The sequence below is a fragment of the Columba livia genome, chromosome 11 (assembly GCF_036013475.1).
Source record: "Columba livia isolate bColLiv1 breed racing homer chromosome 11, bColLiv1.pat.W.v2, whole genome shotgun sequence".
Lineage (NCBI taxonomy): Eukaryota > Metazoa > Chordata > Aves > Columbiformes > Columbidae > Columba > Columba livia.
The window spans coordinates 13,621,859-13,726,298 of NC_088612.1; the positions used below are offsets into that span (position 1 = coordinate 13,621,859).

The 104,440-nt window shown below is 39.8% G+C and overlaps 1 protein-coding gene across 1 annotated transcript; it reads right to left on the bottom strand.

Moving 5' to 3' along the window:
* Window positions 1–5,712: 5,712 nt before the first annotated feature.
* Window positions 5,713–91,915, bottom strand: PRTG (protogenin). The gene is made up of 20 exons (XM_065076904.1): window positions 91,763–91,915; window positions 90,630–90,932; window positions 59,624–59,768; window positions 58,478–58,611; window positions 58,059–58,196; window positions 56,809–56,967; window positions 56,048–56,207; window positions 55,171–55,418; window positions 51,097–51,261; window positions 49,759–50,064; window positions 48,398–48,586; window positions 23,698–23,793; window positions 22,955–23,141; window positions 21,140–21,267; window positions 20,206–20,376; window positions 16,443–16,625; window positions 15,185–15,305; window positions 14,101–14,266; window positions 12,957–13,061; window positions 5,713–11,872 (listed from the first exon to the last, which is right to left on the bottom strand). The coding sequence occupies exons 1-20, from the start codon at window positions 91,827–91,829 to the stop codon at window positions 11,474–11,476; spliced, it is 3,570 nt and encodes a 1,189-aa protein (XP_064932976.1). The 5' UTR covers window positions 91,830–91,915; the 3' UTR covers window positions 5,713–11,473.
* Window positions 91,916–104,440: the final 12,525 nt, after the last annotated feature.

A 104,440-nucleotide genomic window follows, 5' to 3' on the forward strand; every position in this document is an offset into this window, starting at 1 on the left:
CACTGCCAAACATGCCCAAATTCTACCCCAGGGCCATGAACATCCTGAAACCCTTTGCCACAGCTGGTACCCGCGCTCAAACCGCCCTTGCCCTGGGACTGGCACCAATGGGCTGTCACCACGCTGCCTGCAGGGTGAGGGACCTCTGCCTGCAGACCTCCGGGACGCCTGCACCCCCAAACCACCCGCTGTCTCCTCCCTGCTCTCTCACTTCTCTGCACCCCAGCCCCACGGCAGCTGTTGTACCTGGGAATTGGTACTTTGCGACTGTCCAATGTCTGTCCCTGCTCGGGGTTTCGGTCTCTGACATTTCGTTGTCGGTGCTGCCGCCTGCTGGCCGAGGTTCGGTACTGCACCCCTGGACGTGCTCTGTGCTGCCGCTCGGTGGCAGAAATCCGGCACTGCGGCGTGTTAACTGCACATGCGCATTGATGCCCCGCGACCGTGCTGCCCCCTAAGGGCGAGCACATGCAAATGAAAGAGCAGCGGCCGCCCGGGCTGCCGGGAAAAGTCCATAGCAGATTCAATCACCTTCTGTAAGGAAAATTGTCATCTCCTGTGAGGAAGCAGGCTAGGTTTATCCATACTCTGTAAGCACCACCGAGGAGCTATATAGAGTAACAGCTTAATAACAAACAAATCAACAACGAAAAGCTAATGAACAAAACAACAACAAAGGCAAAGACACCCCAAACAAACCAAACGAAAAGCGCAGAGGCTCCCGCATGCCCCCCCCCCAGTGCTGTGATGTCCGTTTTCTAGGGAGCCCGTGGGGGTGTCCCCACAATCACAGACACAGGTGACCAGTTTGGGTGGTGCCACCCGAGGACACCTGTGGGTGGCCCAGCCCGCTGAGCTGACCTGGGAAAGCCGGGGACAAAGGGCCGGGCTGGATCATCAGGAGGTTGGTTCCAGCTCATGCAGCAACTCACACATCGACTGCGGAAACAGCCCCAAGCCAGGACGGGCCCCTGGCCCGTGTGCTCCTGTCCCACCACCACGGGCTGTCCTGGTTCTGGAGATCGTTGCACAGGATAATCCGAGAACCGTTTCTGAAGGATGAGAAGCACCCAGAGCAGCAACACCTGCCAGATTTTAGCAAGAACATATCTGTCAAGAGGCACAATTAATTTTACAGCCACCTCAGTCAAATTATATGTCTTACCCTTCCCTCCACCCAGATCGGTAATTGAGTTAATCAACTACAGTTGTATTTCTTCGAAATTAAGAGCAGGATGCTCAGAAGCCAGCTACATGTTAAAGAGCAAACAGAATAGAAATATCTTTAACATTAGTATTGGCTGTAGGTGGCACGGTTTTGGTGGCAAGGGGGCTGCAGGGATGGCCTCTGTGAGTACAGATCAGGAGCAACAAATTAATCTTCCCCAAGTCAAGTCTGTTTTGCCTGTGATGGTAACTGGTAAGTGATTTCCCTGTCTTTGTCTTGCCCCACGAGCTTTTAAATTTTATTTTCTCCCTGCTTTGTTAGGGAGGGGGAGTGAGAAAGCAGTTTGGTGGGCATCTGGCAGCCAAGGTTAACCCACCATAATGTCACAGACCTTCCTACAGTAAGATGATGTATTTGCAGTAATTACCAAGCATTTCCACAATTAACTAGTAACAAGGAAACGTAGTTAATGGACAATCAAGGGGACTGCTAGATGACAGTATGTGCCGTGCCTTTTTTTTTTTTGGCAACTATAGCTTAGTCAATTTTTTAAGGAAAATATTTACTGGAATGCAGTAACAAACCCTCTATTTTGAACAAGTAACTTTGAATAATAGGGGACCTGCTGGGAAGGAGGAACCAACTACTGTCTGAATTTGAGGGTTTGTAGAATATGAAAGGAAAATACAGCTAAAGGAGGAAAAAAAAATCAAAATGAAAGAAAAAACCATCACAAACATGCCTTTGTTAGAAAATGCAGTAAAAAACCCCCACCACTATGAAATCTCAGAATTCTGCCATCCTTTAAAAGGAGATAATGAATCAAACTTTGTTACCTCTTTTGTTTATTGTGCAACAGAAGTAGGGAAGAACACAAGAAGAGATAACTAGATAAACCTAAGAACACTGTGACCTAGTTATATAGATGCTGCACACACCCATTACATCTGAGAGCAGCTTTCCTAATCCCCAGGCTAAAATTCATGTGAAATCCAGGATTTCAAGAAAAGAATGTGGAACTAATTATTTAAAATACATGCACTATCTGTCTGCAAACACCAAATTGGATTAAATTGCTTGACATGCATTTTGCCTAGTGGGTACAGTTCAAAATCTGCAATTTACAGACAGACACTTTAGGGTGCTATACATCTGTTCCTGTGGGAATCCTGCCATTGAGTTATCTGCAGCTGCAGGGCTGGGCTGTAAGTTTTAGTCCAGCTGAGCTACAGAAGAGAATCATCACAAACTCTTAAAACCTTGTTGAATGCTAAACCAAGTGGTGGAGTGCTCCTGTTATTAACAAAACGCTGTTTCCAGTCAATCCATCTACAAATGGCAACCTTATCACTTAGTCTGAGACTTCTAAATCATAGGCTATGACGCAAGCCAGCCCACTCTGCTGGGTGACAGGGTGCTTATCCCATCTCTAGGCAGTGCTCAAAAGCTAACCACAGTCTGGGCTCACTTAAACCTCTGAGCCTTTACAAGGGCAGAAGTGGACTCTTCGGTATTGACTGTGACTCTAGGCTCTGCTACACTGGCTTCTAATATGCAGACCTTCTTCACTGATTCTGTCTTACCATACGTAGATCACAAAGCTAGAGGTACACTATATAAAAAAATAAGAGGGTGCTTCCCTGTTCAATATAGTAATTTTTCTGTAAAGTGTTGTAAAAGCCAGTATCAGAAGTCTTTCCTATTATGAACTAGAGGTTGTCATGCTTTTGGTTTTGCAGAAGAATTTTAATTGAAATATTTAGAACTCAAGCTTGGAGTTAATTTATCCTTTGAAGTTAGAAATCTTGATCTCACGGGATTCATTCTGCTTTGACTGTGGGTTTTGTGTAAAGCAAAGCCAGATTGTTTTATTTGGTAAAGACTGAGCAAGCTGTTACTGACTTTTAAATATTCAGGATCTATTCCAAAGCATGACAGTTGCTAACATGAATAATTTTAAGTAGTTTTTTAAAAAAATTTTACAGTCCGTGCTGTAAACTACCTCACTTCTGGCTTTAATTGCAAGATCTAATATAGGGAAGTCTATAAGCAAGTAGTTCAGTGGGATTGTTTTAAGCTAATATGACTGTAAGCTGTAAAAAGTGAGGAGGCAGCATATATTAAGCTCTGTCACTCATCTTCTGGTGACAAGCTTTCAGCAAATCAGAGGGGTTAATTTCTCAGCCCAGCACAACAAAATGCAAATTGTTAAAGGCTATTGTGAGCTGTAGTATGAGCAACACTTTTCCTGCTTTCATGTGGTGCACCCGCCTGGCAGCCTAGCCAGAAATCTGCTACTTTGCTCATGAAAATCTTTTTTTCCCAGTGTATTGCCATGCAGATAAAAGGAAATCCAAACCCACTCTATTAGCGTGACCTCTGGGGAGTCCCCAGTCTATTTCCAGTTAAAGCAGAATCCAGTGTTTTGGGCACTGATTTAAAACTTCCCATGGAGTGGTATAATAAGAAACATCTTCATTCACCTACAGAAATTCACTTTCATCCTTCCAAACTGCAGATAATTACAGTATCTAGCATCTCCCAGACCCACCTGGATTTTTTGGTCAACTTCCAGTGACGCTTGAACCATCTGTCCAGAGAAACCCTGAAGAACCTGGACCACTTTGCAGCATTGCCAGAAAAACATCTCAGGTGGTTCTTGCAGGCCAAACGGGGATTCATACCTGATAGTGAGGACAGAATTCTCTCAGAGAACAGCTGGCACCCAAACGTTTGCCAGCCCCAGACCTCTATTGCCAGCCAAGGGAGATTCTACAGACTAGGGATATCTGTGCGTGGTACATCTTTCACTGAGGCACAGCTGGATTCTGAATTACTAGCATTTTCTGTGTAAATAGGATTTAGATTATGGGATTTAAATAAAGCTTACATTCAATTTTCAGGTAGAAACAATATGGTATCTCTTTGTCAAATCTGAGCTTCTTTACGGGGAGCTCTAGCACGTGGGTATGTGCAGAGAGGAGGGTTCAAATCCCATCCTCTTCACTGTGTGGGGAGGAAAAGGTGAAGCCAAGTCTTAATACCTTAATTATAGAAAGAGTAGGACACTGCGACACAGACAGCCACAGCATTAGTACCTACAGCTTCTCTCTTACTGACAGAGGGTACACTGCTGTCCAGCACCAATTCTGGGACCAGGATTGCAGATGAAGGAAAAAGCAGAGACAGACTGGGCTGCACAGTGCCAAAATGTATTAGAAATAAGATATGGCATAAGTTAATCCTACTGATAACAAATGCTTATGCATCCCCCCAGACAAAAAACCCAACTGGACTTACTTCTTGTAAATATTCAGAGAAATAACTTAAGGAATAAATGAAAGGAAAGCAGATGTCTTTTTTTCATAGATAACAAAATGCAAATTGGGGGTTTAGGTCCAAAGGAGATTCCAAATCTGCAGTTACCAGAGGTTCAGTGGAAAACTGGGCTGTTTTTTGAGATATACACACCTAGTTTAGACCTTGAGGCAGCCAGTTCCTTTAACACATGGTGCCCTGCACAGGGTTAGCAGCAAAATACAGGTACGGACTCTGCTTCTTAACAGAGATGCCAGTTTTACCTGCTGAGGGAAAGATGAGGACAGGTAGAGGAATTAGCCCAGGCAGCTTGCTTGCTGGGGGCCAAGCAACCTGCAAAGCACCACAGAAAGCTGGCCTTTATATTCCAAGGTCCTTTTACACAAAAAACAGATAAGCAAAGACTGTAGATTGCTGTTTCTTTCATGGCACAACATAGATGAAAAGCCAAAGTCAAACCTACCTAAGTATTGAGAGAGTTCAGATTCCATTGCTGGTTTGTTTTTATCTCTCCCTAGAGATCCTGTAAATAACAGCAGTAATTACTGTGGTATCATCTCCAGTAGTGTAAGATTTGCATGGGCACCACTATTCTAAATCCAGCTCTGTACCTAACTCTCTAAATCACCTGGCCAATTCTTCAGTTGCTTTCAAGTGGCAATCAGTAATCAACCTGCTAGCAATAGAAACCTTTTAATCCCTCGAAAAGATAATTTCCTTGGTAATTTAACTTCACTTTCATATAGAACGTAGTCCTTTGTAAAAACAGCAGTTTGCCTTTTGACCAACAGCAACTGCATTTTCATAGTCCTGCCACACACTGAAATACCAGGTTCAGCAATTAGCAGGTGTAAAAAGGCTGGGAAAAACTCAGGAGTGCAGGTTTGTCAACAGCTTTCCAGACTTTTGAGAACAACTGTGCTGAGAACCACATCTCCCACACCCAAGGAAAATAAACCAAAACAGAGATCTTGCATGGGGGACACAGATGGAGTTTTTAGGTGGGAAATAATTCCAGGTACATAAATTATACATGAATACTAGTTTGAGAAAGTTCTATGAATTTCAATGATAAGGCATGTGCAATTTACTCTCTACCTCTTTTTATGACTAAGGGCAAACACCTCCCTAGCCACTCAGCCTAAAAGGAGACACTGTATTTATATCTTCCCTGTTTTGAACCTCTCATCAGAGACACCGAAAAGAAAATATTTATCGAGTAGCACTTTTACTAAGGAAAACTTTTATTTCAACTGTGCAATCAATCAGTATTTAGACAGCAGTTTCATAAACATTTGGCATTTAAACTTCTATTACTTTTTGGCATGACCTTGGGGTAAGTATATAAACAACCCTGGAGGGGAAAAATGAACCAACACACTAGGTAATATTTACTAGAATGCTAGAAAAAGAAAAACAAATCCACATTATTAAACAAAATAGTTTTTAAAAGACATTAAAAAGTTACATTCAAATCAGGGCAAACATTAGCTTCCCTCATGCAATGGAATTCACAGAGCTGATCCCCTGAGACAAATATAAAATTAATACAATTCAGCTCCATCCTCCATTAGCCAGTCAGCCATTGTCACCCTTGGAAGAAAATGGCACATGGAGTGAAAGGATCCAGACCACCACAATATGAGATACATACCTGGCTCCTACACTGGCACTTCATTCACAACTTTGAAAAAACCCAAAAGCCAAACAATCAAAAGCAACATCTGTATAAGTAAGTTTTTCATATACAGTCAGTCTTTACTGAAAACACACCAGGCAGGTGCAATGTGAGTATATGCAACCACAAAAAGCTGAAAACTTCCAGAAGGAGCACAGCTCGCAACGGAACTAGACCGCCCAACACAGCAAAATCTTAAGCATGTATTCACATCCCTTTTGTGTCAATTAGGACCAATCTCAGTGTAAATCTAGAGGAATTCCAAAAAATAAACTTACTTGCATTTGAGTGAAACTGAATTATTTTCATAAGGGCCTCTATTAACAGAAACCAATTTGGTTTATGACTTTTGTACTGAAGAATAGTATTCTGTGAAACACATGCTCTAAAATATACAGTTACACAAATAATGTATTTTTAATTTGCGTTATTATAGAGAGGCGCTCCATATTTCCTGCAAATTTATTCACTTTAGAAATTGCTTGGTATTAGCAGAGCTGCAGTTGCAGCAACTAGAAAGTGTGTAACAATTGTTCAAACTAAGGACTACCTCTTCAGCAATTACTAGGTGTAATTCTGCTTTCCATTTTATCAGAACAACTTCAGTAAACTGATTTCTGTGAATACCACTAGAGTTACACCTGTGCAGCTCTCTCTTCAGTTGGTGTAAATGAGACTTTTGGCTAAACATGGAATGCCTCACAAGATCTACCAACATTCCCCATGTTACGAGATGGACTTTTCCCTTTATTAACTTCATTCTGTAACAAATAAAATGAGCAAGAGTTCCTGGTCGTAGGGCTTACACGTTTGCTCAGAGTAACATCTTACCGAGACCCAGCATTCCAAAGTAACTATTCTTGTGTATGCTCAGGTTGCAGCAAATTTTAAGTCATTCAAGTTGACTTAGTTTGCAATGACAAAGAGTTAAAGTGACTTGAAATATTCAATATTTACTACAGGCTAAGACTGGAATGCATGAAGACTTGCAGTGGACCTCTGATGTACGGTATCTTGTTATCTCACAAAAATCCATTTGCCAATGGGAGTTTTAACTATGTAATAATGCTGTCCTTTAAAAATAATAATACTGTGAAGACTTAAAAAACAAACAAAAAGCTGATTCAGTCTGTCCAGACCATGCAAACCAAAATAAAAATTAATTCTCCTATTGTCTTAAAAACAAACAGGAGGAGGACCCTGCTTGGAATAAGGCAAACAAGATTTAGCTCATAGTCTAAATCAAGCAAATAAAACCAAAGAGGAAATGAACTAAGAAGAATAATTAAAACAGGTAAAGGAATATCTCAATAATCTTTTCTGTTAAAATCTCCTAAGTTATACAGAAAATTCACAGCTAATATAAGAAATTATTAAAAGTGATATGTAGATTTTTCAAGTTTCTCTTGTAAAAGTAGAGCTAAGAAAAAAAACTAATCAACTGACAGGCCCTGTTCTACAGAGCATACACATTCCCAATTCTCTCACATAATTCCTGAAAGATGAGTACTTATTTGTTACATATGAAGAAAGGACACAAGGGTAACTGTGGGCAGACTGAGCTTTGGTTTTAGATCCTGGACCTGCGGAACAGGCATTGCTATCACAACTGAGCGGCAGAGTTATTCCTTGGAAACACAAGGAGCATGATAAGCCAGTTTTCAGACCTCCTCTATAAGTTTTGATGCTTTTCAAGTCACATCAAGTGTAACGTTTTTGCTTTTCTTTTAAAGTACAAGGGTTACATATGCACTCATTACACCAGCCATGGCTCTTTCGTTCTTAATAGACTTAAACAAAATCAATTCACATAGTGTACCACTAAATTCCACATTTATGTTCATCTTCCAGAACATAATCACTTAAATTCATAATTCATAATTTAAAAATGATATTTTTTTCTCCAGGACCCAGTTACTACAGACATAACCAAGAAAACATACTGGAAAACTTGAAACCATTCTGCCTGATGTATTCTGCCAGCTCTTTCTAGGCAAATGGAATTAATAAAGTTTACATATGAAAGACTGATTTCCTCAAGTAAAAGCTTTTAAGAATATATCTGTGATATCACAGATATAATTACATGTGTTGGCTTCAAGGATATGAAGCATTTAAACTTTGAGCCCAATTTTGCTTTGTTACAATCACGAAGGACTGATTCTGCTATTGAGTTCAATAGAAACAGTATCAATTTCTACACAATTTTTCTGGAGATTCCTTTGCTTACATTGGTGGAGTTTTCAATTGTAAGACAAATTTTCTCTCACAAAATCTTGTGATATATTAGTAATAGGCTGTGAATTTTGAGGACAATGTATTTTTTGTTCTGTAGTAATCCTGACTATGTGACAAAGTAAATGGAAGCACATGAATGTAGACTGGGTTGTGGAGAAACATGTATTTGGTTAACATAAACACAAAGACAGAATAATTAATGTCTAACTAAGTTTGCCTATATGCTGAGGTAACCTTAAATATCTTTGGTTTTCTTTATTTGCTGATAAAAAGTACCTTAATAAAACATAAAGTGATGAATACAGTTCTGGATGCACTGCTCTCTAATACACTATTTTCAGCTCTTCAGCTGTTGAAGTTAGAGCATCTCTATTAGACTTAGGACTTTTATATGAAGTCTGTTTCTCTCAAATTATCCATGGGTTAAACTACAGTGCGGGTCTCTGGAAGAAAAGGTTTAGGATTCAAAGTATTTGCTGGTAATGAAGGTCCTAAAATTACATATGATTATCAGTACTTACAGCAAATAAGTCTTTGGAGAAGCAAACAGTTACCCCATGCATATCAGCTCTTTCTGAATGAAACTAACAAAAGAGGCTACTGTGAAAGATGAAGTGTGAAACTTCATGCTACAGTTACACATTCTTACTCTAGTTTGATTAATTCACACTTTACCTAACTAGAAACAGTACTCTGCTGTACACTAAACATTCTTCCTGATGAGACCAAAAATAAATCTTTGGTGAAAAGGTTTTCTTTTTCTTCAGCAAGTAGATAAAAAACTGTTCAAAAATATTTTTTTAATACTGTATTGTTGATCAGCTACATGCTGGAGAAAAAAATTACGCTTCCAAGTCTTTGGAGATATCTGCTGGTATTATTATAACTTTCTTTAAAGGCTGTTGTAACAACAAGGTAGTTAAAATTGTAGAAGCATACAACTCATCTATGCAATCAACTACTGCAATCAAGAAGCCCTATTGTATTTTGTTAGTAACTACTTACAGAATAAAACGTATTCAGCTTTTCAAACCTATAGTTTTTAACTAGTTCAATTATTTTTGGACAGTATGCAGCTTCCTGCTCTTCTACAGAAAAGTCTTTGGTATAAGATAATTTTCAAAGCATTTGAGTCAACACTGTTATAAACTGGTGAATGTGTACTGTTTGGTTTGGAACCAGCAGTTACAAGGTAAAGAACTACAGTAACTAGAGGCCGATTCATCAACACAAACAGACGTAACAGCAGGGCTTACTGACGGCTTCTGACTGCATTGTGATCCAGGAGGAACAACACACAAGTCAGCCTGGCTACCTTAAGGGTGACATCTTGGCCCCAGTAAGGCCAGTGGGAGTTCTGACAGACCTCAATAGATCCAGGAGTTCCTATGGTTGCTTCTTCACAACAGCACATTTTTCAACTCTTTAAGTAAAAACATATGTCTGGTTTTTTATTTGTTTTTTTTTTTTTTTCTTTTTTTTTTTTCTTATTTTGAAGTAAAGTAGGGGAAGAGGAAGGGTGGATGGAGAAGACGACTAGATATATTAATAGATACAGGCAAGTTTATAACATTGGATGATTCCAACCTCCTCCCTCTCTCCTATTAAAAAAAAACAAAACATCATACCCTGTCAGTTTGCTCCACATTTCCGTGAGGCAGCTCAAAAGTAACAAACTGTTCCCTGAGTACAGGAAAAAACAACAACAACCAACCCCAAAAAACACTAGACTAACTTTTAAAGGAGGTAGTATAAAACAGGAATTGCATGGTTTCAAGGCAGTAGCAGTACTCACCTCTTTCAACAGACTCTTCAACTAAAGCTCTGGCTTTTCTATTTCTCATGGTAGCCTAATCAGAGTTTTAGATTGGCATGTGGGTAAAGTCACTCCTTGAGCTAAAATTCCTGGCTAACAGCACACTAGGTGAAGGCAAGGAGCAGGGCTGCATCCAAACCACAGCTCTGAGACATATTGTGATGCTAGCAGTGCTTATCAGCACTCAAAGCTGGGTAAAAATGAATTATAAATTCATTATATAGTTTATTTAGAACATCTAAGAAGCATTTAAGGCATCTTTCTGTACTCCAGAGCAATTTTAAATTTGAATACTAAAAAGGCATAAGGCAAATCAGTAACTTCATAATATATAATGCAAGGCACCGTTGCTCAGAAGTACTGTGATACTGGAACATTCAGCATTATACTCTATTCTGTGACTCTCGGGCAGAGCCAAACTGGAAATGCTGAATACTTCTTCATTTTGCCATGCTTTTTAGCATTAACTGTCAATAAAGGGGCAACATTTGTCACTGTGAAGAACGTCCCAGAGCCCTAAGGATATAGCATACATCCTGTCACCAGTTGCTGGCACAAGTTTCTGGGGGAAAGGCACTGTCCTAGGCTTACTGGGGTTATGAGAGGTACAAGAAATTTCATGTGGCTGTATATGTGGAAGCACCAGCTCCAGTTTTCCAGTTTTTAACATCCTCTATGTCAACCACATTAAATCATTACTTTTTATACTCTGAGGTTTCCTTCTTTTTAAAGACAGAGCTTCAGCTAAACAATCTTGTTCACCTACCTATACAACTCCCTGATCACTGAGTGCACACAGGTGCACACACAACACACATATATTCTGCACACAACTGAAAATTAAAAAAAAAAAAAAAAAAAAAAAAAACTCAAAATAAAACAACACTACTAGGAAGTATCATCAGTTCCATAGCTGAGACCAACTAGAACACAAATGAGGTAAAGCAGTCATCATTCAGAGTTCACCTCTCGGCAAACTGAGGTAGATAGTCAGCAAAAGGGCCAACAGCCTTCCCTTTGCTCCAGTGACATTTTTAACTTTAGTCAGAAATTTTCACTGTCCTTTCACATTTGTTGACCACTGAACATTCAAAATGAGTTAAAAAAAACAAAAAAATCAAAACCAACCAAAACAAACATTCAACAGAAATATGGGATCACCTGCTACATTGGTCAGGCTTTCCACAATAGAACTTTGGCTCCCTGTTCATTGTCCTTCGAACAGACATACACTGCTAGAATGTCTGGCATGGCCCTAAGGATGGCAGTTTTGCACCGCAGAGTGTATCTGAAGAGGTGAGGTAGGAGTCTGGTCAGCAGCCACTGGCAGAGGAGACTCTGTGCAGTTACTTATGGCAGGGCTCATCATGTTTGTACCCAAGTCACTGCTTACGAAAGGACTGGTGGTGGGAGGTGTGTCACTTGTCACAGAGGAGAGGTGTATCTCGTCATTGGATTCGTGGGAAAATCTTCCAGAGTCACCAGTCCCATGGCTTCCTTCACTGTTGGCCGAATGCTCTGTATCAGCAGCAATACTGAAAGGCACCTGGAAACTGGACTGCTGGCCAGGAGAGCTGGGGGAGCCATCCTCACCGATCAGCACAGTGGTGCCTGGCTGATACAGACACACCGCTCGGGCAAATCTTCTCTGAGGCTATATAAAAAGCAGAGAGAAAAAGGTTGCTCAGCCTCTGAAAACCTCAGCCAAAATTTGAATTTTTACTGCATTTCCTATCTCCTGTTTCACCAGAGTGACTACAACAGCATTGGCTTGTAACAGTCTGCACTTTCCTATAGAAGGTTAAAAAGAATCAACCTCAAGTCTTGCTCATACTTTCCATAATAGATGAAATAATCCCTTCTAGCTAGGCATGACTAATCAAGAATTATTTCACTGGAGAGACCTAAATGGTATTTTAAAAACATACTTGATAAAGCTCTCTCTCTTCCCTTCAAACATATTCTTTGAGCATTACTCCTAGAGTGTTAGCAAATATTTTGCTTATAGAGGCATCAGAAATATGCAGCTGTTTCTGGAAATATTTTGGAATATGAATTAACAACATGGATATCAAGACTTTCTATTCCTTAAACATATAAGAGCACAATATGAGTTACAATTCAATAATCATTGCTTAGATGCCTTGTAGGTCTGAATTTGCATGATAATGTTCAGGATTTGGTTTAACACTTCAGTTTTAAACTGTTATTTTTCTCGTCCAACCAGCAAATGTGTTCAGAACAATAATTTCAGAAGCCAGACAGTTCTACTCAGATTCTCAGTTTCTTCAGTAAATCATTTGGGTAAATAATTTAATTTTCCTCTTTTGGTTTCTCTTCAGCAAACAAAGTCTTAGCTGTCAGGGTAGGAGGATACTATTTTAATTTTTATTTATAAATACATAATTAATCTGTTTTTATATTTATACAAAGTCACTGTAGATGCTATGCATAAATCCAGTACACAGAAATCCTTTTGCTCACAGCTAAAAGGGCACTGGCAAGAAGCCAACCAGTTCACTCTGAAGAGTTACAGTATCTGGCAACTTGGGACAGACAATGAAACTTCCATAAGACTTCAGTACAAGGTAGAACACCATCAACCTTAACACAACTAAAACCATCCAATTAAAACTTAGACTACTAACTACGCTCTTCCATAAACAGACAACTATGCATCTTCCTTTGCCAGTGTATTACAGTAAAGATTGTGCATCTCTGCCCATCAGAGCAATTACCTCCTCAGTCTTTGCCTTCTTAGTATCTTGGAAGAACAGCCACCTTTTCTTGCAGTTAGCCTTTGTGACAGGCCCATAGCTATTAATAATCAGATCAGATCCCCCCTACAACAGTGAGAGACACACAGACATTTATTTTAACAAACTAAATTTCTAAGATATTTGAAAATCTTTTTCTATTCCTACATATTGGCTCCATACTGAAAAGGAAGACAAATTAAGTCGCAGTGCTCAGTCACATTTTTGTGGTCTGGTATTCATCTATTGCTCAAGACAAGTCAAGACCAGATCCACTGAATCTGGCAAGGCCACAGGCCAGACCCAACAGCTCTAATGCTGAATAAACACAGCAAAATATTCCAGCCACTGCTCTTGCTCTACTACTTTGAATGTGACCATTCACAGACATAGTGTCTGTGCCTGTACTGGGGTCCATTTCCATTTCCCAGCTCTTGCATGTATCCTCAGGAAGCAGCTCCACTCAAGTGTGCAGTGTGTACAGAATACACTTTAAATCTGTGTGTCTGCATGTGAAAGTAGGGCCAGTGTGATTTTGTCACACTGGACTCCTAGACTGTAAGATTCTACACATCCACTGATCCATCCTGCCATCTAGTTCAATTGATAATTTGACCAAATAAGAGTTTTTAAAGGTAACGTTGTCTTACCAGTAAATATGCAGAAAAACAGTATTTTCTTTAATATCTGTTAAGTGTCACACTTGACTGGATTGTACACAGACGTTTACTGAACCAGGTGCTGACAAGGACCCTCTCATCTATCTCCTTGGACCAACAGAGGTCACCTAGTAGCCCTAAGTCTATGGAGCTTTTAATTTCTTGGTACTGTGCCCAAGCCAAACTCTGCAATCTGCAGAGTAGAGTGCACTGTGCAGAGTACAGAGTACAAGTGTACAGAGTACAAGTGTACAGAGTACACGTGCACTGAATCAGATCTCTAGCTGAACTTTAAGATGAGTCTTGAAAATTTGGCCCTGGATTGCCAAACTTGTGCTTGTCCCATTTAGAAAATCCTACTGTGGATTTGCAGTGTATGTAGTTTACTCTGAATAAGGACTCAGATGTTACAGCAATGAATTCTAAAGAAAGATTTCTGTTTTGGGAGTGGGTAAAGCTCACAGTACCTTAGCATCGATGAAGCTGTTTCCCACTATCATTGGCAATAAGGATTCTTCATTCTCTGCAATTCCTTCAGTACTCTTCTCCACCTCATTAGCACTGGCTAATGAGATGCTGGTATGTGACAGCTGGTCAGTGCTTTGCTGCACAGGTTTAGGAGCAGATGTTTTCCTGCACAATGTTAAACAGGAATAAAATTGACCCACAGGAAGAAAATATTAAAAAAATCAAGGATAAACTTTAAAGCTATTATTAACCAAATAATATTGGTATATTCTTGGCATTTACATTTTATTATATGATACTCCTAACTCTCATGGAACTTAAATGTTATTGCTTGTGATAAAAATAACATCTGCTTCCAGTTCACCATATACAGTAGGCTACAAGCTTATGTGCAGAAAGGAATTGTCATGATTAGTACTATTACTTGGAGGAAGTAACCAGTAATAATATTAAGACATTTCTACCGTGCTACACAGAGACTCTCTCTCCCAATCCATGGGTTTTTTTCTACATGTATGCTAACATGCCATTGTTACTAAAATATACTTCCAGACAGTTTTAAAATTTATTATTTCATGAAACTTACGTTTGTTCTGATCCCAAACTTATGGGCAGAGTCACTGGGCCAGTTTTGCCCAACAGCAGTGGATATCAAGACAGACAGATGGTGGCTTACACCACTGCAAAGAAACTGCATTATAGAACTGCTTTATGTCAGAGTTCCCCTTGTCCAGCCACACCAGAGGATTAAAGCCTTGCAAACCAGGTCTGGGCAGGCTGGAGGGTTAAGCAGGAGGAGCGGATGATGTAAAGCAGCATGCTTATCTGACTCAAAAGGGTTTTTTTCATTTGGAAACATGCCTCATACTTAATTGTCAAAGCACCACTGACTCACTCTGTGGGTTCTTCCTTCTTTTCACTGGAGAAGGGACTCGGGTAGAGTAAGAAGAGCCAACAAAGTGCTTTGTTTTCACTGCTGGTAGGAATAGGTGAAGAGACAGAATACTTCAGAGAACTTAGCACTCTTGGAGAAGAAGGCATGTCCCAAGAATCAGTGCTTAGTCTTGAAGAACATAAACATACCTGGCTTTACTGCGATAAATTAAGATCAGGATGCAGAGAAGGATGCAGGTCAAGGCTATGCAAACCCCAACAACAATGCCAGTCATTGATTTCTGGTCCAGATGGTAATAGTCAGAATAAGCTATAGCAAGAAAGAACATAGAAAGGCTCAGTAAATACAAAGAGTTACCTGCTGCTCCCTGTCAGGAAATTAATAGGGCTACAGTCACAACCAAAGAGGCAAATGCTTCCTTTTAATGAGATTTCCAGACCTTATCTGTCATACATTCTGACACTTCCAAAAATAAAACTTGTAGACCAAACAGGAGAGTATGCAGTTACGGTATGGGATGGGAAAGACTGCCTCACACCACAGCCACTTTGGTGACCTACAACATGGAGCAGAAGAGCTCTTTCTAACCCCTTCCTTACAGGGTGCTACTAGACAACAGAGGGAAAAGGCTTGGAGAAGTCTAGCCACTGTCACCTAGGAGGGTTCACTTTGGTTTATGCTTTGATATCATATGTCTGTTAACATAATCCTGAGGGTGTGATTCTGTTTGCTTATTCAGGCCTAAAATACAGCTGTATACCAGGGAGGGAGAAAACCTAAGCAAGAAAAATCCCTGTGTTTCAACCACGACTAAATGTGGAGCAACAAGGAAAGGTTAAAAGGTTCATGTACCCGAATAATTACTAGCTCTTGTCTCCCCAAATTTAAAATCTGTAACAAGTCACCAAGATAAATCCTCTTCTACATCAGACAAAGATAATGTGTTCCTCCATTCTTACATGGAGAAACTACTGATGTTACCTTAATTTCCACAAGGTAGCACATAGTGTTTCCCAAAGAGCTGCAGGTGGGGCTGACTTCTTTGGTGAAAAAATATGCTGGTATATCACTGCCTGACAGGTTTATAGGGGTTGCTGGAACACCAGGAACCAGCATATTTCAATAGATTTGAGATGCCATCTCCCTGCCGGGCTGTCTGGTTCTAACTGACCCAGTGCTACTGGTATCTCGAGCCAAATAAAGGACTTAAAGGAAGTGCCTTAAAAGAGCGACTGCAAAGTTGATATGATGTAAAATTCAAACCAGTTACATATGCTCATTTGAAAGTCAAACTTCCATCTTCTGAGCAAAAGACTTAAACCAGTTCTGTAAGGATTGCCCCACATAAAGCAGAATGGTTTACTCAGAAAGCTTAATAAGCTAAAACGAACAAGGATCTTTTTTCCTTGTACTTGTGACAGCAGTAATCAAAACATTGCTACTGACTTGTGGAAGCTCCCGAATCCAAGCGTTTAGGTCTCTGATTAGACTCCGATGTCTCTTTTGGCAGGACAGCAAGTTCTACCGCATTTGAGAAGGGTCCTTCTCCCACTTCATTGGAAGCTGCTATTTTGACCAAGTAGACATTTCCTGCTACAAGGTTTTCCAGCAAAGCCATGGTCATTGCTCCTATGAAAAGATTAGATACACAGTTCCAGTTATACAAAATCTGTGGGATTTAGACATTAGGGCCTACACTTTCTTTCCAATACCATCTCTAAATCTTGTTTGAGGACTGCAATCACTTCTGTACATTCTAACCTGCATATACAGGGTACAGATCAAACACCGGGGTTGCCTGCTCATCCCTTTTGTCTTTTCTCTCCATACTGCCTGAACACAGCACGCTGTGAGGTGCCAATATAGTTCAAAACCAAGAGTAAAGTATTTGCTACGATACACAGCACACTAAACCTAAATCTAGCACTAGCTACATTTCAGCTTTTATGTTGTGATTGCACCTGTGAGGAGATGCTCCAAACACTAAACAGACTTCCAGGCAGAGAAAATGTTAGACCTCTCTCACACACTAATCTATGCCCCTCTCCTACATCCACTGTACCATGAATGTGAATGAAAATTGTCATAACAAAATAATTCAGGTTCAGTTTATCAAATTTCAGTCTAGTTGGTTAAATGAACAGGACAGATTTGGAACAGCACATTATAGCACTTTAAAAATAAAATTAAACCCTATTAAGATGGGCATAGGCCTCCTTGATTACTATGCATCTAAGCTGTGCTACTAAAAATATTACAGAAAAATGTCTTTCTCACATGCTAAGGATTCATTTCCTAAAGTCCCTGGAGGCAGGAAAAACAGATTAAGAACATAAATAGGATTCACCGGCATCATCCTTCTATAGGCAAAACTCCTATTGAAGTCAATGAGAGCTTTGCCTGTCCAAGGAGTGCAGACTGTTGCTTAAAATTCAATTCCTTTCTAAGATGCCTGTATTTGTTCCTACCTCAGAAATCTACTGCCTTTCTTTCCCTAAATAGTGGCAGTTACAGAAACAAATCTGTCCCTTGTTCTCTTTCGCATATTCCATTCACTTTCTCCTGAAAAGATTTAAGTCTAAATTTCAACCTTTCAAATCAGTTTCAGAAGTCAGAATTTATAGTATCATGGGAGTGTACAAAATATAGGGTCGTGTTCACAGAAAATATTATACTTGCAAAAGGGAAGCTACTTCAAAAGCTATTTCAGTTCTTCCATAAAAAACACCCATTTGAAGTAAAATGTGAGGTATCTGTAACCAAAGGAGCTGTAATGCTTAGCACCAGCAAGGGCAAAAGGTCACCTTCCAATATTACAGGCTCGTTCCCATCAGTTCCTTTCAAATCTGCTGCGTGGCTAAAGCCAAGTAAGCACTTTGTACTGATTTACTGCACACCTAGTGTGTAAAGGCTGTAACTTCTGATCCACTTGAAGAGAACTAGGGAAAAGGGGGGCGGTGGCTGGAAGATACATCACAAATCAGCAACAAGCATTTTCTAATTCTGCCATGGCTATCACAAGCTCAGTCAAATTATAGGGTTTAGTTTCTTAGGTTGGTGGATTGGTAGAAACTTTCATGCATAAGCTAAAGCCCATACTAGGGCTTTTATAGATGGGGGTAGGATCAGTTTGGGTTTTTTTTTTTGCCTTGTTTTGCTGGCGGTGGTGTTGGGTTTGTTTTGTTTCGTTTTGTTTGTCTTGATTGGGGGGGGGGTGTCTTTGGAGGTATGGGAAAGGAATGGGGTTAAGATTTCATAAATCTGTACAAGTTTAGTATCAAGCAAGAGAAGACAATTTATTGCATAGGGTTAGCTGATCTTATTGGAATAAATGCATTAAAACCCCCAAACCATGCTTCTACCTCAAATTACTTATCAAAGGACTGTCATGGGACTATCACAGTATTTGCCCAATTTTACATCTACCTTTTCTTTCACAGGTCTTTTCATTTCTACTTTAACTAAGAGCATTACAGACGGTCCTAATGTGTCAGGATGCCCAAATTCTATGCCATATCTCAAACCCTAATATTTCTGTCAAAATACAAAATTAGTGACTCTAACATTAATGGACATAGTAATACACTGAGATTTACAGCTGTCCATTTGCTCATTCCCTCCAACACTTTCACTTAGGAACGTATGAAAACGTTTACTGTCATTGCCAGCCCTTCATCCAAAATATCTATGGTAAAATACTATTTGAGACACAGTTCAGTTTCACAGTCATGGCTGAGCTTAAATATATACCTGAAAGCAATTCAGCCACATACAACAAATACTGTGTTTCATCAGCAAAATGTCAAGATGTATTCTTCATATATAAGCCCTCTGTGTATTTATATCTGCTGGGTTTTTAGTGAGTAAAAATTAATATTAAATTTGTCCTTTAATATTACAACTTTACATCACTCTTTCTTTCAACAATTTAATGGGACATCTTTATACCACTGGTTCTTTCAACAGTTCTAATAGTGAAAAAACCATGGGCTCCAACTTTCCCCTATAGTTAGAGCTCATTGATATTTCAGACCAGTTATTTTTCACATATTTTTCTTAAGATGAATAGTCACTTCATCACAGTTGACCATTCTATTTGAGGCCAGCCCAACAAATACCATTCTCCTCCAGCAAAGACCAAGTGGCACTGGCACCTTTCAAGATGGCTGTTGGTCCTTGGTCCTCTCTTCAGAAGCAGCACGAACAACCACCATGTTTGAACTAAAACAGTTTACTCTCACTGATGGTAGAGCAAATTGTCCACTGTGAGTGCACTCATTAAGCTTTATGAATTTTCTACACATAAAATGTAAAGCCTCACTCTGTTGACAACCAAGCTCTCAACCACGAAATAACTCGGAACAACAAAATAGTAACTCTTCCTGGGCAATCCTCTTAAATAAGCTACTCAAGCACATGACTTTTCTCTGCAACACTGAGCTTCCCTCTCTAGTTTAATATATGTTTAGAACATTACCTATTCTGAACTGCCTCTCCCTATTTTGAACACCAACTGAACCATAAATGCCTTTTTCCTGGCTATAGTATAAAGCTGTTCTTGATGCACCTCTTCAAATCATAGTATTATTCTGGAAAGTGCCTATAAAAAACATAGGGTTATTTGCATCTAATCACGAAGATGTGACTGCAGTTCCTATCACGCTACCTGAGTTACTGCTAGATTAGCTAGCTGGGGCCCAGCAGCAGAGTAGAGCCAGAGAGTTAAATTGAATATGCAGAGCAATTTACTGGGGGTAGAGGAAATATCATTAAGCAAACTGAGCTAACTGGATGGGCAGTGATCAAAATAACAGAAACCTACACAGACACGTTTATAAATTTATTTCTGGAGAGCGAGGCATCTCAGAGACTTCAGATTTGAAAGAATGCATTTACAAAATAAAACCATCACAATCATGGTTGCAACAGAACTAAAATGGATATAATTGATTTATGAGACATTTTGGTTCACATGCACACACTGAGCTCCAAAAAACACAGGCAGCCCCTCCCCTCTCACCTTCTAAGTATTAGTTGTTTTTTAATACATTTTCATCACAACCATGGGAATATTTCTAAACTAACTGTAACTTTTATGTGAAAATTTGTATTAATTTCTTTCTTCTTGTAGTCCAAGGGAGCTGAAAGTAACAAAGCATCTTATAAGTAGCATCATTGTCTGATTCATAAGTTTATAATTTTCATTTACCTTCTCTGTGCAACACTTGCCATTCACCAGCGATCCAAGACTTCCTGGATGCGTAGAGAATGGTATATCGTGTAACAACTGTTTCAGGACCATCAGGTGGCTTCCAGGAAACCAAAGCTGTATCATCCTCTATCAAAGTCACCTTCACTCCTACTGGAGGGCCAGATGGTGCTGTGAGAACAGTAACACAATGCTATTAGGATAACCTAATTTACGTGCAATTAAATTGCTCAGAAAGAAACTGATGAGCAGACCTAATGACTACTGCTACATCCCAGATAAACAACATATAAACAAACATATGCTCACTGCTCCTAAAGAGAAACTCTCCTGTTAACTCTGATCTGGTGAATAGCTTAGATCTTGTAAAAGCAAATTTCATCTTTTTCCTTCAACTCCAGAAAGAAACTGCGACTGACAAAAAAATCGCATAATTACCCTGCAAACAGGTACATCCCAAAGACTGCAATGCTGAGAACATGAAACTGAAGGTTTGATTTTCACTGACCAAGCTGACAAAAAAGCAAACCAGCAGCTAGGGCAGGATATGTTTAATATTCTTATGGTTTCTAAAATTTCTGGGGTTTAAAATATGTTTCCATAATATCTATGAATCAGCCCTGTCTTTTCAATACGTATTTTAAAATTCTTATTCAAGTTAATTACATTCAGCGGTTGCTAATGGTTTAAGTATATCAAATTTTACATAAAAGGCATTGCTGATTTTGGGTAGATTTTGAAAAATAATTTCACAGTTCCAAAACATGGATTTTCCTGACAGTATTTTTCTCTCACCAAAAGCAGCAATATCTGTATCTCAGAGGGAAGTATTTCTGTCTCTTACAAACAGTTAAAATTAATAAACATTTTTTAAGGCCATTTGGTTTACAAAGCTTTTTTTTTAGAACCACGTGGTCCTCTCCTGGTACCCTACCTTCTGGAAGGGTTGTATGGTAGACTACCGGACTCCAGGGACTGGAGAGCTGGTCCACATGCAGCCGAACTGCAAATTCATACATGGTTTTTGGCTCAAGACCTTGAACTAACATGTGAGTCTCTGACCTGTACAGATGAAGGAATAAAATTAATTTAACAGCAGCAGTTGACTTGAAGATCCCAAAATTCAAATGATATCTCTTAGTCATTTTGTGTAGATTCTCACTGTCAGTTCAACACAAGACAAACCAGTTCAAGTCCAGACATGTGCTCAATCCACGCTGTCTACCTGAAAATGTAATTGTACGAACACTGGAGCACTTGGGAGGATATTATATCTGCTGTCAGTTGACTTGAGCTCAAGTTTTTATAAAGGTTATTTGGGAAACTGACGCACAAGCAAGTCCAAGAATATTATTTCCCAGATCACCAGTAGGTATCCTAAACTCAGCTCTTTCCACATTTGTTCATAGGACACTACGCTTCAAGCTGGAGTAACACTTAAACCACAACCAGCACCACAGCTGAAAAGGCACATGCTGTTGGCTGCATTAGCTTTTCCTGGATCTGATTCTCAGTCCCCAGAACAGACAACATATATGCACAACTTCCACTGCTGGCCTCCGTCACCTCATGTTTAGAGGCTCTCTGTAGAATATGAATGTTCCCTACTCATCTTGTAGTCATATTTGGCAATTTATTAATTGCAAAAATTGATTATATGAATTGTAATATTGCAATTTACTATTTAATCACAAAATTAATTGTAGACATTCTGCTTTGTTTTGATTCTGGGGGCACAGGGAAATTCCAGGTGATAATACCCAAGTCAAGATCAAATCTCAGTTTAAAATAGCATTAGTCTACAGATATTGCTTTATTAAATCCCATTTAGTATTTTCATCTTCCATATTGCAAAGGCAGTCACCACTATTAGCAATGGTTTCATCCTATCACAAAAAGCAGCATTCATTGCTATGCTCCATATTGCACACTAAGAATTTTACATGGTGATTATACTGTGTCTAATCATTAAGTCAGGAATCATACAGCAGGGGAGGTGTTCTATGAAGAGAAAACCATCAATATTAGGATGGAAACTATCTTTTAAGACAGCATTTTTCTTATTTAGAAGGCTTGAGTAAACCCAAGTATTGAGGGAGCTACACACACATGGATTCCCTCAACAGCACCATGGCCCCCAGCACAGGCAGTTGCAACAGAGCAAAGTCTTCTACTCCCAGCACTACCTGGGCAGAGAGTTGAACCCCAACGCCCAGGCAGAATTTCTTCTGTGTTCTACCATTCTGTGGCTCATGTCTCGCTTCTCTGAAAAGCAAGCTGTAGTTCCCACTCAGCTTTCTCCTGGCAGACCGTCACACACTCAGGAATGTGGCATTCCCACAATAACATGCTCAACCTCTCAAAAATAAAAAATTCTTGTTTCCAGTCTTAAATTCAGACACTGGATCAAGTCCCATCCTAGCCCAAAAATGCAATCTATAAAATAGGTAATCTCTTTGATGGAAGAAGAGCTTAAGATTAAATTCAACTTAGGCAGCTAGAATGGCCATTAAAAATTCAAGAACTTTTCCAGGGATTCAACACAGGTAGAAAATGAAACCATTCTATGAACACAATATAAATAACCCAAGAAACAGAACTAGCAGTCACTGGGCAAAACACACAGTCCTCTAAGGGAGATAAAAGTTGTTACAGTAAAAGGCAATTAAGAGAGGGCAGGAAGAGTAGAAATTGAGTGGAAATGATCTGTAAATGGGAAAACAAGACTCATTATTAGTGCTACACTCACGTTTGAAGGTAGAGAACCAGAGAAGCATTCTGCAGCCCCACTGGGTTGCAGCGGATTGTGTAGTTAATGACTTGCGCAGATGTAAAGGCGGGCTTTCCCCAGTGAAGGTAGATAGAAGATGAAGTGTTAGCTTTGGCATAGAGGTGGTGCGGGGGTGGCGGCGGTGGCACCATGCGATCACGGACAGCTGTTTAAAAAAAAAAAAGGAGCATGGATTATTTAACAAACTGTATACAGATACTGTCAAGATTAAGAGATGGGTCTGAGCCCAGAGGTTTAGATTCAAATCTGTCCCTGCCCAGCACTACCTGGTATTCAGACCCAGAAATCTGGCTCAAGCTATTAAAGATCCCTCCTAACCCAATACATGTCATTTATTCCTTCTGTAGGCCCACTTGTTTAGTCAAAACCAGTCAAAACTACAAACAGTTACAAGGGAGATACATCTTATGAGAGAGAAGTCTGTCATAAGATACACGATACGTCACTGGTTAGACGATACAGACAACCCACTAGGGGAGGAGAATGTGCTTGGTGGCTACCTTGTTTCCCCAGCTGCAGTTCATGAACACAGGAGACTGAGTTGCCAGATGACTAGGAAAGTATTTGTCAGGGATATGATCTTTCCGGTTCTCTGTTTTACACTGAATTAGTTGATTATTTATAGGTTAAAAACACAGAGCTGCTGGGATGGTGCAACAGCTCAGCTCTTAATAAATTCTTCATGCACCTACAACACTTACAGACACATCCTGGAGTGCTGACAGTTTGGTCTGCCTGATAACCTTCTTCCATGTTGTTATATGCCAGCAGCCTCACATGATACTTCCTTCTAGGATCTGCACAAAGAGAAAAGGGATAATTAGACTCCAGAAAAAAAAATATGGATTTGCAGAGTTCGACAGATAGTGAGATAAGTTGGTTCTTCTGCAAGTTTGGTTCAAAACTTGTCTGCTGCAATTAGCGCAGTGATGAATGGGCTGGATGCCTGGAAGCCCATCTTTTCTCCAGCTCTGTGAACTTCCCTCAATCTTTGCCCAGACTACACTCGAATCAGTCACATATCTGCCATTCTTGCTTCCAACAGCCTGAAACTGAAGTTTGTAATAGAAATCAGTGGGAGTAGGATAAATATCTCATTTCTATGTGTAAGAAAATCACACCTTCACAGCTACATAGATTTAATAGCATTATTTAACATATTGAAAGTGCTTTCAGTCTACGGTAAAGATTAGTTTAAAAAAACAGCATGAGGTTCACAGAAACCAACATTTATTTCTGTAATTAAATAAATTCTGTAATGGCTGTAATGAAGCTGGGCAAAGCACATGCAAATACACTGTGAAACAACAGTGTCTGTTACTAATACGTTTGACTTGCAGCTTCTGCTTCTACATGTTTTCTTGAAAGCTGGCTCTGGCTCTCCGAGAGGGTCACTGTTCCTAGGTGGACCCTATTTCCCTTTCTCTGGGCATGTCTCTGGGTACCCATATTGCAGTTTGCTGCTTCTCTCAGCTCTGTTAACAATACATTTGCCTTGATCCAAGTGAAAAATCACTAGAGAAATGAGTTAGAAAGGGGCCTTGAGCTTTCTGCAGGTGTGACAGCATGGGGTACCCACAGGTGGTGAGGAGTGCAAGCCACTGGGATGGCTGCACGGCTTCTCTACAGCCTGTTCCTTCCTAATGCTGTTTGCAACAAATCCCTTCCATACAATGACAACTTGCAAGGTCCTTGCTACTAGTACGTATGAGCTTCTCAGCTAAACTTCACCCCAGTATTGATGTAGATATTAGGACGTTTTCCTCTTCTCTTGTCATGAACCTATTTCTTCCTATTAAGATGATATTATCCCTTCTCAAAATACGCTCTCCTCTCTCTCACTTTAGCTGAGATTTGACCTGGCCTCTCTCATGATATAAACAGTAACACAAACCCCTGACATTTCTTCATGACAAACAGGACTGTTTTCCACATCAGATCGTTAGCTCCCTCTGCAGTCTCTGCACCAGCAATACAATCTTAACAACTCTTGATTTGATCTTTCTATAAAGACGGCATGGTAATTTTATAATAACACATTTTGTCAAATCTGTTCATATTTATTTTGCAACAGACAATCTTTTGGCACTGTTGTTACCAATATCATCTTTAAATGAGATATCACTAGGTGGAGTTTACATGTCTGTGTATGTTTATTTTTAAAATACCATTTACCAAAACCTACATATAGGTGTAAAGGCAAAGGGGCGCTTAAATTTGGATTAAAGTATTTCTTTGATGTGTTTAACACTAAAGGTGGAATAGGCAAGAGAAGCCCAGTCACATTTTTCAAATAGACTTTAACATCACAAGTAGACAATATAAATAACAAAATGTCAAAAAATGAGGTTGCTTTAAACTAGAGTAAAATTCTCATTTGCTTTGAAGATTTTTTCACTTTACAATATCACTATCATGAATGACATCAGCTGTTCCCAGCCAACAAGTTACAATCAGAGAAAAGTTGGACAAAACCACATGGGCTAACCTTAAGCACATGATAAAAGAAAATATAGAATTTTAATATTGAAAATTCAGAAAGATAGTAAGATATTTCATGTAAATCATTACAATCTCTTAAAAATTTGTAAGAAACAAAAGACACATGAAGGGAAGGTGCATTTAAGAAACACTGAGGCCAAACAAAAAGGTAACTGTGCTTCAGAAAGACCAAGTGATTTGAATACGCCAAAATCAACTTATGGTGACCTGCTGAGGTTAATTACAGCACGCAGCTCAGGAAAGCAGAAATATATACTTTCCGAGGCTGCTTAACCTGTGGTACGAATACATATATTTAGCATATAACTGAAATATTCCAAAACAAAGCCAGAATTTTAAAAATATGCCATCAAGACATCTTTAAGATCTCATTAGGATTATGCTTTGGAGGTTTTTGTTATAATAACCAACTCTCCCACCCATTCTTAGAAAAAATGTCAATTCAGGTAGTATTTAGCAGACCCTCAAATAGATTCCACTGAAACAGGCGGCATCCAGCCGGCCAAGTGTCACCATCTATCTTTTTCTTTCCAAGTTCCTGCAGAAGAGACCCCTGCTGCATTTCCGCAAGAGACAGGATGACAGACACGACAATTTATCATCCTGCCGAGCACCTTCAAAAACTCTGTGCCCTTTGAAAGTGGTCACCCAGAACTGATCATCTACACTGTGAAATGAAGAATAGCTAAGGTCTAGTGCCCTGCTGAGCTGAATGAGGAGCCTGTGAGGTCTGTTTATCCTCACTGCCTTTTTTCAAAAAAAAGAAAAAAACCCCAAACCCACCGAATTCCTCATTAACACGTGATTGGGGCGGAGAGGAAGAATAATGGGATGTGGAAGAAAGGCAAAAAAATAACTCCCATGAAAAAAAAAAAAATTAAAATGTCTTCGAGAAAAAAACAAATTAAAATTCTCATTTTTATGTGTCTTTAACACTCTGCATTTAGAAAAAGCACCATGTTGAATACCATTCATCTTAGTCTTGTGTAATGCAAGAAGTTTCAAAAAGAATTCTTTGTATATAGAACCACCTGTTTAAAAATAAAATTTCTCAACTAGTCCCTACCATCTAAAAAGCAAAGTTATCTGCACTCCAGGACATTGTGGTTTGATTGGTGGCAAGACTAGTTCAATCCAAAAGCGATGTGAGAATTTTTAAGCTGTCCCACATTACTGCTTCTATGGTTGAAAAACCATCTGCTGGTATCTGTAACTGAAAGAGCAACTGAGGAAGGCTGCCTTATATACTGGCCTAGAAAAGCCTAAATGTTATAGTAATCTAAAAAGAATAATGTAAAAGAATTTTAAAGACAGTGTACAGAGCAGTGAAAGAAATTTAGGTGACACTCACTTCACAGATTATATGTATAATATTAGTCAAGACCAGTTCAAAGTACCTGCTGGGATGCTGTTGCATGTTAATCATGCTTCAACATATGCCATCCAAGATAATCAATAGCCCAAAATCTGCCTCCAGTTCCAACAGATACTTGCACATTATTTGTTTTATGAAGTACCCTCTGTTCAGAATATTTTAAACAATTGTTAGTTTCTTTTACAGGCTTATGATTTGATTTACTCTTCAAAGGCAATCCCAGTACAAATTTGGCATAAAGACTTTTATCTACCAGTTCATCAGCTGGATCAAATGTTCAAAGCCAGACATCGTTAAAGAGAAAACAAACTTCAGGAGCTTTCTTATCTTTAACCAGCATAGATATCCTGAATAGTTTACACATAAATCATTGATAAAAGATTGGGGATAGCATGGCCACCTGGGGGCCTGACAGTCTCAAATTTAGTGTATGCCATCCATGCACATTATACAGCAACAAGAGGCTTGAGGGGCTCAGAAATCAGGGAAGCAAGTATTGAGACCATCAGTCATGCTCATAACAGATCCAGGAGTAACACATCTTTCCACAGAAGATCACCACTATTCAGAAACAAATTAGATGCAGTGATTTACTCAACCCATTCAACACATAAATTCAGTTTAAGTAAAAAAACCCTCACATCGAGATTTCACGCCTGCATTTTCAAAATTTCTCTCAACAACCTGGTAACACTGAGTCATTTCAATTAATTCTCTTGCAATTACCAGAATTTGTGTGGTGATTGAAGGCTTGTTCCCAGACATAAGGTGAATAGGAACAATTTCCTAGCCTATTTACCAAATGGCTAAATTTTTTTAAGTTAATTTCTTTCTGTTGAATGTGGTTTGGGTTCTGGTTGGTTGGTTTGTTTTTAGTGCTGCTGGCATTAGATTGTTGTAAAATTGTCACAGTACCTATAGCTTTTTAATGGGCATTTTTATTGTTACTACTTAAATCAGCTGGTAGACACAAAAACTGCACTATTTGTACAAATCAAGAGGCCAGAACTGATGTTGATATAAACATGGTAGAGCTAATTAATAAATTTTATTACAAGAGTGCCTCTGGAGTACACAGAGACTGTCTTTTCAAAGACATTATAGGCTGGATGTGATGAGCTTGCAATAGCTTCACAGAATACAATGGATCTGCCTCACACACCCTTTTCATAGAACCAAAACCTGTCAGTATTAAAAACACATAAATAATAGTCCAACCAGAGGCACAAATTTTGCCTCTGGTAATTATACTCCTATGAAATAACAGTAGGAAAAAGCTAAATATTACTTACATTAATTCAAATTACCAAAATAGATACTGTCCTATAAATCATTGTTTTACAGTTCACCTAGGATCAGCTTAATTTTCCTCTGGCAGTTTTTGTAGGTAGGTCACTGCTCCCTGCTGATACTCCTGTGGAATCCCATATCCTGTCATTCACTCTCCCGTAAACATCTGCCGTGAGTCCTGCAGATTCAACCCTGACGGGTCTTTCAGCAGCAGGACACATGGGGGAGCCTTCTCTTTGTTTTGCGAGTCTATGAATGGGTTTTATACCTTCTAGTAAATCTACAGCAATGCTAAGTACTGCAAGTATGAGGGAAAAAATTGTTAAGTTAAACTATCATTTAAAACATGGATTGTAACCTGGAAAAAACATGAAACATTACAGTAGCTGAAGCCTGGTAAGAGTTCAGATGACAATTTTTTACTTGTGTATTTTACTGCCTTACTACATCCCTGAGATATAATCTTAGAGATTATGTTCAGCTTCTCAGAAAGCAGATAGTAAGCTCAGAGAAGTTACTGGTGTTAATGCTGTAAAAACAGATTGTTCCAGAAAAATATTCCAGTGCACTCAGATGTTCCAACACTGCTTTTGTGACAAGTCATTTCATTTTCCAGCATGGAGGGAGAACCACAGCTGCTTATCTGTCTGGATGCAAGAAACTGTGAGAAACTGCAAAACTATCCAGAAGAATTGAGGCTCGATTTATTAGCAGTTCTATTACTCTACAGTTCATTACAGTATCCACGTTTTATTGCACCAGTTCAAAGTTATTCAGTATTCTTTACTACTGCCATCAGCCTTGCTTCTATGTAAGTCTTCCATTTCCCTTTCAGTAAGGGGAGAAGTTGCTACTACAAAGCAGCTGTCAGTCAGAAGTACTCGCCCATTTTCTTTTCCAAAACATAAGATTTTAATATGTTCAAGTTTTATCTATTTACTAGTTAAACATGGATTAAACATGCAGAGCCCAGTTTTAAAAGCTTAGGAAAATATAAATAGTCTAGTAAATATATACACAACGGTAAACCAAAGCAAGTACAGAGTTGATATCTTCTCATGCCAGAACTAGTTTTACTGAATGTTGGTGTATTCCATGGAATTCCACTGAGTTACTGTCTCAGACTTAGTTCTGCAGTTCTTCTAAAACATTCAGACAAACACACAAAAACATATAAAACAATCTGCCATTGTTCCACAACAGAATAAATGGTGCTTCTGTTGACCCTTACTGGCCTCTGAAATACATCCACTGAGGACCTAGGTTTTGCTGGGACGATTGTCCTCTGTTTTGAAGACACTTCCCTAGTGATGCAGGTGACATGGGGAGAGGAAGGAACATCTCTCCAGCCGACGTGGCTAGTTCCATCTGGTAGAGTTATACCTCATTACTGCCAGATGGTGTCCTCATGCACTTCCAAGGAACACAGCTGGAAAAACTAGCGGCAAAGATTAAATGCCTATATTAGCAGTTAAACAAAATGTGCTCCTAGTCACTTTGCAGCTGGTGAAGTACTTTCTCATGCAACTACCTTATTCTAAAATGGCCAAGATTGCACAGACTGAACTTTCAGGAAACGTTACTAAAACCAATAATGTCACTTCCACATTCACAATGGAACAAAATTCCCATTCTCAATACATTCTATTAGATAATTAAAATCCCCTAAATTTAAAGCAGCACAAAACTAACAGCATAGCCAATGAAAAGTCCTAATTCATATATAATTCCATCCTCCCTTCTCAAAAGAATACATAGAAATGCATGCAGCCTGATTACACTTTCACACCATCTTCAAATTAGTTTTCTGCAAAAGACTGAACTGCATTTAGCACATTCGGATTTCGATAATTTGCCTTCATACAAGTCTTCTATTCCAGGTAAATTTGTAGCATTATAGATAAGTCTAAAACCTGCAACAGGAAGTTCTACAACCACATTGTATGCACGAGACACACTCTGGGTAACTGTTCTTCCAGCTGAAGCTTATATTGAATACAAAACGAAGAGCTGCAAATCAAGAGTGTTATATAGCTGTGTTTGCTGGTATCAACACAGACAAAATTTTGGCTTTTTGGAAAATGCTTCATAGAAAGCATCTGTTTACGGGCTACTTAGCCAAGGTTACAAGAGAGTGTAATATTGCAACCCCTAAAAGCCCTGTCATTGTTTCCTTCAGCTGCTGCATGTTTGTGAAGCTCTGAAGGCCTTGAAAGGAGGCAGAGCAGAGCCAACAGGTCAGGGCTAGATAAAATTAAGAAAGAATCCAAGGTCAGACCATGAAAGGATTTTTTTTCCCCCCCTACCCCTCCAGAACAGTGAGTCCACCTCTAGCAGCCTTTCATTCAGTCCTGATAAGAAGAGACAGCACTCCACAATCTGGATTTCAGACTTTTTAAGCCCTCTTTGGGGAGAGGAAAATATAAGGAAGCCAAAAGAAAATGGGCATTTTACCATCATTTACTGTTGACTCATTAACTCCGGATAACTGAGGACACTTTCACACCAGTTTTGAACATCCCCATTCTCAGCACTTTAAAAATAAAATATTGATAAAAATAAAAGTATTGAGTGCTTTGTTATTGTTTCTAAAAGCATCAGGATTACTCAAAGTTTCTAGTGAAAAAAAATAAAGTTCAGTGGCTTGATGTTCTGAGTTGAATTCAGTGACTAGAAACCTGGAAACAATTTCTTCAGCTACATCCAGTATGTGATTCTTGCAGCTGGGGAAGGGGATAAGAAAAATATTTCAGTTTTATTCTAGCTTACATACAAAATGCAAATAATTCTTTTTTTTCCTTTCAATTAAAGGTATCCAAAACCACACTACACTCAGAAGGCTGAAAAAATAGTTGTTCTAAGGACAAAACTTCTGTGGCCAAATGTCCATTTTTAATCTTTTGTGCTGCTGGATTTTTTTGTGTAACCTACAGGTCCATTGTTGGGTAGTGGTCCGTCTGGGTAGCTCATTGGTCTGGTTTGCCAGGGTGACTGCGCTGCCCCCCAAGCCCATCCCTTCAACACAATAAACTCCAGATAATTATTCAAAGAAGAGGCCAGCAGCATGGGCTGCTCTGACATCGGGTCATGGCCTTTGACATCGAATCTGGGGCTAGCCAAAGTCTGCTCCAAGCAACAGAGGGCCAGGGGAATTATTAAGGGGGAAGGGTGGGAAAGGAAGAACACTGAGAAATACTATCCTTAAAAATGTACTTTTGAAGCAAAGTAATGTAAATACAGCAGAAACTTATTAGGAAAATAAGCAAAAACATTTCAAATATACTAGACAAAAGGGAAGGAGAAAAGTGCATCAAGCCAAACAGTAACATAACGCCAGGAAGCAGAATGATGATACAGATTCAGGTCTGTTTCTCTCAGAAGCAGGTATTCCCTCGCAGATTTTCAGTACTGGATTTTATTTTGCTTTTCTAAAAAATCCCCTTTTACCTTGCTCGAGTACATGTGATTAAGCAAAGAAACAGTCTAGCAATCCAGTTCTATTATGGTTTTAAAAACCTTGTCAAGGTGCTGGGTATGTAATTTCTAAGTCTTATTACTAACTTCAGATAATTTAATTCTATTTTTAAAGGAGCCGGAATTTCAACTGATCGCTGATTTTAAATATCATCTTTATAGTACCACATTAAAATAGTTTGAGAGGTTACAAATCACCAGCATTTTACATCTCATAGTTTCTTTTTCAAGTGAAAGGTAACTTTAAACAGTTAGATGGAACAAAGACTGTCTGTGATACTTATGTTTTTCTTTGCAAACCAAATAACTGAAGTAGAAACTAAGCAATTTGTTCTTTGTACAACACCGTAGAAGTTTATTTTGGTAGAAACTAGAACATATGACATATGTGAACTGATCCAGCTACACGGTCTGGCTTTCCACGGCTTTGGATGGCTCTCGCTTATTTGTCTAAATCTGAAAAGGGTCTGTATCCCCTTTGTAGCTTTGCACTATCCCCTTAGAGGGCCCCAGGACAAACAACACCTCACACCCCCTTGCAGTAAAAACATCACCTCTCCTACTGCCCACCATCAGCAATAGCAGCTTTATACAAAAAAAGTGTGGGGGGAGGGTGAGTGGGGCAGAATGAATTCTCAGCATCCAGCATTTTGGCCTTTTGGAGATCACAGAAACACGAGAACTATCCAAATGTCTCTAATCTTTTTAAAAGAAGTGAAGCAAATCTCAAGGATTTTAAGTTTGCTCCATTTCCTTAGAGGTGCAGAACATTACCACTACGCCTGCAACATTTTCAATCAGTCCCAGTGTTTCTTTAGCACTTCAGAGAACTTAAATTGCACAAGCAAAAAGCTCTCTTCCAATATTATTCTAACACCACACTCTCTAACTAGCAGACACCCTTATGTTAACTAGCCTGGCTCACCGTTTTCAAAGTGAGCCCTCAAAAGCTAACTTGAAAGCAATACCAGAGGCCTGGACAAACACCTAATTTTGATCTTTTGTGCTCGTCTTTTCTTCTGAGAGACCTTTTCTTTTGTTGCTGCCCAGTGGAAAGCACATAGCTCATTGGTCCTGCTTTGAAAGATGAGAGCACTGCCCCTCAGTCCACCCCTCAGAGCACAATCACTTTAATGGAATTATGTAGAGAGGCCATCTCTGGAAGAAGAAAGGGAGGGCGAGGGGGAGGGAAAGTGTGTCCGAAGAAGCCAGCAGAACCTTAATTATCGCCAGTCACTAACACAGATATGTCCACTGAGAATTCAGGCAGTGGTCCAAATAGGATGTGCCACCCATACAACAGGTTCCCTTACATAGAGCAGCTGACCCATGTACGAGTGACAGAAAACAGTGAGATAAACAATATAGTAGAGGATGGGGGGGGGGGGGGGGGGTGTATGTGGAATAAAATCCAAAACTCACACATGACACAAATGCAGCTACAAGCATGCCTCAGAACAGGAGTGTGCTATAAAAGGTTCTTTTCCATAAGCTGGAAGAGATTGAAAAGATGCTCTCCCCAGTGAAGACCATTTCTGGGTTGCAGACAGGAAGGAAGTTCAAACAATTTGCCTGACCTTCATGCTAAGAGGAATGCTTCCAGCAAATGCAGCTAAACACAATACAATAAGCACTTGGTTTAACATCTGTTTAGGTACCAAGCTCTGTCATACACACACAGTGACTGCCCGACATCCAGCATCACCTTACAAACAACACATTTTTACACAATGACAAAAGGCAATCTGTTCACAGCTCCCAAACTTTCCCCTGAAGCTATGAAATAAATTTTCTTTCAGAACCAACATTTTCTGCTGGTCTGTCATGGACTCCCCACACCATTTTGACCCTTTTGTGCAGCAAAATGAAAACACTATCTATCATTACTTGCACCACAGTGACTTTCTAGGAGGTGCACTTTTTCGTTGCAAAAACATCTGTGCTCTGGTGACTCCTCTCAGATCTCAAGCTTTGGGAGCCGTGCTCTTGCAAGCATGACTGCAACATGCAAAAGTTTCAGGTAGGGCAACTCATAAGTAGCCTGGCTATCTCCTTGAAAGGGCGACAAGGAACTGCACTAAAACACATTCAAATTGCTAGGTGTAAAACAAGTCAGCTGTGACAGGAAAACAAACAAAATACATGCAAGTAGAAACCACCACTATATTTTTCTTAAGTCAAATATTGGCTGCACAGCCTATATCCAGCTGCATCTATAATTACGGCCCAAACTTCAGCAGGACATTCTGTTATTGCAGGTGTCAAGGGCCACGTATGCTCCTACACACACAACACTCCCTTTTATTTGTCAGACACCAGGCTGTGGTGGTTTCACCTCCTAGACAGATAGATCTGCGCTCTGTGTCTGTGGGCTTGCTGGCACACACACTTCTGTGAGCACTGAGCTATTATCATACAGACACTTTGCAGATGTAAATAAAACAGATGCAGATGGAAAAGAAGGTCAAAATTGGGCATTCATTTATTGAATACAGGGTGGAGGAGCAAGATAACCTAGAAGGCTGATAAGTTTTATAGTAAATTTGCCAAACTGACACATTTGTCACAGACTGTGATACACATTTACTGCTTCTAATATGACAACTCTCATAGTTCATTTGCTGAGGTTAAATTCAAATGCACTAAAAAGCATTAAAATAAAAGGCTGCCATCAAGCTTCATTTGTACACTACTTTTAATGCAAAGTCTTGCACTTGTGAAGAGTTCAACTCAAATGCCTTAGCTCAGCAGGTAATTTCACCCAAAGTGTGGTGGCATAAGGACACAAGTCTTGTTGCTCTGTCACAAAATGCATTGCAGTAGCTCCTCCATACATGAACACGTCAACTTTTCCCTCACTATCTTCTTAGACACCTCATTCTCTCCAGCCTCTTTGACTGCTGTGTATCTTTGACATTCAGGAAGGGTATTCATTTTAATTACATTTAGATTATGCCGAACAACCTCCCTAGTGGTTTGGCACAGCAGTGTTATTTTTAGCCTTCACATTCTCATACAGCACATCCTGGATTTCTAAAACATGCCTTGAAAAAGATTTCCATTTGTAATTATAATAAAAGTATACAGGAACCTACAACATCCTTGGCTCAAATATGCACTGCTGTTATATTCAATGGCACCCAGGCATGAGCTATTAATAATGAGTTTTGTGGTAAGAATATGCTCAAAAAGGTTTATTAAAAGAACACAGTAAGTGACAGCTTGTCATCAAGCGACAAAGCCTGATATACTACATACTTCTATTTCTTCTGGAATGCTTTCGCTAAGCTTAAATTAGGTACAAATATCCATCTAGAAGGCCAGGAAAATTTGCTTCTCTGTAAAAATTATCCTAGCTTTTCATTTCTACACTGATGCCACTTAAAACCACATTTCCATGGTATCTTCTGCTCATCTTTTTCCAGGCCAGGACTCTGCTCTTCTAAGATAATTTGCCAAAAGGATTACTCAGTCTATACGAGTGGCAACAGTTGTGCAAGTTAACGTTGTTGTTGCTTTTAGTTAAATAGCCTTCAAACAAACCTTTAATATCTATTTAATTAAGACCAAATTTCTGGAACAGTATTCTTGAAAGCACCACAGACAGATCTTGCAGGTGGTGTAAGAGGAGTCAACATGTGCATTCTGAAATTGGAGTTTAGAGTAATTCTCTGAGCTGGGTTCTGAGTACTAACACCCTTTACAAAAATCTTGTTTAATGTCCATACAAAGAAGCATCTAAGGAAGAGTAGCTTGAAAGATTTCAGGCTTCCTGAAACTTTCCAAAAGCTTTTGCTCTTCTGGCTGACAACACAGCACCTATTATTTCTTTTACACTTTGTGGCGTTTTGTAAAGACAAAAGCGTAGTTTTCCCTCACTTGGAAATGGATTACAACATGTTTTTAAAGCAAATACAACTTACTACAGGTAAACACTTTAAAGGATGCTCAGAATAGCAAGAACAACATGGAAAAGTTATAACTTATCAGAATCTGGAATAGAATTTCACAGGTTGGTTCCCTTTTTCCAAGAATGTTTTTTGTGTGTGTATTTTCTGTAATTATATACATGGGAACTTGGTCTGGCTTAGATTTTTTCTTCAAAATGTTTTTCTTTGACTTTTTTTTTTTAAATAAATAACTTCTCACAGGAAGTAATGCTGTTGTCATCAAAATGTTTCACCATGGACCAGTTGTAAGTTAAATCTTTTTCCATACCTGCTGTATTTTTGAATTAGTTTTGTGAAAAACAAGCATTGAACACATGTCAAACAGTGTATTAACAAAATGAAAGATACAGAGTAAAAGACTGGGAGACTACTCATAAGGAAGGTTATTTTTGTTATCTTTCCTAATGCATTCAAGATTTAAATCCAAGCTATATTACTATCTTGATTGAAAAAGGGAGAACAAAATTATCTTGATGTAATTCCTCTGTATATGAAGTTTATACAACACTTAGAAAATGGAAAGCAGTCTGACTGATTGATTACTTCAGTAAAATAAACACACAGCTACTTAACTCTTAGCTAGCTATCTTCCTTTGTACAATTAAAAGGGTTTCTCATCATTAATTCAGTTTTACAAATGCTAAGTTGAGCCTGCAGTTTGATGAGCATTTCAAACTAGCATTAGCCACCGCTGCTGCTGAAAGCAGCCACCCAGCTTCCCTGCACCCTCCAGCCCCTCACTCCTGCCACAACCTTCCTTTGCCGAGTTGTTTTTCATTCCAGCCAACTTCCCGGCCTGTCCCTGGCCAACCACACAAGTGTTAATGCAAGCACAGAGAGAAGCAGCACGAATTAGTACAGACAGGTACACAAGGAATGGGGGGTGTTTTCTTCCCAAAGTGCCAGCTTTTGCTACTTTACTGTGCTCTGAGTTGCACTTTGATGAAGTCTGAGAACTCAGCAACGTGTCAAGGCACCAGAGCGAACCCTCGGCAGAACCACCTGGTCGTTCCCAGCGCTGGCGCGCTAGTTAGGACACAACACAGCCACCATGGGTCTGCTTCATCTTATGGATCCTGGTGAAATCATGAACCTCAAACCTATCCACACAAAAACTCCAGTGATAGAAAAGCCATGTCATGAATTTATTAATAAAAGAAGCGCCCCTCGAGGGGGAGCTGTTATCTAATAGACTGAAAGCAAGCTGTAAATTTACAGGTCGGCTCTGTCATCGATTTCCAGGATATCATATCGTACTTAGTTTAAAACATCAGTACCCAAGCAACTCCATGAAAAAGGCCCTTCTCTTCCTCGTGTTTCAGGTACCCAGTTTGTAAGAAGAGGCAGTGAACACTCATCCACCAGTGAAACTCACTGAAATGGTTACAAAGTGCTGGAATACCGCAGCATGTATTATTAGCAGAAATAACAAAGAAAAGCGGAAATATGATTTCTGTCATAGCGCTCCAGGCAGCATGCTTCAGCTGCCTTGCACAGGGGCACAAGGGACAATGCAGGCTCTGGGGTCCCTCAGGGGAGACTCCTCCTGGCTTCAACAAAGGGGAAGATGACCCTTCACAGACAGATCTTCCAATAGGGTGGCTCAAGCAAAAGAGAGAGAAATAGGCACTGCCAGCCTGGCCAGAGTACCCTGGACTTGTGCCTGCATTCTGAATCATGCTGAGCAATTCACTTTCCTGTCCTACAACTTGACTGTGCTTGGGTGCTTTACTTCAGGTATTTTAATGGGTTGATTGGACACATGACTGTGCTGTCATTTTTAAAGGACAGGGGTGATTACCACTGCATATATGATAGGGCTCTTCCAACCACAGCCTGTGAATACCTGCCTGCTCTGCTTGGATAACATACAAAGACTTAATACATGCAAGCCAGCCCTGAGCAAAGTTTTCCAGCACAAATAACTGGTAGGGAGTGTCACAGCTGTGGACTGTCCAAGGCAAGTGGTTGTCACTGAGGCAACAACAACTGATGGGAAACTACGAGAAATTAGGTATGGGCAAGTGAGGAGTAAGAAGGCAGCCAAAAGACATGAATAGGGAAAAAAGGCTAGATTAGGCCAATATTAACAATTATCATGAAAATAAAAATGAATACAAAAGACTAATGCAGTAAGAGGTATGCTTCTGATAGAGAAGTGCTGGACTAGACTAAGGCGAAGAACCAGAAGATACCTTCTTGAACTCCCAACAGTCTCTATATACACATGCAAATGCAGACACACAGATACAGAGCAACAGGCTGTGAGCACATCCCTCCCTGCGGCTTAAATATACAAAGGAGAAAGTGGGAATTGGTGGGTAAAGGGACAGCAGGCACAGTACTGCAACACCTACCCATCTTCCTCTCTTCCCCCAGACACACCATCCTACCCCACTGCTTCTGACCATCTCCAGTCAACTGCCTTAAAAAAAGCACTGGGAGCTGACATGCAGACCACATTTTCAGGTTGTATTTGCATACCATGTTTTATGTCTTCTCCTTTTTCTGAATATACAAACGTGTCAGCCGTACCAAGAGCCGCAGCATGCACAATGGGATGCACCAAGAGACAGAAAACTCAAGTCTTTAACTGATCTACTGATCAAGAATATATTTTCCTGTCCCAGCTTCAACTAACCTGTGCAGTAACAAGTATTTTTGTTTCATAATGGCAATCAGCTTGAGTCAGGGTACAATATTCAGCTATGATAAGGGTAAAAACACTGTGGAACTGAGTATAAATGCTGAAATACCCTTTTAATGCAAAACCGATTTCTACTACACTTTTTTTCCATATGCAAAAAAAATCACAGGTTTGGAAGAGAAGTTTCACAGCAAGAGCTGCTTCTTCCAACACAACTTTGCTTTTTTTTCCCCACTTCCCACATACCACCCCTTCATTTGCCACAAAAGTGTGACTCCAGGTGGCCTGAAAAAAAAAAAAATCTGCTTTTCTACAATTGCATCTTTTCCCAAAATAGAAAAATGCTTCTGTTAGCAATAATGCCTTCATGGCAAATATATAACCAAGGCGTTACTCAAGGCAGGAAAGCTACCAGAAAACATACTAGCTTAGCTTTAGAAGTGCATTTACTTATCACTAACACAGAATTTGCAAAGAACCCCTACTATTACCTTTCCCATACAGCACAAGTGGTAACATGACCCAAAAAAAGTTAATAAGAAAAACCTCAGGAGAAATTAGATTAACAGTTTGATCACAACATCTGGATTGTTGTTAAATAAAGGAAGAAAAAAAAATGTAAAAACAGGAACAAATTCAGAAATGTAGCTATCCCTGTACAAAAAATGTTTTCTTCTGTCCACTCTGAAGTCCCTTTCATGTGCTAATGGTGGCATTTTTTTAAACTCTTCCCCTTTGACTTACTCAGACCTTTAAGGACCTCACACATCTAATGGTTCCTCACATTCACCAAGAACAATCAAGAGAGGTCTGGGGGTTGACATGCAGTATGATTAATGGACAATGTTGATTTAATTTCCTATAACAGGAGTTTTCTCTAAGCTTTCTCCAAGGAGCAGTTTCTTTGCAATCCAGGACTTAAGTATTTTACTAATGAAGTCGGATAAATAGCAAATTAAATAATACTGTCTCCCAGAGACAAATCCTCCCATTTCAGGAATTGAAAAAAACAAAACAAAACAAAACAAAACACACCAACGAAAAAAAAAACACCACCACAAAACAACCACCACCATATTCACAGCTCTGTTTAAATCTAAAAAAGGTTGCACAGCAGAAATATACATAGTTGTTGGAGGCTTTTTAATTTTTGTTTAGTTTGGTTTGTTTAGTTGTTTTGTTTAAGAAACTTGAGCAATTGCTTGGTCATTCCTGTCATTGTTATACTGCTTGCTCTTTTTTACTCTTTAAACAGTGGTACATATTTCACTTTGTTTCCATTTTCAATAAATTGATCTTTATTAATTGGTCTCTTTTACATTATAGCTATTAAAATAAATATTATTACATTTTCATTGTAATACTTAGAAACATTTCAAAAGCAACTTTGAGGGGATTTAAAATAATTTATAACTTTCTTGATGTAAAGAGTGATCAATATGTCCTTTTCATGAAGCAAATTTTAACCTTCAGCAAACGAACAATGAAACACTATTTGCATCCATCCTAACTGTTACTCAATCAACATGACACAATTTCCCAACTGAATTCCCACACAGGTTTAGCTTTAAATTGTGGAATTTCTACCCCAAGAATGCAGAGCAGCAGAGAGCATTTCCTGCAAGATTCTAATCGCTTTCCCACCACTGAAAATTTTACCTTTAAATACTTTGAAGATTACATATTTTGCTTTATTATAGGCCAGCAAGTTGTCTTGCCAGAGTGCAAAACATCTCCCCGTCCTGCTCCAAGGCTTTTCAGCACCCTTGATTCCATTTCTTTGAGTTGTGACACATTTAATCTAATGTCCTGAGAGAAACAACTGCATCTGACTCAGTTACGTGGATAGTTGATAAAGAGACAAACAACTCTCTCAAAAACAGGCAATAACCCTTCATGCTACTTAAGTGGGCTCAGGGAACATCATCTCTCCTGCTGCCTTACTAAATCTTTACATTTTACCTTTACAATTGCTACAAGGCATTGCCCCACAAAATAATGAAACTTCTCTTGTCCTGACTGCACCTACAATCTCTTTAGAGAGCCAAGCTAACTGGCCTTTGCACTCTGTTTTGAATGTACCGTACCTTTATTCTGCATTTGGGCATCTCCTTCCTCACCATGTCCTTCCCCTTTAAAGAGCCACTAGCTTGGGAAGTTAAAATGAATTACTGCAAAAGTCAAGGCATGTTTAAATGAGGATGTCAGGATTATTTTCTCAGATAAATGAGTTCAAAATGGAACAGTTCAGAGAGCACATTCAAGAAGGCTACAAAAAAATATATTGGGCAATCCTTCCAACACACAATCTCCCTGTTTCTGAAATATCTTAACTGTCTAAGAGAGCAAGAATGCATCTTTCTGCCCCAAGATTAAGTGCTTAATGTGTAGACTAATCATACTCCATGAGTTTTAGAGCCATTTCATGACTCTGCGGTTAATTCAAAGAAAGCCTAGAGATTCTGCTTAGTAAGTATCTGTCATATGCAATGTTTTAATCAACACCAAAGCCAGTAATGCTGCTAATGCAGATGTTACAGACTGCAGTATTCCAGTACCTACTGAAGCTGATTATTGGCTAAACCTATTGAGAGGCTTGATGGCGTAATTTAAAATTGACAAATACATTAAACATCAGTTAAAGCCTTCCATTATAAATGAACTGTATGAAAATAACGTTTGCTTTCAGAAAACCAAAACACGTGCAGAAGCAAATGTGATGTGATTTAAAACAAAACAAAACAAATTTATTTAACAAATGCAAAGTTAAACGCTATCAGAAAGAATACATTGGAAAGTAACAGCATTTTAACAACAAACATTGGAGTGAAAATATGTAATTATGATACAAAGCAGCAATCGTGAACAGTGCAAGAGAAATAATGGAAGAACTACCCAGGAAGCAAGGCACTACATTTTACAGATGTGGCACTTGAACTGCATAACAAGCATGCAGCATTAGCAGCTGACAGTTAACTGGCCTCTCCTCAGCAAATCTGCTCAGAACAAGCTGATATTTATCTAGGATTCCCACTCAGTCGTGTCTAAGAGTGCTTAAATAAAGCTGAGCCACAGACACAGTTGTAATGGATGCTATGCCAATAAGCTCTAACAGAGGACCACATAGCTAAACATGAGATTCAGTTTTGCTCAGTGAGATTTCAGTTTACAACCTGAGTGAAACAAATGTTCATGGGAACAGAGCAGTTTAGTATTTTTCTTCCACAGGGACGCAGAACCACATAGGTGAGACTGTGAATCAGTTTGCTTGGTCACTCATGTCAGTATATCTGCACTGAGCAGACTCTTGATATTGCCCGCTCGCTTGTCCTGGTACCTGCCAAGCTGCACATGAACTAACGAGTACATGATCAAAAATGCTGCACAAGACAGAGGTTTGATTCCTTCCATGCCTCTGCCATCCAACCTAGCTCTTCTACAAGCAAAACCAGACAATCTGAATCTAAAAGGAACTCTCTGCTACAAACAAATCTAAAGAACTTAATAGCGCTGACATACATTTGAAACAAAAAATGACGTGACAGTGTGTAAATTCCAACAACAAAACAGAACAGAAACCAGTTTGATGTCTATTTACACTTACAGCCTGTAAAATGCAGTATGGTTTCTTACATAAAAGAGGTAAAAGCTTATCAAAGGAGCATTTGCTTTGATGTTTTGCAGGTAAAAAAAGTTACAGGGTAATAAAGACCCCTCCCTTCTCTTTTTTAACCTGTAAGGGTTCCTCCCCCTCCTCTTATAAACCTTTAAAATAAAAAAAAAATTTTAAAAAAAGGAAAAATTATATACAGATATGCCACATCTGCATTTGGAGGACAGGCTCATTTAGAGTGGTGACAGGTCTGCTTTTCATGAGTATGAAGTAAGGAATGTGTCTCTTGTTCACTGACAAGTAGGGAAAGCGCACTGTCATACCAGAGCTTGGGGTTGTTAAATACAAATATACATAAACTGCCATGTCTGAGAAAGAGAAAGAGGTCACAGCTGGGGAAGAAGCTGCTTTTAAACATGGCCACTCTACTTCTAGGGATTTTGGGTTTATTACTGTGCAATATGACCAACTCCTCCTCCCCTCTCTCAGCAAATCCCTTATGCTTTAGCTGATCAGTAGCAGAAGCAAGCCTGTTGCACACAATCAGAACTGACAGATAAGAGGCTTAGTTTAAGGATGTAATCAGCGCGAGTAAACACTACACTGACCCAGCTGTAAACAGTGGAAATAAATCATAATATTTGTCCTGGTCACCTACTGAGCTATTAGACACTTTTCACCATGTAACAATGTAAAGATAATGGCTACAGTATATGAGCATAGTGTTCTCGTCTCCTTTTCCAAGCCAGAAAGCTGAGCTGATAGTTGATCTTTTTTAAGAACTAAAGTAACTTCTGATAATTCTTTTTTTGAACAGAGCAGCAGTTTATTCAAATCAACATTTCATTAACTGTGAATGTCTGATCTGAAATAAAATATCTCAAACAGAAATAAAGTATGTCTGTAATACTAGTTTATATTTTATCTAGTGGCTATTTAGAGCAGTTAACTATGAAATTTAAAAAAATCTGAGTGTTGAGAGAGATGACTTGTGTTTCTTTCACATCATTTTATTAAACTGTGGAATGCCTGGCTCTTCGTATTTGTATGGGAATCCCAAGCTACATTTCCATAATAACTTGTAACCAAAAAGCAGTATCAATTCCCACATACATAATTTTGGATATCCCAGAATGTTCAGATATAAGCATGTAGAGATTACATTTTGACACCAACAAAATCTGGGATAAAACTGAAATTATTGCCCTAGCTATCAGAAATAGCTACATTAACACGTTATGTTCTTACCGTACTCTTTCTCAATATTACAGCATTTGCAATTCTTAATGAGAAAGCTGTCAAAGATGTCATTAAGTTTTTTAAATTCACATTTTTCTAGCTTGCAATATGGTGTAAAGGAAACCACTATGTCATACCTGACCATCACATCAACTGCTTTACGAAACTACATAAGCACTTTCACAGAATTATTACAAGAGATACTCGGGTGACATGCATCAGGCTGTTTAACTGGAGAGATTCTTTGCATTGACTTGTCTTACACACCTTTATTCAGTTTCCATAGACTGTAGAATCACCTTGTCATCTTTGCTGCCCTGGACTGAAGCTTAACTATGATCACAATTGTAATGTGATATAAACAGATCCAGGGGAAATCAAACAACTGAAGGCCAAGCCTCTGGGGGGATGCGAAGTGCAGTAGGCAGTTGCCTAATTCTTCAGCACAAGCATCCTTTTCAGAGGAGAGTGCCATGCAGGGTCACAAAATGTGTCTTGGTGTCATTTAGACTTTGACAAATTCTACACTTGGTAATACAGTCCAAGTCAGGGGGAGGAATGCACATTCCCTTATTTCTCTCTGCAGCTGGAAAGAGGTAGGACACAGAAGAGCTTTCAGGCAGGCAAGTTTTTCTGATTAAAACCAAAGTTTTTGGAATAAATTGCACAAATGAGTCTGACAGAATCCAATTATTTTTCCAGAAGAACCAGATTGGAGTGGGGAAAATGCCACCAGCTAATGTGACACTGGGGAGTACCAGGAGGAACAGCAAGGGCTTGTGATGCACCTCATGCTAAACAGCTTGGATGACCCCAGCAGCCAGCAAGCGCCCCAAGCCCCGGGAAGCCGGGGTGCAGCTGGGGGCTGCAGCTCCCAGTGCAGGACAACCCACTGGGCAGGCTCTCCTGGGGAGGGGCCTTCACCAGGGAAAGGCCAAGGTATGTGGGATCCCATGCTCCAGGCCGTTTTCACCAAAGCCAACAGACCAGTTTTTCCATCCCCTAAGGTGTCTGCCTGAAAATGGTTATTTACTGTGATATCATCTTGTGTGCAACCGAAAGGTGCACTCATCTCTGCCACTGCCTCCTTGCCTCAGGGTTTCATGTGCATCTAGTGAGACCCTACGTTAGTCCTGTCACCACGGTGCAACTTTTTGAAATCCTCACTGTAACTACAATCACTCAAGGGGGCACAGCTCAAGAACATATTGCATTCCACCATCACTAGTGGCATTCATTTGATTAGGACAAATATTCCTTGTTACTAGCATAAGAAACGAAACATTAAAAAAAGAAGTTCAGAGTGGGAGACTTCCAAGCAGTTTGAAGAACAGCATTATTGTCTTACAGCATCAGGACTAATCATATTTTCTCGAGTTTGTGAACCAAGAAGCTGATTTTTATTTTATTCTCCCTAGATGTAAGTGCCAGAATGAGATTCCTATCAGCATTACAATCTAGTTCTGGGCTCACATAAACCAGATGAGCTCAAAATGGGTTCTTCTGAGTCACTGCCCTTCTTGTGTAGGTTCTAACTTCCTACCAGTCATGTAGCTGCAAACATAGTGAGCTGTGACAGGCAAACAGTCCACCTAGCACAGCAGTGAGCACAAACAACACCAAGGCAGAGATGCATATGCACATGCTTAAAATACTCTCTGAAAAAAATAATTTGAAGACATTTAAAGGGGGAGATGAGGTTCTCCAGACCCTTCCTTTGTTTTATCTTGCAAGCTTTGCCAATCCCTCTCCTGTTACATGGTGAGAAGATTCTCAAACAACGTTTTCTACCAACAAAACTCACTTCAACTTCTAAACACACATGTCCTGAAACATTACAGAAACAGAACCTCCACCAGCAGACTCATCAAGTCTCACAATGAAAGACCTTCTGTTAGTGAAAACTTTCTCGAGCAGAAGAAAGCAAAGGAGGAATTAAAAATAGAGGCAAAAAATGTATGGTATGCACCCAAGGGTCTGCTCCTGTGGCAAATTCAACTGATAATGGAATTTTACACTGGACTAGCAAATGGCCTGCTATTGAAAAATAAATGCCAAGACCTTTAACACAAACAAATGTCTATGTGAAACTCTGGATATTTATTTTGCAAATGGCAGTCCTGACTCTGATCAGATCATTTAATTCTACTTACATGGTGACTATTGTGCTAAATAATCCAGTTTAAAAATACACAGAAGTAACTGGCTAGACCTACACTGGAGTAAGAGAGGTCAGTTCTCAAAAAACACAGTAGGAATCAAGAGATTAAAACATACAGAAAGCATTCACAGAGCTCTATTTCATGTTCAATCATTGTAACCTATTTTACAGTATCATTGCTGATTCTGCTTTACCTACCACACTTGTCCCCCCATCAAGAGTCCTACAGACATTTGCAAATTATTTGCAGTAGTTACATCAATGCGATCAACAATCAATGCAATCAACAGTGTTTATAATATCAATGCTAATGTTCTCTTTGATTAGAAAATATTACAAATTGGGATTTTGGGATGCACTTCAATTGCCACAGAGTAAGTGAACCTTCTTTAAATACACAGATTTTGCACAATTGGCAGTCGTACCAACATCTGCAGAAAGTTCCATGGAGAGAAGCATTGACTTGCTGCAAATATCACTAGAAGTCTATCTGCAGTTTATCAACGATGCAAGAGAACAGGGAATGGTAGAGCAGCCTTAGTTCATGACAAACTAGGACACGAAGAGGGAGTGTTTGGAAGCCACGTAATTTCTGTGGCAATAGACAATGCATGAGAAACTACTCCATCTTTGCCACTGGAAAGCACCTAATACTATTAGCTTATTCTTCCAAAATAGGAACAACATTTTCTTTTGACCATGCTATCCAACATTTATGAAACCAAAGATCTTAAAACACACCGTTGCCTTTCAGGTTTCACACTTGCAGTATTCTACTAATTCCTGTAGCTCATAATGAAGACATTTATTTTAAAGAGGCTGTCAATAAATCAGTAGTTTAGTGTCATCAGGAGAGGCAAATGGATGACAGAACATTAGTCCTCAAAGCCTCTGTTTAGTTCATGAAGATTCAGCTTACCATAGTCACAACTAGAGCAGTGGCTTGCCTTGTTTTATCTCAAATTCTACCAAGTAGGACCACTTCCTAATAAGTAATATTTGAAATCTGAAATGCAAAATAACCTGGTTCCAATGATTTAGATTATTTACAAGAAATAAAAAGAAAAGCAAATCAGTCCTTTCTTAATGCGTGGATATTGCAACAGTCTTTGTGAGTTTACCTAAAGCATTAATTTTACCTGTTCTAATTCTCTACATGCGCAGCTGACAGAAGCAGAAGAATGTTGGTTGAGTACTGTTTTCTAAGAAATAATTTAGCACAGGCAGCTTCTCAACAGGCAGATACAGTAGTCAGACAGGCACTGTCACTATGAGAAGCCTATGCGAACTTTCCAGGCTTTAACACATGTAATCATCCTAGCAATGGAAAATCATGACCTAATCACATTTCCTGTGCCAAGTGAGTATTTTGTAGCTGTAGCAATGAATGCCCAGTTCTGTAAATGCTACAAAGCAAACAAAACTAAGAAACCAGCAAAGAAACATACACAGGAAAACTTCCCATGTTTGATATACACTTCAAATAACTCAATACATCCCATTAAAAATAAAAAAACCACAAATTCTACTGAAGTTATTTGAAAAAAATACTCTTCAGCAGATCTAACCTATGGCAGCATAAATTACACACATGTGAAAAACACAAGTGATAGCAATCAGATGATAGCAAATGTATCATGTTTTGGTCACCATATTTAGATATTTAGATTATGATAAGGAATAAACACTCAACACATCACATGCACCATGACTGAACGGCTAACACAAGCACAGGAATTCTTCCATGCCTACACTTCTTGTAACTCAGTTACAATGTGACCATGTGAAAGCTGTCATTTCTCAAACTCACTTTGCTCGTTTTCTCCTCTGTCTACGTGCTTACTGGAAATAAAAACCAATAAAAACACACAGTAAATTTACATTCTAACAACATTCTGTAAAATAATATTTTAATCCGAGGAGGATTAGTGTACTGAGAAAAGCCATATGATGTGGATCACACTGTTAATAAGTTTGCATGTGTCTGAAATGACTGCTTTGTAACTGCATAATGAGAAGACAAAAAAATGCATTGATGTCCTAGGACAGACAGACACCACATCCTTTCAACCACTGCTCTTTTGTCTCACAGCTCTGTTAAACAGTCAGCTGCTGGCAGATGCTCTGGCTAGAAATGGTCACAGATGGTCAGTTGTCCAGTTAACAGACCAGGATGCTCTCCTCAGATCTCCCCTAAAGTAGTACCTCAACTGTATGCAGTGGATGAGAATATCTGAGCATGGTCAAGAGGCCATTTGACCTAGTTAAGACTGCAGGTCAATTTTGATAATTTAGTGAAGATCAACTCTCTGTACTACCCCTAGGTAAACTATCTCAAAACACTTCAAATACAAAGTGTCAAGTTCAGTATTACTTTTGCTGATTACATTAGAGATCATATCTTTCTATGAGAGAAATTCTCAGTTATATATGTAAACAGAAGTACCTTCCATCCAGGGATAATATCCACACATCTGTACTAATATACATTGCAAAAGCTACAGGAAGGAAGAGTCAGGTGATCAATGGAAAGACTCCAATAGGACTCAGCAAGCTCTGTGCCCTAATCCTTGTGCTCAGTTCTGAAAATATTTACCAGTATTCCTTAAAAACATTAACATGATAATAACATGCACAGGAGCTACTTGCTACTATGTGGAGGAAGCAGTGCTTGTTGTGCAGTATCACTGAGACGAAGGCTACAAATAAAAGAGAAATAAGCTAGAAATACTAGAGAAAAGTCTTTGGTATTTTGTATTAATCATTCACTGTTACTAGATCAGGCATAAATAGACAAAATCTGAAAATAAAAAAAGTAATATTAAACTGAATATTAAAAAGATGTCATCTACTGGCAGTATTTACTAACTGTAAGTTTTGTATCTTGTGATAAGTAGTTTGGTGTCCTTCTTTCAACTTACACAAGATTTCCAAGATCTGTTTACCTGAGTGTTTTCCAACACATATTTTGGGAGAGGATTATTCCAGCAGCAGCATAACTCAAGCATGCAAAGCTTATTGCTGGGAAAATAGCTGGCGAAACCTAATGCCCTTGCCTTACAGGTCTAATGATTTAAGCCCTCTAAGATGTCCTTTGGCTTTGCTGTATTCCAGAACAGTTAAGAAATATTTTATATTTTATATACTCACCTAAACCACTGACAGTATACTCAAGATCACTGGCATCTAGCAGAATTGGTCCATTCTCCTGTTGGCCTTCTTCCTTGTAATACAGCTTGTACCCTTGAATAGCTGCTGTGTCCTCAGAGTCCTGCTGCCACTGTACCGTAATGGTTGTACAGTTCATCGGCTCCAAACGCAGCTCAGGAGACTTCGGTGCTGGTTTTAGAGAAACATATATAATATTCTTATATTCTAGGAATAACTACTTTTCACATAAAAATCTGGAAGCCCATCAGTCCAAAGTTCGTCCAGGACTTCAATTCTAGCTCATTTGTGTACTCACATAATTATTTCTTTATTATGATGTCTGACTCCCTATAAGATAATCTAACAACTTGATTTAGGATAAAACAGAACAGAAACTTTTTTAAAATTCTGCATCTTAATTAAATGTATGAGGTGGTTATTTTCAAAGAAAAACAAAAACACTCCAAAGATAGTTATAAAATTACCTCCAGAGCAAATGTGATTAACTATAACATCACAATTCATCAAATGCTAATAATCGCCTGTAGTAGTCAACACTCAAATCCAAAGTGGATGGATGAGGATTACAGCTAAGAAACAAAGTTACAAATTCAAATCTACATCTTTTTCAAGCCATTAATGCAAAACTGAATGCTCTTCTGCATGACATTACTAATGTAATCCAAAACTCAATTATAACGATTTAAATTAGACTTCAAATATCAAGTCAATTTGCATATTCAAAACATGTATTTTGTTTGTAATACAGACATACATGCATCAACTCAGATCTGTCATGTACCTGTACACACTGCTAATGTGCAGTGTCCTGCTTTGCAGACAGGTATTTTATCCAGAACAACAATAGCGCTTGGAATAGGGGTTGTTGGATTTTTTAATTCAAATTATATAGAACAGAAAAAAATGTGTTATCATTGAAAACAAGTCTACAAGCTAAAACATTTGAGTAGCTCACAAACATGGATTAAAGTTTCCTGCCACTTTGTCAAATACGTGAACATCAACATATGGAAACAATCAAAGATTGACACCAAAATAATATATCAGCTTTTCCTTCGCCTGTCACATAAGGCCTTTCAGAAGACAGATTAGTTCCTCTTCAACTTTTGATCCTGAAACTATGTATTAACTGCATGTAATTTATTAAAGGGATCAGAAGGTTTTGCAGACTATGCACAGAATCATGGTTAGAACACTATTTTCTAGATCATGAGAACAAGAACATGTAATGGGAGAACCCATTTCACATCCTTGCACTACATATCAGAAAAAAAGTGTAACCTTCAGATGAAGCCTGCAATTAACCCCATCTCTAGGCTGCTGGTAGCATTAAGAATTACCTTTCACACTTGTAGCTTTGGGAGTCCGGTGGGAAGTCCACAAGGATGCCTCTCCCCAGCCAATCCTTGTTGCAGCCGTGATACGAACCAAATAGACACTGTCAGGCCTCAGGCCTTCGAGAAGATACTCATCTGAAGTCCCTGGGAGCTCCAAGACTTGGATTTTGGTCTCTGTGCTGAGGCGGAAAGACAGACGGTACAGGACCACCTGACCTCTCCTGTACTTTGCAGGAATTGGCAGCCAAGAAATGAGAATATCTGTAGGACTCCTGCTTGTCAGACTAATTTCTGGAGCTCTTAAGGGAACTAAAAAGGAGAAGACAAAGCTTTTCAGCTCAGGGAAAAGAGAGATAGAAGATTCTCAGCTGACACCTTAGTCTATGATGAGGTACCAGTAATGTAACAGTAAATAATTCAATAAGTTTTGTAGATTCTTGTTTATTTTAAGGATAACTTGTCACTATTCATACTTCTCACCTTTTGCATGCAGGATAGCCTTAGCAAACTCCTTTCTGTAAGGCCCTCAACATTTTCTTCTCTTGTTGCTGCCAGCAGTAATCAAAGGCAATCAGCACCTTATGATTCTGACAAACTGACTGTCAGAGTTAGATGCATCAGTTTATACGGAGAGGCCAGACAACCTGTACTGCTGAAGACTCAGTGCATGCTCTCTTCCAACAACCATGTAATGAGGGTAGTAACTCCTGGCAAAGAGACAGGCAGACAAGTGGAACTGGCAATGTTCCATGCTGCCAAAGCTTAACCCTGTCAGAATTTATTAATCAGTTCTAATTAACTATACTAAACAGTTTGTTGTTGCCACGATGTTCAGATTAGTTAAATCACTGCACAGAAGTCAGTCATTAGGGTCATTTATGAAATTCTGATTCTACTAACAAGCACATAGGCAAAAAATAAATGGTACAGCAAATTTTTATTTCAATTTTTCCTTTAAAATTTGCAAAAGGTGCAGTGAGTGTGCAGTTTGATTCATGTTTCAGATGCCCAAGAGAGAGTCATAGAGACTAAACCCTAGGCTATCATCAAATTCTTAACACTGAGGGAGTTCTTAAAGACCTAGAATAGCTATTTGTATGATTTAATGAAATGTCTTTCAACATAGAAAAAAACACAGTGTAATATACAATGTTGCCCTGTCAAAATGTTATTTTATTCTCATTCCTTTCATTGGCTGGCTCAGTCTTACACTGCACATATCCAGGAGTCTCTCTGATACCAATGGAAATTTGGGATGCTCAAGAGGCGTTAGCACTGGATTGCACATTGCTCTTCAGTGCAAATAAAAATGTTCATCAAAATCACTGGTATTTGTCTTACCATCTTCAAGAGTGTGCTGAGTCACATGATCTGACATCTGACTGGCTCCCAGAGGCATATAAGCTACAATATAGAAGGTGTAGTTGCTGGCTGGTTCTAAGTCATCAATAATGTAATGGGTTGTATCATTTCCAATGACGACTTGGTACTCTTCGTTATTTAAACCTGGCATAAAACAAGGGTTAGACAAACAAAAAATCTTGACAATCCCTAATTATCACAGTGTCTCGGCTTTAAGATCTTACAAAGTTATTTCGTGTTCTTCCCCAGCCCACCTCTATTTTTTCAACCCTACTAAGTAAAAACTCTTTCATGCACAGGAGTAACTGTGTCTTGCTGTGGTATAGATTATAGTGTTTCACGATTTTCCTGAATAAGGGATGCTGAATGAAGTTCTAAACCCTATTTAGAATTAGTCACAACAAACTGTGCCCAATGTACAGTAACACAACAGACAAGCTCTAATAGCCTTATCATTCATACCAGTCTTTTAAATCTATTTGTTTAGAGTCAGGGAGGTTTTTTTTCAAAGCTATTTACAGAGCCTTTCTATAGCAGACTGCAAGGAATGCGAGGGCTCCACTCCATCAAAAACAAAACAAACACCACCCCCACTCTCTCCCCCCCCCCCCCCCCCCGCAAAGAAACAAACAGAAAGAATTTATTCAGCAAAAGGATCTCATTTTAGTCCTGTGAATTGTATTACATTTGATTGACATGGTTTTTCTTTAATTTGGAGAAAGGCCAATAAGAACAGACCAGAATGAGCTTCAAAAGTGTTTGGCTCCTCAGTGAGTTGTTAAAAAAATTCTCAGCAATTCACATTAAAATATGCATAGCAATGCATGCAGCAGTCCTTGTCTTTGTTGGGCTTTATTCCTATAGAAGAAGGCTATAAAGTGCAATAAGTGTGGTGAAAGCTGCTGTGTTAACGAACAATTCACACCAAGTGCATGTCAACTTAATCAAAACTCTGTAAGACCCAGCTCCTCCTCTTCACAACTGAATTTATAAACAAAACGAAAGGCAAATTCCACCATTAAGTTTTCCCACATTTATGAATTAACTTGATAGCATTTTAATAAGACAAGATTACAAGCATCTCACAACAGACTAGTTAATGGCTTGTTAATTAGGAATTGCAAGGCACGATTTCTGACCTGCTAAACAAGATCCTTGAGCTCAAATTAAAAGGACTTGTTCTCTCATTGAATGGATTGCTAGGCCTCACGCAGAGGCCCTAATGAAACAGCCATAATAGAGAACAAGGCTTGCCTTCCACCACAATCAGTGTTCCCTTTGTGCCTTTTCTAAATCACTAACAAGGAATTAACACACTCCAACATGCACGCTCATCAGACCCTTATTCTTCTTGCTACTATGACCCTGATTTGAATGTAAAATAATCTGCTTAAAGAAACAAAAACACAAAAAAACACCTGTTAGTTTTTCAGCTAACTTGATTAAAACACTAACTTTTTTCTTCTTTCTTTTTTTTTTTTTTTTTAATAGGGAGAGTACCAGAACCTATTTTTACAGTGAAACATCAGAATACTTGAGTTGTGAAATTAAACAACGAGTGGTCGTATCTTTTGTATTCAAAGCACCCACCACATTGTGAAATCTACAGAAATGCATATGAGTAGCGTATTATCCAGTTTTCCTTTAAAGTTTATGGACTCATAAGCATCAATACAACTTAGGAGACCTAGCAAGCACTGGTTTTCTTTTGCAATAAAATGTTCTTTACTCACACTGACAAATGTGGTTCCTAACATAAGAGAGCAATGTATGAACATAGATGTATCAGTAAAAAGTTATACACGAGAAGCTTTAAGCAAGTAAGATATACTCTAGTTAAGTCCATACATCTAAGATCATTTTTAATCTTCATCAAGGTCTGAAACGGGGTCTGAGGGTTGACTGGAGAAAGGCAGGCTTGAAAGGTATAATGAAAGCAATACATCCACACAAACTATTTACATTAATACATAAGTATCCAGATTTCTTACAGAGTAAATAAGGTGTTGAAAATGTCAAGAGTCTATGTTAGCATCTCTGTGGCCTGGTATGGTGTGAATGGCATCAAAAGACTTTTCTTAATATTTAATTTGCATTTGTTTAAATATAGTTGCTTCTAAATTTACAATAGAGAGATGGCTGATGTGATACTTTCCCACAAAGGCATTTGTTAGATTTTTAATAATGCCTCTGATATGTGGGCAACATGCTCAGAAAGGTTTACAGACTATCACTTAGAAAACAATTATATTTACAGAAATGCAGTCCGCTAGCCTTTGAAGCTCTAGGTTTCTTCTACAAAATGAGAACAAAGTGTTTTTATGTCCCGATGCAGATCTTCTGGTACTACCCAATCACATTACCAAAGAAAAAATTCATGCACATCACCTATATTTGATTCTCACCTCTGTTATTACTCCTCTTAACACAGCCTTCCCCACATTGCCTGCATGCATGTCTTTACTAATGTGAACAGATACACAACAGCATTATATTAAATAAAGTAAATGAGACAGTCTAGAATGATGAAAAAAAAATAGGTATTTGAGAAAGCGGGTTCAAATATATCAGAGAGGTTTTTTTGGTTTTTGCTTCTGTTTGGAGCTTATTTTGTTTCTTAAACCAAGACAAGCTACAATCTCATTTCATAAGACATAACCTTTGGATAAGCAAGCAAATGAAGCAGGGATTGCAAAATGATTTTGCAGAAAACACATTTCAGAGGACACCTCTTTTCACCACTGTGCAGGAATATTTCCTGCACAAATACACACTTCCCTAAGGACAGTTTTCCAGTTTTCTTTGAAGTTACTCAGTCTCTGCTCTCTACACTGGCACCGGACATTCAATTACCCAGATAACTTATCTAGTGTGACTTTATTCATATTAGCTTTAAGAGGGGGTTGTGAGCACAATACCTCAGTGACTGAAAGTGTAGGGGGTAATTTCCCACACCTCTTGTCCTCATTATCTTTTAAAACACTTTCCTTCCTTCCTTCAGACAAAATTCTCTTGTGTCCTGAAATATCCCACTTGCAAAGGCAGCTATTTCTGCATCAGTATTAGAGTAATTAAGTCGTCCTTCCTGTCCTCTGCTTAGCAGATGGCAGACTGATATTCCACACAAAGCTGAGCATCTGCACTCCTCTCCTTGAATAAACCACTTACTGAATAGAAATGGAAAAAGAAATCACTCCTACGGAACAGAGCTGCATAGCATAGCTTAAGCCATGCACCTAAGAAATTTTCAAGTCATCTAGCAATCACTTCTTCTGCTTATGAGAAATGTCTGTTTTCTGTCACCTTAAAGATTACCTTGAAGCAATTACATATTACTAAGGGGTTTTTAATGTCTACTTACTAATTTTTATTCTAACTATCCATTCCCTTTTATGTAGCAATTTATTTATCATTTCAGAGACTAGGATAAAAGATTCATGGCTATCTCAGCATGTTTTAGAGTTTGAGTACACTCTTCTCATTATAGGACACCGAGAGGTGAAAGGAGAGTGGATTTTACCATTCAGCCAATATTTGTTCTAAGATAAGACAGTTAAGCCAATAAGGTATCGGTTATTCTCCTCCAAAATATATGAAGGCCAGTAAAGTCACTAGAATTTGAGGATCTAGAGAAAAGAGCTGTCTGGTGAAAAGTTCAACTCTGTAAGCCTCCAGCATTCTGCTGTATGCTCTGTCCTTCCTTGCCAAGCATGCACACAGAAAAGAGTAGGCAGAAGTTCCTGCTGAGGACAGAGGGAAACCCAGATAGTTGTACGGAGGCCCCAAGTTTTAAGGCCTATTCCTAACTTCAAAATGGGCTTACTGCATTGATCAGACACGGGTGAGTTGGATGAACACTCAGTCCCACAAATGAGATGATGTGGCAAAAGCATCTTCCTGAAGCAGGCCTGTTGATTACAATATGCGTTTATTTGCATGTATGCTCTGATGCAGCCCTGGTTATGAACCATTCAAATTTGACACTCTTTGCAGGGACATCCAAGTTCTTACCACATCTGAGTAGTTAAATAGTATTTTAAGCAATCTGCTTACCTTCTGCTTTCATGTAATGCACGGAGTATGCAATCACTTTGTCTGAATTATACAGCGGCCTCTCCCATGCTAGCAGGATTGCTGAGCTTGACATCGTTTCAGCATGGACATTGTAAGGTGCACTGGGTCTGTCTTCTGACATAACTACAGTAAGCCTGGCTCTGGAGAGAATAGATCCCTGGCTGTTCTCAGCCATGCACTGATAAATGGCATCGTCTTCAGGAATGATCTGGTTAATCACCAATTTACTGAACCCAAAAGGAAGAAAAAGGTAGAAAAAAGTTCACATCATGGATAAACTTAGCTCTGCATAATGCAATAATAGTTATGTTTGCTTCACGAGTTTCATATAATTATGTGCCATAAACTCTTCTATTAGAAATGGATGTGTAGGTGTGAAATTTAGCAACTTACATGCTCCTCAAAACCTGCCATGTTTATGTTTATGCCTGCAAAGCTAAGCACAGTGGAAACAAACCTGTGTATCTATTCCCCTCCTGCAAAAAGCACAACCTTAGGATTGTCATTTCTTAACAAACTCTTTGATATGAGCTGCTCACAAAAAGCAGTCAAATGGGGTGTCATACAACTAGCAAGATTCTGGTCTCTGCTATACTACTGTAAAACTAGAGCAACTCTGTGGTGAAATCACTTCAGTTTCCCCTCCAGATACGGCAGCAATCACAAAAGCTTTGCTGAGGATTTTAGGTATTGACTCATCTGCATTCCTTCTACCAAGGAAATGTCTGTAAGTACATTTAATGTCCAATTTCATGTTTACTTGAGTTATATCTTGTTGGCTATATTTAGTTTGTGGAATTTCATCCTTTGGTTGCACATGTCTAGCACAGCTCTCATACAGCAATTATAATCTTACCTGTTGTACATTTTTATTCTACCATTGGAGTGTATTCTTCTTCCATTTTTTAACCATGAAATTTTGGGGGCAGGATTTCCTTCTGCCTGACAAGCAAAACGAGCAGTACCCGCTCTCGGCCTTGTTAAACTTTCTGGCCATTCCACAAAGGAAGGTGGAGCTACAGATAAGTAACACGGGGGGAAAAAAAAAAAATCAAGCTCCAACAAATGCAAGGACAGTCAGAATAATAAATAATTTTCCACACAAAAACCTTTCTCCTCTGGCCACTCAAATACACATACATACCTATGCAGAAAGCATGTTTCATGTAAACAAAGAACGTTTGTTTAAAGATTCATACTATCTGCACAGACAGCAACATTTCTACAAATTTTTATTACTGCATTTATGAATACAAACAAATCAAACTCCAGCTTCTGACATACTGCTTGTGAGGCATATGTGTGTATTACATATTTCTGCTTCGTTATGGGATTCTTTTCTGTGTTGAAAGCCTGTCTTCCCAGAGCAAACATTGCACCTGGGTATCTCCAAGTGCAAATGAACTGTTAGTTTATAACTGAAACGCTGAGTATCTGACACTTCTCATCTAAGTCAACAGACGGAAGGCAGCCACAGTTCTGTGATCTGTTTAATCTCTGCTATATTCCTACAGCCCTTGGTGTGCTATGTTTGAGATAAAAATTCAGCCCGGTACATAGCACAGCTCAAGACAGACACAAGTTATTAAAACAGTGTGGAAGTCAAAGCAGGCTCACCCAGCACAGAGAGAGTTGCCATTGCTACTGTGAAGTTTCGTGTGCCTGGAATAGTGGCTCGACAGACGTACACGCCTGCATGCTGCACCTTTACGTCAGAGATCATGAGGTTCCCATTGCCAAGGACACGGGTATTGAAGACATCAATGGACTTATGGTCTATTCAAGAGAGCAGGAGAAGTGTGGTTACGAGGCTGTTCAACGTATCCAAACAACTAAATAGGGTTGCCTAGGCAATAATGGCATAATTAGAGTTTAAAAGTCAAAAAACGCAAAGGGCAATCACCGATGAGCTTTCAGAGGTTTCTCCATTCACATGGTTTAGTCTCACCATTTGCTAAGTGGTTTATATCTGAAATTCACTACCGGGGCTAAAAAACTAACACCATTAGCCCCCACAGTTGCCTTGCACTATGATTCATTTCATCACTACCACCATCCACATCATCTTTACAAACAGGGATCATCTATCTCCTCCTGAATTATGCTGGGGATAAAATGGTTAGATTTGATTACCATATATTTTCTTCTGTTTTTAAGGCAAATGCTCTATGACAGTTAGATAAGTTTTTCCTTAATTATTTGTCTGTAAGAGCCACTGAATCAGTGAGGAAACACATGTTAATTTCTCCAGCTTTTAGAAATGTAGGAAAACTTTTCATGCTTCTGATTCAGTCCTGACTTTCACATTTAGGTACATGTCAGAATAAAAACAGAGGTATTTTTCATGGAAAAGTGTGATGTGTTGTTGAATAGTTATTCTTATTGCATCCCCTCTGTTCTCCCCTTCTAGGCAGACTCAGGGTTTGACTGTACCTATCTATAATCCAAATGACACATTAACACAAGGTCCAAACCACGCTCACATACTGCTCTTCTTAGAAGCAGAGGGGGAGAAACATTTACAGGATTGTTTCATAGGATGCAACCACTCCAACCCACCGTAATTCACCATTGATTCTGCTCCGAGCCACAGATCCCTGGAGGTCACCACCCTTTCCAGGACTCTGTGCACGCTGTGCTGGGGATAGAGTGGGACTGAGAGCAGCCACAGGAAGCCCAAAGCCTCAGGAAACCTCAGGGCTTCTCAACAGCTGTATGGAAGTGTTTTACTTATCTTACCCTAACTTTCTAACTGTTATCGACTACATGAAGCCCCAAAACAGTAACATAATTGCTGAAATCCTTTCTTTCCAGTTTCACTTCCTCTCCACAGGCTGAAGGTCATATGCTGTAATTTTAAGACCTACCTAGCCGGCTCCATGAGATGATTGGCTTTGGATTCCCTGTGGCTACACACTCCAGGATGACAGTTTGATGAAGAGATGCTGTAATGTTTTGAGGACCAGCTATTATAGATGGCTTGTGAAAAGGCTTCAAGTCTGAGGCTTTGACGGGGAGAAAAAGAAATAAGTTAGAACAAGTAAATAAAAATTCAATTAAATATTAAATGAAACATAGTATTTTTTAAAGTATGCTTAAAATAAGATTTACACCAAAGCCTTATTTCAGTAATTGCGGAAACTTTCACTAAACAATATTTTAGCCACAAGATAAAAGCAAGTAAAATGATTATTTGGGTGAGTGGTTCAGAGGACAGTTACAGCTCTTCAACATGTGTTTTTGCTATAATATAACGCCATTGAAAAAAATCTCACACGGTGAGTACCTGGAATAACACTCAGTACTGCCTCAGTGCTTTTACGTCTATTGGCTATTGTTGTGGCAACACATCGATAATTCCCAGCATCCTTCTGTTCAACACCATAGATTTGAAGAACTCCTGTAGGTAAAGCAGTTATCCTGTCACAGAAACAAACAAACAAAAATGAAATGTAGATAAACGTTCAGCCAGCAAACACCATCATGGAATTAACTTTGATTTACAAACAGTCGTTGCTACACTGACTTCGAAACAGCAGGCCGGAGACTCAAAAACATTCTTCATACATGACTCACCTCCCCACATTTCCAAACTATAGATGAGATTCCACCCAGCACCATGACTAGAGCAGAGGAATTTACTTTCAATAAGAAGATCTTTCTCGCCCTCAGAAACAACCATCCCAACATTCTTTAGCCAGCTACTACATTCGTACTACTCAGGTTGGCTGATTTTTTGGCACCAACTTCTGATGATATACTGACATAACTGCTACGTGGTTCCCCAAAACCCACCTATGCTTTCAACTTTTATGTTTCTCTTTTTGCCTTCCTTTGCATGCTGGGCATCTTAGACAAGTTCAACAAAAATTTACATGTCAGGAAGGATGGGAACAGGCTAACAAATACAATCTGGACCAGGAAAGAATCTAGCAGGGAACAGTCTGTGTGCTTCAAGTTAATCAATTTAAGAGAAGTCCCCCTTCGCATAATTTCCCTAGCATAAAGTGTTTTAACTCAGTTTTCTGTACATGTAATTCTTTATTGGCCCTCTAAAGAAAAACAGACTCAGCATTAATTCTTCTGCAAAAGCAATTCCCCTAGTTGAAACCACCCCCACAACTGAAGACCATCTATTCTGTATCCCACAGCAATTCCCATTCCTGAGGATGACTCACACGCAAACTTCTCCAATGACAATTCATAAGCCAGTGACTACGGTCTAGACAATAGTGGGTGATTCTGGTCTGCACTCAGAACACATATTTAAATATCATTAACATAATCATTATTACTAGTTATTTTAATTGTTGATATACTATACACACGGAACCTTTTTTGATGTCGTTGCAAATATTCAGATTTTCTTATTGGAGGAAGCTCAAAATCGTCACAGAAATAAGTGACATTCTAAACGTGTAACTGTACATACCTGTCCATGACTAAAGGTAAAGATGTTCGATTCACTTCCCATGTCACAGTGGCAGGAGGGTTTGCTGTTATTTTACAGGCAAATCGAGCTACTCCACCTTCTTGGACCTCAGCTGAAAGTGGCTGGACTTCAAATGCAGAAATAGCTAGAAATAAGAGAACATCACATTTAGAGGACTGAAGTGAGGAAAAAATTCTGGCTAAACCAAACACCAGATCATAGATTAACTTGCAAAATTGCCCAGAAATACATGACAGTTCCTGACAGTCATATTTTAGTCCTCTAATAGTACTCACTTCAGTAAAAGCATTTGGAGGGTAGTACAAGTTCATGCTTGATAAAAAAAAAAAGAAATAAAAAAGATCTCAACATAAGTTTAATCATATGAGAACACTTTCATCTCAACAACCCAAGTGGTCACTGAGCAGATGTCTAATGCACAGAGCATCAATATAATTTCAAGCATTTACAGTTTAAGGAGTTCACAAAAATTGAGCCAATTAAAGTGGCAGATCAATAAATACCTTGTAGCTAACAGACACCTAAGAAGGTGATCAGTAGTTGGGTTTCTTTGCTCAGAGAATAAAATTCAAAGGAAAAGGCATACAAAACCCTCTAATTAATTGCTCTATTTACTGCTGCTTTTAACATGATTAACAGAAAAAAACAGCTCTTCAGAGGCAACTACTTTTGGATAACTCACAACACAAATCACTCCGCACACAGGTCCACCCACTGTAACTAGACAGAGAACAATCTCTGCACAAACTCAACAGCACTGATTTGTTTTTTTTAAGAAAGTCAGATTGCAAACAAATTTCTGTTCTTGTAAAAATTATACAGAAACATGATTTTAATAGATAAACCAAAATTAGTAAGTTACCCATTGCTTAACACACAAGTTTTTTGTTGAAAGAATTCCTCTGTTTTGCTCGTTCATTAATTGAAATGTTTTTTCATCCTATTTACTCTAACATTTTCAATAATACCCTTCTGCACAAAGGACACATACAGTACTGATGCACACCAAGCATTCCAAAGAATGCTTCCCACCTCCCATCATTTTAATGCTACTGCATAGCATCGATAGATTAATGTCGGAGTGCAAAGGAAATGTGACATGACCTGGTTGCTTTCCCCTTCATGGACAAATTCTCTTCTAACATGGGCCTAACTACATAACTCAAAGATTCCTATTACTACCATACCTACCTCACCTCCCAGGTCAGAAGAAATGACTTTTTTGCACTGCATTCCTGTAGTTGCAATAGCACTGCAGGAATGCACATTCCTAATCATACCAGCAGAGTTAAAGTGTTGCAGCTTTGTGAACAGACCTCCCAAAGATTGTGATTAATGAGACAACCAAACCACCTTGTACAGCAAAATCATCTGAAAGCAGCTGTGGCCACATCATGCAAATACCATGGCGGGTAGCAACTAGGTCTGGCACCTCAAACATGATCCAGACTCACAGGGTCAAAGCAGAGATGCTCCTGGTCTCCATTTTTACGACCAGTCCCATGCTTTTGGCAGTGGGTCCCCCACAGCCCCACACACCTTCGCCACAGACAGAACTAGCCTTTCTTGCCAGCAGAATTTAATCCAGTTCCCTATGTTCCACTTTTTGTTCCTTCCCTATGCTCCACTTTTTGTTCTTTCACTTTTGAGCAGTACCAGGCTCAAGAACAAACAGAAAACCCACACAACTTGCACGAAGATGTTATAACAGAAGTCTTACAAATTTAAAGCTTGTTGGGGGAGACACACAAAAACAGCTCTCTCCTTCAACAGATTTTCTTTTGATTGCTAAGAAACCATCAGAAGAAAAGTGAGACTTATTAGTTCTTTTCCTGCCTACAGAAGTTCAGCTTCACAAAACCGAAGGACTCAATGCAAGTCAAATAACCTGCACATGTACCAGGTTGTTCCCACAACTCGAAACTTTCTGGATTTGCTTTCTACTAAATTTGACACAGTCCAACTCCCTTGCAGTTTTCTACTACAGAAGGGAAGCAGGGGGAAGCATCCAGGCTTGTCTTACTCCTTCCCTTCCCTTCCCTCCTTCTCTGTTCTAACTCCTCGCTACCCAGAAACCACATGTGTTCACCTGCACTTAGGATATTTCCTTCGTGCTGTCCCTAGCAGAGTTTCTAACGAAAACATAGTGCTTTGCATTCTTCATTTACTCACTGAAAGGCTGATGTAGCAAACTAGGCAAGTCTGCTTAGCTTTCAAAATAAAACTTCTAGGAATATAATAAAGGCGTAGATAACAAGAACACCACAAATCAATCTAACACGAGTTTCAGAGCCATCATGCAGCACAGCTGCACCACACAGCCAATGGCATAAGAAAGGACCATTTTAACAGGACAAAAAGGTAATTATACATGGTTTTAGAAACAAAAAATCTCCACTTCACTCTCATCTAAAATTATACATTGTTTATCAGCTTAGTTCAACACTTGTTCCTTCTGTATCTTGTTTCTGTACGCAAATCTCTGGTTTCTTCTTAATTCTGACTTTATTTGTTCCAGTAAAATCTGGTTTTACAAGTCTATTGCTGTCTCGTGAAACCTGACCTCTTTGTAACAGGCTTGTTTTCAAGGCAAGCGCTGATACCAACTCAGAACCCCAAGAAAAAGTCATTAAAGCAGTGCTGTTAAGAGGCCAGAGCTCTATAAAATGGATAAGAAACAAAGTCTCAAGAGACATAGGTTGTTCCTGAAAACAACCCTGCAAAATGCAATAAATGTAAGTGCCTTTTTATTTGAGTTTTCCCCCTCTTCTCTGGTCTATTTAATCATTTTGTTCCCAGATTTATAGCCAAAAGAAAACAATGTTACTCCGAGAACCTGATGCTCCCACCTTTTTTAACTTGCAAGATACCAAATGCTGCTTACAGAAGAAGAAAACAATAGCTAGAAACTGTATTTACTATCATAAATGCCTGCAATTTATGTGATGGGAACATGTTTTTGTATAGATACTTTTGAGTACTAATATCTTTGATGGCATAAAACACACAGGTCTGTCCAATAAACTTATCTAAGCAGAGAGAAATCAAATTATGAGTCCTGGTATGAGTTTCCTCATTTACCCCTGAGGCAAATATCCACAGGCTCAAAACCCAACTGATTTCTTGCCGTCACACACTGCTTAAATATAAGAGAAACCCTGCTGGTGTCTCCTGCACCATACACAGACTGAATACTCTTTTGCATGGAAAAAAAAAAAAAGTGTACCTAAACAGGTTTGCATAGATTTAACTATTAAGGTATAGAAAAGTAAAATTTAAGCAGCTCATCCCTCACATAGTTGTGGGGTTTTGTTGTTTGTTTTTTAAATACAAAAGCAGTCCTTCACTCACTTTAATAAAAGATAAAAATAAAATAAATAAAAAAAACACCACACACACAGAGGGAAAAAATCTAAACAAAAAAGAAACATAACACAACACCCACCCGCTTCATTCACTCCTGAAATAAAGTCCTGAAGCTCATTCAAGCCCAAGTCCAGGTGACTTGTTCCCTTACATGCTGCACTTTCTACTCACTTACTTCATGTCATTAACTAGTTTTCTGAATGAGTCTTCTTAAAAGGCAAAAGAAATTCCAACAACCTACACGTTTATTATTGTTAAAGCTTGCGGGTTTCATAACAGCTGACACTAGCCCAAGACTGGTCTATAACTGTGTAATAAAGAAACTGAAAGAATGGAAAATAAAACCCCTGAACTGAAATTACTCCCCGAACCGAAAGAGTAGCACAGAAGGGGGTTTCATCAAACCAGAATGCAGCAAATATTGAGAAACTCTAGAGCACATGAAAACAACCACTTCAGTGTTTCTCAAGAGATAATGGCCACTCAGACCGATGAACCACTCAGGTGGAAATAACAAAAGTGCATCAAGCAATCTGGAGAACTTAGGTGTTAATGCTATTGATAATTACATAACAGCCCTAACCCTTCCAATGAAACTAATATTATTTTCTTTCCCCCCTCCCCCAATTATCAGGCAAAGTGGTTTTCACTTGAGAAAAATCAACCTGCATGTTAAAAAAAAGCTGTGGCTTTTTCCAAATAAATGGATTTCAGAACAGCATGATAAATGTAATACCAAATTTTCTCTTTTCATTCTGTTATAAAAGAATAAAGAAGAAAATATCATAATTCAAACAACATACTTATAATGGCAGTCTTGTAAATTACCAGTAAATTAACTGTTCTGATAAACTGGACGTGTGGCTTTTTCCCTAAAGCCAGCTCTTATTTTTAATTTCTGCCAGAGTGGTTGGAAAAATAAGCTTAACTAAAATATGCTTTTTCCATATCTTTGTATTTTAAAATAAATATTCTGAAATTGCATAGTTTTGTACTACTGTTGCTTAAAATGTTAGTTTAATATACTTATTTTTAATTCATAACCAAAGACATATACAGTGTCAAAAGCTTGATACTTAAACTCAGATGGAACAAAATAAGTATTTTTTTTTTCATAAAGTCAGGAGGATCACAATATAAATATATAAATAAAATCATTAAATAAACCATACAGCCTGCTGATATCACTGCCAAGATGTTAAAAAATCATCATGAAAATCCTGGATAATACTATACCAGATCCTTATTTACACTAGAATTTCAAAATTGTATTTTATTTCTCTGTATTTATCCCTGGCAGTAAATGCTATCACACATCGACATATTAATCACCTCAGACAGCCTAACAAAAAGCAACTGATAGCAATAAAACCACTAACCAATCATCCTCTCCTCCTCAAAACCTGAAAACATGGAGAGGACTGCAGTGTCCATAAACTGTGCCCCTCCTCAAATTCATTAATTCCTAAATTAGGGCTCTCAAGATGGCTGTTCTCTCACTCGCATGCCTTGGAAACATTGATAGTACACAAAAGAGGAGAATAATGACCAATCCTGTTGCAACTACTACCACACACTGCACATGCTGCAGACTTGCGGGAGAGAAGAGCAGAATGTTGCCCATTACCCTTATCTAATACAGAGGGAAATCCTGTTGGTGTTGACTCTTCAACACCAGTATCCCCAGATTTCAATGTCCTTGAACCAAGCTGAGCCCAACCACACCTATGGTCCCAGAAAGGCAGTGTGGACCTATAACTCCAATTGCCTTTCTCAACATTTCAAACAAGCTTTTCCAGACAATTTCATTTCCAGAGATAACACAGATTATAAAGGATTATTGAATCGGTTCATCACAATTTTTAAATCCATACAGATATATAGATAAATATATAGTATAACTGAGACAGTTAGGGAAACCAGAGTCTTTACACCACCCCACTTTACCTCACTGATATCTTGGAAATAGCTTTGCTAGAATGGCATCTTGTATCCTCTAATCCCAAATTAAACTAAAAGCTTTTGATGTATAACAAGGAGATTGCTGCAACTAATCCCTGGATTTTAATGAGGTACTAACACTAAACTGTTAGACATGACTTTAAAAATCAGTATTCACTTGAATTGTCTGGAAATGTGGTCGTTCCTGTCAAAGGGTATTCATTTTACCTCTGTTTTGTTTTCCAGCTTCATATTTTATCTTTAATTTCTGCTTCTCCTTTGTTCTATCAAGATGGTTACTAAGAACTCAGAAAGACAGGATGCAGACCCAAGATTACATGACAGAAACAAGCTAGTTTGCCACTAGTGAGTATGACATTTAACTTCCCAATATGAAAAATAAGATCATTTTCCTTGAAAACACAAAAAATTACCAAAAAAAAAAATGACCTAATTCAGATATTACATGACAGAAAATAAGTATTTTAAGGAAGAAATAAAAAGAATGCGACAGATGGAATGAAGCAAACAGTAGTGTTACATAAATAAAAGGACTCTCCAAACCATAGTACCCTGTCAGTTTAGAAGCCCTTATAGCCAGGTATAGTTTTCACTGCTAACATTACTACAAAGTAAGGCTTGGTTGGCACCTAAGTTAGTGTTTCTACATCCAGATATATTTCAGAACTTTTCAGATTCTTTGTTAACATATTTCTCCAGAAACATCTGAACATGCAGATCAATAGATAGCAGAGAATCTCTTCACAAGACAAAAAGCCCATGCATCTACAGAACTACTGTGCTAGCAGGATGAAAATTCTACAGAAAAATTTAACTGTGCGTTTAGCCCTAAATCTATATTGTCAATATCTCAGCAAAATCTGGAGGTTGTCCTCAAGAACAGTTTTGAAAAACACATCTATAACTACCTCAAGCTGCAGGGAAACTTCCTTAAAATGTTTATACCTTGGCTTACTGAAATTAAATCTGAGGGAGAAAAATGTTGCTATTAGTCACTAAGCAAAAAGTGTAAGTTTAAATCCATCAAAACTTTTTCCATAAAAAATACTAGTTTGAGACAAAAATGTAATTCTGAGTATGGTAACAAGTCATGATTCTGTTAGTCTACACCGAAAAGTAGTGACAGAAGTGCAAATAATCCTCCCTTTTTTAAATAACTCTCTCTACATTGTTCAGGAACATACGGAACAAAAAACACACAGCCTGCTGTGTATACTGGAAATATCAGCAAGCAGGATACCATTTAGCCTATCACCATGCTATTTGTGAAACAAATTACATTGTGTATTTTCACAGATATTTCTTGAGTTAAACATATTTCCAGGATAAACCTAATACACCCATTGTCTCTTCATAAAATGAAAACAAAAAGATAAAGAAATGTTCCTCTGTGACTCTACCAATATTAAGAAATTCTTGACTGTGATAGTATGAACACCATAGCAGCAGTTTTGAAGATGACAGTTCATAATTGTATTGAAAAGGAGCCCTGTCTCCAGCAATTAGAGCATTACAATTAAATAACAGGAAGGTTAAATGAGACTGAAACTGCTGCATTGATTTGCCACTATCAATAATTGATATGGGACACTTATTAATCTGTCTATCCCAAAGATATTTCTTAACCATTTGCCATTTAGAACCCCCTAGCAGGCATTTTAATATTTTAAAGCAGGTGGATTGGAATTACAGTTTGTAAAGAATACAACCATATCCTATAATGATCATTATTATTCTGATGCTTTGGAAAACCCCATGGAGTGGGAAATTACACAGCTTCATTTTTACGAGCCACTATCATAGCACTACAATTTGGGTTCCTCTTCCCTTCCTACCATTTTTTTTCCTAAATCAAAGAATAGATTTTCTCAAATTGGGATAAGACTTTTGGGAGCTGTTAGCATAGCTTATTGGCACCCATGCCCTTTACATTCACAAATCCAGAGAGTTTGAGAGCCAGACGTCTAAGACTGCTGACACACATTTCTTCATTTCTTCCAACCTGCTGATACCTGTTGACCAGTAAGTCTTATTCTTGATTTCAACAGGCTTTGAGTCAGGGCCTTACCTTAGAGACCCGTTATTGTGCCTCCTCAGTTCTCTAGATGATGCGTGCATTACTCCAGAATTCTGGCATACATTGTTTTGCTGGGATCAGAAGGATGGAAGAAGAAAGTTTGGAAGGGAAGGTAGTTGTTCTGGTTTGTTCTACTAAACTTTATGAAGATTTTTTTTTTTTAATGACTGCAAAATATGTCTATACATGAAGACACAAACCTAAACAATAAAAAACAAATGAGATTTTTTTAAAGGTTCAAATATTGCAAAAAACTGACAAGATTAGAAACACCATTTCTACAGCATGGAAGACATGGAAGCACAGAGAACGAGCCAGGTTTGGTCACGAAATCTCACATTCCCTATAGACAGAACTGATCCTTTACATCATGTGCTCCTCACATTTCAGCTCACAGAATAGTATTTACAGGTTGTAGGCAAGGAGCAAATCTTTCTGAGGCATTAGTGTGCAAGACCCTCTCAAAAATCACATTTTGAGTCTTGAAGGGACCACGAACTGCTCTGCACATCAGGGTAATCACAGAAAGCTTTCACTGATAAATACCAAGGAGACCCCAGATGAGGCAATGAGTGAGGATTTGGGCCATCTGTCCTTTCTGCTATTCTCAATTCATTACCTCTGCTCTGGACAAAACTTGTCCAGGGCCCTGATTGTTAAGCTAAAGGGTGAGGTCCATTGCAGAGCTTACTGTGGTTTCGCCTCCAACAAACTGCCAGTCAATTCCATCTGGGAAAGAGTCTGTTCTGCTAAAACTTATGGTCACCTTGCTGCAAAAATGTTCACTTCTAGCCTACTACATACTTAGTTCTGCCACTAAAACTAAACAAAGAGAGAGAAGTGCAATAGAAAAAGGACTGGAAAAAGTAAGAAACAATGGTGTGTTTTAATTTTTTCTTTCCTCTCTTACATTCTTGCCAACATGCTGACAGATATCTAAGAAGTGTAATTTTTAGACAATGTTCTCCATACTAAGATGCAGATCACTAAGAATTGCTCTGCAATCTCTGGTAAGAAGGGAGAAAAGGAAATAAATAATTAGCTTAATATATAAACCCCACACTTTTAAAATACAATGCAAAACTGATTATTTGTGCATTAAAATCTTTGCACAGCAATGTTTATGATTGCCTCCCCCACCAAAAAAACAAAGGTACCATTTGCCCAGTCACAAACTAGCCACTACTTTTCTGGTATCAAAGAATGCTATAATCTAAAGGCAATGAAATGGAGAAGCAAAGAGGTCAACAGCCTGAGCACCCTTGAACAAAAGTTCCCTTGGAGATGTCAGCTGCAATCTCATTTGTTTCCTCTAACACTTTCAGGTGCCCCTGCTCCTTTCTTTAAAGCTCCTAATTCAGTGGCTGACAAATGATCACTTTAAGAATCTCTGTACAGGAATAACCAAGTCTGAATACATCCACTGAAGTTCACTAAGCTCTCCACCATTTGGGTTGGGACTAGATTCTGCAAAAGTGATTCTGGCCACACACACATAGAGAGACAGTTTTCACCACTGGCTTCTCAAAGTTAGGACCAGTCTAAAGTTTCATATGTAGTATTTTCTCTTCCTGAAAGCCTGGAATTCAAGTAGACTACTCTGGACTAGGTTTTTAGGGAAATGTACTCATTTATTCTTTCTTACCTACAGTACCATTTTATTCTTCCTTTCTTACAGCATCCTCAGAAAGCAGGAAGGTATACCGTCTTCTCTACATACAGAATGGAAACTGCTGTGAGCAGGTTTCTGATATATCCCAGTGCAGAGAGTCATGAGAAAGATTCAAAAGGCTGCATGTTGAAGACAGTTGACAGGAAAGGAGAAGAAATTTGACAAGATAAGGACACTGTCTCACACACACACCCCCACACACTCCCCACACACAACTCCCAAAGAACTGAGAATAGCCTTTTCCTTGTACATCCTGACTTTCCCAAAGTTGTTTTTGTTTTCACTAAAAACAAAACAAAACTTTCTTCCCCTCTTGCAACAGTTCTTCAGAAGTGCAAGGTCTGGAGACAGGGTCTCAGAGTGTCATCTTTGGCTGCTTCAGAGAAAAAAATGCAGAAAAAAGAACAAATGAGGCATGTGATTCTGGAACAGCCTCACTTTGGTGAGACAGTTTTGGAAACGCAACTCCTTCCTACACATATGGACATCACCGAAGACAGAAGCAAGTCCTACCACTTTCATTTAACTATTGTCTCAGAAGCTTTCAGCCCTGTAAATATTTGTTTTCTGGGCACAGGACACATCATATGGCACACCAGACTCTCAAGATTTAAACATGTGCCTGACTGTCTAAGCTTTCCTTCATGGAAGGTAAAACCGGTAAAACCGTGAATTCCAAATTATTATAATACACAATACACCAGGAGTCTCTATGACACTGATCAATTTTTTCAAGCATAAAAGCAATCATTTCATCTCAGGATATATTGTACTTTATGAAAAATGCTCTTTCCTTTTGCAGCGGCATGTGCTCACCATGAATTTTGTAAAGTGTTAACCTTAACAACAGAAAGACTTCATAATTAGCATGCCTGCTGTATGTTAAGAAAAAATATGAAAATAGTTTAAGAAAACTGGCTCCTTAGAAGTGGATAATCACCCTTCAAAAAGTTCTCTTAAATGCAGGAACAGAAAAGTACAATTTGGCAGAGTGACTATGAGACTGTCCTGTTTCCTCCTCACTTCTTCAGACCACTGGAACAGAGAGGCAGCTTGTTATTCGTTACATATTAACATAATTGTGACAATAAATGGGATCCTTGGCAGCACCAATGCACTAGAGAAAAATAACAGGAGGATCCTAACTGACATACTACCAACCCATGACCATCTTATGACCATCTCTGTTTGCTCTCTGGTCCATCAGGTGCTCTTTGAGCCACACTGCGATGATGATTCAGGAGAACTGCAATGCAGAGGCAAGCATCCAAATTCCCAATCGGTGAAGGAATAAAATACAGTACAATACACCCAGGTCTTTCTACTTCACCATGGTCAAATCAGATAATAATAGTGCAACAATGGCACTTTCTGCCTCTTGCAGTTATGTGTAAGCTATTCACATAACCACACGTATTGTCTTACTACACCTCAACCTTTCAATAAGTGGCAAAAAATACACCACTACCACCCTTCCCAATGAAAACAGTCACACATATCACCTCAGGAGCTCTCTACTAGCACTGTTTTAAAGGAAATAAAAGATTGAGGCTTAGAAATATGTGGTTCTATATATTCAACAGTTTATTGATGGTGTAACTGACGTATCTTACTGAATCGTGAAAACAAGAGTGAGAGATTTGGTCTTTTCACTTTTGAAGGCATCCCAGCTGGTGTTTTCCCTTCTCAGTCTATCTATCATCCGGGTAACAGTGTGTGGCCACAGAAGTGCACAATAAATGCTAATGCATTTATCAAGGAATTCCCCTCTGCTCTTCTGCAGACAAGAATGTAGGTAATAGTACAGAAAAGGCACACAGTAAGCCACATTAACCAGCTTCAAAGCTATTCTACTTGTGTGGTTGTATGCATTCAGGAGAAAGAACACACCACTTTCTCGCTTGAAAAAAGGACTGCTTTCCTTCAGCAGTTTGCCAAGTGATTGCCTTCTAGTATATGCCTAATCCTACAGAGGCCTTTCTTTGGAGCTGTTGCCATTCTGTGAAGAATTAGTCCTGCTTAATACCCCAACTGCTGCATGGGGAACATCCGACACAGTTTTGCACTTTATGACATGAAGAGAAGGATCAGAACACAAACATGATTGTGCAACAAAAGACACATCCCTTCACAACTATTCTGATTTCACATTTAAAAAAAAAAAAAAAAAAAAAAAATTAAAGATTGATTGCTATGACTCTAAGGTTCCACAAAGAACACTCCAAAAGGAACACAAAAACGTAATAATTGCTTGGTGCAACACAAAAAAAGAGAATTTCAGCACTGTGCAACAAGAGTCTCCAGCACTGTAAGCACTAATTCATTCTGATCAATTAATTTCACTGGAGATGCCAGCTGAAGGGTAAGACCTCTATTTATCAGTCATGTACCTTTAAAAACAAATAAATGCTATTCCTGGCTAAAATAAAACAAGACCCCAATAAAATGCAATACCCACTCTTCACCTCACCCTGCCCAGCTCATCAATCAGAGAAAGCACCACAGAACGCATCCCAGGACAGGAGCGGGGCCCCACACATTCCTCTGCCACGCCGCCCACCACTGCGCCTTCCCTCACATCTGGGGGGGAGGTGGAGGAAGATGTTTCATTTCATACAATGGCAAACTGACACCATCCACGTATGAATGAGCGTAAGTTGATATGGTGATGCTGTAAGCCTTCAGAAATGCTATCCGTGAGAGATAGAAGCACTGTGCATTTTTCACTTTTTTGTTTCAGAATCAGCAGCCTAGGATGAAAGACACAATTTCACTGCAAGATGCTGAGGAGAGGTGCTGGGAATTCAAGCCCTTCAGCCCCCTCTCCAAATGTCAACATTTCAGTGTTCCCATGGGGAAAGGAAAGAAGAGATGCCTCCACTCTCAAGGGCCAAACGCCTGCAGCTCATTTCCCTGTCACCAAATGCCCCCAACTACATTACACAGCCCAGAGATCTTTCCCCAATAACTGTCTTTCTACACAGGACAATAACTAACAGCAAAATTCCGAATGTCTTAAAGTCTGAGAGCAGCAGGGAGAAAACCAGAAACAAACCACACACACAGACACACACACACACACAAAGGCACTGTCAGTACTGCTTATGTATTGAAGTTACTTAAATTCTCTAATTAGATGTTTACCTGAAAATTTCTGATGGTAGGGGAGAGAAAAGAGTTTACAACTCTTGCAACTTTCACATAGAACAAATCAAAAGTGTGGCTTCCAGATGAAAATCATATTACCTTCAACTTATAGAAATCCCTATATTTTTCCCCAACTACATTTCTCTCACTTCCTTATGTGTCTGGAAAATATCCTGCAAATTTATGCTGAACACAGCATAAAATCCCTCATATCAAAGGCAAACAAAAGGAACCAGAAAAAATTGTCTTTAGAGTAAGTCACCTTGCTACAGCTATTGACTGCTTGGGTGGGAGGCAATAGTTGGATTTGCAGTTTGCCCAGTCACAGTGCAAACAAATAACCATGTTCTACTAAGTTGGTAATACTCCTGGTCATTAGATTACTTATATTCTCTAATAAACAATGACAACCCATCTTCCTTTTCCAAGATTTTCAAAAGCTCGTTATTTCTCTCCAACTCAAGCCTATTAATCAAAGCTGCCAGGAAGGTGCTGAAGGAAGTGTTACCTGGAGCACAGGGAAGCTGGTACCTCCAACTTAGACATCATACTCCATCCTGAACCAACCAAGCTCTGAGAAAGGGGACTGATCCTTGGGAAATGCAACTGCAGACGTGAAAGGAATACCACCAGGTCTCCATGAAAGAAAGAGGCCTACTCAACAGGTGTTGTACTTATCCCAGATTTCTGACATGTTTGTAGATAGGTATAACAGAAAAGAGTTAAGCAAGGTTAGCTTATCTCAGACTTCATTTCTCTCTTGTGTTATTAAAGACAGTTAAGCCACCCATTTATATAAAAAAATATAAAATTCTCCCTTTTGCCCCAAAAAGAGGAAAAGAATACAACAGACCAGCCCTCACTGTATTTTATTCTAAATTACGCACTTGTACTTCCATCAGCAGAAGCGTAAGACCTTGGCCTGAAGCCAATCAGAAATCCCTCATAATGCATTCAATAAGCCAAATCAAAACAATACATGGCTTATGAGAGTGAGGTAAAGAAACTGGAAGGTCATATTTCATCTGCTGCAGCTCATTGTGTTCATTCAAACAGAGGCAGAAGGTTAACTGGCAGGTTCTGGTCTTTAACACCTCTTATTTCCAGTGGAAGGAGCTAAGCAACAGTGTACTCTTCTCAGTACTTCATGAAGATCAGCAAAAAAATCCTTATGCTAAGGGAACACAGCACAGTTGAAGGCAAGATGGACAGAACAGTCTGGCAACACCATGACAAGCAAACACAGCTCCTCAGTGCAACTCAAAGTTGATTTTTGGATGCATTAATTATCAAATTGAAAACATGATTCAAGTTTCATAACGCATGTGTCCTAGTTTTGGCTGGGATAGAGTTAATTTTCTCCCTAGTAACTAGTACACTGCTGTGTTTTGGATTTAGAATGAAATTAATGTTGATAATACACTGATGTTTTAATTGCTGCTAAGTAGTCAAGGACTTTTCAGCTTCTCATGCCATGGGAAGTGCACAAGATGAGAGGGGCCACAGCCAGGACAGCTGACCCAAAATGGCCAAGGTGATACTCCATACTATATAACATCATGCTCTGTATGTATTTTGGGCGAAGACGGAGGAAGGGGAGGACATTGGGACCGATGGCGTTTGACTTCCCAAGTAACTGTCACATGTGATGGAGCCCAGCTGTCCTGGAGAAGGCTGAACACCTGCCTGCTGATAGGAAGCAGTAAATGAATTCATTGTTTTGCTTTGCTTGTGTGTGTAGCTTTTGCTTTACCTGTTAAACTGTCTTTACCTCAACCCACCAGTTTTCCCACTTTTACCCTTCCAACTCTCTCCCTTATCCCACTGTAGGTGTGTGAGTGAGCTGCTGTGTGGTGTTTAGTTGCCAGCTGGGTTAAACCAGAACAGAATGGAAACACTTCTCTCTTGTTTTTAAAAAAAGGGATTCTCAATGGACAAATGGACAGAGAGCACTCTTGTCCATTTGGAAAATGCTGGGTTTGTACAATAAATTTTTGTTAATCAGGTGAAAATGGGGACTGGAGAGAAAATACTTGGCTCTACCCTCAGCTTTACAGCTGTTTGTGTTGTGTGTAAGAAAGTAATTTGTTAGTTTGATTCTGTAGAATCTATTATCTTCTCAGGTTTTTCCATATCTAAAACAGAAGTAACACACTAATCTTTTACTTACTCTAGGCTCTTCTGGGTTGCTTAACATCATATATAATAAGTAGTAGGAGCACTACAATTCATATATCATACATATCAAAACTAAGAGTGAGAGTAATATAAATGAATACTCTCTACCCTCTGTTGTATCAACTAATCACAAAAATCTATAGATTTGTTGGCAAAAAAATGGTGGGAAGGACAAATCATAGAGAGGAGGGGCAGAACAACAGAAAACCCACAAAACAAAACAGACCTATTGCACTGATGGAATTGAAACGATCTGTCCCCCTTCATGAGCACCACACTGTGCTGATAAACTAAATCTCTCTTCGATTGAAGGCCAAATTAAAACAGAGCAATGCAGGAACTCTTCTGACCCAAAAGTAATCCACTCAATCATATAATGCATCCCTTTCCTTTTAGTAAAATGAATAGCCCTCCATAGAACCTTTTTCTTCCTTGACAAGTCCTTGACAGAAGAATGTGAATCTGGACAGCTAAATGAATCAATCACCAGCTGCTAGTCTAGGGCCAAGATGGTGAGCCGAGGGGCCTGCCAGAGTTCACTGACCACTGGTCAAAGCAGGACAAAGGCTTCACCTCTATGAATAGCCTGCTTCTGGGATCCAAAGGTCACTTGGCTGCCTTGGAAACGGTCCCCTTTGGTTATTTAAAGTTCTCAGGCTATTCTGCCACAGATATTATTGTTTCAGGTGGTCACCATCTTTCCTCTTCACAAGTTTGTGAAAGGCCAGGCAACCATTATTTAGATAAATGCAAGACAATGGCAAACATGGCAGCAACTAAATAGTGAGGAAAGGAACACTTAAAATAAGTACAAATCGTGCTTTACATTTCCTCATAATTCCAGCTTCTGAACATGCCCATGTAAAACATCCTCAGAGAAAGGTCTTAGAACACAAAGGGCCAGATCCCCAACTGGATCTAGGTGCATGCCTTGCACTGAAAGCACGTATTAAATGCTTTACTGCCTTTGAGATTCTTTACACAAATATGTCAGAAAAAGAAGAAAAAAAGAGTATCAGGGCTTTTCTCTGGTCATGCCTACTGGGCTGTATTTCCAGAAAGCCCTACAGCCTAAGGTAAGACCTGTAGCCTAACAAGTAGGTGGCAGTCTAGGCTATGTGCTTGAGAAAAGAGACAGACCAGACAAAGGAGGTGAAACCCACAGGTGCTAACTCCTCTGCAGCACTGGAGTCCACAGTCCTCCCTGGCACCTACCTAACAACATGCACCACAAAAAAGCTCTTTATAATTATCAAGTTAAAGCTATTGCTAAATACATGCTTAGACACTAGCCCATGTTTTAGTTGAATCAAAAAGTTCTAATAAACATATCGCTGACCCTTGTTATAAGTCTTTTTTTCCTGACACCCTGCCTATATAAAACTCTAATACTTTCATGCATATTTATTTCATTTTTTGCTGCATTACCAACATAACTAGATAAATGAAGCTAACCTCTAAACTTTCCCACTAACACACTATTCAGTATATCTCAGCCTCTTACGTGTGTGTATACACAAGCAAGTTGAAAATTTCCAAACCCAAATGCTCATAAATTAGGAAACTGAATAAATGAAGCGGCTTATGTAACTGATTTGCTCTGTTTATATACGCACTGTAGGAAACAATCCTACCACACAATCACACTTCTCCCACTATTCACAGTACCAATTGAATGGTGCTGACATAATGAGCATCTATTCAATATTTTGTTTTCTCTTCTCTGTTCAGTGTGTGGCCTCATTCCTTATTTATTACACTCTATTAAGCGCTGCCCTAAAGGCAGTTACTAACTTCCCTATGGTCTTTTCTGCAGAGTTCTGCACTACAGTTCTTCACAAATGTTAATGCATCTACTCTCACAACACCTCGAGATGATGTTTTATTATTACCTTAATTTAAACTGTTGGGTATGGACAAACAGTTGGATGGTGGCCCAAAACATTAACTAAATTTAGGTGTCAAAGATAAGACATGGATCCTTCATAGCACCCTATGTGTTGCAATCATGGCTCCCCCACCTTGTTGCAGCGGCAATTGATCAAACCTCAGAAGCTCATATCAAACATCAAGACCATAAGAAACATGTAGTTACAGACTTCCCACAGAAAGTAGGGAGGAGCTGACTTATGTCATGTATTGTAGAAGCTTCTGGCTGAAGTAGTGATACAATTTAAATCCTCCAAAGCTCCCCTGACTGTGAGGTTATTCTTTGTCTTTCTGAAATTCCCAAGGGAAGTCCAGGACTCTTGGGTCCACATTCCATGTCCTGAAAGATCAGCTGCTTGAGTGGGCACTCTTGAGTCGGACTTTGCCAGCCCCTTGCTTCTTTCCCACTCCCAACTTGCACCCACAGCAATCTCCAAATCAAGCCAACCCCAAGCCTCACTCCACAAAGCTTTTCCTTAGTACTCGCTGCTTCCCACCAATGCATTTCTCTTCCCCTTCCTGACCTCTAAACACAAAACCACTCACATCTCCACCTCACCCACTTCTCCTCCCAAACTCCCTCTCCAGGTAATTAGACCATTGTTTTCACTTACTTCAGCTTTCAATGCCAGCTGGTTTCTCCAGTGTTAGATCACACTTTAGCTCCTCATTAATTCAGAATAGGAAAAAAGGCAAGTCCACAGCTGCCTAGGACTGCTTAGAGGGAAAGCCCAACTCAGTGTTCACGAGCAACATGCGCAGCACAGTGTCTTCAGGGTCTATAGCTAATCAAGCTAGGTCTGTGCTGAACATATGCACAAAAAAACCCCAAACAAACAAAAAAGCCTAAGATTTTTCCTCAAAACTTACAGGACAACCAAATTTGCAAATATGGTCACAGCAACTGCTACTTCCAGAGACAAAGACCATTTCCCTAACAAATCCCATGTCCCTGTTCCCTAAGTAGACATTCTGACACTATCCTAGTGACAAACAAAAAATACAGAAAAAGTAGTTTTACCTTAGATTTGTTCCATGGAACAGGCTAAACAGTCCTGAAGAAGTACATTCTATAGGCAAAGAGATGGGTACTAACCCGGCAAATTTCCATCCAAAAGGTTAACATGTCAGAACCTTAGCAACTACAGTCCTGCAATATAAATATTTGGTAAATTTAACAGCAGAGTGCCACCAGCTCCTTTAGAATAAGATTATCCCTTGCACAAAACAGAGCAGAAGTCTACCACTAGTATTTCTACTATATAGTTATGATCAAAAGCATCAACAGGCTTCATCTCTACTATGTAAAAATAAAGTTTGGCAGCCTATTGCCTTTGTTGAGGTGAGCGATGGGAAGACTTTTTACCTCTTCCCAGAAAATCATGTGGGTTTGGATTTTTTTTCCATTGATACAACTCCAGGCTCTGATACTCCTTCAGTAACAGCCCTGCTAGGAGGACTATAGCCAACCCCCACTAACAATTCAAACCTATTTCACCTTATCTAGCACAAACATTTTGATGACTTTAAATCAAAATAACACTGGAGTGAAGTTACCTTCACACTGCCATTTGAGATGGTCAGAGCTAATCTACCAGCTAGCAGACACTAAAATGTGACGACAAACTCTTCCCAGATAGTCCCAAATCCCCACTACTCTTGCCTACTTACTTCCAGCCAGCTCTACCACTTGTCAGATAACACAGACAGACAGTTCAAACCACCACAGCTAATCGCATTAGTTTAATAAGTTGTTTTTTTTTTTCTGCCAGGTTATCAATCAGAGGAGCATCACAGACTGCACAAGGGAGGCAGCATTAACTGCATCAAATTCTACATTTCCAAAATTTCAGAACTACTGTCAGCCAATTTATGTTTAAAGCACTGTTCTGTTTTTGCAAACTAGTGGACTGATTAAGCTTTCTTATATTCCAGTGCAGTTTGGTTTTTAATAGCTTCATGTTTATGTCATCAGTGGACTTCAAGATCTACTACAGACCAAAAATCCCACAGGCTACTACTAATGAAGGGCATTAAAGAAAATGTCAGCATTATAAACGTTCATCTAAACACAAAGCACAGATTTTTGAATGTGCTCCATTCTCTCTGTAGGATCTGCTTCCAGTATCAACAATATCACCTCTGGTGCATAACATATACGATGCCTCTGGCACAGCTCTAAAAGGAAATAAATACTGTTTCTAAACTGAAGTGTAACAAAATCATTCATGAGAGATGTTTATTTTTTAATATTCTTAAAATTGACTATTTTCAATAAAATCTGACTTGAAAAGATCCTAATATAATACCATGAATCCCATAATGATACCTATTGGCAGACTAGATATATCACCTTTTGTGCAGAGAAATAGTTTCCTACTGTTATTTTATGACAGATAAGTAGAGGAGTTTTTCTAGTGCGCATATTTTTTATTATTATTGTTTACTTATCTTAAATAAAGTCATGCAAAACCAGTAATTATATTGGGGGTGAGGGTAGAATGAAGCACTGTGTGGATTTCAGGGATTCACCATCTGAAAGCTTTTATTCTTCCACAGTGAAGGAAAGTTATGACCTTTGACATGTGTCCATGGTGCCAAAGAAACTGCTCATAAATGTGTGTCAGTAAAGAAGCAGAAATCAATAAATTCATTTAATCCAGTGAACTATTATGTAGTGAGACACAATATATTTTAAAGAGCCAACTGCTTTACTCCTACTCTCAAAAGACAAAATTTTATGCAATGGATTTTTAGATATTCAATTTTTAGAAGGTTTTACAATCTGAGTATTATCTTTGGCCCATTCATAAATATTTTAGTCAGTTATGCCAAAATGTGTTAGTACATTCATTCCTGTTCCAAAGATCCCAGATACAGTTGGATTCAGGTAGCACAATAGGAACACTAGCAGGTGGCCAGATATCCTATGAACAACCTCTACCATTATTAGAGATAGCTATCCACAGGAATCAAACACAGCCAGGTATTAAAAGTGTATCTTTCTTTCCACACTGAGTGCTCAAGAGCAGAATGAATGAGAGATTGTTCATCATTCCAAACACAGTAATTTTGAAAGACCAAATGAAGCACTGCTCTACAAAGCATCTGTCAACCATATATTTTATGTGAATCAACAATAAGCAACACCAGGTAAAGATGATGACCATTAAAAACAAGTACTAAATGACATGTGCTGGGAATATCATAAAACTCCCATCAATGCTACCAAGAATTCCATAGTTAATTTATTTTACTCTGTATCAACGCTTACCTATTGTTTAGTGTATTAAAGAATTCCAAACACTAGAAAACATATTTATTGCTAGAAATAAGGAAAAAAAAAAAAAAATAGTAACTGGAATTTAAAAAATTCTACTCATGAGAAACAAAAGACGAGCAAAACATCCTCATACCCAATTATAACGTCTCCCCTTCTTAAATAAACAATATACTGATTTTGAGAGCATGCGCTAATGCGCCTGAATATGAACTCACATGTACTGGTTCCATGAGCCACTGTGCACAGAGAACTGTGGATTTGCACTATGATCATTTTCACAATAGTTTCGTCGTGTGATAAAACTGAGCTGCCTTCCTGAAACAGACAGGCTGAACAAATAAAAGCAGTATCCACTTTCAGCCTCTATTGAAGATCAATGATAAATCTGCTTGCAAACTGTGGGCCACAGGGTTGCTTGCATAAATAAGCATTAAAAGCAAGATTTAAAAAGAGCTGGTCATATGCTCACTTATGCTTTTGGTGAGGTGGTGGGAGAAGGAAGTTTCCCCCTTACAATTTGGGACATGCTATATACAAAGTTTATCTCTCCTCAGGCAAAACGACAATCATGCCAGAACTGCCAGAGAATATTTCCAGTTAACATCAATTTGCCGGATGTCACAGACAAGTTTAATGAACAAAATGATAAATGTCTGTCAATGGCTTCATAAAGTCAATGAATTCTCATTACAAAGAACATACATAATGCACAGCTCTGCCTGAGGCATGTTACAGTTATTACAGGTTTACTAGAGATCTTGATGTGGACAGTCAAATGGTAATTTAACAATTTACACTAGTTAATTTGCTGATAAGTTACCTAAACAATTATTAATATGTTGAAGATTCTACAAGCAGGAGTAAGAAAAAAAAAATTGTTAAACTCTTCTGCATGTTCAAAGACCTTAAGATTAATTTTAAATTTCTTCGAAAACATAATGGCTTATTTGATAACTTCCCGTTGTAACAAGTTGTAAAACAAAAAACAATACTGTGTAACACCGAGCTGCTTTTATTATACTTTGTAACGGCTATCAAAACAGCTTTTTTTCGATCATAATTACTATCTGATTTAGAAGTGACAGACAGACCACTTGAGACCAGATATTTCACTCCTGTTGAATCATTTTTACCTCATCTAAATTTGGGGTCAAAACTGACCTCGAAGTATCTTATGACATTTCTCTCCTCTGCCACAGCTGTGAAAATAAGCTCCACTGGAAAGTCATCAGACAGGAATAAGAAACAGGGGTCACCAGAAGCAGTTTTGCAAATCCAAAACAATGATATAGCATATATATGACAATTCATAAAGAGAAAAAGGAAAAATAAAACTGACTACATACAGCAAAAACAGCCTACACCTGACATGAGAAAGAGAAAAGAGTGGGAACATGGGAGAGAACACAAATGATGAGAAAATTTTGAATATTAGAAGCTTTCCTATTTATGCTTTTTTTTCTCTCAACTTTGAAGTGTACAGGAAGTGTCTCTCAACACAGCTTAGAAGAACTAACAATCCCACTTTGTAAGCAGGCTGATAGATTACTTTCACGGTTTTAGTGCGAGAAGAGAAGGCTGACCATTGCTACTTTGCATGAAAAACAATTGCTGCAAAGATTGAGACATAGAAGAGTGAGTTATTTTTTCTAATCCTAGTTTATCTTGTTTTGTCTTTAATCTGAAATGGTTCAAAGGAAATTTAAAAAAAAAAAAAAATCAAACTTCAAAACCCTCTTGACTGGAAGATTCAAAGAGATCTTTGGTGTAATGCAAGATTTTAAAAGTGAGTCATGTGTATCTAGCAAGGTGTCCAAAGGTGAGCTAGTACACACGTGGTAAAATTACACTGATAACATTAAAAATCCCACATTTTTTCTACTTTTATAATTCTATCAATTTGCCAGTGATACCATTAAGACATGAGGGTTTTACATGAGAAATTCTGATCTACTGAGATGAGAATGAATGATGTAATCAGTCAGTGTGAACAGGATTATTATCTGAAGATGCTAAAAAGCAAATCTGAAGATACACAGTTGTTTCTGTTCACAGAATCCCCTCCAGTTTCCAACATTCACAATCACTATATGCAAGCTGTAAAGACTTAGTTTAACTGCCCCCTTGCTATGTATTAAAAGAACACGAGATGACATGTTTAATGCTTGCAATAACTTTTACGTATCCTTTCCCCCTGGTCAGTCAGGTGATTATTTCTTTCAAAACTGTCTCTCATACACAAATAATTTCAAAATGGAATTACTGCACCTCAGAGCTAAAGAGCAAATTTCCATTATACGTGCTTCTAAGACAAGGCAATCATTGCTATTATGAAATTCAGAATCATAATTTTAGCATGTTCTGAGGCTAGAGAACTAGCACAAAGTAAGTTTTGCTGCTTTGCCATCAGTGTACCATTCAGTGCAGCCTGTAGCTAGAGACAAACTCTTTTCTCCTTTCTAAAAGACTGTATTTGTCCCACCTAAAGCTGCCATGCAGAAACGCCTACCAATTTGGGCAGAACTGTAAGCCTGCACAGAATGGAATCTGTTGCCCATTCCAACATCTACTTAAAAGCAGGCTTGGCAAAGATGTTCCACATCTGAATACACCTAAGATTCTATAGTTGGGGATGAACAAAGACTCTCTCTGCACTTAGATTTGTGCTCTTCACAACAGAGTTCTGTCAGAATTCAGAAACAACAATCTTACTCCTTGCTGTCCAGGAGAATTTTACCAGAGCTCTTACAGCAGGTACCTCTTTCAAACACAAGTCTTGGCAAAGGCTGGAGGGGTGATTACCTCAGTAGTATTCTACCATTGAAAAAATTGGTAAAATAGAAGTCAAAGTGTAACTGTAAGGTCCTAAGAGAAATAGTGTTGATCATTATTGCTTATGGAAGGGACTGTTGAGATTTTTATTATTTTCTTTTAAATAATGACTTAACTAAGCATATGGCTCAGCTGCATTTTCTCATGTAGCCATGTCCCTTAAAAATGGCCACTGAGAGGACAGTTTAGTGTCTACTGAGGCATCCAAGGCAGGACTTCCACACTTGCAGATCATTAAATATTTTTGTACAACAGAAGCCTTGCTCTTTGGATTTTCAGTTTTCTAAGATTTTTTTTTTTTGGCTTTGCCTTTTCCTTTTTTCCTTAAATAATTTTTTTCTCTTATATAAAGTAAAACTACATGACCTGGCTGTTTCTTACACACTCATTAGCTTAAACTAATGCCAAGATTTGGTGACAGGAAGAAATATCTCAGGTGAAAACATTAAAGTTGCATTTATTTTCTATTTTTCTTTCATTTCTCAAGATCACCTGAGACATTTTCATCAAACAAACTGCCTGCAACCACAGAGATGTAGGATATGGGTGGCATCCTTGTGTCCTCATGCTTTTTTTCCTTTATTAACAATCCTAAACAGTAAGGACAGGTTTCTAGAAGCAGTTGGGACAGAGTGCATCACATGTTCTGTGAGCCTCGCAAGCCTCCACATCCATGACTGCAGGAAATTCTACTTAACAAGGTTTCTACCTGATTTCTAGTTTTATAACAAAAGTTCTTGTCTGTTCTCAGTTTTGCTAGAACTTTACAATCAGTGCATTTCCATTTATTCCTTATTCCAGAAGTCATTCCTTTCATCAAAATTTTGCTTATGCACAGAAACAACCTAATGCAATCATTTTCAAATAATTTATGGGAGTGTGTATTCTTAATACTTTTGTCAGAAGAGGATATCAATTTATACAGGTATAAACCTAAGAAACACAATTACAGAACATTAAATAACTGAACTCCTTTCTGACTTTCTCCCTCCCCAATAGTGAAATCCCCAATAAGCCTTCCAGAAATGGTGAAGGAGTATCTTGGTATATTGCAACTCTTGCCTCAAATTAATTATTAAATTCTGGTAACAGCTTTAGATATAAAGTTTGTTGTCAGCACTCCTATGTCTTTTATAACATGTTCATTTTCAGTATTTCATTTTTCCCATTGCATTCTGCTGCTCTGACATCCAGTGAGAAGGTACTCACTGAATACTATCACAATTGCTACAATAAAGTGTTCAATCTAGAAGCAGGCATAACTTCCTCAAGCTTAGCTACTGAAAAACACACAGTTTTCCCATCAGCCAAACTCAGGCAATACCCTGATCACAGTGGGAGTTTTATTATAAAAGCTCTTCAGTATTAACAGTGGCCCAGAAAGACTCAGTAACCCTGAAATCTTTACCTCATACAATACAAAGATTGCACATTCTGTCGTTTTTGGGTCATAATAATATGAAACAAAGTGAACTTCATGAGCACACAGCAGATCTACATGCATCTGAGATGAATGATACCTAGATCCTATTCCCCTAAGCCGCAGATGCACTGATGTGTCAGAAACCTCCTAGCAGATGCCCAACAGAGACAGGCAATTGAGAAACAAGCGTTTTGGAACGGGGCCTCGAGATGATACATTATACAGATGCCACTTAGTTTATTTTGCCTTTGTGAGAATTCACATTATTTAAAAAAAAACCAAAACAAACCAAAAGAACTTCAACTCACCTAAGGAGATCACATTTGATTTCATTGGAAAAACCAACAAACAAACAAAACTAACCAGAATTACTGTTGAGAGTTATGAAACAAATTAAGAGCAGTAAAGAAAATCTGTCTGGTACTGCTTATTTACGTTTTCCTCTAACATATTAGGAAGGCCATCTCTCTCCAAAACTTTTAGATACAGAAAAAACAACATAGAAGAGGAGGTTACAATAATTTCATAAAGTAAGTCACAGACAAACTGTCCACACTCCAGTGATTTCACAAGCATCTCCTTCCTATGTCTGCTGTTTATCTACTAAAATAGTAACAACTTCATCCATGCAAACATAAAAATGCTTCCACTGTAGATGTAGTTTTGGAAGGCTGACAGACGGATTTCTAACTCCTAACACAAATCACCATTTTTTTCCCCTCCTCTAACTCAACAGTTGACACAATCAACTTTAAAACATAGATAGTGCTTAAAATGCTGCTGCTTAAAAGCTACATTAAGGTTCAACCTAGTAAATATTGTTGACCGTACAACCCACACTTACTCAACAAAATGTGGAGACCTGACATTGTTGATTACTTTTTCACTTAGGTGGTGATTACCAGTTATAAAGAGTGGAAGTAATCAATCCCAATTTAACAGCTGGGCCTATTGATGAAAAGAAAAAAAAAAAAAAAAAAAGCAATGCAAAACTAAACAAAAGATTATACCCAAAATTTTGGAGATAAGATGTGGAAAAATACAAAATCCTGAGGAAAACACACAAAAAGTAAGTACAAGTTTGTCCAACAATGGAAATGACTGTATTTCTGTAGAAAAATGCTTAGTAACTTTTAAATTCTTCCTCTGAGATTCTCTTTTGTCATTGCCTTAAATTGTTCTGCACACCATCAATAGCCACAGCTGTTAAATTGTGAAGACGTGACAAGAAGTCTCTAGGCAAACAACTGCTCAGAGTGAGATCCTTTTCTTTAGGATAATCAGAGCTGGCTGACAAAAGGGGGCCTTACTGAATGCCCTTTCAACAATTTCTACACCAAGAAATACAGAGAGAGAAGGAGGGGGAAGAAAGGGAGCACTGAGGGTGAGTACCACACTGCAAGAACAGAGCAGCATCTTTTGCTGCTGTACACTGCTTTGCAAGCAGAAATCTCAGTAGTTCGGTGCATATATCATACATAGAAATTGCACCAGGTAAGAACTGAGTGCATCTAGTCACAGCTCTCAATAGCTTCTAGCATGATACCATGTTTTCCTTCAACATTTCTCACATAGGTGAAGGTTTTATTAGCTACAGAGCACACTGCCAGTAAGACTGAGCATTCCTTTAAAAATAAGCTGGTAAAAACTTTATACATTGTAAAGTTATAGTGATGAAAACTAGTAAAAACTGTAACAGCTTTGGCCATACTAGCTAGGAGGAAAAGACAGGGCATGAAATGCCTCAGTTTGCCATTATGCTTGACACAAATTTGAAACTGAGGTTTTGAGGAAACCCATAAAAAGCTCACTTCTCCAGTAATGTAGTTTTGGAAATATACATTGTTCATGTGCACTAAGTAAGGTTTCATACATTTTTTTTCTCCCGGCAACAATATAAAAGACCATCCTTTAGTCTGTGGAAGAGCTCTTACAAGTGCAGACCAGTCACCACTGAAAGAATAGGGAATGCTCTAGTGAAGAAAAAAAAAAAGAGAAGTAACTAGTGATTATGTCTTAAAAGGATGTTGACAATTTCTTCTGTAAAGGCGTTGTAGGAGGTCAGGTCAAAATATGCCTAGTGGAGTTCTAGAGGAAAGTCCTACAAGAAAAAAAGTTAAGAAGAAAAATATTTCCCAGGTTTTTTGGTTTTTTTTTCAGTGTACCTCAGATAAAGAAAAAAAAAATCTTACTGCTCTTCTTCACTGTTATCAACTGACATTGCCAACTAAGGCATTAAATGTCCTCCTGTCTTAAATACTGGAATTTTAAATTCACCAAAGATCAGCCATGAGCATTCTTGGCTTAGAAATGGATTCTGCTCTCAGGACATTCAAATCAATTAATTAAAGCAATAGCAACAAGGCAGCCACTATAAAAACTTAAACCAAGAGCTTCCTCAAACTGTAACCACACCAGTTCTACAGCATTAAGACTTTGTTGCTTCTTTTAATACAAGACCATTGCCTACAACAGCCATTTGCCTTCCACTTCCACCTCAGCCAAAAAACACTTCTGCACCCCAGCCCTACCTTTCCATCTCAGAATTTGTTCCTCTCTCCTTTACTGCTTCAAATAATTAAAAATACCCTTGAACTATATATGCATTTGGAAGATATCCTGATTGACAGATTCCATACAAAATGAAAACCATACTGTCAGATCACAGCTATTAATCCCTTAATTTAAGGCAAGATACTAAAATTAATTTTAAAATTTAGTAGAGAGGGAAAATATATGCCTACAGACATGTTCCACAAAGGCAGTAGTTTGATGAATACTGATTTTTGGAACAAAGTTTCAGTAGCCTTCCTCTGTCCCCACTGTGTTCTTCCACCTCCACACAATTCTTCTCAGTTACACCAGTGCAATCCCACATCAGGGAACTCATCTGGGTTAAACACCATCTTTTGTTTTAATTCTATTATTTTAACCCAGATCAGTTCCCTGTTCAGTTAGCGACACAGGCAGCTGTGCCCACACAAGGAAGGGCACAATGCAAAAGTGGGAACCAACAGCTGGAACTGCTAAACAAAATATGATTGCCACAGTACAGAATAAGGCTCAGCTGGATGCACTCTTAAGTCTAAATATTTAAAAGCAGAGCAAAAGGTGTTATTAGGATATCAAAACATAAATATTGCCAATTATTTGCATGACAGTGGGACCAGAAGCCACACCACTGCCACAGCAGATAAGCAAAACTACACTCTTCACAAAGTATAGCCTGCTACATGTAACAGGCCCAGCATTTCACAAACTGGCATGCAGTGTGCACACACAGCTTCCCTCCAGAAGGGTGTTCCAGAACCTTCTTTGTGCTTGTATACCCTTTCACTCCTATGATTTGTAGAAACCTGTACACAAATATTTTGGCTTATGTTTCCTGTAATTCACAAACATTAAAATCAATTCAGCCAAGTTACAAGAGGAAAAAGGGTTATCTGGGAATGCTTCTACCCAGCTATATATATCCTATCCAACCATCTGAAGATTTCAATTACCACTTTTTGTGAAAAGGAAATAAACAACGAGCATCCTGTCCAATCAGTATCCAAATCCCATGTTACTTACTTCAGAACATGATCCACCTTCTCCATTTTATCTTAATACTATCTTATTGGAAGGGTGGCTTTATTTTTAGACAGAATCTTCATTAACTGTGGTTAAATAGTCATAATTTAAAAATGCACAAATGCAAAAATCTCAGCTTGTTTATTTTTGGCCGATTCAAAGTTGCACCAAAAGTGCTTAGACTTCCTCCACAGTCTACATTCCTTTTATTTTTTGTTAAAAAGAGACCTCTCTTAGTAGCAGTGGCAGCAGTAAGTTGAATTTTGAGTAACTCATACTCTTCACTATGAGCATTTTACCCTCACATGTTGCCTCACAAAGCACCACACTGGAACCTCCTCTTCTCCCCCACACATCAACCAGCCTGCTTTGGAAGCAACTACAAGCATGTACTGAAACTAATATTTCTTTTTACCTAAGCAATACCTCAGCCCTACAGTTTCCTTTTAAAATAGTAGGGGGATCTCGCCGAAAAAAAGCCTTAAATTAGTCAAATTCTTTTGTGCATGGATGAACAACAGGAAAGCAAAGCCTTGGGGCCTCTGGGGAGGAACCCTGTCCCTTCAGACCTACTCTGATGTGCTCGGGAGATAAGGCTCCATAGTGACACTTAAGGAAAGGCCTGCTCACATTTGAATTTCTGCATTCCTCAAGAACAATTCATGGCAATCACTAACTTTGCAGAGGAGCTACATGAAAGCTTTGGCCAATGAATGAGGGTCATCTGCTCTTTATCACAAGGGTAAACCTCATCCTGGCCAGTTTCTAACCTTTTAACCCTGTGAATTCTTAATTTGCACATGAATAATGGAATTCTTGCTAAGAGTGCAACCTTCAGCTTCCAGTTCCTAACTTTAGAAACCAAGACCTGATCTCCTTGTGTGTTCAAATCTTAAACTCTTGGACACATTAAAGTTTTTGATTTCCAAATGCAACACTAAACATTACAATTCTGAAGCAAAAGATAAGCTTACTGGCAAAAGCTCTGACCAGGCAAAGTAAAAGAACATCCTTGCACCCTGCTGCTACCAGAAACTGAAGAGAGCATTTGCTTTTTTCCTCGGAAGAAAGAATGACCATTTAATGCCTATTCTCCACCTGTTTAATATGTATAGTTCCTTCTGTACCCAGATCACAAGGTAATTTGCCTTCGCAGCAACCAACAACTACTTCTAAACAAAGCTATAAGCCTACAAAATCTCCCACAAGACTTTATTTCACTTAAAACATCTGCGAAGTTTGATCAGCTCATGATAGCAGGCATAAACGCTGTTCAAAATGACATATAAAACTAATTTTGCACTTGTTTTATGGGGTTCAAATGTAACAATACAAATTACAGCCTTATTTCACAGCTTTACAGCAAAGATGACATTCTGAAACCATTCAGATTGCAATATGACTAAAAAAAGAAGAGACTGCTACATAGGTTAACTTTATGTTTGGCCACTAGTTAACCACTTAATTGCTAAGTCAACAACACCTACTGTGATCATTATGGATCCACTATCTCTTCCAGTTTTCTCCAACAGTCATAGTATTCAAAGAAGAAAAGAAAACTTTTGTCACAGTCTTACAGGGAAGGGGAAAAAAAAAAAGAAAAAAAAAAGAAAAGTCTGCAAAACAAGAGTCTCCCTCCACACTGTGCCATCTATTGCTTCTCAACTCTTCCTTAGTGAAAACTTCTCATTATCAAAACCAAAACAAAATTAGACCATCCTTCCAGTGAAATAACATGCATGCTAGAAAGAAACATTTATAAATGTTCAGTACTGTCTGAATAAAACCACAAGTGTATTACTATGCTGTATCACTATAGTGCTCTTTCCTATGCCAGAAGTTCTCTGATATTGAGCACAGAGCTCATCTTGCAATGTCTTAGACTTAGAAAGGCACTGAAGTTTCCACAGTCCTACACAATTAATCCATCAGCCACTGCTTTGCTTTATTTTTATTAACAACAACAAAATTCCTCTCCTCTTAAGACAGATTTTCTTTACTCTGTTTATTAATGCTGCTGACTCTCTGAAACTTAATGATGTGAATGTAAATGTCCACAATACTTTATTTTTCATCATTTTATCAAAAGTATCCAAGAACTGTTCGGTCTATTAATTCTGCATGTAAGATGCCATGACACCAAGTAATAACTAGGCAGTTTTCTGAAATTGAGAGTTCACAGATCAGCTTCTTACAGCATGTGAAAAACTCATCACTTACTTGGAGCCACCTCTCTCCAGGCTGGTTTTCAACTGCTCAACGCTCTAGATCACTGAACAAGGTATTTCATGTCTTCCTGGGGTATTTTATGGACAATTTTTATAACAAGTTCAGAAGCACACCAAAAAAAAAACCCTAACAAAAGTTAACATTCAGAGATTTTGTAATGTAAGCTAATATACCACTTGTATTAACTAGTTTCAGACTGAATTTGGTAAAACTTGCAATCTACAACTAATGTCAAGTTTCCACAGAGGTATCAAGCACCACAGTTTTGTGCAGCTTGCTACTAAGAACAGGGTTGAAGAGGTCAAAGGAAGCCTTTTCCTATTAGATTAAGTTAATCAGTTAAGTCCTATTACAGAGGAAACATGAGAAGACTACATAAACTGTGTACGCTCTGTGTTATACTTTCTTTGAAATGACTCCGTGCACTTTTGGAAAGCAGAAAAGACAGTGCTGTAGAAGCAGCCTACTGGCAAGGCTCTGCACTGGCATGGAAAAAGGCATAGCATCCCATTCCTAACACACATCCCTTGCTCAATACATTTAAAGATGCTAGGAAATCAGAAAGCAACACACACTCAGGGTCAGGCTGTTAAAGCCATAAAGGCACTTACACACAACTGTTTCCTTCATCCAGTAGCAGGGAGTCACCCTGGAAATGTGAATGTCACTTCCTAGAGGAACCAAATAACAGGCCCTTACGGTTGGCTCCGGAGGACCCCGAAGCAGTTCCAAAAGGGGCAGCACCTGCACCTGCTCTGCTTAACACGTGTCAGAAAGGAAAGGGCTTGGTAATTTAACCCTCATGGTTGCCCAGAAAACTCTTCCCTCTTCCAAAGACAACCAGCTCTGCCCTGCCCCAAGATGGCACAACACCAACATCAAACTAGTGAACAAGGAATAATAATTTTTTAAATCAGGTTCATAGATAACCCTTGTATGGCTACATGAACAGCACTTGAGAAACAAGACCCAGGACTTTGGCAGCAGGTTGCCAGCAGGACTCTGCATCACCACCTGCTCTGGAGACCAGGGACCCACAAGAGCCACCCACGCAAGGTACCACTGCCCAAGAGGTCTCATAGGTGGCTGTGCCACTCCTGTCACTTCAGATACCCAGAAAGAGACCACTACAAGTTTTGCTTATAATCTTTACACGTTTAAAGAAAAATTAAGGTTCTGCACAACCGACTTGATCTTTCCTTTCGTAATTTGCCTTTTCAGGTACACAATCAAAACGACAGGTTGTTGTGTGCTGTTCAGGGAACTGCTGTCACAAACTCAAGAGCAGGTTAATGAACAATAGCAGGAACTTACTTGCTAGAGTGAGGTGGCTTTTTTGACTGAGAATGGCCCCATACTTGTTCAGAGCTAAGCACTGGTAAAATCCTTCATCAGACAGCTCTCCTTTCTTTCCTTCCACCTCACTGATATATAACGAGCCATTGGATAAAGTGTAGATCCGTTCATTTTCAGATACTTTGCCTCCATTTTTCAGCCATGTAATAGTTATAGGAGCTTCGCCACGGGCCTGGCAGTCTAAAACCACCGGATCCTTCCTTGAGACAGTAACATCCTGGGGCTCCTTCACAAAAAACAGTTCACTAAAGCACCATACTCCTAAGAGAGAGAAAAAAAGATTTTTGCCTGTAAGCATAGAAGTGCAAGTTATCAAGCGCACTTGTGAGCTGTGAGTTACTGTGCTGAACCCACAGCATGAGGTAAAACTATCATTATTACAGGCTCTGAGGTCCTTCAGCCCTCCAAACTCAGAAAACTGGGAAAACTCTGGTACTGATTTCCAGTGGAGCAAAGTCATCGGGCTGTACAACACCCGCGCGTTTGCTTCCCAGCTCCCAAACGCACCGTGTCAAGGAGCGGGAGACCCAGAGCGGCTCGGCTCGGCTCGGGAGGCGCTGGGGGTCGGGAGGGCCCCGCTGAGCCCGTCTGGGCGGCGGGGGCCGCCACACAGGTGCGACCGGTACCGCACTCGAGGCGGGGCGCCCGAGCCGCTCGCTAGTTTTACAAGCCTGCCAACGGAGCCGGAGCGGGGCGGCTCGTAAAAGGCTAATTTTACAAGAAATCGTTAGCGAAAGCCCCCGGCCGGCGGGCGGGGCGCGGCAAACCGCCCCTCACACACATCCCGCCGCCGGCCCCTCAGAGACCCCGGCCCGGCTCGCGACGCCGCGAGCGCGTGGCTAATTAACGGTCGCTCACCGCCCGGCGCGCGGCTGGGAGCGAAGCCCCGCGGCCCGCTCGCGCCACCTGTCGGCGGGGCGCGCGCGCGGGAGCACCTCCACGCCGCCCGCTCCGCCGCGGCACGAACAAAGCGCGGGGCCGGAGCCGGTTCCCGCTCCCGCCGGTGCCGGATAAATAAAACCACGTGCGGCGGAGCGGGGCCGGGACGCAAGCGGACAATGGCCTTCGGGGCGCGGGGCGGGCGGACTCACCTGGCAGCGGGAGCAGCAGCGCCCGCAGCAGCGCCCGCAGCAGCGCCCGGCAGCGGAGCTGCGCCATTCAGCGGGAGGCGGCTGGCATGCCCCGCCGGCCGCCGCGAGAGAGACCGGTCAGCGGGCGAGGGGAGGAGACAGGGGACGGCCGGAGCGGCCCCGGCGCGCCCGTCCCAGCCCTGCTCTCCGCATCTCGTCTCTATTGGCCTTTGGGGAGGAGAGGGGCGAGGGGCAGGGCCGGAGGGAGGGACGCCGCTGGACGGGGCGGGCTCCGGGACCGCTGCGGACAATACTCCGGGGCGGGGGGCTGCAGGACCCGCGGGCCCCACGCACGAGGAGCGACGGGGTCCGGCGCCATCTGAGCCCGAACTCCCCCTCCCGCCCCGGGTGAGCACGGACGATGCCCCGGAGACGCGGCCACTCCCAGCCGGCGGCGCCTTGGACAGCGCCGGGACCCGACGGCAGCTCCCACCGGGGCAGCCCCGGACCAGCCCGGCCCTGCCGACCTCGGCATTTGGCGGGTAGGAGCTGCCGGCCATGCCTAGCCCAGGGTGCAAGGTGCCCTGGACACCACAAACCGCATTGCTCTCCGCAGCGGCACGGCCAGCAGCTGCAAAAACGTGCACTTAGCCAGATCTGGCTTTACCAAAGGGCCATACCAAAAGTAGAGATGCCCACCAGGGCATCCACCAGTGGACCCTGCAGTGCCCAGTGCAGGTGCAGCAATGGCCGGGTTTGGCAGAACATCCCCACCCCCAGGTGAAACCTGCTTTCCCACACATGCAGACCAAGTTTTGAACATGAGGATGGGAATGGCTGAGAAATGGAGTGCCATTGTGTCAATGGTTCTCACTGACAGCACCAATACAGCCACTTCAAGATGGCCCTGGGGGACAGGGCTCTGCTGCCGGGGATGAGCTGCCCTTTATTTGTGTCTAGCAGGAAGCAACCACAAGTTTGTCGCCTTGAGCCCAAAAGAGAGCTTGCCAAAGTGCAACGTGAACTGCAAACAACAGCCTATGGATAATATAATCAAAGCAAATGCTGCCACTATCATTAAACCTTCAGCTTCACCCATGATTTTCCTCCATGCTTGCAGCTACTGATTTCTAAGCTCTTTTTGGCTGTTCAGAGTTCTGGTTTCTAAAGCTACCATAGAAGAAGGCATCTTCTTACTCAGCAGATTTGCCCCCAGTTTGCATTCATTGTAAGAGCTGCTGACTTCAGTGACAGGCAAGTTTTTACTGCTTTTTGTTCCTGCCAGCACCGCAGAGCTCACAAAGCCAGGAGCTGGCAGCTAAACTAGGTCTCGTCTGCTGCATCATCACCAGGACTGGCTACAATCTCAGTCAGTGACCCCTCTGAAAGCCTTCCTTACTTGTCAAAAACACACAATCGCAAGAATTCAGCTTGTTCGATCTTAGCACAAGTTTTTGGGAAAACTAGGGAAGATTTGCTTTGCATGCAAATCAGTTACCCAAAAGGCAGCCAGGCAGTTTCACAGTCACTTTGCAGAGCAGAACTGCATATGCATGACCTTGGTGTGCAAAGCAGAGTAAATACAGAAAAAGTGTCCCCTTGTCTCAGTATTTTTGAATTTTCCATAGTATTTTACTTTATCCAGTCACAAAAGTATGAACTATGGAAAAAAAAGTATCACAATAAATTTTGTTTGGATTATTTTTAATACTAATGATTAAACATTCTTTCTTTCTTGTGTCAAACTCACAACTTGCAACTGTAGCTCATGCTGGTACTGTAGTGTCTCCTGCTAAACTCTCCTCAGAGTGACCTGAATCTGAGATTTCCTAGGTGACTTCAGCACCTCTAGAAGACAAACACACCAATGGGGAATGCATTATCCAGTAACATTTCTATGCCATCTGCTTGGGTCAGTCGGTGCAGAGGCTGAATCTATCCCTGGTTAGATGAAACATTATTTCCCTGCAGCCACTTGCTCTGCGCAGCAGGGTGCTGCTTCCGAGTGGGTGGCTGTGCCGGGCGTACTGCCCAGCACTGGACACTAGCCCCTCAGCCAAGGAGGGACACCTCCTCCTTGCCCAGTTCACCAGCCCTTTTTGAAGCAGGAGGTGGTCCCGGTGCACCGAGGGACCAAAAAAGTCAACAGAGAGAGAGCGAGCAAGTTGCAGTCCTACTTGTGGGCTGGTTTGCATTAGCTGTGTTGTCTGTGCTCACTGCTGTATTCTGCTGTAGCAGGGAAACGGCTTTACCATCTCCCTGGACTACGCTGTGCCAGCAGGAGGTTTTGACTTGTGAGATCAAATGCAGTATGCGTCTTAAATGGCTAATCGAAGAACAGTGCTTCCCACTGGAGTGCTCCTTGTGCCTGGGTATGGGCAGCTGCAAACACCAGTATTTCCATTTCCACATTTCTGTTGAGCAAAACAAATAGTAAATTCCTTACTAGAATGAAGCAGTCCTATAACTAGATGAGCATAAACTCTCCCTCCTTAATTCCTCAAAAGTCATTGTTTCAACACATTTTCCAGTAATTAACTGGATTAGAGATAGTGCAGATTTGCAATAATGTATCTAAATTCATACTTCACTGCAAGCTGATAAACCCATTGAACCACAGTTTAAAAGCGCTGCCCACCATAACTTTGTCAAATACACCATGTTAGTAAATACAGAGCCAATAAACACAATGACCTACTTGACTAACCATCTCACAGAACCATTATCTTGAGAAAGCCAGAACAGCAGTCCAGGGTAAGTACAAAATATTGCCAGCCAACATAAACAAAGCTATGGCTACTTTGCTGCAGGGCAGCAATTTTTCTTTTGTCACCAACAAAGATCTTTTTGCTTAACTCAGTCTGTAGTTTTGGTGTATGTTGGAAACTATGGAAGCTTCACCAGTTTTTGTGGTTCTTTTCAGACCCATATAAAACCTTTTCTATGTTTTCTCTTAGATTTTGAGGTCTACAAACAAGCTGTGCACACCTTTCAAGTAAATAATAACTTGTAATAATTCAGCAGTCAGCCCCTCAGTGCCTTAAACCACAAGTCAGTAGTAGAGAGCTCTCTTTGAAGTGCTACCAACAGCTGGAATAACAGCATGCTGTCCAGGCTGCTGTCTGTAAATAACCTGATTTACCTTATGCTGCATTTCAGCCTCAGTCTCAGCCCTGGCAAACCCAGTTTGTATGTTTCATGAAAATAAAGACTTTAAAAATCAGATTGACAATCCAGCATTTTGATCCCATTATGAACCAGCAAGGAGAGAGAGGGACTTTCCAAAGGTGAATGAAGTCTCATGACAATGATGTTGATACACTTTTCTGAGGTGTTACCAACATCTCTAGACAGGGAATAGGCAGGACTCGGGAAAAAGAAAGGAGCTGAAAATTCACCTGTAAGCGAAGCTTCCCAGGGTGAACTCTGCATTTATGAGATTTCTGCAGCCAAAAGCCCAGGTGGAGAACGTGGTTTCTTTCCAGGTTAGAATAAGATTTTTTTGGTGTGTGTTAGACCATTTGCTTTTCTTCTAGTTTAAACCAGAAATAATTCAGTTCGGTCTGTGTTCATTTTTGCACCGAGCTTTTTTGCTCTACCTGAGAAAAAGAATGGCACCACATTAGCTCTCTCACCCCTGTGGTCTGTGAAAAGCCACCACAGCAGTACAGGTGGTATTTGGCATGGCCACGAACTGCCCAAGCAGGATGCCCACATGCTGCCACGTTCAGAGCTGGGAAAGTGGCTTTGTCCCCATGATCCATTCCCCCGATTTAGCTTTGCACCGCTGTGCTCTAACACCATAACATTGCGGGACAGAAAAGGATAGGGATGAGTACCTGTGGGTGGGGAAACAGGAGAGGTGCAGAGAGAGCTGCTTACAGCAATTTAAGTGTCCCCATTGCCACATGTGCAATCACAACACTATCTTTAATTAGCTGCAGCATATAAGAGATGGTAGTAGGGTCCTGGAGCCCAAATCTGTTTTCAAACCAACATACAATCATCATCCCAGTCCCCCCACTGCTCTCAGCCCCACAGGCTCAACCCTTCCCTGCTGTCAGTGCCAGGTCCCAGCTCATCCTCCACCTCTGCTGGCAGGTCACTGCAGGCATGAGGAAAGCTGTAGCTACAGGCACCCAGGGCAGAGGAGAGGGCACAATCACCATGGGCAGCTTAGCATGGCTGCGGCAGTATTGGAGCTGCAGTCATCTTTCAGGGCAGGCTGAGGGCAGTGGTAATTGCCGGAACCCTATTAACTGCAGGGGAATTATGGCAATTTGCACCGGCTCAGCTCTGCCTTCAGCCAGCGGAGTCCTCAAAACCCAGCAAAGGGGCTGCCATGTCGCTGCACTCCTGGCAGGGTGTCATTAACCCTTCTGCTCAGGGAAGCCCCTTTTTTCTTTACAGTTCTTGCTCGGTTTTTGATCTGGTGTCACTGTAGGCACGTTTAGACACTTTCTTGTTGCTCGTGCCAAACTCCTGATGCAATTACAACTGTATTCACAGATTTACAATATGTTAAGCTAACTCTAGTAAGACCCACCATACACATTTGGTCACTTAGTGGATTCTTGCTTCATTTTGAACCTGTGTACATTTACCATCTCCACTGCTTTCTCAAAGGAGATTCACTCCTTCCATGAGCAGATGGGCAAACACACCTTGGGCTGAGCCCTTGGGATGCTAATGAACTTTCTCTCCAGGGAGCCTTCCTGCACAGGGAAAGCACACCTCCCTGACAAAGGGATTTTAACACAGATCTCATCTGGTTATAAACCAACAAACACTGAAGTGGAAGGAGTACCATTGTTTACCATACTAGCCTTTTTTTTCTTCCTTCCAGCCACCTTCCACAGCAGTGCTCCCCTAGCGCAAAGCAGTGGGTGCACCTCAGCTGGGCTGTTTCGCAGTGCCTCAGAGGCAACCTCTGCGCATTTACAGCCACTTCTGAAGGCTCATCACACCAGAATGAAGAGGGATCCTGCCAAGAATTTCAGCATGAGAAAGAGGACACCCCAGCATCCTCCCCTGCTGCTGGAGGTAACCGCAGGCAGTTGGGAGGAGTAACCTCACAGGGATCCGGCACAGCTGGAAGTTGTGAAAAACACCTAAGTATTTTTGGCCAGTCACTGCTGTTTCCTAGATGCAAGCCGTCAGGTCTTCTTGGTACTTTCAACAAACCACACAGCTGTGGCTACAGAGAGCACACACCTGAGGACATACCTGATCCCAGATGCACTCTTGCCCTTCCATGCAGTGTGTAGCTTCAGTGTGGAACTTGTGTTTACCACAGCCCTGTGCTCTCTCTTCTCACCCTCATACCACAGCTGATGCTCCTCTGCCTGCAGTGAGCTCCTCTGGACACCTAACCTGCCAGAAGACTCTTCCTTTTTTTCAGTACAGCTTGTTTTCTCTGCTTTACCTCCTTAACCTGGCTCTTTATAGTGTAAAATGAACAGTGAAACACCAAGGATTGCAACATGCAGCCGAAGGTATGGCAATAGGCTGGGACAGTGGCTGCCCTGAGTCATATCAGCCTAGCCACCATGAACATTCTCCCGGCCAGGGCAGCCTGCATGCCTCTGCAGTGCCACCTTGGGCTCTTGCATGAGGTGCTGAGCACCATTTACTTCCTCTGACCTCAGGGATGCTCCGCTGTCCTGGGAGGTAAGCCCTCGGGCCTCGGCTGGCTTGAGACCAAAATGACAGCAGACTGGCAGCTGCAGCTGGAATCTGTGCACTGAAACACATGGAATAATTTCATTAAGGATTTATGCCTATGTGGAAAACACAGCAAGGATCAGGAATGGCCAGCAGGTGGAAAAGAGCTGCTCCACAAACTGCATTTGCAATGTATATTTTTTTAATTGGCTCAGTACATTCCCCTCTCTCAATCCTTGCCCCAGTTAGAAATCAAAACAACACCCTGGAAATGCAGCGGTACTGTACTTTGATGTTATCTTCCATAAATCAAAGTGTTAATACACTGGGTCGATACAATAAATATCAAGCCAGGAATAAATGAACAGAAAGAAAATATCTCCTAGGTTACCACTTTCTATGTTTGAATCTACAAAGGAATCTCTCAAACCTTCCAGACAGAGGCAGCTTTTTGTTAGTGTCTTTCTTGCTCATCATGACCCACTGTTCTGCAGCTATTTGTTTAGCAACAGACGTGAAATACGGTCTCCTTTCATCCTGTATAAGTTACCTTCATTCTGTTGTTACAACAGGAAATACGCAAATCATTTCTGCTTCTTTTCCTCTATATGTTTGCAATCAGGAAACAATTACTGGAAATAAAATAAACTAAAAACAAGGCAAGTCAGAGGCTGACTAGCAGTTGGACATACTGCTGAATATGCCATGCTACAGATAGCTAATTTTTTTGCTGTGAAGTATTGCAGCCTTTTCCTTTGTCTTTGCATTCTCGGCTTGTTAACAATGCAGTCTTTCCTCTTATCTACAATTTATCCCAAGGAACTATTAAAAAGAAGGACTGGAGGAGGCTTCCTGCTGCTCTTGTCCTATTTCATCTCACAGAGACATAAGGAATTGCTGGTCAGGGAAAGGCCACTTGGCTAAAGCAGCCTGTGCCCTATAGGTTTATCTCCCCACTGCCAGCACAGATCCCTCCAGTGTGCTGCCCTGTCACAGGAGAGCGATCGCCCCTCAAGAGTGTGAAGATAAACAGATTTGAGGCCTTCAAGGCATGTTCCAGCACCTCCTCCCCCTCACATGCACCCAGGCTTGTCCTGCAAACGCCCCCGCACACAGCACAGCTTTGTGGATGGATACAGAGATGTTTGAAGGGCCATGTGAAGCTGTGACTTGCACCAGAACAGCTTTACCAAGAATTTGGGCTGAACCGCTAAAGGCAACACCCCAGTGCAAGGAGTGAGCCAAGGGGGGTGCGAACTGAGGGAGAGCCAAAAGCTGGGCAGCGCAGGGACAATTTCTTTTGATGCCGAAATTAGTGCCTCCATCAGCTGCAGTTGCTGGGATTTTATCTCAGCTGCAGGAGTCACTTGGGAGCCCATGGGGATTTCTCATCCTTTAGAGGCTTGAAAGAGCTGAAGGCAGGAGGCATGGCTGGATCACAGTGCCCTGCACAGCCCAGGGGACTGAGGGGAACAGAGAAGCTCACCCCAATACCTCTTTCCCCCAACACTGTTCCTACCTGGGCCCTGTCCCGGCGCAGCAGGGCAGGAGGAGCTCAGAGGCTCTGCTGGAAGCACATCCACAGGCACCCTCAGGTTCTTTGATGCAGTTCGGCACTTTGCAACAGGCAGTGCCTACACTGGGTTGGCACAGGAACTTGCGTGGCCAAGTGAGGAATCAAATCAGAGAACTCATCCTGACGGAAATAACTTGGTGGGAGAAATACAGGTATTTTTTTCTGGAATCAAGTCCCTGGCTGAGTTTATTATGTGGCATACACAGATATGCCTACAAAATACATCAGGGGAGCAAGCAGCAGTTAAGGCTGCTAGTAGCATAACTTGTTTTCAGCTGTGCTGTTGCCCAGTATTTAATTATTACACCAGGACTGTTTGCTAAATGCTAAATAACATTTTGCTCTCATTTATGTTCAGATACCTCTAGAAGGTCACTGTGGCCAAACACTGCTACATGACAGAACTTGTATTTGGCAAATAATACAGATGTGGAATACATACCATGTGCACGCCAAAATGTTCATCCTAGACAATTGGAAAAAAAGTGGGTGAGGTGAGGTAGGGAAGTTTTATGACAAGTTAGGGAGTTAAACTGGCCTAATATGCTCAGTCAAGGACCAGGCCAGTGCAAGTCATTGAGTGAAAATCCCATCTAGAGCGCTTGTGGCCACGGGGGCATCCCATTCAGCATCAGCAAGCTGTTGCAGCATGGGAGGCATGATGCCTTAGACTAGGGAAAAGAAAACCTTTGGCATGCAGAGAGCAGTCCAAATCCTCCTCCAACTATTTAAACTCCTGTTGGCTTCAGGAGGAGCAGAGGCAGACAAATGCCTTTTCCAAGGCATCCTGAGCAAGCTGCAGCCCCTCCCTGTTCACCCCTCCAAAGTGGGACACCCTGACTTGCACCCTGCAGCTCAGCTCCCCGTCACGTCCCGTCCTGCTGCAGCTGCAGTTCTGTCTGCAGCCCAGACCAGCCCATCTGCCTGCTCAGTCTTCACCTTAGACACAGCGTGATTAGGATTAATTTATTTCTACAGTGAGAGATCAACTGATCCAGCCTGTTTGCAGCTTAAGAGACAATTAAATAGCTATATTTTTTCCAGTACCAAAAAAGTATTTACCTGACTAAAATGTTGGTCACTTTCCTAACCCAGGTTTATGTATGCACGCAAAAAATTTCGACTTCATCTCTTATCTTAAAAAAAAAATATAGATGTTTATATAAGTGAAAATTTGATCTCATAATGCTTTACAATCAGACTTTGAATTCTCAGTGTGGAGAAGAGTAAAAATGAATTCTTTTGAAAAAATGCATACTTTTTAGTTACATGTTAATAGAGTCCAACTATATTCTTGCCTTGGATAAAGCAGCAGCTCTTATGTTTTGATAGCTAACTTTTCGTGATGCTAAGAGATGAGAAGTAACATTCTGGTAAAGTGCAGACAATTTTTTTACTAACCTAATTATTCTGCGAATCTTCAGCACAGGATATACGTGATTGTTTAATACTTTTTGCATAGGACACCTGGAATTATTTGACTAAGACCCAGCATATGAATGAACAGTTTCTCAGTTCCCTGGGTTTTGGTCCATTTTTGTAAGCCTACATAGAAAGGAAGGCATTTATTTAAAACTCTGCATTACAGCAATCAATAGTGCATGAACAACTAATTAGGAATAAATCTATTAAAGACAGATAACTAATTGCTGGGCAGCAATTAATAGAATGAGGGGACTCATAACTCCACTGAACACTTTCTGCAACTGAATTTATTATATAATTATCATAGCTAGAAAATAATGTGTTATAGTTATTCAAATAAAATATATTCACAGAAACCACAGCTTCAGCTAAAGAGTAATTTCTAAGGTCTTCTATATCGCAACCACCTATAAACTCTATTATCTGGGAAAAAAGAAGCAAGCAGGTTTTCAGGACAAAGGGATGGCACGGCGTGGCTTTGGGTAACCTCTACTAAAGTGGCATAGTTTGTCATATCTGACAACCCACTCAAGAAAGTTATCACTAGTTAAGGGCCTGACCCTGCATTCCCTAAGTAGACAAAAATCCCTTTGAAGTCAATGAAGCATCCTGCTCAGATAGCTATATCAGGATTTGGCAATTAATGAAAACTTTTAATTTCTTAAGTAGATTATAAAAGGTTTTCCCTGAAAAACAACTACTACGTGTTACTCACAGCAATTCCTCAGCAGTGCAGTTTTGTTTCCGGCAGCTCTTGTAGCACAGTAATTGTTTCTCACTAACTAGGAATTACCAAAAGTCAGAACCACATTGTTTTCTATTTGCATTGATCTGTCTTAAGTGTTCTTCTGGAGCTGATGTCGAGTTGAAGGTTTTGACAGCTTTGCATTCAAAAGGTCAGTAAGCAGTCCTCAGGGCAATTTGATTTAAACCTTTAGCATTTCACATACTCCCAAGCAGCAGTGCATAGTAGGACATGTGTGCTCATAGCCTCCGAAAGGTCATACTTCCCAGCCCTCCAAACAAAACCCGAGTCAGAAATATTTCAGCTTGTAGAAAATATTGGGAAAAAAATACAAGACAATTATGAAAACATTTTCCATTAAATTAAACTCAAAAGAGCTTAAGAAAAACAAATTGTGATGTATGTTTTTAGAGTGTGGTCTATTTCAACAGAAAGTTTTACTTTCTGCCACATTTAGGAAGGCTGCCTTATCTGTCTTTCCTCAAGAGGCAAGCTCGTTACTTAATGTCTGGTCAGGTTTCCCAAGCCGCTCTGCCTCCCCCCTCCCTGAAATCCCAAGCCTCTCTCTGGGATGAAAACCTGAAACCTACAATGCAGAATTTGTTTGAAGTCTCATTAAGCAAGAAACCTCAAATTAAGGACAGCTCAGCAAAACAAAACATTTTTCTACAGAGTCACGTGGATGTAAACCAAGCATTACATGGAAGTTCTCCCTCATTATCCCCTTTGCAAGCTGTTTGTATTCTGATTAGCGTGCTAATGATATATGTTCCACACAGAAAAAGCAATTAAATCTCCACTTCAAAGTAAAACGATTTAGTATAACAGTACCAAAGCTTGTGCTTGCATCTCCTACTGATTTTGTGATGCCGCAGAGCAATACGGCAGCTGTTAAATGCTTAATTCCTGTTTATAACAATGGAAGATGGTAGGTGTTTGTTACCTTTTAAATGTATAGATGTTTCAATAAGGTGCTTCTATGGAACGAGAGGTATGGATTCTTGGTGGTGATGGTGGTCTAACTTCAGATAAGTAAGTGACCTACTCTCAGTTCACATCATAAGAACTGCACATTGATTCCTTTACAGAAATCCATTCATTAGAAAGGGGAGATAGGAAAAGTAAAAAGCTTCCCTAAAAAAAGCAGAATGTCATTTAAAGAAAATAGTTTGATAAGACCCTATGTGAAGAACCCCAGCACCACAACAAACTAATTAAAAAGAAACAGAAAGGACAACTCAAATGAACAGAGAGCATGAAGAACAGCAGACAGAAGAGCCTGGTCTCCTAACAGTCAACGTTCTTTCTGACCACACAAGAAATGAGTAAAATGAAAACAGTATTTTAACCTACATATATTCAGTTTTAATTACTTCATATGTGTTTTAGTATGTTATCATCCTAACTATGTAATTCCCACTGCAGGGAATTGATAAGAATATAACGTATTTGTTAAAGTTGCACTGAAAAAAAGTACACAAGGAAAAAAGTAATCTGTGCTGATCCAGGACACATTTCACACTGACGATGCCAGTGGCAGCTGTGGATTTCAGTGAGACACGCAGATTTTTGTAAAGACACCATCAATTAGTGAAATAGCAACGAACTGCACTCTGGATTTACAGAAATCAAAGGCCAAGGCACTAGGTAGCTTGCAAAGTTTATGTATGAAACAATGAGGTTAACGAGGGAAAAGTAGGATAGAGAAGCAAATTAGTAGCCTGCAATCAAATACTTTGCCTAGGTTTGATGCATAAGTACTCCACCCTGTCTCTAGTAAAAATAATTTAATATGCTACAAATGTGATTTATTAATAGAAATTAAAAACAATTTAAGTCCCGTCCTTCGAGCAGCATAAATGAAGCCTCAGAGGCACTTAAAGGAAATTATTGATTTAGCTTCCTACTAACTCACAGCTCTGCCTTGTGATGCAACAAGAATGCTGAAGAATCACCTGTACCGCCTTGGGAAGTGGCAGATCTGAGACAAGTAACACCCAGCCCAAAAACCTGCCAGTTGGTAGAATCGAATCTTGAAGGACAACAAACAAAAACCCAACAAAACAACAACACACAAAACAACACTGCCCCAAACCTCCACATTATTGTCGAATGTTTCTTTTTCATTCCTAAAATCTCATTTCTGTAACACCAGCCTGCAGAGCATTTTCACATACGTAAAAACCTTTGGAGTAAATGAGAAATTTTAGAAAAAGACAATTTCAGACCAAAACCCTTTAAGTCAATATAAGTCAAATTATTGACATCAACTGAAAATCTAAGAAAACCTCACCCGCAGCAGTCTAAGTAGACCTTTGAATTATGAACAGTTTATACTGCAAGACTTCCTTGAGGTTAAACTATATACTTTATGGATTTTAGGCCAAATAAATTCACTTCTTTGACAGCATCATATTTATTCATTCAGAAACAAAACACCATTTGCCATATAATGGTAATAATTGATACACGAATAAATGTCACCACCATCCCCATTAAACATGAAACAGAAGATGGTTTGACTTCACCAGAAAAGTTCAGCCCCTGACAGATTTCCAAAGAGGTTCCAGGCTGTCCGTGCGGCGGCTGCTGCCCCAGCCAGCCCGGGTGTCCCCCCGCTGTCGCTCGGGGTCCCACGCGGGGCCGGACGGGACGGCCGCCCCCAAGCAGCGCCACCTGGCGGCCGAAACGGCGCCTCGAGCGGCTGCGAGTGCTGGAAGGAAAATGGTCAAATCGAGGGCAGATCCTCAGTTGTATTTTCTCAGGTTCTACAAAAGCCGGTTTGAATCAGTACTCACCCGCAAAAGCCATAATCAATAGCAGGGAAGCGTTTTGCTTCCAGCTTTCAGGCTTGGAGCAGCCCAGAAAACACTGCCAAAGGCACCCATGGATTTTCAGTGCAGTGTTTCTAAAGCTGAGAAAAGTGAAACCATTCTTGTTGCAACCATCTCCCTCATGTTATGGTCCAGTCCTTGCTCTAGAATTAGCATCTTGCTTAGGTATCTTCTTAAAAACCCAGTTTCTTCACAGATCTATGCTTTTTAGCCAGTTCTGCACAAAATCTCTTACCAAGCGTCTCTTACCTACGCATTCTGTTTTTCCAGCAGATCAGTACATTCAACTCTTACCTACCTGGGAATTTTTTTTTGCCTTACCCCTCATCTGGTACTGCCAGATGTTAAGAGTAATGAAATTACAGTGTAAAAGAGATGGAAGGAGCTGTTTGCTCTCATCTGCAGCTGGCACACTGAGCCATACTAGGAACTGTGTTTCTGGTGAAGAAAACAGT

What these genes read in the sequence shown, in the direction of transcription:
- PRTG (XM_065076904.1), bottom strand. Translation starts at nt 91,829, where the DNA reads ATGGCGCAGCTCCGCTGCCGGGCGCTGCTGCGGGCGCTGCTGCGGGCG. An exon ending in AAGCCACCTCACTCTAGCAA is followed by an intron (nt 59,769 to 90,629) that starts GTAAGTTCCTGC and finishes TCTTATTTCTAG; the next exon opens with CTATTTCTGCATTTGAAGTC. An exon ending in CAAAGCTACAAGTGTGAAAG is followed by an intron (nt 48,587 to 49,758) that starts GTAATTCTTAAT and finishes CTCTAAAACCAG; the next exon opens with CACCGAAGTCTCCTGAGCTG.